This window comes from Astatotilapia calliptera, chromosome 7, assembly GCF_900246225.1.
Source record: "Astatotilapia calliptera chromosome 7, fAstCal1.2, whole genome shotgun sequence".
NCBI lineage: Eukaryota > Metazoa > Chordata > Actinopteri > Cichliformes > Cichlidae > Astatotilapia > Astatotilapia calliptera.
Window position 1 is genome coordinate 17076601 of NC_039308.1, and position 144179 is coordinate 17220779.

General features: G+C 41.8%; 4 protein-coding genes across 16 annotated transcripts in view; 2 read left to right on the top strand and 2 right to left on the bottom strand.

Annotated features, from left to right (window-relative positions):
• Positions 1-243: 243 nt before the first annotated feature.
• On the top strand, positions 244-40401 carry kcnt1a (potassium sodium-activated channel subfamily T member 1a). 2 transcript variants are annotated; one of them, XM_026173435.1, is made up of 31 exons: positions 244-534; positions 2642-2812; positions 10591-10670; positions 12855-13002; positions 14402-14449; positions 14736-14784; positions 15441-15500; positions 15792-15866; positions 17505-17588; positions 18293-18387; positions 19568-19748; positions 19826-19990; positions 20117-20253; positions 26276-26339; positions 26464-26572; positions 28135-28243; positions 29298-29447; positions 32101-32330; positions 32411-32627; positions 33957-34062; positions 34204-34376; positions 35601-35672; positions 35778-35912; positions 36033-36144; positions 36235-36336; positions 36622-36705; positions 36799-36927; positions 37154-37448; positions 37525-37587; positions 37670-37754; positions 39986-40401. In XM_026173435.1, the coding sequence occupies exons 1-31, from the start codon at positions 368-370 to the stop codon at positions 40101-40103; spliced, it is 3813 nt and encodes a 1270-aa protein (XP_026029220.1). In that variant the 5' UTR covers positions 244-367; the 3' UTR covers positions 40104-40401. The 2 variants fall into 2 exon arrangements, with proteins under 2 accessions (XP_026029220.1, XP_026029221.1); XM_026173436.1 differs by lacking the exons at positions 244-534; positions 2642-2812; positions 10591-10670; ... (1 more) ...; positions 14402-14449; positions 14736-14784 and adding an exon at positions 14791-15124.
• Positions 40402-44301: 3900 nt separating this feature from the next.
• On the bottom strand, positions 44302-61890 carry camsap1a (calmodulin regulated spectrin-associated protein 1a). Of its 6 annotated transcripts, none has more exons than XM_026173438.1 (20): positions 61515-61890; positions 60812-61011; positions 55369-55631; positions 54534-54695; positions 54350-54430; positions 52534-52593; positions 52048-52189; positions 51702-51841; positions 51295-51391; positions 51005-51131; positions 50438-50517; positions 50254-50338; positions 47792-50132; positions 47571-47707; positions 47259-47467; positions 47108-47170; positions 46713-46800; positions 46507-46625; positions 45869-45987; positions 44302-45203 (listed from the first exon to the last, which is right to left on the bottom strand). In XM_026173438.1, the coding sequence occupies exons 2-20, from the start codon at positions 61008-61010 to the stop codon at positions 44913-44915; spliced, it is 4803 nt and encodes a 1600-aa protein (XP_026029223.1). In that variant the 5' UTR covers position 61011; positions 61515-61890; the 3' UTR covers positions 44302-44912. The 6 variants fall into 6 exon arrangements, with proteins under 6 accessions (XP_026029223.1, XP_026029224.1, XP_026029225.1 ...); XM_026173439.1 differs by lacking the exon at positions 52534-52593 and adding an exon at positions 53009-53041; XM_026173440.1 differs by lacking the exon at positions 52534-52593.
• Positions 61891-64974: 3084 nt separating this feature from the next.
• On the bottom strand, positions 64975-87910 carry notch1a (notch receptor 1a). Its single transcript, XM_026173444.1, has 34 exons — positions 87664-87910; positions 86371-86452; positions 79749-80011; positions 79307-79645; positions 78070-78192; positions 77754-77987; positions 77506-77661; positions 77186-77371; positions 76962-77075; positions 76296-76409; positions 75963-76196; positions 75752-75862; positions 74376-74568; positions 74130-74275; positions 73901-74014; positions 73171-73290; positions 72897-73049; positions 72577-72805; positions 72274-72475; positions 72029-72182; positions 71740-71924; positions 71074-71206; positions 70708-70965; positions 70504-70616; positions 69824-70395; positions 69294-69734; positions 69017-69162; positions 68689-68902; positions 68485-68569; positions 68231-68393; positions 67803-68101; positions 67546-67693; positions 67348-67445; positions 64975-66437 (listed from the first exon to the last, which is right to left on the bottom strand). The coding sequence occupies exons 1-34, from the start codon at positions 87719-87721 to the stop codon at positions 65175-65177; spliced, it is 7443 nt and encodes a 2480-aa protein (XP_026029229.1). The 5' UTR covers positions 87722-87910; the 3' UTR covers positions 64975-65174.
• Positions 87911-112704: 24794 nt separating this feature from the next.
• sec16a (SEC16 homolog A, endoplasmic reticulum export factor) overlaps positions 112705-144179 on the top strand; it is a 34514-nt gene continuing 3039 nt past the window's right edge. For 4 of the 7 annotated variants that reach the window (XM_026173445.1, XM_026173449.1, XM_026173451.1 and 1 more), the window contains exons 1-25: positions 126720-126798; positions 128434-131808; positions 131889-132040; positions 132263-132345; positions 132459-132573; positions 132729-132918; positions 133132-133312; positions 133410-133552; positions 134320-134381; positions 137996-138134; positions 138243-138485; positions 138562-138659; positions 138766-138847; positions 139197-139314; positions 139406-139517; positions 139615-139720; positions 139882-140022; positions 140133-140246; positions 140437-140626; positions 140732-141060; positions 141129-141173; positions 143493-143657; positions 143746-143823; positions 143956-144012; positions 144120-144179. The exon at positions 144120-144179 is cut by the window's right edge and continues 61 nt beyond it. In XM_026173445.1, the coding sequence (XP_026029230.1) occupies positions 128506-131808; positions 131889-132040; positions 132263-132345; positions 132459-132573; positions 132729-132918; positions 133132-133312; positions 133410-133552; positions 134320-134381; positions 137996-138134; positions 138243-138485; positions 138562-138659; positions 138766-138847; positions 139197-139314; positions 139406-139517; positions 139615-139720; positions 139882-140022; positions 140133-140246; positions 140437-140626; positions 140732-141060; positions 141129-141173; positions 143493-143657; positions 143746-143823; positions 143956-144012; positions 144120-144179 (6306 nt within the window). In that variant the 5' untranslated portion in view covers positions 126720-126798; positions 128434-128505. Of the gene's footprint in view, positions 112729-126719; positions 126839-128433; positions 131809-131888; positions 132041-132262; positions 132346-132458; positions 132574-132728; positions 132919-133131; positions 133313-133409; positions 133553-134319; positions 134382-137995; positions 138135-138242; positions 138486-138561; positions 138660-138765; positions 138848-139196; positions 139315-139405; positions 139518-139614; positions 139721-139881; positions 140023-140132; positions 140247-140436; positions 140627-140731; positions 141061-141128; positions 141174-143492; positions 143658-143745; positions 143824-143955; positions 144013-144119 lie in introns of those variants that run through there. The other 3 variants (XM_026173448.1, XM_026173446.1, XM_026173450.1) reach the window with 3 other exon arrangements.

The following is a 144179-nucleotide window of genomic DNA, read 5'->3' on the forward strand; positions in this document are numbered from 1 at the left end:
GTCTCCCTCATCATCAAGAGTTGGGTGATAATTCGACAGTTATGTCATGAGGTGTACCCGCACCTCAATAAGCAGAGCTGTGATGTTCGCTGCTGCTGCAGACCTGTCCTCTCTGCGTCCCACAGTGTTTCCCACTCTACACGCTGACAGCCAAATGATTTCACTCAGCGTGTCCGTTTGAAGAGTTCATCGGGCGGTTGTCACATCGCTGGCAGCCTCTGTCTGTGCGTAGGCTGACACAAACTCACCTTCGAAATGCACCTGGATAGGTGAGAGGGGCGCGCGCGCGCGCACGGTCAAAATCACTTTTAAAGGAGCGCGTGTTTTATCTCCAGGAGTACACTCCTTTTTGGCAGATCACCCTCCGATGCAATTAATCCAGGAAGACGACTTCGCCAAGGGAGACTCAACGCCGACCACCGCAGCACTCCAGTCCGACGGCAGCGCCGGATCTCCGGCCAAAATGTGCAGTGAATGTTACGTGAATCAGTCATTTGTGAACGATGACGGGAGCGTGAACGACCACAAGCCACGGTAAGACAAGCAACAGCTCAGAGACTCCAACAAGTAGCCTCAACCGGCGAACTTCATCCATTATGTGATTGACGAGGATGAAGTTATATATATATATATATATATATATATATATATATATATATATATATATATATATATATATATATATATATATATATATATATTTTTTTTTTTTTTTTTTTTTTTTTTTAAGTATATTCACTTGCGGGTTAGTTTGGGATTTGATTCTAAAAAAAAATATCAGGAAATTTGCCTGTTGAATAATGTGACTGATGTGACGTAAACGTGTTGCATTGTTTTTCTCATCCATACACAATCTGCTCATCCGTCATCACCTGTTTTGTGTCCAGCTGTTCACCGGTGTGCTGTCTCAGCTTTCAGTGTTGGCCTATAGATAACAGATTATCTGCAGCTCATATGAATCCATTACCAGGGCTGGTGATGCCTGGTTTGACCCGTGCACGCACATGCTTTCTTAAGAACATTTGGGATGATTTTTGGCCAAAACAAAAACCATCTTCTCTTAAAAAATGGATACTGAAGCCATACAGATATATCACATGCATCCATACGTGCTGAACTATTTAAATGTAATAACACATTTTTCATGTCTTCACTTATCTTATGAGAGCTGAATGGTGAACTTTACTCCTGGGTTGTATTTGCTTAGATGGATGAGTTAAACAAAATCACAGTATCAAAATCAAAACATCCCCTTCATCAATCATGCATTAAGTTTGACAAGGTTAATGGAGGACCAAAGCTGACAGACACAGTGATGGAGATTCTGTTTTGTGCAATTCTAAGAGCCTGAAAACGTTATTCGTCTTCACACCAAACCAGGTTCACTTGCATTAATAACTACCCTGCAATGAGTCATATTTTATCAAAGGATGCAATATTTTAATTATAAAGGTGATGTGCTGACCGGCGCTGATCATTTAACAAATATTGAAAGCAAGAGTGTAATCTCACAAAAGCATCCATCCATGCTGCGACAGCCACACAGTTAAAAATATTAAGGCATAAATAACGCCGCTCACTTCACTCTGGAGTTTCTAATTCATCTCATTTCTTCAAGCGACAGAATCAGTTCATCTTCCCACATCATCTTCTCCAGCAGTAAAGGTAAAATCCCACTATGCTGTACTTAACCTTTGCATGTTACTCAGGCTTTCGGGCTGCACATTAGAGAGATGTGTCTCAGCATCTGCAGCCATTCAGAAAAACACAGCAGCTGAAGATTTTTTACTTTCTTTCCCACTGGTTGAGATCAACTTTAATCCAAGTTATGAATCTATAGTGATTCATAATCATCATTCATAATATGAATGATGTGTACTTGAAGCTGAGCCATATGTTGAACCTGGTGGTGGACAAAATACTCTTGGATATTTTGGAAAAGTGAAGTAATAGTACAACAATTTAAAAAATATACCACTACATGAACATGCCCTGAATTGAAAGAAGGCACTTTGATCTGTGTCTAAAAAGAAAGGGTATTTTTTTCCATTTCATGCAAGCATGTGTATACTCTGTTAATCTAAAGAAACAAACGCTTCTGTTAACAAAGTTAAATCCTATTAATAAAGTTGTGGAAAGTACTCAGGTCTGTCTTCTATGGTCTGTAAGCAGCACAGGAGCGACATAACCTTGAATGCATGCTAATTTCTGCTTTTAAGCCTGAATCATCACACAGCAGCAGCATTTTAGCCTGTCCCTGCTTCTGTCCCAGGATAGTGAAGAAGCCACAATGCATGGTGCTTCAGGTGAACATATGTTGGCTGGTTCTTCATTACACAAAGATTTTAGCTGCAAAGGTCATTGTTTGGGATTATCTTTACTAAAAATACAAAAATATAAACTTTACAGTACAATATAAAGTATTCATTAGGGGCATTATCCTTTTTGGTCTGATTTTCTGTAACTCCATACCCGGGCCCCGTCAACTGCACTTTTCCATCCCATGTTTACCTTCCTTGCCTCCTTTCCTTCTCCTTGTGCTTCTTGTTTCCTTTCAACATTGGCTCAACTGGCTTCCTTCACTTTTGCACAACTTTCTCTGCCTTCTGTTTCTTTACTTTTCTCCTGTCCCTCCCCCCAGCTCATCCCCAGCCCCACTCCAGACCAAAAACAGCAGCCGCAGTACTGGGGTTATCTTAGACATCTCTACTCTCAAGATGGAGCAGCTAGAGAGCGAGGTGCTTCCTCTGCCACCCCGTTTCCGCTTCAGAGACCTTCTTCTTGGGGACCAGAGCTTCCCGAATGATGACAGGTAGGCAGGAAGCTCTGCTTATAACACACAAACTTGGCTGAGACGTGGTGTTTGAGGTGGTCAGGAACCGAAAGAAGTAAGCTGAGAAGAAACTGTCAAACTTAAAATTTGTACAATTCTGACAGACGCATCAGCTCATAGACATATAACCTTTATAATGGGTGTTATAGGTAGCCTAATATTTCAGCTGTCTATACACCAGTTTAGCAATTTCTCAACATTGAATTTAGCTTCGTATTTCAGGTAATTGTCTCTTAAATTCAGCACTTTTGCTGTTTGCCTATTACTTTTAACAAATTATTTTGACTATTGACCCTTAGCTGAGCTACCTGTGTTAGCTGTTTATTGCTTTTTACTCATCTAAGTTGAGCTGTTGCAACATTTATTTGTAACTCTTAGGTTTTGGTCATATATAATTAGCTGTTTTGCTATTTGTAGTTTACTAATTTGAGTTATTTCAACATTTAGTTGTTACTTTAAGTATTATAAGTATTATAGCTAACATGCCGGCTTTTTATCCTTTCAATGCACCATTTCTTTACGTTTAGCAAACAGCTGTTTGCCCAATAAGATTGGCTATTGATCTCATTTTTGCTTTACTTTAGTGAATGATTAATGTTAGTTAGTTAACATTATTTGCTAACTAGCACTCTCTCAGCAAGCAAGTGTAACAGTTGAGTTAAACGGTGGATGTTTTTTTGTCAGAATCGGTTAGTTGTCCTACTTAGTTTTGTATCCCAAAGCAAGCAGCTGTAATCTTTAAACAAATGCTGCTTAATCCTCTTTAATGTGGACTATTTGGGGGTAAATCTAATAATAAAGAAAAGAAGACCTTGGTTTCTTTTCGCACCATTTTGTGAAGATGAATCTACTATTACTAATAACTGTGGTAATAAATTGTCAGATTAATTGATGTTGGTCAGCCTCTATAAAACGTTATGAAAGCATTAAGTGAAGTAGTGTAAAATGACGACATCTAAAAAAGAGCACACATCCATTATTCCCCCTGTTTTATTTTAAGTGGCTGCTGTTGTTGTTAATTTTTGACTCCAACTGTTTGAATTTTATGTAAGTTATTAGTGTTTTATTTGCAACAGCCCCAAGACATATACAGGGTGAAAAAAACAAGTAAATTGAATTGAATTAAATCTCATCACAGCTCTGTTGGTCGTCCGCGCATGTTGCTTTCACTTATCAAGCGTGCTGATTGCCAGACCTTTTTTTTTTTTTTATTCCTGACAAATACTGTTATTTGGAGTTTAATCCCACTTGATTCACCTCTTTGTAGTTGCTGAAAAGGCTTTGTTCATGGAGTGTTTACCAGTGTTTGCCCCCTCCAGACTTTAGCACGTAGGAGCGCAGTCTGAAGTGTTCTCTTTTTCCGGTCTAAGTGGCGTTTGTGTTTAAAAGGTGCCAGAAACGTAGCAGGATTTGCAGCGCTGTCCATGGTGCTGAATAAGAGGGAGGTGCATGAGAAGCTGTGGAGCAGGTGTCTGTGTACGTATTTGAAGATTGAAGAAGTTTGACTTGAAACACATTTTTCTTTTCTGCGACAACATTGCGACCTACTTCACTGTCAGAATTGAAAATGAGATCTCTCCGTCGGTCTATCTGTCTTTCCTCATCTTCTGCCTTCAGCGCTCTACTCAGCTGCAGCATCTGTGTGTGATGCTTCTGTTTTTCTGAGATCTGCTTCACTGGTTTCCATCCTGAGAATAAAAAACATTCTACTTTAGGGAATTTAGAGACCTTCTTCATTAGTTTAAGCACAAACTCAAAGAATAAGAATTAGGCACTCTTTTTTCTCTTACAGCATAACGTTTTGAAGTGAATTGACGTTCATAATTTGGGTAAGTCAGCTAAAAAGCTAAAACGTCCTCGGGATGTTTATTCAGTGCATAATCGCGTGTTCTCCAGATGGACCGCTGGAGAGGTATGATCAGATGTAATTTTAGAAGTGATAACAGCAGCAGCAAGCATTTCAGACTGTAGAGCTGTTTGTAATATTTGTCATATCTGTTTTGTTTGATGAGGAATAACAACAAGCTCTGCCAATGCTTTTAGTCAAAGATGACCTTTTCTCCAGCTGTCCTCACAGCTATCCTCGTTTTCTCTTCGAGAAAGCTCCAAACCTTTCCAGCTCCTATTTAAATGGTTTCCCGTCTTTTTTTCTGTTCTGTCCCTGCAAATGAGCGCATCTTCTGTCCTTAGGAGATAGTGTTGTTTATAGGGGACTGATGCTTCAGGTTAGCGTTCCAGTGGTCAAGTCAAGAGCTGTGTCTTGAAACCCCAAATGTCACCGGTCACATCTGTCCGGGGAATCATCCCTCACTCAAAGGTTCCTTTCTAAAGGAATCAACACTCAGTAGTGGCAACATAATTTGCCACAACTGAGTCCAATTTCAAAAATATGTCTCAGTTTGCTACATGATCAATGTGTAAAACAACAGAAAAGGTCCACTGCCCAGACTGTCTTGTGTTATATTAAAGCTTGTTTTGTCTGTAGTAGAAAATATCTAAAGTAGATATTAATTGTTTATCTATTATGTAACTTTTAAAGTAGTATAAATGGCTATGATAAAGTTATTTATTAATAGAAAAAGCTGTAAAACATGAAAATACTGTTAAACGTTCATGATCTATGCCCCCCTTTAGATTTTCCAAAGCCTTCCACTGAGCTGGATTGGAGTCTTTGCCAGACCAATTCTGGCCCCCGAGCCTTATGTTTGACTGCCCTGCCTTGACTATCCCCTACCTGATTTTTATCTAAACTTTGTGATCCTGAACACCATGAGGTGTCTTACAGGCAGAGGCTGTGATGTAAGGGTGTTCACGTGCAACTCAGAAGCCACACTGAGTGGCTGTACTGGTGTGGGCGAAAGGGGGTTCAAGAGGGATGGCCTTTCCTCCTATTTTCAAAAGCACTGACTGCTGGGGGCAAGGTCATCTATAAATTAGTACTTCAGACATCGCAAATTTAGAGGAGACAAAGAGGTGGGAGACTGAAGGGAGGGTGACCGCCAGATCAGTCCTCTTGATTTTCCTTTCATCTGCACTGCCTGTTCATTTTTCTTTTTGTAAAAGTGCATCATCTTTCTGTTTTTGTCTCAATCCACCACATCCTGCAGAGCAAAGCGAGCGTCATCACCAACTTGTGTTTAGCATGATCAGACAGAAGAACAGACGGTAAGGCGGCACATTCATTGAGACTGTACGAGCTCCGAGTCATGAAAACTTCCTTCCAACAGGCTGAGGGTAGTCTGCTGACATGCTGCTGATGCCAACAGCAAATTAAAACAAATCCGAGTTCATCTGACAATCTCTCTGATATGGCACAGTGAATGTTTACAGCTTTGTGCTGCTGGAGAGGACCATGCTGCAGCAGCAGCAGTTAGGGTTATTCCTGTCAAAGCAACGTTGCTGTGGCAACAGGCCCGCGCAAAGAAGGGAAAAAATAAAAAATAAAAACGAGCTGCGGGAATATATTTCTAAAAATACTCCAACAAGCATCTGAAAATAAAATATATTAAAAAAAAAACCGCTTCGTCTATGGTTTCTTATTTTTATCTTCTTATCTTTATCGTGTCGTTTCATAAGTTAAAGCTAAAATCAGTTCATCCTCCGGCAGTGCTGCGCTGGTATTTTAGAGCTGCAGTGAGGCACGTTGGTCATCTGTAGGAATTCAAACTGGTTGCACGACGCAGCTACAGGTGTCCTGCACGATGGATCCGGAGATCCTCATCCCAACCTGGAGGTCGGACACGTTTGGTAGTGGTGACGCCGGGCAGAGGTAGGGCCACGCGGAGAGGAGAATTTACCCTCCGAAGTGCGCACGATGTCCAAATGTTAATGGAAGTGGATGCGCCGGTAAAGAGGCGGGAGAATAATGCTGTCCACGGCTTTTTTTCCCCTTCTCTTTGCTGTGAATTATTATTTTCAGGCGGGAAGAGTCGTAGTTATTACGTATTAGGAGTTATTAGGAGATAAGCAGGAGTTTGATAAGAGGTGGAAAAATAAACAAACAAAAAAAAAACCTTCCTATTTATTTATTTATAGGGGCCAGGATCAGAAAGTCATTTCTTCTTTACGCATCGACACTTCTGCTATTATAGAAAGTAAAACGGTATCTTAAGGTCGCTATTGTGGATTATTATGTTCTCAGTTACTCCTGTACTTCTTTTGTTCAAGTGTGAAAACCCCCACTCGCGAATTTGCAAGGTGACTATTTAAAGTAGTCGAAAACGGAAAGGTCTTCAGTCACGAAAACGCGCAAATGTTGACTGCTGAGACGCACATGAACTGAATCTTTGTACATTTTGTTTCAGTCGTACCAATAATTGATTTGTTTTAGCGGTAATTTAAAAGTCAGCTTAGTGTCACATAAATGAGAAGAAAAAACAAATTAACTGAAAGTTTGTAAGATTTTTGGGACTTTTTGCTTGAGGACTTTTTACATATATATTAATCCATATATTTTCTGTCAATTGATGAATGGGCCTTTTGGATTGGAAGCAACAGGTCTATGCTGTTATTGATGAACCCCTCGAGCTGCATTGATTTAATGAAAGCGAGGCAATGATCACACACACACACTCGCTGAGCCACAAGCAAGCGTTTAAAAAGATCTAATTGGTCACAGAAGTGTGCGTCTTGTTGCCTGAAACTCCGACGTGACACTGCAGTATGACTAATATCAGACCTCTTCAGTTCGTAATTGTGTGCTCAACAGGAGCTGATTAAGGGCCATTACTTGTACCCATTAGGCCTATGTATGCGTGGGAGGGTATAAGGACGCGATAGACAGACAGACAGACACAGACAGAGATCAATCTGTAGGACTCTCATATACGACAGCACAGCCTCTCATTTGAAGTGTTTCTGCCTCCAGAGCCCATTTCTGTCCCGCTGCTGGCCCCATGTTACAGATGTTTTTAGTTCTCATCGCAGAGCGGTTCTCTCAGTTTTTTTCACTGAAGGGTTTCCATCACTGTGATGTAGTTTTAGTGTCGTGAAGAACTGTAATAGCCATTTTAGTGCCGCATCCAACAACCCACACCGCCCTTTCCCTTCCACTGTGATCCTTTCAGCCACAAGCCAAAACTTGAGATTAATGGAGCATCAGTGAAGCGTTGCAGTTTTTCACCCTTTCTGAAATCCTGCTAATCTCTCTCATGCCTTCCTTTTCATACCTTCCCATGCCCATGCATCAGAAAATAGTACTGCAAAGACAGCACTGAAATTCTCTTTCATTCATAGCGATCAAAGGAGTTTTTGCACTTTCTCTCTTTTTGCCACACAGCAAGAAGCTTGTTTTTAAACCTCCTGGTTCACTGTTGTTTTCTTTACCTGTGTGGGTTTCCCCTGGTGTTCTGGTTTTCTCTTTCAGTCCAAAAACATGCTTGTTAAGTTAATTTGTGGTTTTAAATTGGATGGACATGTGGATGTGAGAGTGTGTGGTGGTTGCCTTTCTTTCTGTGTTAGCCCTGTAATAGTTTGTGCTGTCCTCGGTTCTTCCCATCTTTCAGCCCGTGTCAGCTCAGCTAAGATCCAGCCCCTTACAAGCGAGATTCTTTTTCCCAAGGAATCTCTCCTAATCCCAGCTAGTTTGGATTTAGCATAATTTGATGAGGTATACAGCGCTGTGCAAAAGTCTTGAGTCACTCTTCATTTCCTAATACTTTACTAGGAAAATGAGAAACAGATGCAGTGATTTATTGAGTTGTGCAAACATAGATGGAAATAAGGTAAATGAGATAAAACAGAGTTGGTAGAATTCTAACAAAAGTCAATATTTGGTTTGACCACCTTTAACTTCAGCACAGCCTCAACTCGCTTAGCCTAGCCTTCTTGTCATTTCTTTATGTAGTCTTCAGAAATAGTTCTCCAGGCTTCTTGGAGGACATTCAAAGCTCTTTTATGGATATTGGCCACCTTTTGTTCCCTTCTCTGTCAATATGATCCCACACTGCTTCAATAATGTTGAGGCCAGGATAGGACGAGGCCAATTCTCAGCAGATCCTGGTGTGTTTTAGTTTTCACTGTGTGGTATGATTTTACTGAACTGTGTTTGGGATTATCACCTCGCTGAAAAATGAAGCTATTGCCAAACAGCTTCCTTAAGAATGTCTTCTTGACAGCCATCCTTGTACTGAGACCATTTCTGATAAGGTTTCATTGGATAATTGGAAGATGGATAATTGGAAGGGCTAGATGCAACTCCCAGGTCTTTTGTCAGGTCTTTGCTGGATTTACCTTCCCTATTTCTTAATGACATGACTTTAAAATACTGTTCATCTGTTATAGGTACTTCATTAGACCTGCCACTTCTGATTTTATCCTCAGCTATCCTGGACTTGACTGTCCAGTTTCTTCAAACCTTGTTTCCTCTGCAACACGTTTCCTCAGATATATACCAAGTGTTTAGCTAAGAGCTCTCTGGGAATCACCTTGTTGCTTCTGGTATGTGTAGGCACAATGTGAATTAGTGAAAAAACAGCAAGAAAAACTTTGAAAGACCTTCAGAAAGTCTGGTGAACCTTTCCTCAAGACAACCTTAAAGAGGTTGTAAGTCTCCCTCCTTCAAAGAGAAATATAAGAAAATAGGAGTGACTCAGAACTTTTGCACAGTACTATATTGACTCAAGCATCTCACCAGCTGGCACGAGTAATAAGCCAAGCGATACAGTAGCAACAGCACAGGCAGTCAGTTGTTGGCAACAGGGTCTTACATTTGAAGTGTCTTCTTTTTGGGAGTTTTCATGTTCTCATTGTGCCCGTGTTGTTTTTCCTTGGGAGTCACGACAGTTTGAAAAAAATGTCACAGGCACTCAAACTAGATTGGACCTCCACATCAAAACCTGATGGATGGGCTGATGCTGTCACAGGGATGCAGGAGGATCAGTCTTTGACAGCTTTGAGAGTGCACAAACGCAGCTGTGTGGGGAGATGCAGTGATTTCTAATTTAGCATAAATATGAGCAGCAACAGGATTAGGATGAGAGATACTGAAAATGTTACTAAGGCATACCAGAATAAAAATGAATCTCCTCACACTCAAGATATTTTCTCAATAACCACAGTTAATTTGTAAAGGAGTCACTGATGAATATACATTTTCATCTTCATTATATCATTCTTAATAGCAAATACAAACGGGTGTGCACAATGTCTCGCACAACATGTGTAATCCTTCTGTGGGATGGTGCAGAAACAAATCTAATATTCATTTATGCACAAGCGCGTCTTTTCATTCCATTTCTGGATGTTGGATTTCTCATCATAAAACATGCTTTGGTCTGATATGGAAATCTAGCAATGCCACTGATAGATGTCACTGACACAGTGATATCTGCATAAACTGTTCCCATCTACTATATGACCTTTTTAATGATGATATCAGAGGAATAGAAAAAAAAGGCTCTGTGCTCTTCTCTTTTCCTTTTAAAATATGAATGTTGTTGTCTTGCATACAAAAAATGTGCAAAAATATTTACCTTCGTCTCTTTTAACTTCACTCCTGGCTAAAATGATGCTCCACTCTAGCAGCTGCTCTTTGGTTTCTTCAGTTGAAACTGCGTGGCCTACAGGAGTCCTGTCATGTAATTGGAAACTAAATCAGACACAGATAATTACATAACTCTCCTCAGGCAGATAATTACAAAAACAGCATTATGAATATTCATGCTGTATTAAGGTCGTCGGTTTGAAAAACATCTTCGTATCTCTGTTAATGCTGCTGATTCTTGTGTGACTGTCTCTCTCCCTCTCTTACCTGTTAGGGTGCAGGTAGAGTTTTATGTGAACGAAAACACTTTCAAGGAGCGCCTGAAGCTTTTCTTCATCAAAAACCAAAGATCAAGTAAGTGGATGGTACCGGCCACCATCTCATGTTCTTACGATGAGTGCTGCTTAATTGAAAGGGCACATTAAAGGGCAACGCGACAAAAGCAAACCCAGAAAGCTGTGCATAATAAGACCCAAATGTGTAAAGAAGGGGAAATAATGATTGAATATGTACATTTGCTGACTTCTAAAGAACAGTTTTAAATTTTCATGGTAGTTATATATTAATTTTAATATCAATTAAAAATCCAGAAAAGACTCATTATATGAAGAATTGTGAATTGATTTGTATGTCACTGAGTGAAATAAGTATTTGATCCTCTACAACCCAGCCAGAATTATTCTGATTCCTGCAGATTGGTAGTATGTGTCAATTGCAATCAATCAAAAAATCAGCCAAGCAATTAGAGATGGTCCTGATCTCAAGTCATTATGTGTATAAAGCACACCTGCCCACAGAATCTGTTTCATCCATTCCAACTGCTCCACCACCATGGGCAAGACCAAAGATCTGCCAAAGGACATCAGGGATGAGATTGTAGACCTGCACAAGGCTGGAATGGGCTACAGTTGTTGGTGTGATTATTCAGAAATGGAAGAAATATAAAATGGACATCAGTTGCCCTCAGTCTGGAGCTCCATGCAAGATCTTGCCTCATAGGATGATCACGAGAAAGGTGGTGGATCACCCAAAACCACATGGGTGGAGCTTGATAATGATCTTAAGGTAGTTGAGGCCACAGTCACCAAGAACTCCACTGGTAACATACTACTACACTGTAAGGGATTGATATAGATTGATATGTTGCTGCACCCTGCAGGGCGATCGTGGCTCAAGAGTTGGGAGTTCGCCTTGTAATCGGAAGGTTGCAGGTTCGAGCCCCGGCTTGGACAGTCTTGGTCGTTGTGTCCTTGGGCAAGACACTTCACCCGTTGCCTACTGGTGGTGGTCAGAGGGCCCGGTGGCGCCAGTGTCCGGCAGCCTCACCTCTGTCAGTGCGCCCCAGGGCAGCTGTGGCTACAATGTAGCTTGCCATCACCAGTGTGTGAATGGGTGGATGACTGGATATGTAAAGCGCTTTGGGGTCCTTAGGGACTAGTAAAGTAGTAAAGTAAAAGTAAAGTAAAGACTAGTAAAGTAAAAGTCCCCTTAGGGACTAGTAAAAGCGCTATATAAATACAGGCCATGTCCCCTGCTCAATTGGGCACATGTACAGGCCCATCTTAAGCCGCGAGAGTTGAGACTCTGGTGTGGAATTTGTGGTTTTCAGGGTTTCTATCGTCAACTCGGTTTCCCTGGGTCTTTTCCGACGTTGTAGTTGTGTGTCTTATTTTGAATGAAATATTTAATAATTATATGATCCAAAGAACACAATCCCCACAGTCAAGCACAGAGGTGGAAACATTGTGCTTTGGGGCTGTTTGGGGCAATCCGATGATGGACACCTTCATCGGATTAATGGGGCAATGGACTGGGCAGTGTACCATAAAATCTCTTCTCTCAGCCAGAACACTGAAGATGGGTCTTCCAGCATGACAGTGACTTAAAAGAAACCACAGAGCCAACAAAGGAGTGATTAAAGAAGAAGCAAATTAAGGTGATGGAGTGGCTTAGCAAGTCTCCAAATCTCAGTCCTGGAGAAAATCTGTGGATGGAGCTGAACCTTTGAGTTGCCAAGCAGCAACCACGAAACCTAAAGGATTTAGAGAGTTTCTGTAAAGAGGAGTGGGCTAAAATTCCCCCTGAGATGTGTGAAACATGGTGACCAGCTACAAGAAACATATTGCCGCTGTGCTTTCCAGCAAAAGTTTCTCCCCCAAGTATTAAGTTAGACTTTGCTTAAGAATCACTGACATGAAAATCAATGATATAATTCATGTAATTTGTTTTTTCTGGATTTTTGGTTGATGTTTTGTCTCTCCAAAAAACTATAAAAATTATAAAAATATTTTAAAAATTAGAGACAAACTTACAAATTCAGCCCGGGATCAAATGATTATTTCCACCATTGTATGAGAACACCTGTGGAGAATCCCAGATGTTTTTTCCTTACCTGTCAGAGATTTACTCTGAAGAAATGACACTGTGTTAAATACAGTTTAAACTTAAACACAGGAAAGCCTATGTACACACTGTCACAATAAATCTTACTTACAAATAAGATTTATTTATACAAATCTTATTTTCTTTTGCCTTCAGGCCTCAGGATTCGTGTGTTCAACTTTTCCCTGAAGCTGCTCACCTGTCTGCTGTACATCATCAGAGTAATGACAGACAACCCCGCTCAGAGCGCAGGCGCCAGCCACAGCGCTGCACAGCAAAACGCTCCCAGTGGCAACAACAAATGGTTTGTTTAAAATAAAGGTTTTCAGGTCAAGTCGAGGATTTTTATCAAGCACATTCTAACGCAATGTTATCACAACACTCTCAAAAAATGAAAAAAACAATTATAATGTTAAGATTTGTTATTCATCCATTGCAGTTGATTAATTCTTTAAAGGAAAGCAACAAAAAAAGGTGAAAAAAGAAGCTAAACTGCAAATAAAATGCCGAGTACTGAGTACTGAATATAAGGTTACTGGTTAAGGTTGCTCTGCATATTATATGTAGGAGGACTGTTCCACAGGTCGGGATCATAATATCTATTTAGAAGCCCTGGAGTCTGCGTAATCACAGCAACAGCAGCCTCCTTTGGTGTCATTTAGATGACACAGCATGCTCATGTGCGATACTATATATAGGATACTGTATCTATTGTACGCATCATAAGACCTAAATGTCACATACTATGATTTACTCATGAAAGTGGTCCCTTTCTCATTTTTTAAAAACCAAATTATTATGAATTGAATAAATATTATGTGTAAAACTGCCAATTCTAGAGCTGCTACACGCAAACGAGTGCAGACCTCCCAGTTTGCATCTGTTCATCTAGAGTCGCCTCTCAGTGACTCTAGATAACTTTAGGCCAGTCAGTGGTGATCTGTAGAGGTAATGTCTCATTCCAGTGTCTGCCCCATCAACTTTTTGCTGTGCTTTATCTATCTGCTGTTGTGACCATGAATAACTGGTAATCAGAGTTTGATTCCACAGATAGTCACCTCAGAACAAGAAGCTCCTGGGCTTGACTCCACCAGCAGTGTGGGGCCTTTCTGTGTGGATTTTGCATGTTCCCTTTGTGCTTGCATGGTTTCTCCCAGAATTAGTTTGGCTTACTCCCACAGTCCAAACATCAGGCATTTCAGTTTAATACTAATTCCAGTGATTCTAAATTGGCTGTAGGTGTGAGTATAAAAGCGTTTTGTTATATGAGAAATATAACAAAGGTTCAACTTTGATGACTGAAGATATGTCTTATAGGACCAATAGATAAAGCAAAGATTTGCTTATAGGACAGAACAGGAAGCCTTTTCTCTTTTCCATACAGTTATCTATGAGGAGCTGGCCAGCTCCTTTGGGTGGTTAACTTGATTAATTGGCTTGTTGTGTGCTTTAATTTTTACACAAATCAAATGATCATTAATAAATAAATGTATGTTTCATATTTAAGTTTTTAAAATTTTTAAAAAGTGTGAAAAGATCTAGCATTCTATTTTAATTCAGTATGAAGATTTAGGAACTCATACTTTGCTTTAATAAACTGACGTGTCTACGATCTAGTTCAGCTGCAGAAATCCTCCCATGTTCATGTTTCACTTCCTGCTATTTTGCTGCCTTCCTCCCTTACCATCATCACTACTCCACAGTGTCGACTGTCAGTGGAACGGTTCAGTGCAGGACAGAGAAATTAACTGGTAAGCAGCAAAAGGTGTGATTTCTTTCAGCTCTTTGTTTGGTCTGATACCTCATTTCTTCCATTCACCTTATTAGTTATTCTGGCAGGCCATCGGTGTTTTCATTATCGGATTTTCCCTTTTTATCAACATTTATGTAAAGAGATCCCTGCCAGCTTGGTCTTCTGTTTATCTCACGTTGTCACTGATGGTATAGACACCAATCATGTACAATTTTTCTTTGATTTGGAGGGAATTTGTTGTTAAATGTAGTACAATTGTCACTCTTGTGTGCTCTCTCTGTCAGGGAGTTGATCTTCTGGGTGGATAGGAAGCTTCCTGTCTGGGCCATTCAAGTGAGTCACAAGAGAAGAAAGAGCACATAAAGCAAAACTTTCAATGACTTTCACTGAGTTGCATAAACTTGTGTGTGTGTTTGCCGGCCTCATTGGCACAGCTGGTACAGTTTGTACCTTGTGAGTGTCTGTGTGCGTGCATGTGTGTGTCATTGTGACAAATTGTCCTGGAAACATCTTCTGTAAGTGGAACTACCACAAAGCCATTTTGAGTTCTCGGGCAGGTCTTTATCTGTCTGTCTGTCTGTCTCTCTGTATATCTGTCTGTCTGTCTGTCTGTCTGTGGACAGATTTCAACAGCATAGCGTCACAACCGTGCAAGATTCAAGATACTTTACAGGTGTGTAGTTGAAAATGATGGCCGATTTTTAAAGACGGGGGTTCTCCGACCCATGTGTACTCACACGATCAGGTAACAGTGTAGCAGTGACTACATGGGTCGTGTGTCAGAACATCAACATATTGACAGGTGTTGCAACTGGAGTGATCCCATCTCTGCTTTCAATTGTGCTGTTGACCAAATATTTGACTGTCTAATGCAAACCATAAATGTCTGATCGTCATGTGAAAACATGGTGAGCGTCATTCTTAGAAGATTATTTGTGACAACGCTGTTGTAAATAATTAAGTATGTCTTATATCCTGTTTTTGCACAGGTGATTGTGGCCATCATTAGTTTCCTGGAGACTATGTTACTAATGTATCTGAGTTACAAGGTAAGACAGAGTGTGCTAAAAAAAGCACTCTGGCTTCAAACATGATTAATGCATTCTGTACAATTAATCACTTACAATGTGCTAGATTGACAATCCATAAGTGGTGCAATTAGACCAAGTCATTTGTCAAGGCTACATTAAAGACAGACAGTAATTGCAGGATATGGCTGAGGTGAAGGAATAAGTGGTTTTGCAGGGTGACAGACAACAATGAATCTCTGCAGTGACTCACTGTCTTTTGTGTGCTTACAGATGAAAGTGTTAAAAGTCTGTGCCTGTTTTTACTTTTAGGGGAACATTTGGGAGCAGATATTCCAGGTGTCCTTTCTTCTAGAGATGATCAACACAGTTCCCTTCATCATTACGGTAAAAGTTTTACCATGACAACCCTGAAATGTGCTTTATTATGCAGAAGCACTCCATGAAAAATTAAGCACATCCTATGATTCAGAAGCTTGTGGAATCACTTTTAGCAGCAATAACTTTAATAGTTAGCAACCATTTTCTATATGATTATATCACTCTCTCACATTGATGTGGAGGAATTTTAGCCCACTCTCTTCTGCAACATTGCTTCAGTTCACTGAGTTTTGCAGTTTATTTATGCACAGCTCTTTTAATTCAATTCAGTTCAATTCCATATATTTATACAACACCAAATCACACAACAGTCGCCTCAAGGCGCTTTATATTGTAAGGTAGATCCTACAATAATACATACAGAGAAAAAGCCAACAATCATATGACCCCTATGAGCAAGCACTTTGGCAAAAGTGGAAAGGAAAAATTCCCTTTTAACTTTGTTATAGATTTGATGCTTTACTTGAGCTCATTGTCCCGTTAAACATGTGGCCTCTGGAATTATTGCTATACAGAGGAGTTTGTGGTTGATTCTAAGACTGCAAGGTCCCCAGCACCTGTTGCTGCAAAATAAACAAATCGTCACCCCTCTACTGTGACGATTTGATAGTTGGTATAAGGTGTTATGCTATGTCCACCTCTGGGAAGATTGGTTACTATCTTGAATGTTTTCCACTTTTGAAGAATCATTCTCATTGTATGAAGGATTGTATGCATTGTATAAATGATGGACGTAATACTCCCTCCCAGATTGATGAGCAGCAGCAGTTGCTTCTCAAAGATGGTTGCTGAGTTCTTTCGTCTTCCGTATTGTGTTAAAGCACACTGAATGCTCTGGACCAGCAAACTGCAAAAACTTCTGCTCCTGTAATACCCTCATTAGGTGTACTCACGCATAATGATGGTCTCTTAATCAGCACCTGGCTGCTACTTAACCTCTTAGGTCCGATTGGTAGGGTGTACTGGATTTTTTTAGACACTCTTCTGCTTAGGTTTACTGTCATGTTGTTGTTACTCCAAATGTATTTATCTGTTCTTAAGATAATGTTTTTTGATTATATTAAGATAGATAGAATCTAAAGAGGGTGTACTTTCTAATGGATGGCACCTTGATTTGTGGTGGCCAGATGGCCAGAAAAAAATAATCATTTCAAGCTCAGCAGAATTGTCTCTTTAAAGAAGTCTTGGCCTTGCTACTCTAAAAGATAAAACAAGTTTCATTAAGGACTAGTTTGTTGGTGCCAAACTACATCAATGTGCAGGACAAGTGTGCATCTGCCTGTCACAAGAGGGTCATCAACATTCAAATCATTGCCCTTGCTGTAATTAATGCTGCATGCTTGCTTTGATTAGCTCTTATATGAAAATGCTCAACTACAACAAGTACTAGAGAGGTAACACTGACATTTTGTGCAGATTGAGCTACATGGACAGAGAAGATAGAACTACAAACATCATAGCTGACTAAGACAGTGCAGAGTATTCCTCTTTAATGATTCTGGGTATAAAAACGTTACACAATAATACTTAAAAGTTTTAATTTTCACAGGTAGCACGTTTAAGCTGCAGACATATGACCCACTGCTGTGAGATTTTTATTGTTTGAGAAAACTCTGAAATGAAGTGTTTTCTACCTCTCCTCAGATTTTCTGGCCCTCGATAAGGAACATTTTCATTCCTGTGTTTCTCAACTGCTGGTTGGCCAAATGTGCTTTGGAGAATATGATCGTAAGTCAAAGCAGTTAACTGAATTTTGTCTATTAATGACCAGTTTTCAACAGCTTATTGATTTACTTCAGACATTTTAAATGCACTGATTTATAGAGGCCTTCGTACTCCCCGACATCCACACTGTAACAACAAAAAATCCTTCTTTGGTTCTGCTCTGTTTGTGCTGCACACAGGAGGGAGCTCATTAGGGATTATTTTCAGTGCTGTGTGCATTTTATCATGTTGCTCTGCAGACTGCAGTGGGGAGCATACAAGAGTAGAAGCATCTGCAACCGCTAAACGAATTCACAATTAAATGGAACAGGGGTAGACGCAGTGTCACTGATTATAAGCATTTGTATCCTTGGGAAACACAGTGGTCCAGTGGTAGTACTCACTGTCACCTCACAACAGGCAGGAGCTTAGTTCAAATCCAGACTGGTCCTATTGCATGCCTTCACTGTGTCTGCTTGGGTTTGCTCCAGGTATTCCAGCTTCCTCCCACAATCCAAAAAACATGCATGGGGTTGGATTAATTAGAGATCCTAAATTGACTCTAGATGTGACCTATTATCTGTCTCTGTGTATTAACCCTACAACAGTGTACCCTCGTCCTGTGACAGCTGTGATAGGCTTCAGCCTCCCCCTATAACTCTGAATTTGATAAGCAGAAGAAAATGAATAGGTTTTTAACTATAACTGCTGTATGTTGTTTATGGTAGAACGATGTCCATCGAGCGATCCAGAGGACCAACTCGGCCATGTTTAACCAGGTCCTCATTCTGATCTGCACCCTGCTCTGCCTCGTCTTCACTGGGTGAGCCTGCCTCTGCAGGGACTGTAAAACCATTCTGTTCAGAGTGGTGACATATTGTGCTTCTGTCTGTGTTTGCTAAAATGTGAAAGAACTGTGCAGATTTTTATTTATATTTTTAATAATTACTAAGCGATACTAAAAATGGTGATCCAGATAATTCCAAATATTATGGGAGCATAACTTTGACAGTGCTGTTTAGTTCACTGCAGGGTAGTTAAACTCATAGACAGCACGTAAAACACAGATGTAACCATGATTATGTGAGCTGTTTATAAACTGTTGTTTTGAAGCCTGGAGCTGAGCATTTTCACCATCAGCGTCTTGGTTTTTGGAAACCAGAGGTGACAAGCAATGGTTGGCTCTGACTGAGAAATCGAGTGACTCTGTGCACTCATATGGTAGCGACCTGCCAATCACAAGGCAGGCGGACTCCAAAATATACCCTGCTTTATTTAACTCTGAATGGGGCCATAAAATTAAAAATATGAAAATCATGTTATACAGATGATTCAAAACTAGCAATTGAGATCATAATCATAATTATATTAATGAAGAAAACTGCAAAACAAACTAATAAAGTAAACAAATCCACTGATTTATCCATGTGTGGCTGATGCCATCACAGTGAGACAGCTGACGTCACATCTCCTGGCATCCACCGTGTTTTTGTGTTATTTCAGCTTGCTGTATACTCTTGCTTTTTGTGACCTGGTAAATGTGACACCGTTGCCGCAGCCGAGTGCAAAACAAGCGTATGAGATCACATTTCAGTGATATAGCCGTACAGGAACTTAGACATTTTCAGATTATACAGTGGAGGTTGATGCAACAGCTTTAAAAGAAGAGAATTTACAGTGAAAACTTTGAAAAGCACCCACCAGCTTTGTGCTTTGATTTCTTCTACTCTATACTACTGGTTAAAGTATAATTGTAACGGTGAAGAGTGATCCAAACCATTTTTGCTAGCTGAGAAATGCTCAAAATGAATTAAAATATCAGTTATGAAGTCAAAATGACAAACAAAAGCTTAATGTTTATTTTTTATTAATATTTAAACAAACCTTTTAGTTGTTAATACAGCATATTTATTTATCTATTCCTTGTGGCCTCTATGTCCAGGTTCATAACCAACCTACATGCTGTAGCTGTATATGCTGACTTCGTATTTGTTTGTATACAGCACGTGTGGGATTCAGCACCTGGAACGAGCAGGCAAAAACCTCTCCCTCTTCACTTCGTTCTACTTCTGCATTGTCACCTTCTCCACTGTGGGCTTCGGAGATGTGACTCCCCGCATATGGCCTTCCCAGTTACTGGTAGTCATCATGATCTGCGTGGCCCTGGTGGTGCTGCCTCTTCAGGTACAAAGATACTGAAATAATCTTTGGATCCGTTTACATTTCCTCGTGTGACCTCTGCATCGCGTGCTGCTTGTCAGTTTGAAGAGCTGATCTACCTGTGGATGGAGAGACAGAAGTCTGGGGGGAATTACAGCCGCCACAGAGCACAGACAGAGAAACATGTTGTGCTGTGTGTCAGCGCACTCAAAATAGACCTGCTCATGGACTTTCTCAATGAATTCTACGCTCATCCACGACTGCAGGTAACGACCGTTACATACACGTGCTCGAGGTTTACTTACAAGTGATAATGACTGACATGGTGTGTCTCCATTTACATAGAAATTCCTCTTTTGAGATACTGATGTGGTTCTTACATAATCTTCAAGGATTACTATGTGGTGATCCTGTGCCCAACTGAAATGGACCTCCAGGTGCGAAGGGTGCTGCAGATCCCTCTGTGGTCTCAAAGAGTCATCTATCTGCAAGGGTCTGTCCTCAAAGATCAGGATCTGCTTAGAGCCAAGTAAGTTACAGTTCCTATAACTAGATTATACTTTAACTGTGACTTTTTCCAATATATAATCCTGTGAAAAAAAGAGACTCTTCACAGGACTGTTTGCAGTCCTGTTAGAAACTAATCACACCCTTCCCGCTTCCAATAGGAATTAAGAGGGTAAGTAACACTTAGCCCTGCTAATCAAATGTACTTGATTAACTGATCATCAGCAAGTTAGAACACCTCTACAAAATTTTGTCAGTTTGCTAATCTTAACACAATTAAAACAATGCAACAGCCTCAGGAGTCACACTGTGCAATTCTCAGAGAAACTGGACCCCAGAGCTACATCTCAGACTTTACAGGCTTCAGCTAGTATGTTAAATGTAAAGGTTTATGACAGTACAATGAGAAAAAGACTGAACAAGTCTGGCTTGTTTGGAAGGGAGAAAGCGACATAACAGCACAGCATAGCACAGCGGGTTTGCCAAGTTGCATCTGAACCACACGACTTCTGAAACAATGCCCTTTGCACAGATGAGACCAAATGTGAGGCCATCTGTCCAACAGCTAAAACTTGGGCTCAAACTGGGTCGTGCAACAGGACCAAGATCTCCAGACAAATCTACAATCTTGTTTATTATTTCCTTACGCCTGGTGCACTTTCTTTTGGTGTTATGGTTTCATGTCCCTCTTGTTTTCCCCACACTGTTAGTTTATTGTCTCCTTAGTCCTGGTCTTTTATTTTGGGAACCTCTTGTCTCTTGTGTTTTGTATTCAATTCTGCTTCCCCTCTTTCATTATCTGTAATTAGTTTCAGCTGTTTTCCCACCTGTTGCCTGTTTCCATGTTATCCTGTGTTTGTATATAAAGCCTCAGTCTCCTTTTTGTCCTTTGTTGTATTTTTCCTAGTTCTATATTTCCCTTGAATACTAGAAGTTTTGGTTTTCTTGTTTTTAACTTGCATTATTTTGTACTTGGTGTAAGTTTAGCATTTTAGCCGCTTTTAAGTTTACCCATTGTCTTCCAAGTCCTGCTTTTTGCATCCATCTTCTGCCTGCTACACAGCTGCTTCTGACACAAATGCCAACAAACATCAATGAAATGAAGGAAAATTGCAGTCAATAACATTGATTAGGGATGTGGTAAAAGTTTGGAACACTGTCCATCATTTGCTGAAATGCGCCATGTTGGTGCTCATTTTGTGGGAGACTAAAAATTGCTTTATTATATAAAATTTTACAATCATTGTGTAATCTTTACTGAGTTCGCAGAATAGTATTAAAGCACAGAATGAATATTGGGAGGGGAGAGGATGGGAGTTGAGCTGTTGAAGCCCATATTATTAGTTAATGCAGTCCTTAGAAACCCACTATAAGTGGTTAAGTGTAAGTGTAAACATAGTCATAATAAAATACTGTTTTATTGTGTTTGCTTCACTGTGTTTGGCAAGGGAGAAAACATTTTGAGAAGAGGTCAGAGTGATGTGAGAATTTTATTTCTAAATAAATTCAATTGGGCCCCAAAGTATTTGTGCTTGACTTCAAAAGAATGCTACTAGAATGAAAATGAACAAATGGAAATACAGCTTGGATCAAATGCGTAGTTAAGATGTTAAGATAAATGTCAAACTTCCCATTACAAAGAATAACATAGATATTGAAAGAGAAAGTTGAAAAATGAAATGGTTTCAAGACTGACCTTTGTTGAAATTGTCTTTTTCCCCTTTTTTCTCAGTCAAATAGCTCTGTGTGCTGTTTTTTTCAGTTTGTTTGTCTTTCTTGGTTTCCTGTTGATTGGTTATGTTAAAAATATAATAATGTACTGGTGTCATATTCATAAAGACAGTTTTATGGATTCCTTTTATCATCTGACATCTGCACCTCATTTGTTTCCAATTAAATCATCTACAGTGGCTCCCAAAAGTTCATATTTCACATTCTGGGAAAGGTACTGATAATTCTTGCAAACTGTCAGTAGGACTTAAAAGACTATTGTCCTACCAATCCTTAATATTACCCTGATATTCTCTTCTTCTTTTCTTAGTAAATAGGCTTGTCAGAGCTATTGTTTGGCCTCATACTCAGACAACACTGTAATTATTCATTCAAGCTATACTCATTCCTTTTGAAAGTGAACCGATAGAGGGACTGCTCTTCTGAAGAAAGGCAACATAATCTGTCTCACATTCTTCTGATACTTTGGAGTTGTGAAAGATTCATGAGGGAGACTATGGAACATTGTAACAATGATGAAAGGCATAAAAACTTGTTGTCAATCTGTATGTCAAGTCAGGTTTATTTTTGTAGCCATAATGACATCTATGACTCAGTTGAATTTTATTTATGTCGTACCTCTCATACAAGTCCAATTTGACAAATATCCAGTATGCAGAGCTGCAGCCAAGCTTAAGCGATAAATCCAGGAATTTTGTACAGCGCATTACAGTTAGTTTGCATATTTGTGGTAATCGTATACAGTCTTGATTTATGTACGGCTGTTTGAAAAACTTCACAGGGATTCTTTCAGTGAAGTTGTGACAAAGGTGATAAAGATGAAGGTGTTCAATAGACAGAACCACACCAGGAACAGCCCAGATATACAGGGAGTGCAGAATTATTAGGCAAGTTGTATTTTTGAGGAATAATTTTATTATTGAACAACAACCATGTTCTCAATGAACCCAAAAATCTCATTAATATCAAAGCTGAATGTTTTTGGAAGTAGTTTTTAGTTTGTTTTTAGTTTTAGCTATTTTAGAGGGATATCTGTGTGTGCAGGTGACTATTACTGTGCATAATTATTAGGCAACTTAACAAAAAACAAATATATACCCATTTCAATTATTTATTTTTACCAGTGAAACCAATATAACATCTCCACATTCACAAATATACATTTCTGACATTCAAAAACAAAACAAAAACAAATCAGCGACCAATATAGCCACCTTTCTTTGCAAGGACACTCAAAAGCCTGCCATCCATGGATTCTGTCAGTGTTTTGATCTGTTCACCATCAACATTGCGTGCAGCAGCAACCACAGCCTCCCAGACACTGTTCAGAGAGGTGTACTGTTTTCCCTCCTTGTAAATCTCACATTTGATGATGGACCACAGGTTCTCAATGGGGTTCAGATCAGGTGAACAAGGAGGCCATGTCATTAGTTTTTCTTCTTTTATACCCTTTCTTGCCAGCCACGCTGTGGAGTACTTGGACGCGTGTGATGGAGCATTGTCCTGCATGAAAATCATGTTTTTCTTGAAGGATGCAGACTTCTTCCTGTACCACTGCTTGAAGAAGGTGTCTTCCAGAAACTGGCAGTAGGACTGGGAGTTGAGCTTGACTCCATCCTCAACCCGAAAAGGCCCCACAAGCTCATCTTTGATGATACCAGCCCAAACCAGTACTCCACCTCCACCTTGCTGGCGTCTGAGTCGGACTGGAGCTCTCTGCCCTTTACCAATCCAGCCACGGGCCCATCCATCTGGCCCACCAAGACTCACTCTCATTTCATCAGTCCATAAAACCTTAGAAAAACCAGTCTTGAGATATTTCTTGGCCCAGTCTTGACGTTTCAGCTTGTGTGTCTTGTTCAGTGGTGGTCGTCTTTCAGCCTTTCTTACGTTGGCCATGTCTCTGAGTATTGCACACCTTGTGCTTTTGGGCTCTCCAGTGATGTTGCAGCTCTGAAATATGGCCAAACTGGTGGCAAGTGGCATCTTGGCAGCTGCACGCTTGACTTTTCTCAGTTCATGGGCAGTTATTTTGCGCCTTGGTTTTTCCACACGCTTCTTGCGACCCTGTCGACTATTTTGAATGAAACGCTTGATTGTTCGATGATCACGCTTCAGAAGCTTTGCAATTTTGAGACTGCTGCATCCCTCTGCAAGATATCTCACTATTTTTGACTTTTCTGAGCCCGTCAAGTCCTTCTTTTGACCCATTTTGCCAAAGGAAAGGACGTTGCCTAATAATTATGCACACCTGATATAGGGTGTTGATGTCATTAGACCACACCCCTTCTCATTACAGAGATGCACATCACCTAATATGCTTAATTGGTAGTAGGCTTTCGAGCCTATACAGCTTGGAGTAAGACAACATGCATGAAGAGGATGAAGTGGACAAAATACTCATTTGCCTAATAATTCTGCACTCCCTGTAAAGTAAAGGATATAAAGGAATAATTATCTGGTGCTTTGCTTAATTTGTAAGTTTGCTTACCTCAAAAAAAGTCTTTGATTTTTATGGTAGTTTCATTTGAATTTTAATAGAGAGAATATCAAACAAAATCCAGAAAAAATACATTACATAGAAGTTAGAAACTGATTTGCATATGATTGAGTGAAATAAGTATTCGATCCTCAAGCAAAACATAACTTAGTACTTGGTACCCTTGTTTGCAACAGCGACAGCAAGATGTTTCTTGTAGTTGCAGACAGGAGGGATTTTGTTCCGCTCCTCCTTCCAGAAACTCTCTCCTTTATGTTTGTTGGCTGCTGCTTGGCAACTCAAAGCTTCAGCTGCCTCCACAGATTTTCTATAGGATTGAAGTCTGGAGACTGGCTAGGCCACTATATGAACTTAATGTGCTTCTTCTTTAGCCACGCCTCTGTTACCTTGGCAGTATGTTTTGGGTCAAGGTCATGGAAAAACAGCCCCAAATTATTTTTCCAACTCTGTGCTTGACTGTGAGGATGACTTTGGGTCATACTTAGTATTAATCTTTCTTCAAAGTCCGAGTTGATGCTGAAGAGCTTGATTTTGGTTTCATGTGACCACAGCGCTCTCTCTGGATCATTTAGATGTTCACTGGCAAACTTAAGACAGGTCTGTACGTGTGCCTTCTTTGGCAGGGGGACCTTGCAGGCACTGCAAGATTTCAGTTTATCACACCATAGTGTGTTACCAGTGGTGACTTCAGTTCAGTTTTATTTATATAGCGCCAAATTAAACAACAGTTGCCTCAAGGTACTTTATATTATAAGTTAAAGACTCCGCAATAATACCAGGAAAACAGAGAAAACCCTAACAATCTTATAATCCCCTATGAGCAAGCGTTTTGCTGACAGTTGGAAGGAGGGGCGGGGCCATCTGCCGCGACCAGTTGGGGATGAGGGAAGGAAAACAGGTCTCCTGTTATTGTGAGGGGAGGAGGAGAAGTTATATATATATTTTTTTCCATTTCTAAATCACATCAACAGTTGTTACCTTCTCACCAACCTTGTTGTCGTCTTGTAGTCCATTCTAGCCTTGTGCAGTTCTACAGTCTTATGCTTGATCTTCTTCGGCAGCTATTTGGTTTTGCGTGGTGGTGGAGAAGTGGGAATGGATAAAACTGATTTTATAGACAGGTTGAATAGGTTCAATTATTTATTTCAGTTAAAATTATGCATATCAATCTGCAACTTTTATGTAATGTGTTTTCCTCCATTAAAAGTAAAGAAACATAAGAATTAGAGAGCAAATTCAGGGGATCCCCCACCATAGCTGCCATCTTTGAAAACATTTTATTAATAATTAATAATAATAATTAATAACTGTAAACATAAACACACCCTGGCACTTCTCAGTCCTGTGCTGACTGTACAGCTGTACCATACGGCATGTCCTAACTTTATTCAAATCAAAATTACATTGATGTAATGGATTGTGTAAATTCACTGTATACATTTGGCAGGTTTCTGACAGAGCAATTAGAAGTCGAGGACTGGGCGTGTAGAGCTTATATTCTGCATCTGGCACTGTTTCAAATCCTCCCACACTTTGTTTTGCATTCTGCACTCTCTTGGCTCTGTTAATCATATGCAAAATCAGTTCCATATTCTCAGCACCTTCAGTATACAGTATATATTATTTCAGCTTGTTTTGTCTGCCTGCAAGCGAGCAATGCTAATCTGAAAATTCAATCAAAGATTGTTGTTGTCTCGCCTCACTATTATCATTTCAGCTTTGTCTTTTGTGGGTTGTATTTTCTCTGCCGCTGTTTTGTTTTTTTGTGTAACATGACATTTAATAATTTGTCAATTTTGTCACAATTCTGCAGAATGGATGATGCAGAGGCTTGTTTCATATTGAGCAGCCGTAACGAGGTGGATCGCATGGCTGCAGTAAGACAAAAAATAACAAATGACAAATTATGAACTGTGCTGTAATTCTGATTTATGAGTTTTCAGAAATTAATGCTGTCTGTCACAGAGACAGCTGCATAATTTTTGTTGTTTCCCCCCTCAGGACCATCAGACCATCCTGAGAGCTTGGGCAGTGAAAGACTTTGCTCCAAATTGTCCCCTATATGTCCAGATACTCAAACCTGAAAATAAGTTCCATGTTAAATTTGCAGGTGAGAGTTTCTAAATGAAATAATGAAGCAATCACGCAAATACATGTTCAGTCAAGTCAGTAACTTTTTGGACAATGACACAGTTGTTTTGTAATTTTGCCTCTGTACATCATCATGGTGGATTTAAATGTAAACAGTTAAGGTCGACTGAAGCTGAGAGTTTTTATCCGCTTTATTTGATATGGAATAATGAGGGGAGAGGCCTCACCTGACCATGAAACTGTTTATCAGTCCAATGACCTTTGGACATCTGGCTAAATAGGAACTATATATAAAAATGGCTGTAATTCCTAAACAGCTAGTGCAACACTTTTATTAAACCCTTTTATTCACCCCTTGAATTAAAGTCTGAACTTTAAATCAAAGCTTGATTGTGTGGTTTAAAATGCACTGTGGTGGTGTGCTCAGACAAAACAACAGAAATTATTTTTTTGCCCATAAAAAAAGCAAATGGGGAATTATTTTACAGCCCACTTCTTTCCCTTCATATACACTCATTGGTCACTTTATTTGGTATACCTATTCAACATCTCGTTAGCACAAGCAGCTAATCAATCACATGGCAGCAACTTAGTGGATAATAATAATAATAATGGATTGGATTTATATAGCGCTTTTCAAGGCACCCAAAGCACTTTACAATACCACTATTCATTCACTCTTACATTCATACACTGGTGGAGGCAAGCTACAATTGTAGCCACAGCTGCCCTGGGGCAGACTGACAGAAGCGAGGCTGCCATATCGCGCCATCGGCCCCTCTGGCCAACACCAGTAGGCAAGTAGGGTAAAGTGTCTTGCCCAAGGACACAACGACCAGGACAGAGAGCCCAGGGATCGAACCGGCAACCTTCCGGTTAGAGATGTGATTCCCAACCCCCTGAGCCACGGTCGCCCTGGCTCAGGGGGCATGTTTGGTTAAAGCGACGTGCTGAAGTTCAAAGTGAGCATCAGAATGGAGAAGAAAGCTGATTTAAGTGACTTTGAACATGACATGGTTGCTGGTGCCAGATGGGTGTTCTGAGTACTTCAGAAAAAAGAGGTCCAACCGAGTACTAGCTAGGTGTACATAATGAAATGGCCAGTGAGTCTATTTACCAGTAGCTTTTGTTCAGTCTGTGGTAATCAGACATTTATAAACCTTCCAGTTTGTTCTTTTACACCTAACAACTGCCCATACAGTTAGCTATTTCAGGTTTAAATGTCAGGCGAAAGCCAAGAGTTGATTAGCTTAGCTCGGCATAAATGTGTAACTCCCCATAACACCAGCATGTACTGTAAAAATTAATGAGATTGTGATTTAGCAAGAATTTGGGGAGTTAAGTGTATTTGTTAACAAATACGAATCTGTAAGACAGCTCTGATTGTGCACACAAGTAAATGCACACATGACCTTGGCTAAGCCTTATCATATACTTGCCTTTGCAGTGATGATGGGGCTGATACAACTTTGTACAGTGACACATAATATAATCACCCCATTATAACATTAGTGCAAGTTGTAGAGTACTGTGAGTAGTTCTCGGCCAGCTCTGCTGATCAACTATTTTCTTCATTTTCAGATCATGTTGTTTGCGAGGAAGAGTTCAAGTACGCCATGCTGGCTCTCAACTGTGTTTGTCCTGCCACCTCCACTTTGGTTACACTCCTTGTACACACTTCCCGTGGACGGTCAGTTCTTCTACAAAACCTCCTCAGGCTGTTTGATTACTCCTTAGTGAGACTGCAAAGTTCAAATTTCTTCACATTTTCATGTCTGCTGATGCATAAATAGGGCCCATGGAGCTGCCACAGAGAGGTGAGAAAGCCAAGCCAAAGACAAAAGTCCCAGCTCATTGTGAAGCTCAGCAGGATGTAGGAGAGAGTGTACCAAAAGAGAGAACAGCCGCCACCGAAATTGATTTTTTTAGCATGTGTTTCCTTTGTAGCGCCGTATGAAAAGCACTCCAGTGGAAAATGATTTTTTCACAGCATGCAAACAGATCTCGCTTAAAAGCTGATTTCAGTGCTCAAGGGAAACAGCATTAATGAAGAATAAATAGGCTTTAGTTAGTGCTTGCTGTGTTCCTGTCAACCCTTCAGAAAAAAAAAAAGCTTGTGTATTTTCTATTCTAAATTTTTAAAATTGCAGACATTTTCCACACAAGTGTAACAATATGTACCTGAACGTACCGTATTTCATTCTGCATGTTTCCTTCGCTTGTGTGGGCGTTTTGTGTGAAACGCTAGGTTTTAGTGACATGCAGCTCATCATGGCGCTGCAGTGGGAAATAAAAGGGGATCAGGAGTTACCAATCGTCACGAGCAAGTTATTTTTCCTTTTACTCAGAAATATGAAAGTTAGAGTGAGAAATCCAATTTACATGTCTTCTTATGCAAATATTAATAACTACTAAGAAGCAAGTCTGTAAACCACCACCTTGGGGTTGTTCTGAGCATCTCTCACAGCCCATTAAACTCCATCAAAGCACTTGAACAATTACAGTAATAACCGGAAGTCATTACAAAGGGCATATTAGCACAAAACTGCCTGACTGACACAGATAAATTAAGCTGCCTGCTTTCGTCAGGAGACTTTTGAGACCCCAAGGGTCTAGAGGTAGGTGTGCAGCAAAGAAGAGAGTTTTTCTTTCACAACTGATGATTATCACTGATGCTGAATAGACTGAATAGGTTTACGTGTTAAATTTACCCATCCGTCTGTATTTCCTCTGAATGATTCCAGAGAAGGACAGCAATCCCCGGAGCAATGGCAGAGGATGTATGGATGTTGCTCCGGCAACGAGGTCTACCACATCAAAGTGTGTGACAGCAAGTTCTTTGGAGAGTACAATGGCAAAAGCTTCACATATGCCTCCTTTCATGCTCACAAGAAGTGAGTAGCTTTGTAAGCAAACGCATCTCCCTCAGAGATTAAAATGTTTGCTTGTCTGTTTAGCTTAGTGTTACACAGCATTAAGTGCTTCAGCAGTGCTTTTCTGGTGAAAGTCATATTCTGTGTGCCGCAGACTACAAAAACACTGGTTTTAATTTAATGCATGTTTAAATAACACTTCTGCTCTTGTTTGAAGAAAAAGCTGTGCCAAATACTGTCTTGCCTAGAATTATAAAAGGAAGTTCATATCATCCTTATATCCGTCCTTTGCAAATAAAGCTACTAGCATCAATCAGTTAGCTAATCATGGCTTGAAAACCGGAAATAAGTAGAGCCGTTAGCTTGTCTCTGTCCAAAGGTATCTAAATCCACCTATCAGCAGCTTTAAGACCCATCAAACAACTGTTCTGCATAGGGCAGAGTTTAAAGTTTAAAAACTATTCAAGATTAAATAGTTAGAATGAATTTGAAGCTTTATCTAAATTAATTTCATTTCAAAGGTTAATGAGACCTAAAAACTTCATGTCCAGTATATTCAGTTATATCTGATGAAGGCTGCCTAAAATTATGCTGGCTTTGCACACACATAAGACTTTAGGGGCTTCTTCTTTCCGTCCAATAATGTTCCGTAATTTTCAATTTAGAATTGTGTCTCATGTCTCTCTGTTACACTGTCTCTGGTGCTACACACAACCTAATTTAGCAGTGACCAAAGATACCACAGTCTGCCCTGCACCAGTTCAGCACCTGTCTGTCTAATATACAAAGTTATACATGGTCTGGCACCTCCACCAATGAGTGATCTTATTAAACAAAAGTCTAGCAGTGTTGTCGGGTCTCGACTGACTCGAGCCACTGTGAGAGGTGATTGTGAATGGGCATTTAGACGGACCACCTTTTCACAGAATGCTCTGTCGTATCAAGGAGTGAGCTTCTGGAATAGTCTTCCACTGTCAGGGAAAGTACAAGTCTTTGTATCTTTAAGAGTCACTTAAAAGGGTGGCTGAGGGACGCACAAACATGTGATCATGTTTAATTAATCATGCTTCACATTAGACGTGAAAAAGAGTTAGTGTATTACAAAAAGGGAAACAACTATTAATGTAATGGGTCAGTGCAATAACCCGACAGTCAGGGCATGTGTAATACTGGGGTTTGTGCAATATAATTGATGTGTTTCCGTTATTGTTCTCTGTATTGTCCTCTGTTGTCCACTCCTCTTGTCATTGTTTGTTCTAATATGATGTAATCACTGTTTAAATCCTTGTCACATGATCTGTAAATAGTGTCTTTGTATGTTTTGACTATTTTGTGTGTAACACCAACCTGGCAGAGGGTCTGCAGATGGAAATTAGCCCAGGGCTATAATGTGGCATATTTACATTTGTTAAAATGTTCATTAATGTGTATTGCCCCACTTTCTAAATAAAGTAAAATTACACTAAATTAAATTAACACAGTTCATCACTGTACACTAAACAACATCACTGAAAAACTACCCAGTCTAACCTGCTCTTACTATCTTTTTTAGTAAAATGGACTGAAACATTCAATTTGAAATTATGTGCTACTTTTAAAAAATTACTCCACTTACCAAGTACCACAAACACAACTTCTTATCTGAACCATGAGCGCATTGCAGGGATGAAATGAAAAAAAGGATACATGCAGGCGGGGTCATCTGTTGACTTAACTCCCTCAGTGGCATCAGTTAAAAGGAGAACCACAATGCAGCTCGTAAAAACAGATGTTGCTTGACAGTATTTTGTGCAACTACCACTCAGATGTAACAACTCGTTAACTGTAGATGCCATTCTGGATTGTTCCAACCTCCTTCAACCCCTGGATAAGGAGCATGTGGCTGTGTTTGGACATGACATAAGAATCATACTGATGCTCCATCAAAATAGGACGTAAGAAGCTCCACTTTGGGGGTTTTCTTGTGTTCCCATGTCTTTCATGTACAGTCTAGTAGTCGCTTTGTCCTGCTGGAAGAGTCCTGCCATCAGGGAGTGGTATTAGTGTTGTGTTCAAACTAAAATCTACTATTCATCGGGTTCTAAGAGAGAACGGCATATCATATTAGCAACTGAACTAGCTGCAAAACAATATCAGTCAGAAGATCTTTTGTGGGATTGTATCAGTTATCAAGGAAAGCTCAGTATTTCTTAACACCTGTTTTGTATAATTTTAGCAAAGTGCTATAATGAAAATTTATTTGATATAGGAATAACAAGTACATTTAATATGCATGGAGGTTAATTATTAATCTTGGAGCTCTCATTAAGATGCAAATTAAAGTTTTTCTTTTTTTTCATGCTGTAAAATATAATTAGCTAATAATACCTCAAACTTATACCTCTTTGATGACATCTCTGATAAGATATATCTGTTTAGATGAGAAAGAATGAGCAGAAACACCAACAAATATGCTTTAAGATTGCAAATCTTATTAAAGCTCTTAATAGCTTTTAAGCAATTAAAAGACTTACTACTGAATTTTCAGTTTTAATTTGAAGTTTCTGTGCTCATCCAATCTGAAAATCTAGTCTTTAAACTTACGAGTAGAACTGCTCTTTTTCTTTTGTCCTCAGTCTTCCATCAAGCAGGTCGTTCAGGCGCTTTAGTCTAACGGCAGGTATGTGATCCCCAGGTATGGTGTTTGTCTGATTGGTATAAAGAGGGAAGACAACAAGAGCATCCTGTTAAACCCTGGGCCGCGCCACATCATGGCTTCTACAGACACATGCTACTACATCAACATCACCAAGGAGGAAAACTCAGCCTTCATCTTCAACCAGGAGGAGAAGAAGGGTGGTCCTGCTGGGGGACTCTTTGATGGGCCTTCACAGCTTCCTGTCCACAGCATCATTGCCAGCATGGGTGAGAAAGAAAACAAACTGATCACGTTCGATCAAACTTAGGACTGAGATTCATATGAACCAGAATGGATGTATTTACAGGTACGGTTGCCATGGATCTTCAGAATACGACCCCTCCTGATGCCCCAGTAGGTAAACTGGTCCCACCTACAGTAAATGGAACTGGAAGTCGTAGGCCGAGCATTGCTCCGGTTCAGGAATTAGCAGACTCTGCCTCAATCTTGCCATGTGACCTGCTAAGTGACCAATCAGAAGATGACTCGGTCTTCACAGATGAAAAAGGCCACTCATCTACAGAGTAAGGATTCTGGTTTTCTGTGCACGTGTAAACACACACAGTTTAATACCACCAGTCTATTTTCTTAACTTCTTGTCCAGTTCGGGGTAGTGGGAAGACTGGAGTCTAAACCAGCTCTCATAGAGGGAAAGGCAGGTCACACCCTGCCAGACAAACATAGTTGTATTAAACATTAAGATTGTCTTAATTTGCACATGGATGTATGCCTTGTATTCAGAATGCTGGCAGGTATTAAATGTGTATTTTATGTCACCATGGCTGAAGTTCATGTTGTTCTCAGAGAGCCAGCCATTCACTCTCACATCTTTGAGAATTACCAGCTGACAGGGAGGACATAAAAACACACACAAAAAGGTGGCAGATGGTAACTGGATTCAAAACCAGGACTCTCTTGCTGTGAAAATGCACGTTAAAGCCATTAACTGTATCTAAAAGATGGACATAGCCTCTGTGTTCATAGTGTTTATGTATCTTTTTTGAATCTACGTTGTTTTTACTGAACAGCAAGGTTCAAAATATCTGGCTTCACAATTAAAAGGTATTGAAGTCTACGAGCCCATTGCTCATTTTATTTATAACTTCAGTTAACAACTTTGTAATATTATGGTCTTAGTCACTGTCACTGATGTTTGTTTTGTAAAATATGACACAGTTTTAGATGGTAGCGACTTCCATCTATTATATACAGTCTATTCTTAAACCTATTTACAAGGAGACCGAGCAGAAACCACACCTAAAGAAACTGATTTAAAAAAAAACAGCAGGGAGTATTATTAGCGAGTATGATTACTCGTTATTTATTAGGCTTAAATTTTTCTCAGATAGAACATAATTTTTTGTAATCTTGTATTTTTGCTTTAAGTTTGCATTCTTGTTTAAGTTCACAACATGAACTTTAGCATGCTGGCATGGGTTCATGTTGTTCTTGTTCAAGTTGAACAAGAACAACATGAACTTCAGCCATGGTGACATAAAATACACATTTAATATATGCCAGCATTCTGAATACCAGGCATACATCCATGTGCAAATTAAGACAAACTTAATGTTTAATACAACTATTTTCTTCACTGTTTTGTAGTATCCGCCTATATATTATGCAAAAAAACAACAACCCTCAAACAAACAAACAATGTTTCTTACCTGTTAGATTTCTGTAGTGGCCCGTGCTAATGTGCTGTACATATAATAAAGATACTCCTTCATATTTCCTTTTTTCTCTCCAAGTAACAGAGGCCAGTTTGGGTGTTTTTATTAAAAAATAAAGGAAAGGAAAGTCCTGTATGGTTTATGAAATGTGTCGTTCATGCTTTTTGGATTCGTTGCCAGGTATGTGAAAGGTTATCCCCCTAACTCTCCGTACATTGGGAGCTCGCCCACCCTTTGCCATCTGTTGGCTGAAAAAGCCCCGTTTTGCTGCCTACGTCTGGACCAGGTGGGCAGTCGATGTTCCTTCAACTTAGTCACTCAAATTACTTACTGCCTCAATCACTCCCTCTCTCCTCTCTCTGTCCTTCACTTCATAAAAGCAATCCTGAAATACCTCCATGTTTCTGAGTTTTTTCTGTCTTTGCAGGGGTGCAGGCACAACAGCTTCGAGGATGCCAAAGCGTACGGGTTTAAAAACAAGCTCATAATCGTTTCAGCCGAAACAGCAGGGAACGGTCTCTATAACTTCATAGTGCCTCTCAGAGCCTATTACAGACCCAGGAAAGAACTCAACCCTATTGTCTTGCTGTTGGATAACCCGTGAGTTCGCCCTCGCGGCGCGCACACACGCCTGCCACACGCACACTGTCCCTTTCTTCTCCCTTCACTCCATCCTTCACCGTTTCACACCGGGAAACATTATGTATGTTAAAAGCCTGCGTCAGCCGAGCACTTAGGACACGGCTGTGGAGGCGGGACTCCATTGTCAGCCCTGATGTTAGGTTAGTGCTGTACCGCTTGCAGTGACGGTGTGTTTTGAGTGACAAAGAAAATAAAAACGCTGCTCTCTGTACCTCCAGACGGTCACCATGGTAACTTGCTTTGCCTTGAACCTGAATGATTTAGATTGCTACAAGGGGAGGAAAAGATGGAGAAAATGATTTCTTTGGAGAGCACTACGCAGGCTTTCATCCACAGCCCTGATGTGTCCCTTTCAGCCCCCACATGCCAGCTCTCAGGACTCTCATGGAAACAGACAGATAACAATAACTCTCCGTTCATGCGGCGCTCTCTCTTTCTCTCTTCCTATTGGTGTTGCACGCATACAAATACAAACACCCACGCATTTACGACAGCCTTGGGTCTCTAGTCAGCAGGACTGGGCAGATGCATATGCAGTGACGTTCTGTCAGCAGCTAAATCTCTCTGAGTGGACTCATCCCTCAGCCTGAAGCCACTAACAGGGAATTAAAGCTACCATTTAAGTGCTTTGGGGAACTTGTGCTCACTGTTGCACATATTATAAGAGCATAGCAGCTACTATAGTCAAAAATCTTAATGCTTTCTACTTTAATAGACTTTATTTTATGTTTGTCTTCTTTTTTTGAGGAGACGTCAGGGCTATTTCATTTTGCCAGCTGAGATTTGAATGATCAAATGCTCAATATTTCAAATTTGGCCCATCTCATGTTGTTATAATTCATCGCTGCACATTAAACAAAATGACAAGAAATGGCATGTCTACAAGAAATACTATTCACTTTTTGTGTAGCTCTTTTTAACAGTGCAGCAGTTCAACACTCTTTACATAAGACAGAAAGATAAACATCATTAGTAACACTATATTTACATAATATCAGAAGTGTGGCTACACACAGCAAAATATTTAAAAAGTACAAGAGGAAGCCAACATGTTTTCAGAGAAAGGAAGCTTGGGCTACAACTTTTCTATGTTTGAATGATACACTTATCTCTTTAAAATCTGTTATATATTCATGTAATAAGGTTCATGGAAGCTAAATGCACCATATATACTTCCCTCAGGCCTGATAATCACTTCTTGGAGGCCATCTGCTGTTTCCCAATGGTCTACTACATGGCTGGATCCATAGACAAGTGAGAATGTCACATAATTTTCTGCTTTCATTTTCAGTTTTGATATTTATTACATTTACTTTTTTATGTTATATTCTGCTTTTTTATTGTGTGTGTATATTTCAGTCTGGACAGCCTGCTCCAGTGTGGGATCATCTACGCCGATAACCTGGTCGTTGTGGATAAAGAGAGCACCATGAGCGCCGAGGAAGATTACATGGCCGATGCCAAAACTATTGTCAACGTGCAGACAATGTTCAGGTAAAGTGAGCATTTTTTCCAGTCGTTCATATATTATTCATGAACCGTAGTCAGTTTGTTATGAAATGATGCCTGAGCTTCTAATTCCTCTTTTTTTTCTATCACTTTCTCCCACTCAAGGTTGTTTCCCAGTCTCAGTATAATCACAGAGCTTACTCACCCATCCAACATGAGATTCATGCAGTTCAGAGCGAAGGACTGCTACTCATACTCTCTCTCTAAGTTGGAAAAGGTAAAAACAGCATGAGGGAGCTTACGGTTAGTTGCCCTGTAGGCCTTTACAGATGCTTTGCTTTATGTGTGTCCTGTCTCTCCCCCACAGAAGGAGCGTGACAAAGGCTCCAACTTGGCCTTCATGTTTCGCCTACCCTTCGCTGCGGGCAGAGTCTTCAGTATCAGCATGCTGGACACCCTGCTCTACCAGGTTGGTACACACTTGCAGCGAAACGCGTAGTCTGAGGTGACTCTTTTTTAACACTAGGTGAAAGAAATGAGTAATGTCTGAATGATGGCTCATAGCAGCAGAAAAACAGCATCACCTGAAGATGGTGAGCAGTGTTACCATCATAAAGCACAAGTGCCCTCTTGTGTTCAGTGACTGATTAAAAGGTTTCCCTTTTTTTTTTTTCTATTGCATTTATAGCTGTCATGGCTATGTGTATGTGTATGTATGAAGCGATACAAGTAATCTTCTGCTATTCTTTGTTAGTCTTTTGTGAAGGACTACATGATCCTTATTGCAAGACTGCTGCTGGGGCTGGATACCACCCCAGGATCAGGATACCTGTGTGCTGTGAGTGTGACAGAAGAACAGAATTAATGAAAAGAAAGAAGCACAGTGCAGCCCATATGCCCTAATAGTATATGCTATCATGTGCTGTTCTAGATGAAAGTAAAAGAGGAGGATCTGTGGATTGGCACTTACGGGAGACTGTTCCAGAAGCTCTGCTCCTCTAGTGCTGAAATTCCTATTGGGATCTATCGAACTGAGTCACACATTTTCTGCACTTCTGAGGTGAGATCTAAGCAAGATGTCAGGCTATCAATCTCCAGTCCAAGAACTTATTTATTAAATACACAAAAAACAAATGAATGTATGCAGTGATGTATTTCCATTGAGATCTCATTTTGGTGCTTGAGCAAAAACTAAAAACAGAAGAAAATGATTTACCTCAATGAATAATGGTCAGCCTCCCTTCTTTAAAGATGTGTAAATGTAACTTATTGTCTCGCCACCTTAGTCGCAGGTGTCAGTCAGCGTTGATGACTGCGAGGACACAAAGGATAAGGGGGACGAGTCTCGCAACAACGACCCATCCGATCACCCCCTGTTGAGGAAGAAGAGCATGCAGTGGGCTCGGCGTCTGAGTAAGAAAAGTGTGCGGTGGCAGGGGGCGAGCCGGGATTCGAACAAAGAAAACGCCCAGCGCATTGCCCAGCAGCGCCTCAACCTCTACAGGCGCTCTGAGAGGGAAGAGCTGTCAGAACTGGTCCGCAACCGCATGAGGCACCTGGGCCTCCCCACATCTGGATATGGTAATGATAGACACGAGAAAACCGACAGCTCGGTATTTAATTGTTTTTAATCTAACTGCTGTTTGTGTACCTGTAGATGACCTGACAAATCTGACAGCCAGTGACGTCATGAACAGAGTTAATCTGGGTTACCTACAAGGTATTCAACTCATGATCCTGCAAATACAGTTTGATCATGGCATCGCCTTTTGTGCTTGACTGTGGTGATGTTTGTGTTTCAGATGAACAGAACGATCACCAAAATACTCTCTCCTATGTCCTTATTAACCCATCTCCTGACACTAGGCTGGAGCTCAATGATGTTGTGTAAGTTTTACTACTTTATGTTGCTGCGCTGTGTATTTCCCTTCCTCCACATCGTTGTATTTCGATGTATTTACATGTCTGATGACATCAAATTATTCAACGGTGAGGGAAAAAGAAAAAAAAATGCCAGTAAGATATTAGTGCACAGTGAATTGCCAATATTTTTATGTTATTAATGAATGAATGTAATTTGTAGAGCAAATCCATAAAAATGGCATATTAACTAATTTTACATGCTACAACTTTACATTTTTGTCAGTTTATTAGGCATCTAAGCTGTAAAGAGATAAAGACTTAGCTGGTTTTTATAGTAGATTATGTTGCAATTAATGAGCAGACATCGAAAAGAGTACACTCAAAAAAATGAAATTGAGTGGTTGTTACGTTTACAAAATTCAAACTTGCAATGTGAACAAAATAATTTCATGTTTCTGTGGTGAACGTAATTAAATCATGTAGGATCTGCATGAAATCCAGCAACTTAATTTATTCTTGTTGAGATGACATGATACAATCTAGTAAGAGTGGTTAGTTGCCTGGATTCACAAAATTCACAAGATCAGACAAGAGTTCAAACCACAGGAAAATCACTGGGGTTAGAAGAGACAGACAACCATACACACACTATTAGCTATTTATTGTGGTTTAACCTGTAAAGGACAAAAACGTACATAAAATTCTATATAAAGCCTTGTAATCATAGTTTCCCTATTTTTTTAAACTCTATATTGACAGCTCGGTGGCACAGTGGTTAGCACTGTTGCCTCGCAGCAAGAAGGTCTTGGGTTCAAATCTGCAATCTGGCCACGTTTGCAGTGGGTTCTTTCTGGGTACTCTGGTTTCCTGCCACAGTTAAAGTCATGCATAAATTAGGTTTAGGTTAATTGGTGTTTCTAAAATATCTGTGAACATGAGTGCAAATGGTTGTCTGTCTCTCTGCGATAGACTGGTGACCTGTCCAGTACTCTGACTCCCACCCTATCACATCTGGGATAGGCCCCAGTGTCACTGCAACCCTGGTAAAGATAAGAGGAGTGCAAGTTATTATAAATCCATTAACATTTTATGTTAACAAGACTCTAGACTTTGTTACACTTTGTTGAACACTCCAAAAATAAATAACTTTATAAATGAATGTAAAATAACCATGGAAAGGATTTCCACATTAATAAATGGCTTTCTATCACAATTAAGCATTTTTGTTGTACTAACGTAATTTGCATTGGTTGGATCAACTCAATTAAATTAAGTTGGACTCAACTGTAGTAAAACAGTTGATTCATCATTAATTAATCAAGTTAGTCCAACTCAAGTACATTAAGTTGGATTAACAGAATTGCTTAATGCTAAAATAAAGCAATATAATTACGTGGAAATTCTTTCCATGATTTTTTTATGTTCATTCAAAGAGTTATTTTTTTGAGTGTACTGGACTTAATTTTGTCTGGTGGCAAGAAGCACACCTCTTATGAATATAAATAAAAGAGGGGTAAATAAAGGTGATGTCAGTAAGTTGCTTCAATTGCCTTTAAATTGTAAATTAAAGACGCTACAATAATAGAGAAAAAACTCCAACAATCAGACAACCCCCTATGAGCAAGCACTTGGTGACAGTGGGAAGGAATAACTCCTTTTTAACAGGAAAAAACCTCTGGCAGAACCAGGCTCAGGGAAGGGCATGACCAATTAAGGCTAAGGTGTAGGGGGGCATGACAAAAGACATGCTGTGGAAGAGAGTGAGAGATGAATAATATCTAATTATTAGATACTGAGTGGTGTATAAACACTTAGACAGTGAAAAAAGGTGGTGAAGAAACACTCATGGGAAGCACCCGGCACTCTAGATCTGTTGCAGCGTAACTAAGGGAGGTTTCAGGGTCACCTGATTCAGCCCTAACTATATGCATTATCAAAAGGAAAGTTTTAATCATAATCTTAAATTTAGAGAGCGTGTCTGTCTCCTGAATCCAAACTGGAAGCTGGTTCCACAGATTAGGGGCCTGAAAGCTGAAGGATCTGCCTCCCATTTTACTTTTAAGTATCTTAGGAACCACCAGTAACTCCTAGAGCATTAGAGCAAAGCACTCTAATGGGTTGATATGATACAATGAGGCCTTTAAGATGTCCTGGTCCTTTCATTCTTCAGTGAGCTGAGTGAGTATGGAGCAGTTTTAATAATGAGCGAGATACATCAGCATTTCATTGCTTTCTGCTCTCTTTCTCCCACCCAGCTACTTGATTCGTTCGGACCCTCTGGCTCACGTCCCCGAAGAGCCCCCTGTCCACAGCAGCAGCCTGAAAGAGAGACACGAGTCCAGCATGGACACCAGAGAGGACACCCAGCTCTGATACCCTGCCAACCTTTATTGCTACACTCATTAACCCAGCTTCAGCTTCTGTGGGGGTCTCGTTGCATCCATGCGGGTCCAGTCTGAAAGAGGACAATTTGTGCTACAAAGTTTCAGCACCTGCAGTCTGCCACTGTATTATACGAGTGCCTAATGTTTGTCAGGTGACAGCTGATGTCATCAGTGACATTTTCATCCTCTTGCCACAAACTCTGTAAAAATAGTGTGTTGATATTTGTGAGAGCTCTTTTTAGATAGAACTTTATTAACTTTATTAATCCCTCGGGTGGGTTCCTCTGGGAAATTCGATTTCCAAAAAAGCACAGCACCGACAGAAGTTACAGATTTACAGAATATTATATATATATATATATATATATACACACACACACACATATATAAATACAGAGACAATATAAATAAAATTTACGAAGGGGATAAATAGAATAAATAGGAATAAAAATAAAAATACAAGTGAAAATAGGAATAAAAATAAAAATGAGCAGTCAGGGACATGCTTGTTATGAAGTGAAGTGAGCTAACTGAAGGAATGCCAGTCAGTTTCATCAGAGCTAAAGAGCCGGCCCTGGTTAGAATGAATCCAATTCATTTAGCCATTCAAGTATGAGCACAGAAATATGTATTTGTCACTGAAAGCTACAGAACTCTGGTGGTTTGGTTTGAAGTATCGTTATTAGAAAAATTGTGACATTGAAGTTCAGGATTTAATCCTCTTTCCTTGCTTTTTTTTTTTGAGAATATCAGGTGATCATATTTTGAATTTCCCTGGATACACATTTTCTGTTTACCACCACTCGCATAAACTCAAGCGTAACTTGCAACACTACATGACTCAAATAAAAATATATGCTTTAAACTCTCAAAGCTTAATTTTTGCAGCTGAAGAATAGAAGTAGATTTTTAGTGGTGTAGATTAGTATCATGTACAAATAATGGTGGTTACTTATATGTTTGCTGCAGTGCATTTCTTAGACTGGATGAAGTATTTACTACTACAAGAGCTTAGTTCAACCCTTTAAACAGGCTGTGCCATGTATTCAATATTGTGCCATAAAGTATTTAGTTGATTAACACTATATTAGTAATTAGAGAGCGCCATTTTTCTTTCAGCACCGCTAAGTGAAACACTTTTGCTTCATAATATACAATTGTGGTTGCTTTGGCCTAATGTAAGAGTCTTTCTGACTCTTTGACTTCGTACTTATTTGAGTGTTGAACTTATTTATACTTGAGTCTTATTTTATTCGCACATTAAAGTGCTGTATTATGAACACAACATACTGAAATGATTTCAAGTTGCCTATATTGTTTTTTTACTATAGAAACCTGTCTATTAGTAAGCAATGACATTAAAGGAATAGTCTGATGCTTTAGAGACTTTGCAAGAATTTTGAGAAGAATGCTACTGCTTAAATTGTTTTAAGATAATTTCATAAAAATGTTAGCTTACTTTAAGATAAGCACCATAAATGGGGGGAGCAACTAACCTACCCGGAGGCCGCAACAGACTGAGCTAAGTAACATGTTAAATCTAATTTAGGCTTTTTAATTATTTGAATTGTGAAAATATCATTTATGGATTGTTTATTGTGTTTATACAAGCCTCTGTTTATTCCTTCTTCTTCTTCTCTCAACAACCCAGAGCTAGTTAATGAATAAACCGAAGAACAAACTTGCACCTCTAAATGCACAGACACAAATCACTTATGTACCTGCATGAAAATATGGGACATTTAATACATTATTTATAGATTATTAAAGTCCTATTATTTAATAAAACAAGTTATTGGGATACGTTCAAGGTGAAATCTGATTTTTGTTGTTGCCATCACAGGAAGTTATGATTTGGTTGTGATAGAGAAATGTTGTTTTATAAATTGTCTGAATGTATGCATGAAGTGGGTTTGATCAGTGAGACGCTCCCTCTGATCTCTGTTTGAAAGATTATACACTTCAGCTTCCTTCTAACTGGCTTTTGAGACCTGACCTGATTTTATGAGAAATGTGTTTGCCCCGATGAGCAGGAGGAAACTGCAGCTGAAAGTCGTCAACTTTCTTTGGTGGCCGCTGAGGCTGACTGCACGAGTGAGTAAATCCCCATAAAGTACCCTGTTTAAAAGACCATTCTTTAGAGTATTAAAAAGTATGTCTGATGCAAAAAAACATACATATATGTAAACCCATGCACCTAACACTGGTGCTATTGCCATGGTTACCTTAATTGACAGGCGCTAGTTGGTGTATACTTTGCTTCACTTCCACTGATTGGCGTCACTAAACTGGAATCTGTAATTATGCTGCTGGTGATTTTTGAAGCATTTTTAATGGAATTTTCTCGCTAAAAAGGGATTTCTCATTTTTACTTGTTCTTTCAAATACAAAATGACTTGATAACATTAATGAGAGATAGGTCTGACAGATTATAGGTGAAAAATAATCACTTTTTGGGAAAACAAGGCACACGGTGAGCCATCAGTGTTAGATGGTGAGAGCAAACTTGTCGGTTGATGTACAGTAAAATTCTCCATTTTCTTTAGTGACTTTAATTTATCAGGACTTTTGTTTTTAATTTGATATTTGCTTATTCTATGTACATCATTAAGTGTATTTTCTTTAATAAACGACAATATAAAAGATCATTTACAGCAATTATAATCATTTAAAACATTTCCATATTTGTACTGGGATAGTTTTTTTTTGTTAAAGTCGCAGGGAACCACCGGAGCTATGGATTGGTTGCATATTTCCACTGGCTCCCTGTGGCTCTAAGGCAACAAAATCATCGTAATATTGTAATTAAAATGCAAATTTGATTAAAACCAAATAATCATAAATAGCCCACTGCCGAGTAGCAGTGTGGTACAATGTTTTACTTAGCTACATCTATTAGTAGTCCTGATAGTTTCATTAAGGTAATTATTAAGTCTGAAAAATATGCTGATTATTTTTAAATAATAATTGCTCAAAAAAGTCTGTTTGAATGTACAAGAGACTGGCATATACAGTTGTGTTAAAAAGAAACTTTTCACAGGACTTTTTGCAGATATATTTCATGCTTATAGAAGCACCTGAAATCACCTGCTGCAAAACAAATCCAAATCATGACCATAAATGTTGATAAGCTGCGTTTGCTTTTGTGCCAAAGGGGAGATGTTGACCATAATACAGAGGACCAGATTTGGCAAGAACCAAACAGCATATCAGCAAAAAAAAACCCGGACACTAACTGTTAAGCATGGCCATGTGAGGGTGATGGTTGTTTAGCGGGTGATTTCAGGTCCTCCTATAAATGACTGAATCATGGGATGTACTTACTGGTAACCATAGCAAACAAGTCACAGTTGTGCAGTGTTTTTCTAACTGGACTTAATTGTACTTCCTGATCAGCAACCATAACTATTGCTCACTCTCCTGACCATATGTCCTCCGCAGATCTTCATTTTCTAGCTTTAACTGCCAGCTGCAGGTGCTGACTGTGTGGCATTTAGTAGTTCTTAGCAATCCATAAAAAGGACTTGTGCATCCCCCTCGTTTAGTAAATACAGAGTGGAAACGGAGAGCAGAAAAAAGACACATTAAGGCAACTTTAGCAAGAAAATGTACCTAGCTGCATTTATTATATTTAATCAAAATAAATAAACATTCAATATAACACGGACAAGACTCAGCTCTGTATGCCTGTAACAGAACAAACCTCGAAATAGTGCCTGTTTTTTTGTTTTTTTTTTGTAAACATAACTTGTACGCAACGTACAAAAAATACTGCTCAAAAACGTACAAAACGCAGCAAACAAATATCAAGTATTGTGCAGTTTTCCCAAACACTGTACCAGCTGCTGACATCAGTCACTGCAAGGAAATTACTAGTGTGAAGCGCCAGAAGCGGCATTAAAAACGAACATCTCGCCAACATCCAGCCAGCGGTTATATGTGAGAGGCAAACAGCTCAGTGGCATAGACCAGTCAATTTTAGTTCAGTGATGTGAGCTAATCGGTGATCTCACAGGGCTCACATCGGAATATATGTTTATATATGTGTGCGATTATTTCCGTAGGCTGCCCTTTAATGCAGTGTTTAAATTGCTTCAGGTTTGAGATAAATACCAGTACAATTTCCCTTAAGGTAAAAACAACATTATTTTGTTTTCCACTGTAACAGCAGCACAAATACCCCCCCCCCCCCCCCCCCGGAAAACATTTGCTTGGTTGTCAGAAGATTTAAAGCATAATCAAAAGAGTAAACACATTCAGGGCCAAATACAGAAGAACTGCAGTCTGCTCTCCCCTCCCCCTAACACAAAGACTGACGCACTTCTCCAAACACACTAAATAGAAAAGAAGACTACCACTTGCTAACATCCATTCCACACGGACATAAAAAAAGTCTGTTCGAAGCTCCCTCGTCATAAAAACACATACGAGTAGTAGAAGAGTCCTCTGTATGCGCAGCCTGGATTAATCACAGCAGTCGGGTACTTCTTTGCCAAGCTGGAACAGTAAATGTTACAAGACACTGTCAGGTTCATCCCTGCGTGTCTACACTTGCACTTGGTACCAGTAGATTCAGTAGTGGGGGTGCTACATAAAAAGAAGTGCCTAATTAAATGTAGGATATCCCCACAAATTAAAACCCTGCAGTGTGACATACAGAATAAAAAGCTAATACAACAGAATGCAATACTTTTGAATATCTGAACCCTCTAATGACATGACAGTCGTCTCCACGCTTATTGGGGCCTGCCCAACAGTAGCAGATGGGACCAGAAATGGTTACAAATGTCCCCCTTTCTCATTTTCTTCGTGCACTCCCTGGTCTCTTGACCTGCCACAGGTGATTGTGGATGGTCAGAGCGTCCACGCTGACCGACACAGTCTTGGCGGGGATGACAGTGAACTGCTTGCGGTCTGAGCTGTACTTGTAGAGCTTGTCGATCATCTTTCGGTTGATGGTGCGCGGTCCTGTGCCTGAAAACTTGATGATCTCCTCAGTGTCCGGAGAGTACGAGTAAATGGCGCGAAACTGGCACCCGCCGTCACGGAAGAGGATGATCAGGTGATTGGACTCGCACTTTTCTAGTTCCTGAGAATTTAAAACTGAATTTTTGAATGTGGTAAAAAGTTAAAAGTACTATGCAAAAGTCTTCAGCTTCCACTTATTTCTTTGTAGTCTGCTGAAAATAGCTGCAGTGATTTATTGAAATGTGCAAACATACATGGTAATATAGTCAATATTTGGTATGACCACCTGTTCCACTGTGTTTCACATATTGTTGCATGTCTTTCCTAACCTCCTCCATATATATTAACAACCATTTAAACATTGGGATGACTTTCAGATAAAGTTCATCTGTTGTATATAGTTTTTAAGGCCTACTACTTCTTCTTTTGTCCTCCACTTGTCCACTGCACACCATGCTGAGATAGAACTTTCCAGCTGATAGCTCTTTGGGAATCACCTTATTGTTGGAAAAATGAAATTATTTGCCCAACAAATTGTGTTATCTTTGACATTACATTAACATTAAACTAATCTAAAATTGTGAGCTTGCAATTTAAAACGGGTCCTTAGCTAAGTTGTCTCTTATGTTAGAAAGTCTGGCTTCTTGAAAGGAAAATAGAAAGGAAGGACGGGTGGCTCAAGACTTTTGCATAGTACTGTTTCAATAACACGTTAAAATGTTTTACTATGATATACACAAAGTTCCCAGACAGTTTCATAGGTATTACTGCTGTGTGTTCACTGACCTCAAGAACAACGCTCTTCTGCACTTCATTAACCTTTCCGGCCAGGCAGCAGTGGGCGATGGCATTGATGATGATTGGCTTGTTGGACTTGGAGCTCGGCTCCTTGAAGAGTTTGGGACCTATAGCATATGAACAAAACCAAGAAGATCAGTAAATGACATACAGGTCTCTAACCGTTTAAGGAGTGGTTTAGGTTATAATAGAAAACAGGCCTAACTCTTTTCTTGCTGAGTTACATGGGAATATCAATGCTTCTCTCATATTTTTAAAGCAATTATAAAGCTAGAATAAGGAGCCGATTAGCATAGCTTAGCATCAAAACTGAAGGAGGGAGTAGATGCAGTGGCAAACTGCTGTTCAAGCTTGTAGCAAAGTTTGTGAAGTCATGGCTTGAGGTCCAGTGGATATTACAATCTGTGCTTAAGGCTAAGCTAACTGTTTTGTTGGGCCTGGTTATACAGAAGAGCCATCAACCTTTTCACAGTTTCATTGACAAATAGCATAAAAACACATTTATCTAAATGTCTCTTTCATTAAGAATGTGACAAAATAGAAAATTTGTTTTGCACCAATCTTTAAAAATAAATGTTGGTTTTGTGATGATGGAAATAAATCTTTTTTTCAGCATTTCTATTCACCAGTATACTCATTCGAAGTAATGGAAGAGGCTATAGAGACGTTCTCCCAGTCCCGTTCCATGTTCCTACTGGAGGCCCTGCTTAGGGGGAATGACTCCATAGAGCACACAGATCCAGCCCTAAAAAAATGCACCAAAATCAAATTAGTGCAAAGACAAATAACATGGACACAAATTTTCTCTGCTTTTATACAGCCAAACTCTCACCTGTTTGACTCTGCCCCTCCGGAGATAACGCTGTCTGCATCAGTTGCCAAAGAGAGCGTTGATCCTCGATGACTGCAGCTCAGATCGGCTGAAAATGGAGACAGAAGGATTTAGCATCAGCTACTTTCCTTAGCCAAGTGCTGTTTGCCCAGTTTTATGCCTGAACTACTGCACTTTCACAGCAATAATTAAAAAAAGAACAATGTAGTTAAAAAAAAGCACATGTAAGACCAAAGAGACACAATAAGCTGCACATAAAACAATAAAACAAGTGTATCAAAGCCAATCAGAAGTGTCTGCTCTGAAAAAAGACGGACTGATCTTCCTATTCTGAAATCCACTCCTATTTTTATCAGTCGTGTCCACATCATGCAGAGCAGCTTAAGAAGGTTCACCTCCCCTGCAGCCTGCTGCAGAGTCCTGGGCTTTGATCAACATGGAAACCTTCAGAGAATTACCTGCACGACACACACGCACACACACAGATACTCAGAGGACGACAACACGATCACATTTTTACTGCTTAAGTACTAGAGACACTCTTACGTGTAGCGGATCCTTTGGAGAGACTGCTGGACTCTTCACGGTGCAGCGATTTAGGCCTGTTCCTGCGGGCTTTGGTCCGTGGGCGAGGTTTGACCAGACCCTGCTCCTCCATCAGGGCTTGTTGCTTCCGCCGTAAGTATTCCTGCTTAATCAGCTCTCGCCGTGCCTTCTCTTCCTCCTTACGAATGCGATCCTCTTCAGCCTTTCGCCTTGAGCAAACAGAAGGAAAGTTAATACAGCGGCCAGATGCCCACCCACGCCTTGGACCACTCCTTATCATTTCTTAACATGTGATTTCATGTCCAAACTCACCGGGCCTCATCACGCTTGAGCTCGCTCTCAGCCTCCTGCTGAAGTTTGCGTAGTCTCGCCTCTTCGGCTTTGCGCTGCTGTTTGAGGAGGAAGGCAGCGCGACGTTTCGCCATTTCGTCCTCTGCCTTTTCATCATCCTGGAAGATTAAAGAAAAACCTCCAATATACCACATTGAAATTAAAACACAGTACAACAAAATGTGTAAACATCTTCATCTCACCTTGAAGAAGAAGCCCAACACGTTCTTCTGCTCGCCTTCTGCCACGCAGTCTGGGGCGTCTACAGTGCCATCCTCGAGTTGATCTTTGAGCTCTGACAAGTCGACTTCAATCAGCTGACCCTTGACTCTTGTGCTCTCCTCCCCACTGGCAACCTCCATCCTTGACCTGACAGCTGCGTCCTTCTCCTGCTCTCCATCCTGTGATGGAAATTGAGTCGTACTGGAGATAACTGGTGGGTCTGGTGATTTGAGTTTGTCTGAGAGGCGCCCTGTTCCCTCTCCTGTGCTGTCTTGGACCCTGAAGGTGGTGTTCCTCTGAAGGCTTCTCTCAGTCCTAGAGCTCTCAGCAGTACTCTCCACCTCCTCCCCTTCAGCACATTCTGGAAGTTGGATGTTTGATTTTTTGACACTCTTGCTGTTTTCTTTACTCTGTTTCAGCTCTGGGGCTTTGCTGCGCTGGCTGGAGCTAAGCTTGGGAGGACGACGAGTTGGTGCAGCACTGCCGGCACTGATATCTACAAAGTGAACTGCATAAGATCTGGAGTCTGAGGTAGAAGGTGTTTGTTGTGTTGGGTTTGTGTCAGGGGGTGTGCTTGGGCCTGACGGCACCAAGTCTGGAGGGGAGGCCACGCTCTGCTTCATGAGCAGGTTTTGCTGTAATGAGAGTTGCATCATCTGCTGCTGAATAGTACTAATAGCTTCATTGAGCAGCTCTATGGAACGGGAGCACTCATTTATATCAGGTTCAGCTCCGTTATCCTGGGAGAGAGCGTTTAATCTGTTGTCTGTGTTCATCGGTCCTTCCTCTCTTTGACCTCCCTTTGTTCGAACCTTTAGAGCATCAAGACAAGAATCATCTCTGCTGGTCTGGCTCTTTGATTTACTCCTGTCAGCAGATGTTAGCGCCAAGGATTCCTTGGAGTGTTTGAGGGGTAAAGGAAGAGTGTCGCTGCGCCCCCCACCCTTCTTAACAATGTTCAAGAAAGCAGCTTTCCCAAGCTTTAATCTCTGCCTGGCTGACACCGTCTCCATCTTTTTCTTCTGATATTCGATTGCGCGTCTCTGCTCTTCCAGTTGCATGTGAAGTTGCAGTAGCTCTGAAGGCACAACTGGAGAACTAAGTGCCGTATTCTTCCCCATCACAGTGCTCGGTTCTTTCCCCAGCAAACCCGAGGTGGAGTCATTCCTCAGTTGCCAGGGAGGGCAGGGGGTGACATCAGAGCCATCAGGTGTTGTCTTTTGGGAGCTGCTGGTACTTGAGTATCCGTCACGGAGACCAAGTTTGAGGAGCTTTCTCTCTGCAAAGCTGGTCATCTTGACACTGGCGCTGCCCGAAGCACTGCAGCTGCTCGCCCATGATATGGTACTAGGGCAAGGGCTAGAGCGCCCACTGCAATCTTCCTTATCCTCCCGCTCGCTTACCTTCATGTCTTCTCTGAGTTTGGCTGACTCTCCCTCTCCAAATTCTCCAAATTCAGCCGTGTCGTCCTCTTCTGGGCACTTTCCCCTCCCTCCCTTCACCTCCTCTTTCATCAGCTCCATCTGATCTTCTTCCTCTTCATCCTCCTCCAGGTCTGCGATGTCAGAGTCAGAATCGGGCCCTGCCTCTGGCATGCAATCTATGGAGAAAGAACTGTGCTGGTCTGGCTCATCTGACAAGTGAAGGAAAAAGCCTTCAGATTGCTTCTTTCCAGGCTGAGAGTCGACTGCTGAATCCTCGATCAGTTGCCTGAGAGAGCTAGGAACTGATTCCACCACTTGCGTGGGTGTACAGCTGCTGGGGGATTTCCTCTGTGAGGTCCGCGGGACACCGGCCGTTGCATTTCTTGCATTTCCCGTGCCTCTGCAGCGACTCTCACCGCTCTCCTCCTGCTTGTTCAGGCTGATGCTTTTCTCTTTGGCCATTTTAGGGATGGCAGGCAACAAAGGCTCCAGATAATAGCTGTCGCCTCGGCAGTCCAGAGTAAAAGGGCCCGCATCGAAACAGGAAGGACGAGAAGCATTACATACTTTTGAGGCAGGAGCTGCACTCTGCATTTCCAGCTCGTCCTGCTCCATGTTGCTCCCGATTCGATGTCTAGAAAATACAGAAGGATGGATAACGGCAACCAGTTCCTCCTCTTCTATTTCTTCTTCTTCATCCTCTATGCGCATGTGACTAAGCAGGCTTTGACCACTAAGTCTATGCTGAGACAGACCCGCACCCAGCATGTGTTTAGGAGTAATGCTCATTATGTTGGAGGCTAAGCTGTCTTTGCTAATGGAGCGAGCAAGACTGATACTGTCTGCATCATCCTCTGGGGCAAAATGCAGGGCATAGGATGCAGGCTGGGATAAAGGCCTGGATGAGATAATAGTACAGAAGGAGGAAAATGAGTTAGGTAAGCTGAACAAAAGAATTTGTCATACTGATAGATTCTGCAACATGAAACTGAATAAACCAATTACTGTATACCACTCACCTCGTCCTTCTCTCTGGCCAGGCCATTTTGGAGCCCTGATGTTGCGCATCTGGGCCTATCAGAGAGTTAGGCCTATGCCTTATATCTGCACAAAGAATACATGATCCATGTTAGGAAAAAATATATTTACTTCTTGACTTCAGGCAGAAACCTCAGCTCAGAACACAGATGATTTTTTTTTTACCTGGAGTGGTCTCCTCAACCACTTTCTGTTGTCTCTGTCTCAGAGGCAGCACAGATGGGCTTGTGGAGCTTGATTTAGTGCTGCATGAGAGAGGTAGAGAGAGAGAGATATTAGCTGTGTAAATTATTATTGTATATCTATATCATTGTATAAATTAATAACCTCTTAATTTACTAAGTTTACATTGCTTAAATATTTAGTGCAGAGGCATTTAAAACACTACCGCAGAGACACAAAAGAGAGACACCGCACTCCGAATCATCCCACAGATCTTCATTTAGGAGAAGAGCCAAGATGATGCTTGTCTGGGTCCTGTGACCAAAGACCCAATCAAAAGCTAAACTGGGAAATATAAAAGCCAATCACTTTGCTTAAATGATCTGGTGCAATAAACCCAAGACCTCAATCGTGTCAGTAGTTTAGCCCTAATGTTGTATAATTTTGTATATGTGTAACTTTTAAAACATTAGTTAATTTTGTTTTGTTTTGTTTTTGATCTTAGGGAAAAGACAGCCAAACTCTTTTTTTCTGGACTAGTGACTCAATAGATGTTTTTTGTAATGATACCTGAGGTCAGGGCTTGTGGGCGTGGCCAGGGTGTCAGCAGAGTGCGATGATGTCAGGAAACTTCGTTTAGTGATGTTGGAGATGGGTACATAGGATCGAGAAGTTTTAGGCTGCAGCAGCAGTCTCACTGTGGAAATAGAAGAATGGCACGTTTTCACAACAGCCACTAACATTTCAGTAAATACAAATATATATATATAGTCATCAAATCAATCTGTGTACATGTAGCGACTGTGCTTTTTGTGTTATTCAATCAAAACTGATGGATGAAGGCAGAAAGTGTGCCATACCATCTCTGATATCCTGAAGATCCCGGGGTTGAACAAAGTCTGGCTTCACAATCTCAAACCACCAAAACAGCTCGGCAATGAAGACCATCACATTATTCTGTAAGACATCAAAAACTGACGCTATCAGGAAGAAAAGCAAGACATGACAAAAAAGCAGCATAGCACAGGATCAAGGCACACTGGGCTTTATATGTATTCTTTAGATTTAATCCATCGCTTAAAGCAATTCACTATCAGGTGTTGAGACTGAGGGCAAGAGGAGCAGGACCACAAGGACAAATCCATAAAACACGTCTTTTGTTGAGGTATAATAGTTAAGCAGTTAAATTTAACGTTACTTTTATTCAAAAATAAATGTACAGTGATTTTATTGTAACTATAAAAGTGTTTTATGTTTCCAAGCTCACCTTTAGTACCGGTGGGGAGTACAGCAGGTCTTCAGGCTTCAGATAGAAGCATTTGTTCAAATACTCGTTTGAAAACTCCATCAGTAGTTGGATATTGTAAACACTTTCACTGATAGAGGGAACCTCCTTCAGACAGATATCTGCACACAACAGGACAACGCTATCAGGCTTACTCTGTACTCTTAAACCTTTTAAATTCATAGATACTGCTCCTTTTGCTTCACAGTCGTATTAATCTTTTAATTCACCTCTTGGTAAAACTATCCTGACTTATATAACATTAGGATAAATTGACAGCTACAGTATGTGCTACACTTCTGGCTTGAATAGAGCTGTGTTACAGTACCTTCCAGTCTAACGAGTTCTGGGCAATAAAAGTGGATCACAGCCAGCAGAGCTGTGCCATCACACATGTCTTTCAACAGGTCGTCCAACAAGGGGAAGTGCTGGAGCGTTCGACCTGATAGGTGATCTCTGCGGTAACGCACCTACACACCAAGAGAAGGCCTAGGATTACACAGTGTGCACACATTTGTCTAATGAATCACTGAATCACACTCTCACTTGTCAGATAAACATAACATCTCACATGCTGTAAACTAATCTCTGCTTCTCTTCAGCACTAACTGGGGTCTAGGGCTTCTTGGTTGTGACATGTCATGTGGTGCATAATGTGTGTCTTCGCTGATAGGAATCGGGAAGGGTGCTAATGATTCTCATATAAAATATTTAAGCTAAGCATAACACAGATAAGTATTGCGTGGATATGCAAGAGAAAAAGTCATAAACCGTACAATGAAGTAACGAAAGGGGTTAATGATGAATACTTTACCACACGAGAGAACTCCACAGGTTCCAGTAAGCAATGAGCCAGAGCATGCAATATATCAGGCTAGTGAGGTCAGAAAGAAATGATATTGGGAGGAAGTTAATGGTGAAATAAAAGAAGCCATGAGCCATTCTAACACTGGGTGGATAAATGGATGGTTTGGGAGGAGGAAGTTGAGGACTGAATGAGCTCAGCTGAATATTAAAGGATGTAAAAAAGGATTTGAAAATAAAAGCAAACGAGCATGGTGATGTTCCTTCCTTTGCCAGTAAGGGCCACTGTGTCATCTTCCTTATACAATTTACTGCATTTATATAACACCCATAAATATATTCCCTTTTTCCTTCATCCTGTTAGTCTAGTTTTTTCCCAGCTTTCCATTACGCTGCCACATCTGATGCACACACATACACAACCTCACACACCTCCAGTTGACACATTGACATTCACACAGGTGATTGCAAGCAGTGGCACTTACAGGTACAAGCTTCCAGTACCATTTGGAGGGAGACTAGTATCCAAGAGGCACACGAGGGAGTTAATTTGGGAGGGAGACACAAAGAGGAAGAGCAACAGACAAGTAAAGGGTCAGACACAGCCAGAAGGAATCGAATCTTCTCCTGATTGGAAGGAGGCAGATCTGGTCTTAAAGATAACCGGAAAGGGTTCGAATGAAAGCATCAGCAATATCTATTTATTCAGGAATCAGGGGGGAACAACTGAAATGAGACATAGCTCAAAAGACACACTGTGCTACTAATGATGCAGCTAGTTAATGCAAGCGTCAATCCAGCGGCAACTGTCTGCACATCTGTTGATACGTTAAAACACTAACTACCAAAAGCTTACTCAGCACAAACTTAATGATGACAGACACAATTTGAAAAAAAAATCCCTATGTTAAAAATATAATACATTAAAAACTGGTTCCCCACAAAGAATCCCACAGCTTAATTATCCTAAAGCCCTCAAATAATAGGGACAGTAGTTTAAAAATATAAAGCATGATATATATATCCTTTAAGCATGAGGTGCAAACACACACAAATAAAAATGTTTGAATATCTGATCACAGGTTTGCAAGACAATGTCAGTAGAAGACAGAACTGATTACTTGACAATTAATATGTATTTTAAGGACAAGATGCACACATGTAGGACATTAGACAAAGGCAAAAAACATCACTTAAGACAGACTCTTTTCAAGACAGGGGAAGCTACACTCTCTGAACACTTTGTTATGTGCACGTTGCTCATACTCAGACTCCCTTTTGCCTTCAGCACTCCCTTCACTCTATGTAGAACAGGGAAACATCCATCAGAGATTTTAGTCCATATTTACATGTTAATATCATGAACTTGCTGCCTGCTGCACATCCATGATGTAATAGATCAGCAATAATGCTGAGGTGGCGTTTAAACTACTTCTGAATGTCATAGCAGAAAAATAAGGCTCATCAGACCAGGCAATCTACTATTGTTCAATTCTAATGTGCCTGTTTGAATTATAACTTCCATTTCCTGGTCTTAGCTGACAGGACTGGCACCCGGTGTGGTCTTATGCTGCTGTAGCTCATCTGCAAGGGTGTTTGCACCCTACTCTCTGCATTCAGAAACACTCATCTGCATACTTTGGTTGTAAGGAGTGGTTATTGGAGTTACTGCTGCAATCATATCAAATGCAAGCAGTCTGGCTTTTCCCCAAGCAACAGAACATGTGCACCAAACAAAGTAGCCAGTGAGTGTATTTTTCTGAAACTTGTTTTTAAAGGGTGCTATATACATAAAGTTATTATTGTTGTTATTATATTATCATTACCTTCTGGTGACTCGGTGAGTCAAGAAGATGTTGCTTCATTTTACACTCTTTTTCTGTGATCTCCCTCAACTTTATGTTCACCTAAAACACCAAAGAATACAGCAGGTTAGCACAGACAGACGAACACACAAACAATAACATCATACAATAACATGTCATAACAATAACACTGTTTAATTGTTGCCTTGTTGATCCAAAACAGCATCACATCTTCCAGGTCATAAGGAAGCTCCTTTGAGGCACTGAAGGTTGAAAAGCGCTTGACACTGGACACCACCTTCTCTATGCTGATCATCTCCACCGTATAGGCCATCATCAGGGAATCAATGAGGTGGATGTGTGCGCTCTGGGAGAACAGATAAAGAGCTATCTTTGAATCCATCATTAGATACATAGCATTTGAGAAGCCTTAGGCGGAAATGACTTTTCCTGCCCCCTACTGTGACAACCCCACATTCATGAAGTCTTTCTATGTATTAAATATTTGGGAATCACAGATTCACTTTAGTATAGTAGTAATGGTATAATGGTAATGGTACAATATTGTTTTTATATAATAATCATTCCCTTTTATGTGTTGTTTTTGCATTTAGAGCACATTTTCAGGATTATGGAAATCATCAAGAGAAAATTGAAAATTCATGAAAAACTTTTTGATCCATTTTGCCTGATGAATAATTCTGTTACATTGGTGCATTATTTATTCCAACACTACTAGCTCACATTTGGCTCTGGAAAGTCAGATTAGCTTGTTAACAGATGGTAAGTGTGGGTTGCCAGGTTACTGGGTTATACTATTACAGAGGAATACTAACCACAATGGGAAAAAAAACAAAGAGATTTTTGGGGAGGTGTGTAAATCAGTGAAATGAAAGCAAATTAAATATTTGTTATTTTGTCACTGTTACAACTGCTACACATGAATCACAGAATCTGGCTTTGGGACGTTGCCGAAATGTGACTCATCTTTCAGAAAACTGAGTCTGCTTTTTCTGACAATCTAGAAAGACACATTTTACCATTTTGATGGGAGAAGCGCTGAGATCCAGATCTGAAACTGGCGCGTTGTCGGTCTCCAGGACATAGATGCCTTTTCTCGACAGAGCCTGGATGACAGACTGGTGGTTTTGGAGTGAGCTGGCCTGCTCGGCGTGAAGGATGAGCCCGCACACACGACAGTAGAGATCTCCAGACTGCAGCATGCGGATGATGGGGGGTTTGATGTGTTCCTGCTCATACTGGTCTGTGTAGAAGGGGTCCCGCAGGTCTGCAGGAACATGATCTGGGGGAAGGATTGATGGCAAACAAAATGCTTTCAAAATGAGAGCCACAATGGGAGCAGCAAGTTTTTTTTACCTATCAAAGTTGTATAAAGGTACAAATCACACTTTACAACCACACACACAAACTATTTTTATACAACACGTGTCCAACCAATGCCTTGCTGTGTTATGTAACAGAGAAGCTCCTAGTACACAGGCTTTAAAGGGTATTAGACCGTCTAAGAAGAAACCAGTGCATGAGGAGAGCACTCAAAGTCAGTGGTTAAACAGCACTTGGGCCTGAAGCCCTAAGCCACTTAGCCAACGGGGACTTAGTGGTGATAGTTAAGCTAATGGTGTCGTCCAAGCCAGCCTAGCACTCTCCAGCTCCTGCTCATGCACATGGACATGCCAAAGCTATTTTTATGTCTTGGACATGTTAATCCAGGAGTTAAGGCCCGAAGCATTCACGAAATTTCTGTGTGTTGAAACTCTGTTGTTTCTTGTCACCCCCCCCCCCCCCCAAAAAAAAAAAAAAAAAAACCCTCAAAGCCATCTGATAATGAATATTATAAGCATGCAAGCTAATGTAAAACTGACCTGAACTTGTAGTGGATTTAGTATTTTAGTAGTTCTGTCCATCATAGAGGGGTATGAGTGGGTGTGTACTGCTCTAAACAAAGTGTATAACTGTATAATTTATTTCTGTGATAAATCAGTAAATGGGTAGCAGGCACAGTGGTATCTATTTTACAATAAAAACCAGAAGGTGCTTAGTGTAGGTTAACGTAAAAGTGGATGGAGGGGGAAGCAGTAAATCTGTGTCTACAGCACCTCTTAGCTCAGCTATTACTACATTACATCTTGTTTGAATAACCACAGAAATGAAGGAATGTTGGCAAGCAAATGATGAGGTCTCTAGGAGACTCTAGCTCTTTTTTTAACTTTGAAGAGCTAGGTTTGTTTGTTTGCTTCTGTGCACAGTCTTTTTGCAAGGATAAGCTAACTGCTTCTGGCTCCAGCTTCAGAGATGGTGTGCATACAAGAGAATAATATTGATCTTTGCATCTAACTCAGCAGAAAATGAACAAGTGTATCGCTCCAAAATGTCAAATTATCTCTCTGACAGTACAGCAAACCTCGTAGCCAGATAGAGCTTCCTTGCACATCTTTGTCTTGTTAAAATATTGTAATGTCCGCATACACAGATATGCCTAAAATGCACTGCTTTTAACTGCCATTATCTATGGTTTCTCTATCAAATGATTGGTTTGGACTAGCAGTTACACCCTGCCAGGCTTCTTGAGGGACTGTTTGTTTCTAAGTCAAACATCTCCAGAACTGAGCGATGACAGTGATGAATAAAAGTGTGAGAAGAGAAGATAAGCAGCTATACTTGCATCAGTTAACAAAAGCATGTGTTCTCGTTTTGCTTCACATTAGGGATGATGCTGACTGTGATGTAACAGACAAACATCCATCAGTGGAAAACGCACACACAGCAGGCTCGGTACTACATCTGACTGCGAAGACCTCAGCTGTGTCTTTTACGACAGACTGCTTGCTTGTCATGGTCCACATACAGGATCTATTGCACGCTTCGCTGATGTAGCGCTGCCATATGTGAATGAGAATTCTAGATCATGTGAGAAAACACACCCCTGCATGTCTGAGCTCCTCTGTTTTGTTTTCCTCTTACAAATACCCCCACTTCCTCACTCTTAGCTGTCCCAGAATGGTTCCTCTTCCTCCCTGGTTGCTGTGGTGATGGAGAGGCCGGAGGCGGGGGCTGGGATGCTGTCCCGGCTCCTGCTCAGTGAATTGATTCACGGACCTTGACATCAGGAGATGTGTGCATGTGTATGTGTGTGTGCAGCAATAAATTTGAAAGGAGAGGTTCTCCTCCATAATTCTAGTAGTTAATACTGCTTAGATATTTATCGTCTATCTGATCCAGGACTTAAACCCAGCCCAGTGTGCATGTATGAGTCTTTGTTCTTATTCTTTCAAGCACAAAGGTCAGACTGACCAGCAGAAATCCTGCTGACAGTTAAGGCAGAGCTATCAGACTCCGGGCTCTGCAGGGGTATGCAACATTTCTCTCCAATAAGACGGCTCAATGAACAGTCCTCCTGAAGACAGCATGTTGGGCAAACATAGCCTGTAAGTCAATAAGCCAATCCCACCTGAAAGCATGGCAAAGCAGACAGAACTGAAAAGGTGGGCACCAATTTTCCAGATCCTTTATTCTAATTGTACGCATTTATTATTGTGCATGAGAGATCACTAATACAGCCATCCATCCATGTATCATTTTCTAACTGCTTATCCAACTGAAATCACAGGGGAGCTGGAGTCTATCCCAACTGACACTGGGCAAAGGGTAGGATACACCCTGAACAGGTGGCCAGTCCATCCCGGAGTGAACAGCACAGGCAACCATTCTTGCCACCATCCAAGTATAAAGCCAATACAGATATGCCAAGTAACCAAACAACAACACAAACAAAAACAAAACTTTGCTTCTGGAAAACAGAGCACTTATAGAAAACCCATGTAGGCTTACTGAGGGCAAACAAACTGAGAGCAAGACCTCAGCAAGTTCAAACCTGAAACCCTCAAGCTGAAAGGTGATAGCACTAACTGCGCCCCAGGAGAATCTCAGCACTTCCACATCTACCTAAATATCCAACTATTCCAGTATCGGTTCATTCAAACGGCATTCAGTTTCCATTTCAAAACTATTTTTTTTATCAAGTAAAGCACAGAACAAAAAATCTATGGACTGTACTGATCTGTACAGTAGGTGACAGAGCACTTAAGCATTATGTGGGAGAAAATATAAAAGCAATATCCCTGACCTTTAGAGCCCACTATTGTACAAATTATACAACATAAGACTGTTGACTCCAACTGTTAAAAGCTATTAAAACTGTACATAAAAAGTAATTATGTAGTTTGAAAGCGACACACTTTTACTATCCGTTTATCTGTTTCTTCTTTGAAACTGTTTCCAGTGCAGGAACGTTCAGTGTTTCTCCACAGGCCATTAATAAACATGTCATGAGTCTAAACAAACGGGCTGTGTTGTTCAGAGACACAGGCCTTCAGGTCCAATCCCATTAAACACTTAATCATGTGACTGCTGTGCTGACTTTCACAACAGACAACACGGTCCTCCCGGCACTGCTGTGTCGGTGTGTTCGTCAGTTTGCACTCTAATAGGAGTTCTGATAGTGTGGTTCTGTCTTCCACACTTATCTCTTCTCTCCAGATGAACATTTTTTTTAAAGCTGCATGATACCCGAGTATTGCTAAGCGCCCAGCTGTTTATGACCACAGCATACCCATCTTCTGATGGTTGCTTCCAGAAGACACTTGTTCTTAAACATAACAATAAGCTCACTTTACTCAAATGGCCTCCGCAGTCGCTAGATCTCAATCTAATAGAGCGCCTTTGGGATGTGGTGGAACAGGAGATTCACATCATGGACGTGCTGCTGGCAAAGCAATTGCATGATGCCAATATTAACCAAAATCTGAGAAATGTTTGTTGAATCTATGCTATAAAGAAATAAGACAGAAGGCAAAACGAGGTCCAACAACAATCAGGTATATCTATTGAAGTGTTCAATTTATCATTTAAGTATTTCTTTAAAGGAAAAGTGCCAAACATTTACCACTTCCTGCTTAATTATGGTCTCAGTTGCTTCTTTGTCGAAGTGATAATTGCTAGCTGCACACCACATTAAGCTAAGCAGGAACAAAAACTGACTGTCATGATAAGCGCCACATGACAGCTGCGAATAAATGGCGGCGACAATCTAGCTCATCATTTCCCTACTACCTAAATAGTTGTGATAGCTTAATAAACTGAGGAGTCTCATGTCATATAGTATTGGTATAATCCTCATAGACTTTTATATCAATGCCTGCATAAAACAGGACACCAGAGTCCCTGGCACACATCAGGAAGAGCCAATGAGATTAAGGGAAGCAGGAAGCTTTCTGAGATAATGGTAATGGTTTGGTGTTTATTATGGACATCTTATCTCTGCCCCGAACAAACACCAAGCTCTAGTCTACACAACGAAAGCATACAATATTTTGCGCATTCATGGTAAAACACTAAAATGCTCCATCTGTTTATGTGAGATTGCTCATGCTGACATGACTGATGGAAGATGACAGTTATATTGTCATCTGAAAGATACAGTAATTCCCAGTGTGTAGATTGGAGCAGAATTTAGCATTCGGCTTCATTTCTATGGTATTATAAGCCCTGCATTTTCAGTTTTAGTTCCCATGTCAGCGTCAATTCCCTGAGTCATCTACAGGAATGGATACACTTTAATTGCAGGCACTCCAACTGCTTGACTCATAAAGTGGATATGAGAACAATGAGTTTTCCGTTCCTAAATGACTGCCTCCGGATCAACTTCCAAATACATTATTGTTACTGATAAAACAAAAACTGAGACTTGCAGAGCACAGCTGACCTCCTGATCACATTCCTGATAGATCTGCTAGTGCGTGGCATAAAAACCCACATTCAAAGAGTGATTTCCAGACATTTGCAGTACTTACAGCCTGCCTATGTAGAACAATCATTTTTAATATTTTAACAGACCTCATCAGAGCTGACAAAGCCAGTGACCTGTGCATGAAAGACTCATCACGAGATGTCAGCCCAAGGATTCACTCGCAGGAATGACGCTCTGGAGTGCTGCTATGTTGTCGCGGTATGAAAAGTTAATTCTCATAAAATACATTTGCAATTGTTGTGGTCGAAAATCAACACTCAAAAAATAGGATAGTGGATTTCCAAGTAGACTGAAGTCTCAATCTGCATAAACAAAGGACTAGTAACTGGAAACTTGAAACCTAACGTCAACATATCCTGATGTTTTCAGTTATTCTGACTGTTTAATAACACAGTTAGAAATCAATAATGTTTAAACTGAAAAGGTCACAAATTTCATTTTATTAAAATTGTCATTTGTGTCATAGTAGCATCTGTATAACTACACACAACTCAGATGTGATTCTAGACATGGACCTTTTGTAGGGTATATACCTTTCTCTCTTTCTACTACTAGGACAAAATGCACAATAAAATATTCATCCATATAAAAAGATATGAATCCTCTTGCATTCTTGACATCCAAGAAGGTCTCAGCAGCACAAGAGAAAGTCTTACCTGTGCCATAGGCTTTGGCAAACAACCAGCGGAGATTTGCGTCTATTTTGGCTCTTGCACAGTCGTACAGCTCCAGCGGTACAACCTGAGCCTCCATGACCCCTCCTCCACCACCACCACCAGCACCATCATCATTTGCTGTTGCTGCCGCTGCTCTCCTCCAAGTGCTGTCCCTGCCAGCACTCACCTCCACATCCATCCTGAACATAGAGACACACGGGTATTACTTCTTCTCATGAAGCCAACACCATTACATCATCGATTTCAGGACAACAACCGGGGCCCTGCTCACTGACAGCACCGGCTCCGTTAACATGAAATTCACAAAGACTCACCTCGTCTGACCTGCAGGTGCTGTAGTCGCCTCTGCTGTCAGTCAGCACGACCATTCATATGAGCCCAAAACACCTTCTATATGTATGCTGTTGGCTATTTATCTGATTATCAGCTAATAATGTCTTAGACTGAAGTAACTATAGGGCACTTCCGGGCATAAATGATAGCTCTGTGTTCTTTTAGAATTAGCTTCAAAAATGAAATCAAAAAGAATTTTTTTTTAGTAAATGACAGCTGGTTCTTGTGAGTCCAGTTGAACAGAACGACCCAATATTAACCTAGCACCGCTATGTCCACTGTATCAGTGGCAGGTTAGCTAGCGTTGCAACATTTAACAGCAATAATATAACATGTAGCAAAGACTCACCTCTAAGAGCACATTAGGATCCTCTCCGAAGCTTTGTATTTGAGATGGATGTATTGTTAAAACGCCGACATGCTGGCCTGGCTTCAGCTAACGTTGAAATAACAGACTCCTCCCTGCCCAGCGACACAAATCTCCGGCCTCTCAGGATAAAGCTTCGCCTGGTGGCTGATGGTCGTTAATCCAATAATTATAATAATAACAGTAATAATAAAAATTCCGATTGGCAACCACCACAGAAGTCTGCTTTCGATGGAATCATTAATGTCAAATAGCTGGCTCTTTCATACTGAGGCTGTCATCGCCTCTGACGGAGGACTGGCGATTCTAACGGTGCACGAGCAACCCTGTTGTAGGAGCCTGTCTCTATGGGGACGGGTGTTACCGCCAGTTACATATAGCCACCTGGTGAGGGCGCTGCAGCGCTATTTTTTTTAAAAAAAAAACAGCTGTGAAGATTAATAAAAGATAAGAAAAAAAATCAGGAACAAATTAACGTAATAAAAAAGTAAAGCCTAAAACATAAGATTGTTGCATTAGGCAATCATTTAGAACTAAATAATTTATACCAAAAGTTAAAACTAATAAGACTGGATATAATTAATAAAGCAATTATTTGTTTGATTTAATTTCCTATTGGATATTGTTGTAATATTTGTTTTAAACAGACAAAAAAGTTCATAACTACAAGTAATGTTATTTATTGTTTTATTTATTTATTATATCCACTGTAGAAATGAGCACGTGTGAGAGTCAGCACACAGAGCTCGGTGACTTATAAGGCACAGTAAAACGGTAGAGATGGCAGCCATCCCAAACTCATAGAACAGGGAAAGCAGTGAATGTGATCTTGTGCAGGATCACCATGCACAGAATGAAATTGATGCTTATCTCTCTCGTCCATAAAACATTGTATTTTAAACATTTATTTTTGCTGTGGATAAAAAGCTGTTTATTCTAAAATATATTTTGTACGAAACGAAATGTTTTTCTTTAATTGCTGTTTTTACCTAAAATGGTACAAAGAGGTATATGAAAAATCGACAATAACTGCATTTGGTGGCTCACACATCAGTTTTCACCGTCATCATGTAAAAACAGTGAAAGAAGAACCCTCTGCCTAGGTGAACCCAGATTAAGGTGTAATATTCTTATTTTTCCACGCAGGGGAGTGGGTCTGAAACTTCACACAGTCAGCGAGTGAAGCCAGCCTCCAATAATCAAAGTGATTAAATGTGGCTTTGTCACAAGTGTGCTGCTTTTCATTGAGGAATACATCCAGGAGGGGGCGGTATTGGTCAATTTATATGTCTAAAACAATTTAATTGTAAATTCATGGCAATAAAAGTAAGTAGCCATAAATGTGGTTACATTGGACGAATGCTGGATAATGGTGTGAAAATGACAAAGATATAAATCAAACAATCAAAAATAAAGCATTTTTAAGTGTAAGTACTTATGTTAGGATATCACATTTTATAAGATGTTTTAGGTGAAAAAAGGGACGGGGGGCTCAGACACTTTATTACGTATACGTGTTCAGCTGATTCAGATATCTAAGCAGTCTATTACATAGTGGCAACTGAACTTGAAACTGAGAATCAGAATGTGAGTGGCTATGAACATACTTCGGTTGGGTTGTGGGTGTAAAATGGACAGGTATTTCTTGGTATTTCAGAATCTGTTGATCTTGTTAGATTTTTCCACAAAACCATCTTTAGGGCAACTGCAGCTGTGTGATGCTATCATGTCAATATGAACCAAACTCTCTGTAGAATGCTTCCTGCACCTTTTTGAATCTGTGCCATGAAAATTTAATGCAATTATAAAAGTAAAAAGTGGACGAGCCCGTGTTACAAATAGCGGGCTGTGAGTGTGCAAAACGTGTACACTCAGTGGCTCAGATAAAAATTAAACATGTTCTATCTGACTCAGAATGGTTCACATACAGCAAAGGAATGAAATATTGTACTTTAGGTTTATCTTTAGTTTAATTAAGCTTAAGCAAACATAGTGCCAGTTAGCAAAATTATGTACTTAAAAAAAAGTATTGCATTATAATGTGACAGCACTGTTGGTACTGGCCTAAACCTGTCTGGTAGGCACCAGGAAGAAAAACTGTCAGCTCTGTACATGCACCATATTGTTATAAGTCCACTGAAACTTGAAGAGATGTAAATAATGACATGATTCCTTTGTGGCATACTTTCAAATCAGCTATAATCTTCAGCAGATTAGCTAGCAAGCCCACTGCATGAATAGCGATAGTAGCAAACACACATTTATTCTTATCTAGTTCAGTTAACATCATGTTTCACACAAATGTTTATCAGCAACCCTAGCAGGCATTTTCTTTTTCAGAAAATAAAGTAAAATTCAGAAAGACACACATTTTAAAGTTTAACAATAGCTTTTATTGAATCAAGACCATTTTTACAAAACATTTTTATTCAGCAAATATTTCTTAGCAAACTACAACTTTGCATGAAGTTTGATTTTGAATTCATTATTTTTTCTTAAAAAAAAACACCTTTACCTCTGGATTAGTTTATAAAACGTGACATTTAAACACCTTAAACCACACTCCTTTAAAAGTGCAGGTGATTCCATTAAACATACAAAGGTCCCAGCTTCCTTCACAATTTCTGCCCCACATTTTTTACAAGAAAATTCACACACACATACACTGCGTTTCAAAAAGCACTGGCACTATTTGAAATTGTGGCAAATGTAACATTTCAGTGTTCTACTACAGGTTTGCCATTTAACACAAAACAGGTTAAACATGTAATCATTGATTTGTGATATAAGTATGCAATAAAGAAATAGTCCTTGCATCACGAATAACCACAAATCTATTACTCATTGCCAGCCAAGACTGCTATTCAATAGAATAGGCTCAGATTTACTGAGATGATTTAAACTCATTCTCAAAAGCAGCTCTCAGCCGACAGGACATAGTTGTTCTGTGCTTTAAGGTCCAACATTTTTAAAGTATTATATCTTTGATACCTTTGCTCAGTTACTGTCTCCACCATTATTTTTTACAGACAATAGTGTAGCAAGCAACATCATGAAAGGTGATGCTTTATGTACAAATCTGATCAAAGCAGACTCTGATAAGACTTAGTGAAATGTAGTTTAGTAACAAAAATTGTGGAAATTAAAAGGACAAACGAGGTTAGAATATAATTAATACTGAAACTTTAAAATAATCTATAATTTTTTTTAAAAAGTACAAACATAAAGCAACCCAAGGATAAAATCTGTCAAGACCGATACGTCAAATATTAAAATAAATCGAGTAAATATACCAACAGAAGACAGAAATAAATAGCCAGTGTACACACTCAGGAGCTGTTTTCTGATATACACTCCCTTTTATGGGTTCTAGTCTTCCCATACATAAAAAACAGAACAAAAAAAACCCCCAAAACAATAAAAATTTAAAAGCATAAATATAAAAACATCTTTATCTTTCAGTCAAAAAAGCACATAAATAAATACAAAATTACTAAAATTGTTCTTGTCATTAGTATAAAAACTGAAAATAGAAAAAAGAACATGTTCAGTCTTGAAACAAGTTTTTTCTGTGTCTTTCATGGTGAACATTGGATATTTTTTATGTAGTCCACACAAGAGTTCAGTCCATTTTACAAGTTTTTACTTAAACTGGTCTGGGATTAGATTCATCTGCGAGTGGATACTTGTGGGAGGGCTGGAGATGCCCTCTGACCAATCAGACATGTTGGAATGTGGGGAAGAGCTGGACCATTGGTCAGGGGACCCAGGGGAGGGGGTTAAAAATGGGTGGTCAGGCACCTGTAGCTGGTGGCTAGGTGTGTTGTCCATTGGGCCTGAATAGCTGTGCTGAGATGGAGGGGTGAGAAACTGGGTGCCAAGAATCTGGGTCTCCTGCGGCATCACCGTGTGGATGGGCATGGTGCGGCCTGAGCAGTTGTTTTGCTGCATGTCAGATCCATTCAGCTCAACAGTTGGGAAACTCTGGTTGAGGGACTGAGTGGCTGTGGTGTTGTTAGAGTTCTGGTGCTGGAGCTGCCGCGAGTGAGCCTGTTGCATCATGTGAGCGGACGAGCCCAGATGGCTGGTTTGCAGATTCTGGTAGCCCATTATCTGAGACAGAGTGGCAGTACTGACACCATGCAGAGGACCCATCATGTTATGGGTTATCTGTGGTGGTTGGGTGAAGCTTCCTTGCTGGCCTATGCTTGAGTGCATCCTGGAGACCCAATCACACTGCCCCCCTCTGCTACCACCTATAGATGCTGCGCCCTGACTGTTGGGGCTGGACACTGGCAAATGGGAGAGACGGGGTGGGTTAGGATCAAAAGCCATGCAACTCAGATCCTTACCCATGTTCATCTGGCCAGGATGGGAATCTCCATTCCCCTGCAGGTGATTTAAAGACATTGGGGGCGATTGCTGAAAGGGGGAAGCCATGGGAGGCGAGGCAACATCGGAAAGGTAGCCATGGGGTGACTCGAGGGAATCAACTGGTGAGAGGACACCTGATGTGTCTAGCAAGTTACTCTTCCCATCCACTGACTTTTTCTTCTTCAGCCTATTATCTTTGCCGTTGTCCTTTCCTCCTTTTCCACCCGAGCTAGGCTTACGAATCTTCTTGCCCGAAACGTTTGGCTTGAGGTTGCTGAGATAGTCATTGGGGGAACAGAGAGGTGGGGAGAGGGTGGAGGTGCTTAAGGGTGCACTATGAAGCCCAGGACTCCGGACCACATTGTATTCATCCAGAAGACGCACAATGTCATGGTGCATGCGTTCCTGGGCAATATCTCTGGGCAGCTGGTCAAGATGATCGGTGATCTCGCGATTGGCAAAATGCTCCAGAAGAACTTTCGCTGTCTCATAGCTCCCTTCACGGGCTGCCAAGAAGAGCGGCGTTTCTTCCTATAAAGAAACCAAATATTGAGATTATCATTAGTTAAGGCAGGCCACAAAGTCAGTGTAAATGGGGATTTCTGCTTCAGCAGGAATTCTACACCACTGTAACTACAAACCTCTCTGAAGCCCCACGGCATAATCTGATTTGTACCTCACTAGAAATGTAACTACACATCGCAGTGATGCAGCCCATAACTTTTGTGATTGGCCGGTTCAGTTGATTCCAACTATGCATTTACAGCTGCTTTTTTTCCTCTGTTTTTTAATTTATCAGTGTGAGAATAACAATTACTGAATAAGTATAAGGAATAATAATGATATATTAATGTATCACAGATGCTCAGATTTTTAGCAATGTGACTTTTATATATCCTGCATTTAATTGGGTAAAACCATTGACATTTAAAAATTGTTTTTCATGAGAGATCTGGCCAAGAGGACAGCAGAAATTACAACGAATATAACATTAAATTTATAACAAAACAGGCATTTCTTTTTTTTTTTTTTTTGGGCACACCACCACCAATGATGTTGGCCACTTACGTAGGTTGCAACAACAATTGACTGTAGACGTCTAGACAGCAGCTGATAACAGTTTTTTTTGTTTTGTTGTTGATCTAACTAACAAATCTCAAACAGGACTTTTATACAGTGTTTAAGCTGCTTAAGATTGCCTACCTTTGCTGCATCTCTAAGCTGCTTTTCACCGCATCTCATGTTTTTTATGTGTATGACTTATTATACCTGTTGTTCTTATCAAGGATATACAAGTACATGTTCTAGCAGGGAGGTATGCTCTCCTGGGTGGAAATACCCACTTCTCATTAAACAACACTTCATACACTAGATAATCACTGTAAATGTAAGGACAAAGGCTTGTGGAAAACCTCCATTAAATGCATATCATTTCACATACCTTATTATCTTGCATATCTTTGTTGGCACCATTTTTCAGCAGTACCACAGCAGCCTCCACATTGTTTACAGCTGCAGCCCAGTGCAGAGCAGATTTACCTGCAGAGAGTGCAAATTCGGGGTTTATTATCATGACCCCTAGCACAATAAGCCATTTGTGAAAACTGTAGAGATTGTAGTTTGATAAAACTTTAACTACCAGATTCATCAGTGGCATTAGCATCGGCATGACAGTTGATAAGTTCTTCAACCATGCCCTCAACTGCTAAACGGGCCGCCAGAATCAATGGTGTTGTTCCATCGTGCATGCGGGCGTCAAGATCAGTAGCACGGTTTCGGATTAAAATCTGCAAGGACACAAGATGTTTTCTGTTAAATTAATTTAAACTGTTGGGTCAAACTGGGACAAACATTGTCCTGAAAATAAAATCCTGAGGGGATTTCCAGGGCATTTACCTGGAACACTCCCTGTGCATCTGCTGCCACGGCTGCATGAAGCGGTGTGCGACCCATGTTGTCCTGAACGTTGGCATCTGCGCTGGATTCCAAGAGGCGTTTGGCAGCATCTGAGCGGGCATAGCGGGCAGCCAGGTGGAGGGCAGTCTCGCCTGTACGGTCAGTCTGGTTATGGAGGTTGGCGCCCTGGTAAATAAAGTCAGAGATTATTTCTGCCGATGGATCCTCTTCCTCTTCACTGTTGCCATTCTCCAGTCCTCCACCGCTGCAGGAGGCGATCATCAAGGGAGTAAAACCATCTGAAAAGAAGGGGGAGTGGATCAGTGAGTATATAGGCATCTTCAGTCAGTTGTAATTCAAAAGATAATTTATGTTTTATTCGTTTGTGACACCCTGACAGAGAAATTGTGAGTTTTCCAGTTACACACCTGGTCCTCTGACATTGACATCCATGCATCCATTCTCTATGTCTCCCTGAGGAGGTGTAGGAGCAATGGATTCAATCCGCAGGTCCGCTGCATCCAGATGTTGCTGTGTCCATTTCCTATGATCTGTATGATCACCCAAATCCAACATGGCCTGTTCCTCAAACTGAAAGACACACCAGTTAGTGTCAGTGTTAGTATCAGAGATGATAAAATTTAGAATGGACAGCTTTGGTGCAAAGGAAAACTCTTCTTACCCTGAAGCGTTTGCACTCCGGATCCTCGTCCTCCCATTCATTTTGATTGTCATCCATGAGGTTCATGTCCGAGTGTTTCATTGGCCTATTGAAAAGAGGTTGCAGATTAGAGCACCTACAGCAAAGCAAATACAAGTCAAGGAAATATAGTGACCCACTGCCAGTGCCAATAACCTTCACATTCCACTTTCAGAGTGCACTTACTTTAAGCCAACAGAATCCTCTCCCAGTGGCTCGCTGCGTTTCTTTTTGCTTGGCTCCGATGCTTTGAATCCTTCAGGAAACCAGAGCTGGCCGTGCTCTCGTCGCCGCTTACGGGACACCAGAACACCCAGACAGATGAAACCCAGAGCAGCCAAACCGAGGAAGATTATATACATGGGGTAGAGCTCTGAATCAGAGGGAGTGGGTCTCACACCTGGAATGATTGTTTAAAATAAAATTATTTTACATGACTGAAATGCATTGTGTTTGTGTATGCATATATGTGTATATGTATGGAAAATCTTATGGCTGAAACTGAGACACGTACTTGTGACAGCTTCAATGTAGGGAACATTGAGATTCCCACTGGTGGCCAGTGCTCCAAGGAATGCAGCTACATCTGTGGCACTCTGGAAGCATTCAGTAGACTGCTGGTAACACTGACGGTTGTCAATCTCCAGGTACACCACAGACCTATGAGCAGAGATAGATAGTCACATTAGCATTAACCTTTTTTAGCCTTTTTGTGATGTGAATACAAATCAGTGTAATTATTTAGTGATTAAATGTTAAACATAGCTAAAACTCTCTATGTTGTGCCCTACCCTTTGATTTGCAAAGGATCCAACTCTCTGCGTTTCCGGGAGCTGACGATGGATGACACACCCTCTTTAACTTGATCCAAAACACTGGCTGGCATCGAAGCCCAGTCAGGCCACCCATCTGCAGAGCGCTTCAGCACATTATGCTTAACAAGGTCTTGCTCATTGCCATAGTAAGGGAAGATCATGGGTTCTCCTTTGGCGTCACGGCGGAACACCACATTAGTGTGAAGGACACTGCTGAGCTCTCTGAGGAAGGCTGAAGAGCGGTTCTTAAGCTCATCTGGTGGGATGTGGACCACAAGAACTAAATGTCCATCAGCCAGTTTCTCTGGCATGTTGTTGGCACAGTCCAGTCCATCCCATTCACATTCTGCGTTGTTGCAGCCCTGGTCACAGTGACCATCAGCATAGTGGTCTTTACAATACTGATCATATAGAGGGCTGAAAAACAAAATAAGACTGGGTTAATATTCTGATACCGCCCCACAAATCTTTAAAAAAAACACCCAAGACATTTCTGTGACACTTACTTGCATTGTCCTTCTTGTCCTTGGCAATCAAAACCATCATAGAGACACCCAGGGCTATTACACTGCCCATCACACTTCCCATCATTGAAGTATCGCCAACACTGTAAAGCAGAGGAGCAGTTTTGCCACGGATCATCAAAATTAAGCGAACAGTCTCCTCCATCCCAGCCGCAGGCGTGGTTGTTGCACACTGAGTTGCAGATGTGGTTTCCTGCAAACTCGTCACACTGTGGAATCTCGCAGCTCATCTCCACCTCCGGAGGTGGGGTGATGTCCCGGCCAAACCCGCCAACGAACGAGTAGTCAAGTATATGGCAGAGCAGACCATTGAAGTTGCTGGGGCAGCTACACTGGAAAAACGGAGGGTCTGGAGTTATCTGACAAGTGCCACCATTGTAACAGGGGTTCGAGATGCAGAGGCTGTCAGTCGGAGTTTGGCACTCAGGCCCGGTGAAGGTTGAAGGACACAGGCAGCGTGGACTTAGGTGGCCTGACACACACGTGCCACCATTCCTGCAATTCAGACTCCCACAGGCACGAGAGTCATACTCGCAGGTGGAGCCAGTGAAACCCTACAGGGGCAGAAATGACACAGACTTTATGATTAGTGTGCTATGCTTTGGTTTAAAAGGACTTTTTAAGTGCTAACATTTAAGTAGACGCTATAATGTTTTACTCACAGGTGGACATTTGCAGACAAAACCATGAGGTGTGTTACTGGCAACAGCACATGTCCCCCCATTTCTGCAAGGTCGCCCTTTGCAGCCATCAAATACCTTGTCACAACGCTGGCCTGTGGCACAGAAGCAAAAAGCATGTGTCAGCTACTCTTAGAAAACATTTAGACTTTTGATGTACTTTTGCTGCTGATCCACATTCAGTACCTGTATACCCAGTGCGGCATTCACACCGGTAGCTGTTGGTGAGTTGGATGCAGTTGTAGGAGCCTCTGGGGTCACAAGGATCTGACAAACACTCATTGACGTCCCCTTCACAGCGCTCACCTACATAACCCGGTGGGCACACACACTGGTAGCCTCCAATGCGGTCCACACACTTGCCATTGTTAAAGCACTTGGGCTCATTAGTGAGTGGGTCTCTGAAGGGGTTGCAGTCATCTAAGTTAATCTCGCAGTGGACACCTACGGGAAACAGATAAGTTGGGTTACACACCATGGATACCTAGGTATTCATTTATCAAGTATATTTTTTGGAATGTGTGTATGCACATATGCTAAACTATAAGATACCTTGTGTTCCTCTGGGACACGAGCACTTGTATGTGTTGATTAGGTCGATGCAGGTCCCTCCATTTTGGCAGGGCTGAGACTGACATTCATTGATCTCTTTTGAGCAGTTCACACCATGGTAGCCAGGGACACACTGACAATAAAAGATATTCAAGCATATTTTGTTATTTAAATGAGAAACAAGTTTAGAGGGTTACCAGAAATAAACAGCCTCTTGATGTATCTATTATATCATATTTCAGAGTGACTATTAAATCCATATCAGCTGCAATCCCTTCAGAACAGTTTGTCTTAATGCCAACCAATCACTTGGTGGCTCAGCTGATTCCCATATGCATCTGCAAATCACTTTGCAACCCACCTCTATCCCAGCTCCTCATTTAATGCTCTAACTGACTTAATCACTGTTATAACGGTTGTATTCTCTGCTACTGCTCTCACTGCTCCCTGCTTTCCATGCATGTTCATGAAGGGGTTGGGAGGTGCCTTACGAGTACCACATATATAGGAAGTTCCCAGAAAAGAGTCATAGCACCAAATATAAATCAGTGTCCTGGTGACAATGGTTTATCAAGCTGGCTTAGCTGACAGAGTCCTGTCCAGGACTTTATTTAAGATAACTTAAATAAATCAATTCATCTTTAAATTACTCATATATCCTTTTACCTCACAACTGTAGCCTCCTAGATAATCAGTGCAGGTGGCTCCATTTTGGCAAGGGTTGGGTGAGCACTCGTCCACCTGTTCCTGGCAGTAACTGCCAGTGTAGCCAGCTTGGCAGCGGCAATAATGCGTGTTTCCAGCATCCAGACACTGGCCTGAATTCCGGCACAAGTGAGCCACGTCAACACCTACAATCAAAGACAAACGAGGAGTTTCAGAATGTACAAACTGCCCACCAGACTATAGCAAATTTACTATCAAAAGCTTCACCTTATAATCGAAATGAGCGTACCTTGCTGTTTAGCTGCCACCTCACAGGAAACACTTGGGATGTCACAGTAGAGGCCAGTCCATCCAGTCTGACACTGGCAGGTGTAGGAGGCACCTTGCTGCCAACACGAACCTCCATTTTTGCAGGGAGCAGAGTCACACCAGCGCACAAGATTCTAATTTAGGATAAAAAAGAGAGAAGGTACTTAGATGTAGTAAAGAAGCCTAGGCATGTGATAAGACAAAGATAAGAGTATTTCTCCCTACCTGACAATTGATCCCTGTGTAGCCATGAGGACAGGTGCATTTGTAGGTCCCATAACTGTCAAGACAAGTGCCTCCATTGAGGCATGGCTTGGAGTCACACTCATTGATATCATATTGACAATAGCTCCCTGTGAATCCGGGTAAGCACAGGCAGGTGAAAGTGTTGATTCCATCCACACAGGTGCCACCATTAAAGCAAGAACTATTGAAACAAGAAAATAGGAAATGTTAAATCCCTTACTTTCCTCTGGGTCAGTTCATCAGAACAGTTTAATAATAACAGATTGTAGTGAGGGGAGCTACCTGTCAGTGCAGTCGTTTGTGTTGATCTCACAGTTGATACCGCTGAAGCCAGGTGGGCAGGTGCAGGTGTAGCTGTTCACACAATCGGTGCAGTTGGCCCCGTTCCTGCACGGGTTGCTCTCGCACTCATTTATGTCCTGCTCGCATCTGCCACCACGAAACCCGGGCGGACAGGTGCATGTGAAACTGTTGATGCCATCGCGGCACAGGCCACCATTACTGCAGGGATCTGAAATGCAAGAAAAGGAAGTATGATTGCCACTTTTGTTTTAAGTCAAACACAAAGTGGGAACTTAAAAGGCTTTAGATTTGCTTCTTACTTGGTTTGCAGTCATCGATGTCTGTCTCACACTTCTGGCCAGAGTAACCCGGCTGGCACTTGCACTGGTAACCTCCCATGGTGTTGAGGCAAAGGGCGCCATTGCGGCATGGGCTCTTCACACATTCGTTGATATCGATCTCACATGTTTGACCTGAAGGGGAAAACAAAAAAAAATGTATTGTACTGTTGGGTAATTATATACTAACTGACTACACACACATTCAGCCAAACAATCAAAAAAAAAGAAAAACACTAGCTGGAAAAATGTATACCTTGCCATCCTTCAGGGCAGATGCAGGAGAAGCTTTGATAATCTTCCGACTCCTTACATATTCCACCATTTTTACATGGCCTGGAACTGCAGGGGGCCAGTAGAGTCTCACAATTTTCCCCTGGTATGACCAAAAAAACCAACATTGATTGAATCACTCTGGCATTACATAGGAGCTCCTTTGAGTACCTAACTGCATGTAATAAAATAAGCACCACAGTTTCAGTGACTGCAAAACACAATTTTAAAAGCAACACAATTTTTTTTAAATTCCAGTTTCCATTCCACTTCCTTATTCATTTCCATGACATCTTAGCCAAACAGGAAAGGCCTTCCTGTTTCCTGCTATTGTTTGTTCATAGACAGGAAACAGGACATGGCGGAAGTGGGACTAGTGCTCGGAGCAGTGTCCGGGTCTCTGCGTTACATTAGCCACAACGGCCTGTTATTCCAAAAAGCACACACACACGCTATTATCCCAGCAAAACAGACGAGCAGATCTTTCCACACAGAGACGTCAAAAACCAGACATCCCTGTCAGTAGCCGCTGGGTGATGTTTTCAAAAACAACACGGAATATAACAATCTAATCCTTTTTCAGTGGAAACTTGGAAGATTGTGTTCATGCTATCAGACGTGTGCAAACAGCTAAAAGCAGGTGCTAGTTAAATGAACAATCCAGTTAGCAGTTGTAATTCTCACAGTGGGAGATAAGCAGTTACATGTCGTACCGGTGTAAGGAAGCAAACAATTGCACTTGTATCCAGCCACATCATCGATGCAAGTGCCCTGGTTGAGGCAGGGGTTGGAGGCGCACTCATTGATGTTAGTTTGGCAATTAGGACCTACAGCAGTTGGAATTAGAGAACACACTTTGGTTAGATGTTGGCCAACAAGGCTCTCCTCATTCAATCTGTGCGCGAATAAAAAAGAAAAGTGCAGGTAGGGCCAAACACTGACCTGTGAAGCCAACTCGGCACGTGCAGTGGTATCCGCTGGTCATATCCTTGCAGGTTCCTCCGTTCATGCATGGGTTGGACTCACATTCATTGTTATTGATGTCGCAATTTTGGCCGCTCCAGCCAGAGTCACAGGTACATTTGTATCTTTAGTAGAAAGGCTTGTTCAGTAATTGATATATATAGAAATATATATGTGTGTGTGTGTGTACTTTTTTTTCCTCATACAACCTGGATCCCTACTCACCCATTAAGAAGGTCCTGGCATCTGCCATGTATGCAGGGGTTGCTGCTACACTCGTCAACCTCGGACAAACAGGTGGCATCATTGTATCCCTCTGGGCACAGGCAGGTGAAGCTATTGATGCCATCCACACATGTGCCTCCATTGTGACAGGGATTGATGGCACAGTCGTCAATGTTGATGTTACACATTGCTCCTGTAAGACAGTAAATCTGGTTTTAAGAACAGTGTCACAAACGTTTCTTTTGGATGAACTGAAGTGATCAATAACTAAGCTGGCCATTATCGAAGCCAAACAGCTGGATACTCCCATGTGATATAATTTAAGGCCTTACAGTTTGCTCACTGAGATAATCTGTGCAGGGTTTTTTTTGCATATGAAAAACAAAAAGACAAACTCCCTCAATATTCAACAAATACAATGTGTACCAAGCCTGGTGGCCCCTGGAGGCTCTTTTACCTCTCCTACATTGATTGAATAGGGCCCTGTTGAATAGGCAGAAGGAGCCCTTCAGCTGAATCACAGAGGTGGGGGGAGCACACACACACACACACACACACACACACACACCACCCCCATCCAGGAGACCTAACCTCACCCAGGGCTGTTTACAGGGACAGAAGGCCAGACTTATTTCACACATGGCTGAGTAACAATTAACCCCACCCCCCTTTCTGATCTTGTACCCGGCTCCCTCCTCCTATGCTCTTCATCAGTCAGGAGAGGAGGGCCCAACTGCCTGATCTTCAGTTACAATAGCCCTCTGTCCCTCTGTGTCTCAGTCCTGCCGTGCCCTCTACACTCAGCACAAAAAGATTTTTTTTTTTGGGGGGGGGGGGGGGGGGGGAGGCAGCCTTCACATCCACACACACACACACACACACACACATTCCCCCTAACCACACATCCATCCCTGGTTTTAGCACAATCACATAACCACTACCAGTCAGAACCGGATCCATGTGACCTGCCTGGTCTATTTCTTAAAGAGTGCCTGTCACCAAAGTTCTGTATTTTAGTGCATTACATGTTGGCTTGCTTAGTAAATCAAGTGTTAACTGGCTTGTTGTGCAGACACACTAATAATCATCAGATATGTGATTAAAGGACAGCCTCTCTTTTCCTTTCAAAGTATCAGTTTACAGAGTCTTTGCAAGCTCAACGTCACAATCTTTTCAGACGGGAAACAAAGTCAGTGCTTTGTGTGTGCTGTGTGCATGTATCAGGCTGTGTTCCCTTTCTCTTCTCCTCCGTCCCACATAGGCAACATGACACCATTGTTCCACAGGAATGGGTCCGTCAGCCACCTGTTCTACCTGCCCCTCCCAAAGCTCAGGTGACCACCCCCCTGCACCTGTAAACTCCACCCAGCGCTCACCTGTGTAACCGGGCTCGCATGCACATTCATAGCCATTTATTTTGTCGATGCACTTCCCGTAGTCACAGGGCTTGCTCTTGCAGTCATCCAGGTTCACTTCACAATTGAAACCTGTAGATCAGAATATACATAAGGGGCAGAAAAAAGGTGAAGAAAGTGCAGGCATATTTCACTGGAAGAATTTCAAAGTTGTATAATATTAAAGTCTCACCCGCAGTGCCTTGTGGGCAGGAACAGATGTATGTATTCTCCCTGTCCTGGCAAATGCCGCCGTTCTTACAGGGCTGGCTTAGACACTCGTTGATGTTAGTTTCACACAAGCGGCCAGTGTAGCCTGGGCGGCACTGACAGGTGAAGGAAGCCAGGCCATCCCTGCAGGTGCCATAGTGGCAGGGATTGGAGTAGCACTCATTGATGTCAATCTCACAGTGCTGCCCTGTGTATCCTGTAATGTAGGAGAACAGCTTTAACACCCGCAACTTTTTTCTAAGAAAGACAAACAAGATTACGCAATAAATTAGAAGAAAGGATTAGTCTGGTGTACCTTCAGCACATTCACAGGTGTACTTGTTGGGTCCATCGGTGCATTTAGCTCCATTCTTGCAGGGTGTGCTGGCACACTCGTCAACGTCCACCTGACAGAGACTCCCTGAAAAGCCTGCAGATGCATTTTTTTAAAACAGAGAATTAAACTTCTTTCAATATTGAGAGGAAATATATTTGCAGAAATGCAGAAAATTGCTGAAATTTGCATCTAAAAAAGGCCACGTGGTGCTGAAAGTCCTAACAAATCATTCCACAACACTCCCTTCACCCCTCCTTTTTCGGGCTCTTACTGTGCAGTGAAATCTTTCTTTCAAACCACATCACAATAGTCCACAGCTTACCAGCTAAAAACCAAACCCTACCCCCCCAATTCTGGCGCTAAGCTCTTACACAAACTCTCCAGCCCGCCAAATATGCTAATGTTTCTGCAGCCCTGTCTGTTCTGTCCAGCACACTCGTAAATGCTTTACTGACACTATTAGAAGAAGTAAATCATTTACGTTCAATCGGGAGACTGCATGCACGGCACTCATTGACAGATAGTTAATAATCCACCCTCTTTTCTTAGCTCCCATTGTCTTGCCAAAAAAAGGGAGGGTTAAAATGATACCATGGAAGCTATTTTTGTGGCTGTTTTTACTGTAGTAATCAGATTATTTCTCACCTTTGGGGCACTCGCAGTGGAAGGAGTTGATCTTGTCAATGCACTTGCCATTGTTGAGACAAGGTTGGCTGGCACACTCATCTGTGTTGATGTGGCAGAACACACCCTCATATCCTGAAATGGGAGTTATAGGTCAGGTCACGTTTCTTTTCTTACCACAAAGTAAAGGAAAAAAACATGTCAAAAGAAAAGTAGTCTTCTTGTATTACAAACCGATGCTTTACCTGGCATGCAGATGCAGTGGAACCCTCCGATCTGGTCCAGGCAGGTGGCATCATTGTGGCAAGGATTAGACATGCATTCGTTGACATCCATCTCACAACGAGGCCCTTCATACCCTTGGAGGCACTTGCACTGGAAGGAGCCCTTTGTGTTGAGGCAGCGACCGCCATGCTCACAGGGGTTGGCACCTAAAACATTAAATATGCAAGTTGTAATAAATAAATGTAATAAATCAGTTCTGCGTGTTAACTGCAAAGAATCAGAATCATCAGAGGGCTGTAATCCAAACTAAAGGAGACAAACTGGTAGCTTAATAACATACCCAGAGAGCACTCATCGATATCCAGGTTGCAGGCCGATCCAGTGTAACCTGGGGGACAGGTGCATATTGCCTTGCCATTGACTGGGTTGGTGTCGCAGTTGGAGCCCTTCTGGCATGGGTTGCTGATGCAGGCATCATCAAGGTGGCACAACAGACCTGTAGCCATGGATGTATTACATTTTACTCTCTAAACATTAAGATCATGATATGTCTGCATAGCATTCACAGAGGGGTCACAAGAGCCATACCTGTGCGTCCATGAGGGCACTCGCAGAAGAATGAGGCCACGCGGTCGTGGCAGGTGGCACCGTGGTGACAAGCTGCACTGGCGCAGTCATCAATGTTCTCGCTGCAGTCATCGCCGGTCCACCCATTTACACAGACGCAGTGATAGCCACCATGCGTGTCATGGCATGTCCCACCATTCTGACATGCATTGGGCATCAGCTCGCACTCGTCCACATTTTCTGTGCAGTATTGACCTAAAAGAGAAAAAAAAAGTTGGTATTTATTATCTTAAAATGTTATTGGATGATTTTTTTAAAGCCTTTAAGTGAAAGGTACCTGTGTAATGAGGTGGGCATCGGCAGTTGTAGGTGTTCACCCCGTCCACACAAACACCACCGTTCTGGCAGCTGTGGCCTGGACAGTCATCGATGTTGATCTCACAGTTGTGGCCTGTGAAGCCTGTTGGATTGGCGTGGGGTGAGAACAAACGAGTCAAAATGTAGAAAAGCTCTTGCGACACTTGATTGCGGGTAATAATCAGACCTTTCCTTCCTGCATAAAAATAGATATACAAGCTCGTGGCAGAGCACAGCCTGTCCCCTCTGTTAACATCAAAGGCTTGTGTGGGTGTTTTATAGGCACAATAGCTCCGCTTAACAATCAACCCACAGCTCCACAGGTGCCTGTACTGGTGCGCTATCTAAACGCATTCCAGCAAAGACACCCGCAACTGGCACGCAGCGTGACTTAAAACTTCGACACACAACATCAGTTATTCATCCGCATGTCCAAACAACGGGCTCTGTGCTGACCACATAATGAGACAAAAACACAGGCAAGTTAAAGCTTGATCCAACCACCCTTTTATTTTAACTGATGTGGTGTGCTAGGGATAAGGAGGTAATACTTTCCCTAAGAGTCCGCAATGTACACTGCTACTACTCCAAAGTAAGATTGTGACCTTTGGAACTAACTGTGACCTTCTATGAAAAATTATACAGTACTTTCTAATAAAAATTAGAAAGCATGGTATGAATAATTTAAACATAAGTACTGTATAGGTTTGATGCAAAATCCCTAATTGTTTTTTCTCCTCTTTATTTCCCCACATCTACACGTATGTACTGTGTGTGCACTTTCTACACATCTGGTGTCCTGACTCTTAACAGCAGTTACCACAACATTGAGCAATAAATGTGGCAGACAGGCTGGCAGTGTTGATGTGAAAAACAAGCTATTTTTGCGAGTCTGTGATCTCGTGAATAGGGTGTGTAAATCTATAGGTTTGTGTGCATGTGGGTTTCTCTGCCATTGTAGGGGCTCGCTACCGATTATCAGAAGGAAACGTCTGTGCAACTGCATCCTGCCTGTGCAGGCTGGCAGAGAGAGAGGGGAAGAGCGGTGATTCCAGATTACTCCACTCCACCCAATCAGATTTTACTACAACAACAGGCTGGTTTGTAGGTCAACTGATGTAACAGGAAAAACAATTGTGTGTTTTGTTACCACACTAACCATCCACAACTCCACGTGGCAGCTACCATTACTCTGTAAATTCATGTTTGTGCCATACCTGGAAGACAGCTACAATCGTAAGCGGTGTCCCCCTTCTGGACGCAAGTGCCTCCATTCTGGCATGGTGACGGGCTGCATGGCAGATAGGGGTTCTCGCAGTGCTGGCCTGTGTACTCTTGAGGACAACGGCAGTGATACGAGCCCACCTCATTCACGCATACGCCGCCATTGAGACAGGGAGAGGGAGTCTGGGCACACTCGTTTACATCCTGCTTGCAGGTTTGACCAGTAAAAGCGCGTGGGCATTTGCAGATGTAGGTGGATTCTAAGGCTGAGCACAGGCCACCATTTGCACATGGATTGGAAGCACACGGGTTGGCAGCCTGGCAGGTTTTACCTGGAAAGTAACATAGTAAAAGTGAAATAATCATAAAAAGGGCTTAAAAGAGGGGCAAAAGATTTGTAGTCACAAAACAAGTTTTGAACATTTCCATACATACCAGACCATCCAGGTGGACAGTCGCAGCGGTAGGCATTGAGGGCAATGAGATGGCATGTTCCTCCATTGCGACAGGGGGAGCTCATACAGGCGTGGTTGGTGGGGGTCAGGCACAGTCGGTCAGTGAAACCCAGGCGGCACACGCAGCGGAAATCGAACGTGTTGCTATGGGAAACAGCGCGGCATTCGCCACCGTTGCGGCATGGCGAAGGACTGCAGGGATTTGGATACTGGCACCGGCTGCCTATGTAGTCACTGGGACACCTGGGAACAGACAGCAAAGAGAGGGAGCAGCAATGATTAGAAAAGCATGACTTTTTTTTTAGCATGGGAACAATTATCTAAACAAAAGGGGAGTAAAATGAGGGGTTTGATGTGTAAGGGGGAGGTGTAGAAGGGAACTAAAAGTTTCCCGCCCAACAAAGTCCCACTGCAGTGTGACAGGGATAACATGTTGTTCTAATACGTCTCTCTGGATTAGCTTCCCTCAGAACCTTGAAAATACATTCTGCCGGGACAACAGACGCCACAAAATAGTCTAGCAGTCTAACAGCCTGTTCCCATCTACCTTTCGTCCCCATGCTGTCCATACTCATCCACAATGACCGTAGAGATCAAGGGGAATGTGCCGCTCATGGATGACTGATATGAAGCTCTGCATTCAGGCCCTAAGCCTGCTTCCCTCCTATCCAGACCAAGGACTGTTACTGCTAAGTCACACAGCTCAAAGTGGCTGATTAGTTGAACAAATTCTCTCATAAATTTCACAAAGATGGGTTCTGCCCACTGTGGTTACAGGGTGTTTGTAAAAAAAAAAAGAAAAGAAAAAATCAATACATTTTGACCAAAGAGTACAAGAAATTGACTGTTTTAGCATTGTGCTAATGAAATGCACAGACATTATTTGATATGCAGCCCGTACATAACACTGCAGTCCCATCTGTCACGTGAGGGAGCATTTAAAGTCACCAGAAAAGTGTTTACATTTGAATTGGGAGGCTTGTGTGACTGTGTGTAGCTGTGACCTGAGTGTGTGAGTGGTTATGTGTAAAGGAGGGCATCTGTTGGCCTCCTAGTATCTCCACAGGGAGCAGGTGTGCATGTTAATGAAGGCAGCTGTTGGTCAGGACTCCTTCTCCTCCCCCATCCTCGTGTCCCCTCCTCCTTTCCCCTTCCTCCTCCCCCTCCCTTCTGTCCCCTTCTCAGACAGGGGTGCTGACAAAGCCAACCTCTCCTCCGGGGACATAAAGAACCCATGTGAAGTCAGCTGTTGCAACTTCTGTGCCTCCAAACCACACGACTTATTCTTAATTCCTCTCTTACTTACCTGTTCCCTTTTTTTTTGTTTATTTCCCTTTTCACATAAAATATTTCCTTCTAGTTTTCTCTACTTTAGCTCTCATTCAGCTTACCATGGGGAATCATTTTTTCCTGTTAAAGGGACATTTTTCTTTTAAACTCGTAGCTGTTTCCCTTTTGCAGATTTCCCCTTGTGTTGCACCGGATTGTTCAAAACTCTATTGTTGACTTAGATAGGTGAGACCAACAGGGAGTTTTTAGCAGGGCCTCTACAGGGAGTCCAGACAGTTGTAATTGGCGCAAGATTGTAAAAGCATTTGAGGTGACTTTGAAGTCACCGGGAAAACACACTGAGTGAATTATAAAGGTAATTCACTGCTGAGGTACAAAAATCTCACCCACTATGATAAAAACGAGGTGTTAATAATGGTGTGTGTGTACCATCCTGTGTGTGTGTGTGTGTGTGTGTGTGTGTGTGTGTGTGTGTAGTTAACTCCCACGCAAACTGACTGTAATAGACCTTGTTTGTCCTGAAGTCAGAGATAAAGATCCACCCACACGCTGAAAAGACCAGCAGCACACACCACGGCAACAGGTCTCTCCCAGCGCTGCAATGTCCCCTCAGGCCAGAGCAGATGCTTCCCCGACCTCTGACCCTAAACACTTTTGTGACTGTGGGACAGCCCCTTTGCCTTCTCTTCCCTCTCTCCACTCTCCCTGCTGGGCCTGATCTACCATCTGTCACTCTGGGGGTGACTTTATGCTCTGACACAAAACGTGCCCAACTGTGCGCTGGAAATGCCACCGCTGTGGAAAATGTCATGTGAAATGACTGAGGGTGGCGTACAGTAATCAAAGGCATGTATAATGTTGTCAGTCTTGGTTTTTTCTTTCATGATACTTGACAACGTTCCAAGATCACCGACTATTTTTCTTCTCTCTTTTGATTTTCACTCGTCCTTTTGTCTTTATTACATATTTGTTTCTGCCCTTTCCTCCTCATTTGCTTTGTCTGGTTAGTTGATGTTCCCTTGAATGTGTCTCATCATTAGCCAAGATGTGACCCCTGGGGTCCACATCTGTTAGTAAGACCAAGAGCGGAGCAATGTAGCCCAGCTAGAGAAAATGAGAAATGCACTGGATTTGGAAGCCTCTCAAATCCCACTACAGCAATAAAATCCATGAGAGAGAAACACTGTTATATTAAAAGGGTGTATAATAGTCATACAAAGATTGTGCACTCTCAGGCTGTTGAACCTAAAAAGGGCTAAACTGCATAAAGTGTTTACTAAACATTGAATCATGCTCATTTGGTTCGGTAAAATGCGCATTATTGCTTGGAAATCAAACCACCTTCCTAAACAAAAAAATTACTCTCTACAAGTAACATATATCTTCAAAAAAGGGGATCTTAGAAGAATCATTGGACAATAATAAAGCGGTTTCTGTTCCACTCTCTAAAATCAGTGAAGTTGGTAGAGGCGGTCAGAATGAGAAGAATTTGGCACCTGTCTGAATAACAGCACAGCCTGACAGTGAGCTCACTTTCATTCATAAAAGTACGGTAAACAGCCGACGGCATAACTCTGATTCCCTGTGTGTGTGTGTGTGTGTGTCATGCACCTTGTTCTGCTGCACTCACTTAACAACGCTGTAAAAACATCCCAGCTCACGATCAAAACCAGGAAAAACACCTGCCTGCCATTCCACCTCTCGTGATGATTATCAGTGAAAGCCGATGGAGTAGTCTGGAGTCTATTACTTCAGATTACCATCAAGTCAGGTGGGCACAAGTGTGTTACCACAACATATTCATTCATCATTACTTGTTTGGTCGCTATAAAGGGTGACTCACATTCCAACCAGATAACATTCCCCCCCATGCACATGCAATTACTAGAAATATCAAGACATGCACACATTTTCTGGCTAGAAGAGTTATTTCATTTGATAGCCTCTACTGCTAGATATGAACTTTCAACACCCACTAGAGTGACACAGGCCCTTATCGCTCTGCTCTGACAGCATTGCATCAGCATCTCCTGCTTTGAAGGTTTCCAGATCAGTCTCCAAAGTAGGTGTGAAAAAATATGCCTTTACATTATATATGCAATGCGTTCTCTTCTGGGAGTTCTATATCTGAAAATTGCACATCAACTGTAAGAAGATGGGACCTTTTTTTTCCCCCACCAGCCTCTTTCAGTGCTATATCATGTGGCCCCTGGCATCTGGGGAATGGGCCCAACCAGGGGAGTGGCAGCATTAGAGCTTAAACCCCAAATAAAAAGGCAACACCAGCAGGCACCTTAAACCCACTAAGCACTTGTATGTCCCTGATTCAGGGAGCTGAGCTTTTATAGAGACCTTCCTGGTAATCCTATAGGAGGACAAAAGAAGAGCAGCATTCTTAGAGGAAGAGTGTAAAAATCATTTCAGGTTGTGACTGAGACGCATTATCGTCAATAAACAACACCATACAGCTCCCTTTACTAGCTACATCACATTAAGTGAAATTCTCTCGTCTGGTCTATTTCTGTCAGTGCAGTATTCGAGACATGTGGGGCGACAGTTGAGATGTTTATTCTTAACACTTATCTCTGACCAAAACGGCACCCATTTCAGCAAAGCAGCAATAACAGTGAGTCTGTCACGTAAAGGCCAGACCGAGGGCAACAACCTTTTAACCTGACTTTGCCCTCATTACAGTCTGACAAATGGAAACTAAATTTGACTCACACTATGCTTGTGCCCTCAAACTTTAAAGTTGCCTACATTAAAAAAGACTGCTGCAGCTTCGTGGGAAACAGGAAGCCCCAGACCTTGAGATAACCTCTTAATTCACAGAATCGCAACCGAGTACTTCCCCACTGCAGACACTCGTTGCTATTTCCGTGTCCAATATCGCCACAATTTACATAAACTCTCCGACTTCCCCTAAAGTTACTCAGTCTTTTAATGTAAAGAGATTTGTCTTCAATCGAGGAAACAGCATTAAAGGTTTTAAAGCTGGTTCCCCCTTTGTTCCTTTTGAGTGTTTCGATTTTCTCTGGAGGTGTATGCTGTCACACACATTAAGACCATATTCTTGTTCCATTTTTAAAACCAGCATGGGAACCTTACTATCTCAGCCAATCAGTCAACCACACAGCTAGCTGTTATATTTCTTTTAGCTAAATCTAACCTTACTCTACCAAGCTGACTGCTGTGATTGTAGAATGAATTAAAGCTACCATCTTTAGAGGTTTTGACTCTTGTTGAATTTACAGTTGGTTGGGGTTAAAAATCACCTTAAAATCCTTCATTTGAATATCAGCTTGAGAAAAAGCAGATTCTAGTGAATGCAACATGAATAAAGAAGACAAATCTAATCCTTTTCCTGATTTCCTAAAGGTATGAAGTAATATTGGGGGAGGGAGGAAGGGTGTAATGTTGTTCATCATTGTCGGCATGTGATTCGACTCTCGCACTCGTGAGAACTGTGCCGAAAAGAGGATTCAGATCTGTCTTAACCACTCAAAACTGTGCCACCATATGCTGCATAACCACAAAAGCAGAACATGATTCAGTGGTATCTCCGATAGTTGGTTCTGTGGGTTTGATGTGTTATAACCTGCTGACCTTCCCCTAAACATCACGTGAGGGCGACCGCACAATTTAGATGCCCTCAGCTGAACTCCACCACTGCTTTCCTTTTTCTTGTCGCAGTGCAGGCATCCCCTCCTTTCTAACTCAGCCGACTTTCCACCTATGTGTCAGCAGCACAAAATTTAAAAGCGAATTTGATGTGACACAGCATGGCACAAAAATATGGACCACTGCTGGAAGATTCTCTGCTACAGACACTTTACCCTGACCCCCCGAATCTCACAGTGTCCCCATGACTGATAGCTGCTTAGCTTGGCAAGGATGAATGATGAATGAGCGGGAAGCCAGGAGGAAGAGAGAGCGCGGGTGGGTGAAGTGATGCTCTTATCCTGTCTGTTTTTAATTGGACTGAGCAGAGATGAAGAACACAATAACAGCTTTGTGGGATCGGAGGGTGGAGAGAGTTTCTGTGTGAGAGCGTGCGCACACGTGCAGGGCGCTGTGTGTGACTGTGTGTGTGTGCAGAGCGTGCAGATTCACATATTGTGAATTGGTGCCCCTGGGCTACTCGCGTAGGTCCTTCAATAGCTCTCCCTTGTCCCCGCAGACCAGAGGAGAGCCTGCCATGATCACATGCCCCAGGGCAAACCAGGCCACCTCTGAGTTTCTTTCAAGAGGGGAGAAAAAATAAAGTGACGCCACAAGTAAAAATCACACATAAAGATGCTTTCAGAAAGGATCAGTTTCCAACTCAGACCAGATAAAAGTTGGTGTCTCATTACATTATATTAAAATTTACAGGAAGGCCAGCTCAAGGGAATATGTTTGCATATTAAAACGTCTCACCCAAAAACATCAATCCACACTCTAAACAAACAGCCCCACAAGCTGCCTCCCTGTCTATTCCCACTTGTTCGCCCTCAAATTTCTGCACTTTATTCCAATTAATCTCACTCTCTTGACATCCAATCCAATTACATTTCCCAGCCATCTGGCTTTCAAATGGAGATCACAAGCGGGTGAGGTGGGGGTGGTTGGGGGAGAGAGCCATTCAAAACGACGGAGAGAAGCCTTTTGGAGGAGGGGGAGGTATGGCAGGGGTTTGGTGTGTGTTGTGGTGTTTGGGGTGGCTGTGGCATGATGGGAAGCCCCACTCAGATTAGTCACACAGCATTATTCTGACTGCAGGACAATGGGTGACGGGCGGCGGGCGAGCCCCAGCTGTCGCCCATGAAAGAGCAGAAAAACAAGATTTAGGACTGGACGCGTCCTCTCACTTTGCCAGGTGAAGGGGGACTTGCATTCATTAAGGGGCTGATGAAGGGGGGGGGGGGGGCTTTGTGTGTGTGTGTGTGTGTCTGGCCTCCCCTTTCTCATCTCCCCAGCACTCTGAGGCTGCTCTCTCTTTTCATTTCTGCACTCCTTTAAAGTCTTTTCTTTTCAGGGAATGTGTGCAGAGAGCAATGCAGCTCTCGGAGGGGTACAGGAGCACAGCAGCCCAGAGGAAACTTAAGGGCCTCTGGTTGCTGAGCAGAGAGACCGCTCAAAGGCTGGAATTAAAAGGGGGAATATGTGGCCTCTTTTTCTTCCCCACCCGTAAAGAAGTACCACGATTGCCCCACAGTGCACTACTACGACCATACAAGCTCCAAGTAACACACAAAAAAGATAGCTATGGTGTTTCCTCACTGCCTGCAGCAGCATCTTCATGTGTTGCTCTTAGGCTCCCTGTTACTTACTTGCATTCACCATTTCCGTTTGGGGTGGCTTCGCATCTTCCTCCATTAAGGCATGCCTCGGTGGGTAGAGAGCATTTAAGACCTGTTGAATGCATAAACAAATATATAGATCAAAACATGTTTTACCCAGCACAGTTTCTCTGTGCACACAGGACGGAAATGAGCACACTGGGATTAATCGGGATTAAGCTGCAGGTGAAATCATGAGGGAATTATCCAGCAGTTAAGTTTTGTTTTTTGGGTTGTTTTTTTTTTTTAACACAGCTTTATTAGCAAATTTTAATGCACACGCGTCGTGATTTTTAAATTGATTTGTTCCACAAGTGTCCGCAGGGGATATTGGGAAGCCTGTTCGTGGACACTGGTGAGGCTAGAAGCGCGTGGTGCGTGGCTTTTTTTCTTCTTTTTTTTTTAATTCAGGGGAGGGGGCTGCGGGGGGACGCACGCTTTTGCGGGGAGAGCGCAGCAGCTGCGGGGCTCAGATGCTGAACAAAAGAAATCGTGGTGCAGCACGAGCCATAAAACACCCTCCTCGGGTATTGTTTACCGGGCAGACGGGAATAACAGCACCTCCTCCTCCTCCTCCTCCACCCCCCGCCAACCCGGGACTCACAACACTCTCCCACACTTGTAGACAAAAGGTGCTTGCAACCCCCCCCCCCAAAAAAAAAAAAAAAATCCGCGTCCCTCCGCACCAACTTCCATTATCTCATATTTTACATGAAAGTGGTCCAATAACAGCTTACAAATAGACCGTTTATTGTCTAAAACTCTAAATGTCGGTTTTTTTTATAAAGCATTAAAAATATTTGTTGATAAAATTCTTGATATAAATTTAGAGTAAGAAAACAAATTAAATGTTGTGTTCAGTTAGTTAGCTTTTGATCGTGGTTCCAACATTGCTGCATCTACCGCATAAGCTCAGCTGATTTTAGTGTGACTGCTCTGCAATGAGCGGACAAAATAGCTCGCGACATCTTCATTTAGCGCACACCGGGGGAGCCAGCCAAGCGCACTGCAGCTTCTGGTTTCTTCACTTTCCCACGGCCAAGAGAAGCTGGAAAACTTTCATCGAGATTTATTTATGCAACTTTTTAATACTCCGATCATAATTATACAGCATGACATTTAAATCACTCAAATCAGTTTAATCGAGTGTCTTTCTCTTCCTCTTTATAATTCACAAACTTCTCTAAAGCCCACTTTAATTGTTGCGAATATCACAGATAAGTCTCGGTCATGCTCTGTGGCAATGCACGCTCAAAAATAAATAAATAAATAAAAATTGTTTACCTTGTGCGATGGCGATTGCTGGAATCAGAAATGTTAGTTTCACAAAGAAACGATACATTCCTCCTCTTCAACTTCACAAATGTTGTTGACTCCCGCGTTGGGTTCGCATAGATCCGCAGTTGATGAATCCAGGTGTTGTCTTGAAATAAATATCCAAGAAAAAAAAATATGAAGGTAAATCCAACAGCGAGAGATGGGTGAGAGAAAGTCTTCAGCTGGACTCAGTTCATAGATGTTAACCTGCTGCCTTCCGAGTTCTCAATGAAATCGGTGGGCAACTCTACAAGTTCCTCCCACTATTCCTCCACACCTCCCCTCCTCCCACACAGGACGAAATCACGCTTCCTCTCTGGGGGGAAGAAACAGTGTCCCTCTCAAAGTAAACTTGGTAATAGTAAACAGCAGCATTTTATAGGGATTTTTAACCATTTTCTTTGCTTCATTAAAGCTTGCATCTACTTCCTAGCCTGCCAAAGAAACATACTTAAATTTTCACTCATAATAAATTGAAACAATGAAAATCAAGATACAGGATAACCATTTAGTTACTAACATTAACCTTTAAAGACAGCCGAAATGGCATTCAACCATAACAGTAACAGAAATCAAATTATAATGTAATACCATTATAGTATAGTATAATATACCATATACTATATACTTGGTAACAACACATAATTAATGTCCAAATGTACATAAGAGTATACTGAGGTTGTAATGGCATATTTTTACAGTGTGGTGCTATTGCTTTGACTAATATATCAAGAAAAAAGATCTGAATGTTTCCCCAACACTCAGCAAACAACTACCTAAACAACTAAGCAAACAAAGAACACTCATTAAAAGAAATACTTACACTTGTAGCTTTCTACTTCCACAACCTTTATTTGACAGCTAAATTTGCCAGAAATATAAAAAATAAAAATAAAATAAAAAAGGTAAATGTTTACAGCCTAGTCTTATAAACAATTTTTAAAAGTGATAGGTTTGCTTTAGGGGTGTTACACACAGAGCACCATGCAAAAGTCTCAAGCCACTCCAAATTTCTTTGCCAGGTAAAGGGGACATTGTTTGTTTGTTTGGAATTTGTGTGATTGTTTGCAGTGTGCAATACTGCAAATTGTACTGCAACTACAGCACCAGTATTGCAGCTGATACTGATACTTTTAACCTATAAACACATTTTATGTAGGAGAGAGCTGTGTGTCCTGAGTTACGAGATGAACCATCATCAAGCTGGTTTTTACTTTCCACAATAATTAGCTAACACGAATAAAACACACCTTTCAGCTTTTCATGTTTTTTGAAACTGGTTGTTTTGGAGACCTGGGATGCAAATGTGCCTGTCTTTAAAGTGCTTTGGGTTCACACATCTTTCAAATTGCATGTTTGAAGTATGTTTTTTACAATAATATCGATATTTGGATGGCTCCACTCATCTCTAACTTGTGTATTTCTAATGAACTTTAAATTCAACACTTGGTATGGCCGCCTTTATTCTTCAACACAGCCTGAACTCTCTTGTGCAAGCTTTCTAGTACCCTTGTATAAGTGTTAAGTGTTAAAAGTCACTTCTTTGTCACTTCTTTTCAGGTTGTAAACCATTACATTACATTTATCAGGAAAGAAATGATAAAAGATGCTTGATTGCAGGGCTAAAAAGTTAAAAGCCCATGTCACAAATGTTAGTGTCATGTTGACTGAGATCTGCGTTTTTAAGGCTATGACTAAATGAGCAATTTATCACCTTAAATAAATACTGATGTAACCATAAGTCTTGTGTTCAAACATGATTCAGCAGGAGGGTGGAAATGCGTCAAACAGACACTTTTTGTCTTCCTAAAGACACAGTCAGATGACTTCAGCTCATTCAAATTGCTGCTGCCAGAGATTAAATGAGAACCAGGAGAAAAGAATGCTTTAGTTGTTTACACTGGCTCCCTTATACACACAAAATTTATAGAACAGGCTTCTTAATCACGCTGTAATAACAGGGCCATTAGATCCTGCACGAAGGAGTCAAGTAGCAGAAGTTTGGAAGCAAACAGGATGAACCTGCTTTTTCATATTGTAAACCACAGATGAAACCAACTGTGGCACTGATAATCTCAAATGCATCCCATCTTTAAACACCTTTCGTGCATTTTAAAACTTACTGCTGCACTGAAAGTGAATGACAACTCAATTTCTGTTTGTGTGTTTGTTTTGTGTGTACGTGTGTATTTCCTTTTCAATGCATGTGTTTCTTTTAATTACTTTAATCACAGTTATTTCTCTTAAGATGAATCGAAAATGAATAATTCAAATGGTTTTCCTTTTCTAAATAAGTATGCTGTATAAAGAAACCTAAATAAAACCATCTTGTGTCATGATTATCTACTAATAGAATACAGAGATTGTTTTTATGCATGAAACCTTTATGCAATTTAAAATATTAAGACTAAAGGAAGTAAAACTGCCTTAATATAGTCCCAGGATCTGGCTTTTACTTCATGTAAAGTCAAGTGCTAAAGCAACAGCTCAAGCTTGACATGTCCATATGAATTTTGATATTCTGGAGCAAAAACTACAAAAACATTATAAAATATGGATACATTTCCAGTTTTGCATGCTCTTCAACACACATCTACGTCTTTCTTGTGCACAAGTAGGCTGCACATTCCGTTGCTCTGTATTTCACCTCGAACGTACAGCATTGCACGACAAGTGAGAGTGCATGTCTCTACGAGATTTCAGCGATTCCTTTTTTCTCTCTCTCAGGGCAAGTGAAACTGTCTGGGAGTAGCTGCAGAGTTTCAGCACCCCAGGGCAAAGATTATTTTATTATGAAGCCTACGCACATGTTGGTCCTTCTGTTGTTATGACAGCCAAATGGATGAGCGCCAAAGGGCGCTAGATCTCTCAAGGTGCGCAAAGTGTGGGAAACACTGGGAGAAATGAGGAAAAAAAAGAGGGAGTGCGTGCAGTCACCTTTAAATGTGTTGCACAAGAGAAAAGCAAATTTGGAGTGGTGAGGGAAACTGCTGGAAATAAAAGGGAGATGTGCATGGGCATGCAGCGTTGTAGTAAGAAAGCACCTGACCCACCGTGAGAAACGTCAAAACTATCAGGCACACGCTCAGCTCAAGTCATAGTGTACTGTTAATACTTGCCCTTCTGCATCCTTACTACATGTGGTGAGGTGTGGTTTGGTCAGAGCGTGCAGCTTTTTCAAAATTGTTGGCAGAGCATGTTTGTCTGTCATGATACTGGGGCGTTTTTTCTTTCTGAGCTCTCTCTCTCACTCTCTCTGATTTGAAATGCTTGTTTGTTTCAGGGTATATAAGAGGCCATGAGAACATACTCCACAACAGATTCACAAGGTTGGAGTGGGGGAAGACCCAGTGCTAGGAAAACAAGCTCTATCAAAGCTTAATATAGAAACAAAACCTAGAGAGGTTGGTGCAAAGTTCAAGAAAACACAGTGATTTCTTTTAGATTATATAAATGTGGCTGCCATTTGTAGTATGAACTCTGGCTGCTCAGAGTCTGACCTAGAGCACATTGCATTTTCCTTCAATCAGACTCTCTTCCTTCCTTCTGTGCTAGTAGGAATGGAACGAGGACTGAGGCCCTGATAATAGCTCTCTACATGATGTCATCCTACTATCAGACCTTAAAGCCTGAGCAGAGCTGGAGATATTACTTGTGGTTCACACCAAAAAGCAAAAGCCAGGAAGTTGCAAGAAAGCACTAAAGACACAGGCCAGCAAAATCGTACTACTTCCTTCCTTCAAATTCAACCTGGTTATTTTTGCTGTGGATTAATTGACCAAAAAAAGTACAGTAAGCAGCTTACCAGGTACCATTTTCTCTACTTTAGCAGCAAGGTAGTGATTTTTTTGAAGATTTTAATTGGGAGTGAACAGGATAGACAAGATTAGAAATTAGGGCTGATATAGTCTGAGAGGCAAGGCTGAAATGTTTTGGTCAGGTGCAGAGGAGGTATAGTGGGTATACTGGGCAAAGAGTGTTGTCGATTAAGCTGCCAGGCAGGATGAAAAGAGGAAGACCACAGAAAAGATTCATGGATGTAGAGTTGGTGTAAGAGCCAAAAGAAGAATGGCAAATGGTAAACAAACTGGCACTTATGTAACGCTTTTCTACTCACTTTGAACTCCCAGAGAGAGATCTTACTACAAGCCTTTCAGACACATCCTTTTTTGTCAAACCTAAACATGTTTAACCTAAAGTTCACACACTCACACTCTGATGGATGCACCGGCTCAGTATCTTGCCCAAATATTCTTCAACATGCAGGTTGGAGGAGCCAGGGACCGAGCCACCAAATTTCTGATTAGTAGATAAAACACCCTATCTCCTAAGCCTTTCATATGATCGGATCAAACCTATGATAAAGCTCTGAGAAAACAGTTGATTTTTTGCAAAATCGACCCAAGCTGAAAGTAGTTCACACCTATGTGTCTGCGAATCTTATGAAGTATTGACTAAAGGGTTTGGAGTGCATTGGCTACTGTTTGTAGGAAAACGATCCTTTTTGTTGGCTACATGGAGATAAAGGGTTGAAAAAGAAAAGCACTTCATTGAGAAGAACACCTCCCCCGACCCCCGACACCTCTGGGGTGTTAGCAAACAACAGAGGTCCTCAGATGTCCCAATTATCACCTCCCTCTGATGGCCCTCACCTTCGGTTTTTAGACATGTATGTAAGTCACGCTAATTTCAAACACACCCAGGCACTTAGCCATGAGAAGACTTAAGTTAGACAAATTTAGTATGATATTTTGGTGAAAGAATTCAAACCACAACCGGATGAACTCACAATAGTAATGTGATAATTCAACTACCTTTATTTAGAAAAAATAAACACAGCTGAATGGGGGAACCTTGCATATAGCTGGCAACTTATGTGTTGCAGTACCTCACTGCCATTAGGCATTGCCTAGCTCTCCCTAAATGACGTGCCACCACCCGCACCAGCCTAAAACTAAAACGTAACTTTCTATGAGTTGTCCCAAAACACTATTATATATAAACAAGACAAATACATAAATAATCTACATCAGCAAACCACCCCCCCAAAAACCCAAAGAAAAAACCCCAAGATCTGACAAATTAGATTTGCTGCTCCACTAAGCAGACATTTGAAGCCTGGTCTTTACAGGCCCACTGATCCAAACCTTAATAGTTGCACGAAGTAGTTGGGATTGCACAGCTGGAAGTCTATGCTCTGCTCTGTGTCTCCAAAGGAAGGCACAGTAGTCCCTGTACAGGGAGTGCAGAATTATTAGGCAAATGAGTATTTTGTCCACATCATCCTCTTCATGCATGTTGTCTTACTCCAAGCTGTATAGGCTCGAAAGCCTACTACCAATTAAGCATATTAGGTGATGTGCATCTCTGTAATGAGAAGGGGTGTGGTCTAATGACATCAACACCGTATATCAGGTGTGCATAATTATTAGGCAACGTCCTTTCCTTTGGCAAAATGGGTCAAAAGAAGGACTTGACAGGCTCAGAAAAGTCAAAAATAGTGAGATATCTTGCAGAGGGATGCAGCAGTCTCAAAATTGCAAAGCTTCTGAAGTGTGATCATCGAACAATCAAGCGTTTCATTCAAAATAGTCAACAGGGTCGCAAGAAGCGTGTGGAAAAACCAAGGCGCAAAATAACTGCCCATGAACTGAGAAAAGTCAAGCGTGCAGCTGCCAAGATGCCACTTGCCACCAGTTTGGCCATATTTCAGAGATGCAACATCACTGGAGTGCCCAAAAGCACAAGGTGTGCAATACTCAGAGACATGGCCAAGGTAAGAAAGGCTGAAAGACGACCACCACTGAACAAGACACACAAGCTGAAACGTCAAGACTGGGCCAAGAAATATCTCAAGACTGATTTTTCTAAGGTTTTATGGACTGATGAAATGAGAGTGAGTCTTGATGGGCCAGATGGATGGGCCCGTGGCTGGATTGGTAAAGGGCAGAGAGCTCCAGTCTGACTCAGACGCCAGCAAGGTGGAGGTGGAGTACTGGTTTGGGCTGGTATCATCAAAGATGAGCTTGTGGGGCCTTTTCGGGTTGAGGATGGAGTCAAGCTCAACTCCCAGTCCTACTGCCAGTTCCTGGAAGACACCTTCTTCAAGCAGTGGTACAGGAAGAAGTCTGCATCCTTCAAGAAAAACATGATTTCCATGCAGGACAATGCTCCATCACACGCGTCCAAGTACTCCACAGCATGGCTGGCAAGAAAGGGTATAAAAGAAGAAAAACTAATGACATGGCCACCTTGTTCACCTGATCTGAACCCCATTGAGAACCTGTGGTTCATCATCAAATGTGAGATTTACAAGGAGGGAAAACAGTACACCTCTCTGAACAGTGTCTGGGAGGCTGTGGTTGCTGCTGCACGCAATGTTGATGGTGAACAGATCAAAACACTGACAGAATCCATGGATGGCAGGCTTTTGAGTGTCCTTGCAAAGAAAGGTGGCTATATTGGTCGCTGATTTGTTTTTGAATGTCAGAAATGTATATTTGTGAATGTGGAGATGTTATATTGGTTTCACTGGTAAAAATAAATAATTGAAATGGGTATATATTTGTTTTTTGTTAAGTTGCCTAATAATTATGCACAGTAATAGTCACCTGCACACACAGATATCCCCCTAAAATAGCTAAAACTAAAAACAAACTAAAAACTACTTCCAAAAACATTCAGCTTTGATATTAATGAGTTTTTTTGGGTTCATTGAGAACATGGTTGTTGTTCAATAATAAAATTATTCCTCAAAAATACAACTTGCCTAATAATTCTGCACTCCCTGTATATATAGCCTTTCATATCCACCTCCACACCGTGCCTCTCTCTGTGACCACTATGACAGTGAGGGTCTCCTGCCAGCCAAATGCTGGAGCGCTGAATAAAGACACTCGTTATCCCTGCTGAACAGCCACAGCTGTTTTTGAGTTAAAAGAATTTCGGAGAAAGAGCTACTGATTGTCAAACAGCTGAAACAAAAGAAAAAAAAACAAAGACAGAAGTAAGGATGTGATCTCTGCATGCACTTCCTGCGGACGTGCTGCAAGTCCACACCAGAAATAACAAGTTGACAAAAGTCTCCAGTTCTTATATGGAGCTACCAGGCAGGAGAACAAGAGGAAGGTCTTTGACTCTCTTGCACAGTTCCAGGGAACCAAACTGGAACTGTGTGTCTTGAAGTTATGTGTTTGTGCATGAGTGTGTGAACACGAAGACTGATTATGTGAGAGGAGATATTTAGATATTTGTTCAAGTGGGAAATTTACTGATGAGATTAGGTGCTGGTACTGTGGTTAGGGTCTTTGGGGGTGTGGAATGTAAACAAGAGATGAAGGTTCAACCACATTTCCACCACCACCACCCATTGTTCTCCTCCTTCCTCCTTCTATGGTCTCCCAAAAAATACACACACACACACACACACACACACACACACACACACACACACACACACACACACACACACACACACACACACACACACACACACACACACACACACACACACACACACTTTAGCTTTAACTTTATATAGTTTATATATATATATATTTTTTTAACTTTACTAAGCAACCTTCTGTTCTGCTGTGCGTACATTTAAGAATTCATGTTTGGCAAAATGTGCACAATGAAGCAAGCAAGAGAGGAAGAAGTCAGCAGTAATAGCAATAGTTTGCAAAGGATAGATGATTAAATGAATGCACACCTGGTTTGTGTGTTACTTTCTGAAGACTTAGCTGCATTCTAGTTTTTCTTCTCTGTCATAAGTAATCAAATGCTGTTTTTTTGTCCTACACCTCAGAGACCAAGGACAAAAAAAAAATCGTGTGTTTTTGTGGGTGTGTACACAGGCGTGCTTGTTTGTGAATTTACGCAACTATAGATATTAAAGGTTGGAACGCTGATAAGTAAAGACTTTACCGCACTCCCTTGTGTTTTTGTTTCTTATCTGAAGCACGGTGCGGCAAACATGGGAGTTTACTTTGTTGATATACTGTATGACTGCAAAATGTTTCTTGTAACACCTGACCGGTTGCTACTAACTTTTCTTGTTCTGTGATGAGCACTGTTGTACCATACAGATAGGAAGTTGGCAAAAGGTAGATTAAAGCTCAGGCTGCGATTATGCTTTCCATGTGAATATGAACACAGACAGCTGCCGACACTACAGATGAATAGCTGTTTTTATTATACTTTTGTTCAAGTTCACTTGATGTTTGCCGCACACGGTTGGTGCATTCTTGTGCAGTGTCTTGTGGACAAATGTACACAGTCACAAAACATTGGCAGGCACTCTGTGTCAGGGTCCTGGGACTGGGCGACCCAGGATCCCTGAGCAGTCATGTATTTTATTATTATTATTATTATTATTATTATTATTGTTGTTGTGTATTTTGGTGTTGCTCCCCCTTCCCTGCGCTAGTGTGTATGTGTGTGTGGGTGGCTGAGCACTTGTTTATAGGCGGCGTCAGGCCTGGAGGGTGTGGCCCTGCAAGGGGACTGGCCACACCCGAAGCCACACACCTGCTGCTGATCAGGCCTCGTCGGGGGAGCTACTTAAGAGAGTCTTGGAGCTCCCACCGACGCGGGATCATTGCTTGGGACTCCACGTTAGTTACCCAGTTTAGGTTTTGGTCGTGTAGTGTATGCCTGCCATTGTTCAGTGTCCTGACTGCTGCCGCTATTATTTCCCGCAGGAGGAGCGTGGAAGGCTTAAGGAGCAGCGAGCACCGGGAGTGCAGACACGGGAGCAGAGAGCACTTGGAGGACACGACACGGGAGTCTGGGGAGAAACACGGGGATTTATTGTTGTTTGATATCACCCTCTGTAAATAAACACTGTCTATACGTAGAGCACCGCGCCTGGGTCCGCCTTCCCCACTCCTTCCACGGTGTGCCATGCCGCACCGTGACAGAATGATCCCGCCACTTATGGACCCAGCGGTCTCTGAGGAGAGGCTCAGGAGGGAAATTATGGACAAAGTGTACCGCATGTGTGACTTGTGGTGGGAGAAGCCAGCGGAAGGTTTGCGTCGCGCCGTGGAGAGGCGGCTGCAGGAGATGCTTTTTAAATTCCCCTGGCTGGTGGGCTCCCTTAATGCGGTGGTCCTGGACTTTCTACTTTCCACCCTCCACCTCCACTCTCCTCCTCAGGCTGCCCACCAGCTCGGACAGCTGGTGGTTTCACTGCCTGAGACGCCGGCCCCGACGTCTACACGGAAACGACGTTCGCGCCGCCAGCGTTCCTCACCGCAGCCACATCCACGGTCATCTCAAGAGCCGGCTGTGGTGAGTAGTACGGACAATTTTCCATTTCCCTCACCATCTGTGTTTGTGTCTGCAGTGGACGAGCTGACAGCGCAGGTAACATCACCTCGGTCAGAGGTCTTCACACCACTCGCTGCTTCACCATCTGCGGTTGTGGCGCTGTCGTCATCTCATCCGCATGTGGTCATCCCTCAGCCATCTTCTCCACCAGCGGCAGCCTCCATTCCACTACCCACTCCAGCAGCCCTGTCCGGAGGGGGCGACCTCACACGCGTCCAACGCCTGATGGACTGGGTAACTCACACCACCAACGCAAGGGCAAGAGTGGTGGGGTTAAATGCCATCGAGGCACTCCTGGAGGGAAACCCCTACCTCGGCCAGCTCAAGGGAGTTTCCGCCTGCCTTTGCACCCTGCGTAAAGCCCGGGGGGTAGTGCAAGCTCGGGAGACCTCAGACTTTGTCCAGCTGCAGCAGGAGCTCAGCATGCCCGAGCAGGAGCTCAGTGAGCCGGAGGAGCCCGCACCATCAGCTGAGGCGCTCAGCGAGCCGGAGGAGCCCGCACCGCCAGCTGAGGAGCTTGGCGAGCCGGAGGAGCCCGCACCGCCAGCTGAGGAGCTCGGCGAGCCGGAGGAGCCCGCACCGCCAGCTGAGGAGCTTGGCGAGCCGGAGGAGCCCGCACCGCCAGCTGAGGAGCCCGGCGAGCCGGAGGAGCCCGCACCGCCAGCTGAGGAGCCCGGCGAGCCGGAGGAGCCCGCACCGCCAGCTGAGGAGCTCGGCGAGCCGGAGGAGCCCGCACCGCCAGCTGAGGAGCCCGGCGAGCCGGCTGAGGAGCCCGGCGAGCCGGCTGAGGAGCCCGCACTGCCAGCCGAGGAGGAGCTCTCGCTGCCAGCCGAGGAGGAGCTCTCGCTGCCAGCCGAGGAGGAGCTCTCGCTGCCAGCCGAGGAGGAGCTCAGCGAGCTCTCGCTGCCAGCAGCCGAGGAGGAGCCGGAGCTCAGCGAGCCGCCAGCCGGGGAGCAGCTCAGCGAGCCGGAGGAGCAGCTCAGCGAGCTCTCGCTGCCAGCAGCCGAGGAGGAGGAGCTCTCGCTGCCAGCAGCCGAGGAGGAGGAGCTCTCGCTGCCAGCAGCCGAGGAGGGACCCGCTCAGCCGGAGCCGGAGATCAGCGGACCGGAGGGACCTCCACGTCTAGCGCGGCCTCCTCGCCATCTACGTCCGGTGCGTCCACGTCAGCGGTCGGCGCGTCATGGGCCTGGTGCCACGCCTCGCTGTTGCTCACCGGAGCAGCGCCGCCGCCACCGGACCCGTGGCAGGCCACCAGAACCGTTCCACCGCCACCGGACCCGTGGCAGGCCGCCGGAGGAGCAGCGCCGCCGCCACCGGACCAGTGGCAGGCCACCAGAACCGTTCTGCCGCCACCGGACCCGTGGCTGGCCGCCGGAGGAGCAGCGCCGCCGCCACCGGACCCGTGGCAGGCCCCCTGAACTGTTTTGCTGCTGCTGCCAGACCCGGGGCCGTCCGCCGGAGCTGCTACGTCACCGCCGTTGGGCTCGAGGTAGGCCCCCTGAACTCTCTTGTTGTGTTGATGGGCCGCCTGTGACTGTTTGTGGCGTCTTTTCGTTTTCTTTTTGCACCGCTGCGGGATGCGCGGTCTGACTCTGAGACTGTGGACTGGGTCGGTTTGTTGTTTTGTTGTTTTTGCTTGTTTTGGTTCTGGCCCTCCGTCCTGGTTCCCCCAGCCGCCCGCCCTGGGTTGGTTGTGCTGTTTTTTTTGTTTTGGTTTTGGGGTCGTCGGGAGCCGACCCTTAGAGGGGGGGTACTGTCAGGGTCCTGGGACTGGGCGACCCAGGATCCCTGAGCAGTCATGTATTTTATTATTATTATTATTATTATTATTATTATTATTGTTGTTGTGTATTTTGGTGTTGCTCCCCCTTCCCTGCGCTAGTGTGTATGTGTGTGTGGGTGGCTGAGCACTTGTTTATAGGCGGCGTCAGGCCTGGAGGGTGTGGCCCTGCAAGGGGACTGGCCACACCCGAAGCCACACACCTGCTGCTGATCAGGCCTCGTCGGGGGAGCTACTTAAGAGAGTCTTGGAGCTCCCACCGACGCGGGATCATTGCTTGGGACTCCACGTTAGTTACCCAGTTTAGGTTTTGGTCGTGTAGTGTATGCCTGCCATTGTTCAGTGTCCTGACTGCTGCCGCTATTATTTCCCGCAGGAGGAGCGTGGAAGGCTTAAGGAGCAGCGAGCACCGGGAGTGCAGACACGGGAGCAGAGAGCACTTGGAGGACACGACACGGGAGTCTGGGGAGAAACACGGGGATTTATTGTTGTTTGATATCACCCTCTGTAAATAAACACTGTCTATACGTAGAGCACCGCGCCTGGGTCCGCCTTCCCCACTCCTTCCACGGTGTGCCATGCCGCACCGTGACACTCTGACTAAGTCATTAAGACTAGGGTTCATCCTCTGATAACAATATAAATTAGAGATGGCACGATACCACTTTTTTATGTCCGATACCAATATCATAAATTTGGATATCTGCCGATACCGATATGAATCCGATATAGTGTGTTTTTTAATCAACAAAACTTTTTTTTAATATCTTGCTGCTTTTTGTATAAGTTTATACCCAAGTAAAAAAAAACCCAAAACAAAACACTAAAGCTATTCTGTTATACCTGTATGCAAAAAATACACTGCACCCAAAATATTTCATAGTTCAGCAAAACTGATCAATCTAATAAACTTAAACCTGGTATTTTAAAGACTAAGCAACCTAACTAATAGGGTTGCAAACTCCCAGCAAAAAAAAAAAAAAAAAAATAGGGAACCACCCTCCACGCTCCACTTCATGATGCTTAATCGACGTAATCAACTTTAATTTGATGCAGTATGGAAAAAAATGCACAGAAATCAATTCTTTTTCAAGAATAATTAAATAGATTCAACATCTTTCTTCAACAGAATTGCAGACTGCACAGATGGTACCTTCCCAAAGGAAAAAATACTATAGCTTACTAGGGTATATTAGACTTAATAGTTACTATATTCAGTAATGGACTTCTATACATTTTACATCAGATTAAAATTTTGGGTGTAAGATTCAGATAATTATTTATTAAAAGCTAGACATTTTAAATGAGAATAAGAAAGAAAAGTATGTCTTTGTGCCCCCTTTTCCCTGTTCATGCCCCATCGGCCCCCCTGGCTAAACTTTGCTAGATCCGCCCCTGCACAGTTACCAGCCATCAGCTGCGTAGAAAAGGATCCTGGTGTAGAAAGTAATATTAAATAAATTCTAACAACAGCTTATCAAACTTAAACGTGCTGCTGTTGTTCAGCTGCTGGTTTCCTCTTTCTGGCACGAAGTGGGCCAAAAGCAAACAAGAGAGACGGACTCGTGACAGAAAAGCCAATCAGCTGATCATTGATCAGTTTTATGATTGAAGTAGCAACAGGAGAGGGAGGGAGAGGCAGAGGCAGTCGCTCCATATATCAGTTGTTAAGCTTAATGTGGTTATGATTTACTAACATTCAGAGATGAACTTACACATTTGCTTTACTTCTCTCTGTGATCACTTCCTCGGAGATGAAATGCTGGATTGGTAGCGAGGCTACAAATACACACAGCCGCTCTATCACGTGAGGCATACTGCTGCGACGTGCTACGGTTATGAGCCGAGTTACGCCATGTCGCAAGTTTTGTGAGGTGCTTTTTTGATATTTAATGGATCGGATTACATTTTTTTATTTCTCTCCGATATCCGATCCAGTAATTTATGTCAGTATTGGACCGATACCGATATGTAATATCAAATCAGTCCATCTCTAATATCAATGAGTAAAATCTTGCATAAGAGTGTATTGAGGTTTTGTAGACACGTAACCAGTAACCATATGATGTTAACTTGTCTGCTGTTTTGCATGTGTGACAACTATTGTGACAAGGCAGGGTCAAGTGAATAAGGCCCCGTTGACACAAGCCTGGAGACTTGTCTGCAACTGGCTGTGAGGGAAAAATGAGTAATCCCTGACCAATTGGCAACTGATTGCTGGAGGTTGATTGCTAAAGCCACAGCTACATAGCCCTAAAGAACAGTTAGTGTTAAAAAATATGTATTCCTCAACCAGTTGGCAGAAACCGTGTTGTAATTTTTTTGGTTACTATCAGATTTCTGTCAGTTTTCTGTCACCTGCAGCCGTCATCAAACACGCCGGCTTGTCTACAAACACTCTGAGAGTAGCTTGCTTTTCTCTGTGAAACTGAGAAGTGTGGCACAAACCAGAAACAGATACCATTTCCCTTAAAAGTAAAAAGTAAAAACCTTTTGAAACCTGCAGCACTGAGGGACAAGTTTAACTTCAAAGGTGAATGTCTGTTTTCACACAAACTACAGGTGAACACAAGGACATTTTTGGCGCAGCACTCTCTTTGTCACCAATTTCCCTTAGAGACAGCCAGCAACCTCCAGGAACAACTTCCAGTCAGGAAATACAGATTTTTTCCGGATAGTTCCATCATATTCAACAAGGTGGACAACTCTCAAGCTATGTGGGCATAGACACAGAAAGATAGATACAGAAGCTCTGTTTGCCAACATGATTAAAAATGCAAGGCAGGTATCATGCTATTGTTTGCTAATTAGCATTAAACATAAACTATAGCTGATATTGGAGAGAACATCATTAGTTTTGTAAATAAACACGATTGACACCAGTGATGGCGACAGGTCACTGGTGTCCTTTGTGACAGAAGAATGCCAGATCAACTCAAGGGAAAAATCTACAAAACGGTGGTCCGCCCAATAGCTCCGTATGGCTCTGCATGTTGGCCTGCATTGACCACACATGAGCAGGCCCTAAACATTATGGAGATGCACATGCTCCGACTGTCAACGCATCACCTGAGGACGCCTTGGACAGAACCAAATGAAGAAACCTTTGCCGAAGAGCGGACCCTGCACCAGCGGGATCAACACCAGGATGAAGATAGAAGTGAAAACTGACCAAATAGTATTGCTTCAAGAAAGCATAGCCTGTAAAATATGACCAATGAGCAATGAAAAGTTATTGAAGTACAAAATGTCCTCTTTTTTTTTTTTCCTCCAAACCTTTATTTAAACATCAGTACAATACAAAATGGAATTAAACAGTACTACAATAATGGTATTGTACTTACAAAAGAGTTGTATGCATAGATAAACAAATACAAGAACAGTATTCAAAAACAACAATATAAATATGCTAGGGGGAAAGTAACTGATCAAGCCAAAGAATAAAGTGATTGAAAGATCTTGATTTTTTCACAAACACCAATAGTTTTTATAGCTTTTGGGTTAGTGGAGTTCTTAATTGAGTTAAGATACTGTACAAATTCAAAGGAGAATACATAAAAAGAGGGATGTCTTCCTAAACATTTGGACTTGTGAATATGAAATTTAGCCATTAAAAGTAACAAGTTAATCATATATCTGTTATCAAAGTTGAATTGTTTTTGGTTTTTGTGCAGACCAAGCAAAACACATTTCCAAAACAGTAAAAATCCTTTAAATATATTTTCTGAAATAAAAACACATAAACTCTGCCAAAAATCTTGTACAAGGTTACAAAACCAAAAAAGATGTATAGTAGATTCCTTGGAAGTTTTACAAAAGCTACAGCTTGTATCAATGTCTAATTTGAATTTGCTTTGAAGATAATCTTTAGAAGGATAAATTCTGTGTATTAATTTATAAGAAATATCTTTAATTTTGTTGGTAATTAAAAACTGATTAGGGAGTTTCCAAACTTCATTCCACATAATACCATCTGACAGCCGGTTCCAAAAAAAAATGACATATGGTAGCGTGGTTATGGTACTCTGAAATAAAGCTCTAATCGATTTATTGTTGTTTTTAGATTGCTTAGAAAAGCAAATCTTGCCAACAAAAGTTTGTATGGGAGATGCCAACGGCCTGTGGAATGAAGTGATATTAGGTTGATTCTTAAACAGCATACAAACCCCTGACGGTATTGAGCCAAATACTTTGGTATAATCATGACGAGTTATAGCTAAATTGAAATGTAAACAAAATTCTTCATAGGAGAAAAGAATACCATTTGAATCAAATAACTGGTTGACTAAAACAATGTCATTCCTAAACCAACTATCTAAGAAGAGAGATTTTCTTTTAAATAAAACATCCTTGTTATTCCAGATATAATAACTGTGTGGACTAAAGTTATGCTTGTAAATAAGAGTCCATGCTAAAAAAGCTTGACGATGAAAAGCAGAGATGTTTAAAGGGATTTTATCAATATCAAAATTACAAGTAAGGAAAAATTCAGTGCCACCTAACTTAGAAAACATGAACACAGGTATAGTATTCCAAATGGAAGTAGGATTAGTAATTAGATTCTTCAACCAATTTATTTTGAATGTGTTATCTAAAGTGTTAAAATCCAACACATTAAGTCCTCCATTGACATAGGAGTTCATAAGAACTGTTTTTTTAATGTAGTGTGTCCTATTTTTCCAGATAAAGTTGAAAAGTAACTTATCAACCTCTTTTATAAGTTTTTTATCAAGGTGCAATGCCAATGCAGCGTATGTAAGACGAGAGATGCCTTCTGCTTTAGTTATTAATACTCTGCCTTTTAACGACAAATCTCTTAAGAGCCACTGATTAAATCTGCGTTTGAGTTTCTCTAGAATAGGATAAAAATTTTGAGTGATTCTACTTTCCTGATTTTTGGTTATTATGATACCTAAATAACGAACTTCTTGTTTTATTGGAATGTTACACAAAGGTGTTTTCGAACTTTCTTTTATCGCCATAAGTTCACATTTAGGAATATTCAAGTACAATCCAGGAGCTTTGGAAAATATGGAGATAGTTTCAATAGCAATAGAGATTTGATTTTCATCTTTTAGGAATAATGTAGTGTCATCCGCTAACTGTGTTATGAGTAAATCTTTGCCAATTAGCGATATACCTTTTACATAGCTTGATTTCATATGGTTAGACAATAGTTGGGCAATTAACAAAAACAGGTATGGAGAAATGGGACAGCCTTGTCTTATCCCTCTTTGTATGTTAAATCTGGGTGAAGTACCGTTTGTTAATTTAATATTGCTGTTGCTGTTATGGTATAATGTTTTAATCGCTGTAGAGAAGTAAGAGCCAAAACCATACTTATCCAGAGCTTGAAATATAAATTCATGCTCCACCGTATCGAAGGCCTTGTAGAAGTCTAAAAATAATATGAAACCATTGCAATTTATGAGGTCAGAATAATCCAGAATATCTAAAACCAATCTGATATTGTTAGTTATGTGTCTTTTGGGCATAAAGCCAGATTGTGTTTCATCAATAACAAAATCTTAAGTCTGTTAGCTATAATTAGAGCAAATACCTTATAATCATTATTTAGCAAGCTAATTGGTCTCCAGTTATCAATCATCAATAGGTCCTTATTAGGCTTCGGAATCAACATAGTCAAACCTTGATTCATCGTAGTGGGAAGCTGTTGGTTTCCTATGCTTTCTGCAAATACCTCAAGAAGAAAGGGAGACAACTCTTCAGAAAAAGTTTTATATAATTCAGTAGTAAGACCATCCATACCTGGAGATTTATTATTTTTCAATAGCCCAATTGCATCTTTGATTTCTTATAATGAGATGGGTTGATCAGATAATATAGAATCTTCTTGGCTGATAGATTTAACATTCTGCGATTCTAAGAGATGATTTGCAGCTTCCTGAGAAAATGTAGAGCTATAAAGTTCCTTATAGAAATGACTACAATATTTAGAGATTAATCTGTAATCCTCTGTTATAACCCCATTTATCATTAATTTGCTAATATTATTTATACTTGAGTGTTTCTTTTCTAAACTGAAGAAATAATGGGAATTACGCTCACCTTCTTCAAGCCATTTAGACCTTGATCTGATAAAAGCTCGTTTTGTTTTGTCTGTGTATAAACGATCTAATTTATCTTGTAATTTAGCAAGGTTCATTTTTCCTCTTCAGTTAAAGTGTCAATTTGTTTATTAGATAACTGTGTGATTTGAAAGATTATATTTTCTTCCTCTAATCTTTTGGATTTTGCATTAAGGCTGCCAACCTTCCTTAAATATTTGCCAATTTCAAATTTTAATAATTCCCAGTTATTTCCATACTTTAAATCTTTTTGAGCTATAGACCAAAAGTTTGAGATCAGTTCTTTACGCTCCTTTTTCACATTGTCTTTTTGTAATAATGAGCTGTTTAGTTTCCAGTATGTAAATTTAACAACAGAAGAATTAGATAGAGAAGTTAGATTTATTTTAATATATATGGCTTTATGATCTGTTGCTGGAGAAGGCCAAGCACCTACATCTATGCTATTGCTGTCAAAGCTCTCTGAAACTAACCAAAAGTCTATCCTTGAATGTCTCGAGTTAGAATTGTTGCACCAAGTAAACATTTTGGACTGAGGAAATTTGAATCTCCAAATGTCTGTAAGTTTCAGGCGTACCATAACAGTGGTATTAATTCTGTTCGAATGTCCTGGAGGAAATTTATCTAATTCAGCATCCATAATACAGTTAAAGTCTCCACCTAGTAATAATTTTGCATTTGGAAATTTATTTAACCAGCTAGATATTTTTTTTCAATCGTCAAAAATAAATGATCATTTTCTAGCTTCGTGTTAAACCCGTATATGTTAGTTACAATTAAGACTAAATCATTATATTTTATGACTTGACATCACATTGTGTATGTAAAACATCCCCATTATATCTGTTTTTTAGGATTGATACCCCAGCTGATCGTTCAGTTCCATGAGATAACCATATAGAATTTCCCCATTGAGATCGCCAAAAACTAACATCGTTGATAGTAGAGTGAGATTCTTGTAAAAACACAAAGTCAGATTTAAGTTGCTTTGCATAAAGAAAAGTGGCTTTACGTTTTAAGTTGTTACGAAGACCCCTAGCATTAATAGAAACAAAAAACAAAGAACACAAATTGACAAAGAAAAGATATGTACTAAAATGTAAATCGAAGTTAAACTTTTTAACCTAACACTGAGTTCAGCACTAGAATATGAAAATGTTCACAGTATAGAGTATATATATATATATATATAAATAAACTTTAGATGCCTAATAAAAGCGTAACAAAAAAAGTTTTACCTATTTAACAGTAAGTTTGCTTTTTGCTAACATCAAAGAGCAATTTAGACAGCCAAACATTAATATCTACAAATATCAGGCACATCAATATAAAGAACACCTTGTAAACAAACCTGAGAAGAACTAAGGGTCAGGGAATATTGAAGAGATTATGTGTGAATTTCAGCACCATTTACAAAGCCTCGACCTCCAACAAAGTAAGCAGATTTCCCTTCTTCACGTGCTTTCTTTATAATGGGCCACAGCTTTAGTCTGTTTTCTTTGTCCTCTCTCGTCAGGTCTTCAGTGAACCGCAGATGATTATTTTGAAGGAAAGTATTGTTCTTGGCAGCTTTCCACACCGCATCACGAATTCTCCTTGAGATGAACCGGATGATGATCCCTCTGGGTCTCGGGTCATTTTGTTTTGGTTTCCCCACTCGATGAGCGATGTCTAAGACCTCTGAAAACTTTTCCTTTTCCGCAGGCAGAACCGTTTGGCATATCCCAATCGCCTTTGTGCGCACATCTTCTTTCTCCAACTCCGGTACCCCATACAGTCTCAGATTCCAACGGCGGTTGTAGCGTTCAACTTCAGAGATGCGTTTGTCACATTTCTGTGTAAGCGTTTCGTTTTTCTCAACCCCTCTTCTCAATGACCATAATCTTATCACTTATGTCCTTTAAATCCGTACGAACTGTTCCTACCATTTCTTCAATGGCGTCACTTCTGGTGTTGATCAGATTAATCAAAGTGTTGACCGCATCAGCTTTCAGGGAGGCGCCACCAGAGTGACTGGTAGATAGTGTTGGTTTTTTAGCCACTGGAGGCTTGGAAGGCGTAACTGGTAGAGGTGGAAATTCTTCTTCAACCATCTCCTGACACTCCATTTCTTTCATGTAGCTATGGTCGCTAGCTAGCATGCTAGTTGCATGTGGTTTGCCCGAGTTACTCAGCCTTTTCTGAGCAGATTTCGACATGTTGTTGTTATAGAATTTGGTTTCAGATTTAGCAGGTTTAGTGCACTGATCTTCAAAAAAGTCTTGAAAGTTAGAAAGACGTCAAATAGGTGTTGTAAAAATGCTTTATATCCTTCTAGTGTGCACACTGTGTCTGAGGAGGATGTGCGGAGGTGCTTCAGGAAGGTGAACGCACGCAAAGCTACTGGTCCGGACGGGATTCCCGGCCACGTCCTCAAGTCATGCGCGGCTCAGCTGGCTGGAGTGTTCACGCACATCTTCAACCTTTCCCTCTCTCTGTCTGTAGTCCCAGCCTGCTTCAAAATGGCCACCATCGTCCCTGTACCCAAATCCTCCACCATCTCCTCATTGAACGACTGGCGACCTGTAGCCCTGACCCCCATCGTAAGCAAATGCTTCGAGAAGCTGGTCAGGGACCTCATCTGCTCTGCACTACCCGACTCACTGGACCCTCTACAGTTCGCATACCACCACAACAGGTCCACTGATGATGCCATAGCCCTGACACTACATACTGCCCTGTCACACCTGGAGAAGAGAGACACGTATGTGAGAATGCTGTTTGTAGATTACAGCTCAGCATTCAATACCATCGTTCCCTCGAAGCTGGACAGGAAACTGCAGGATCTAGGACTGAGCAGCTCCCTCTGCAGCTGGATCCTTAGCTTCCTGTCTGACAGACGCCAAGTGGTCAGACTGGGCAGCATCACCTCATCCCCCGTCACACTGAACACTGGTGCTCCACAGGGGTGTGTACTGAGCCCTCTCCTGTACTCACTCTACACCTACGACTGCACAGCCACTAACAACTCCAACATCATTGTGAAGTTTGCGGACGACACTACAGTGGTGGGTCTTATCACCAACAGTGATGAGACAGCTTACAGGGAGGAGGTCAGCGCCCTGACCCACTGGTGTCAAGACAACCATCTCACCCTCAACGTCGCAAAGACAAAGGAGTTGATAGTGGACTTCCGGAGGGGCAGAGAAGTACACACCCCCATCACCATCAACGGCGCTGCTGTGGAGAGAGTGAGCAGCTTCCGCTTCCTTGGTGTACATCTGGCTGAGGATCTTACGTGGTCAGTACACACAAACAAAACAGTGAAGAAGGCGCAGCAGCGCCTCTTCTTTCTCAGGAGACTGAAAAGATTCGGCATGAGCCCCCGCATCCTCAGGACCTTCTATCACTGTGCCATTGAGAGCATCCTCACTGGATGCATCACCACCTGGTATGGCAACAGCACCGCCTACAACTGCAAAGCTCTCCAGCGAGTAGTGCGGTGCTCTGAACGGATAATTGGAGGTGAGCTTCCCTCCCTCCAAGACATCTACAGGAAGCGGTGCCTGAGGAAAGCGGGGAGGATCATCAAGGACTCCAGTCACCCCAGCCATAAACTGTTCAGACTGCTTCCATCAGGAAGGAGGTTCTGCAGCATCCGGTCCCGAACCAGCAGACTGAGAGACAGCTTCTTCCACCAGGCCATCAGACTGCTGAACACTTCATAGACACCTCAGTTTCACTACTGGAACTTTAACATTATGCACTCCATACTGTACAGTAATGCCACTGTTTTGCACATGTCTCACTCTGTATATTTTATTTTATATATTTTATTTATTGTTTACTCTATTTAATTTGTAAAATATGTGTACACACACACACACACACACACACACACACACACACGTAGAAAAATATTTAGTATACACATCCAGAAATGCATATACTATTATATATTGTACATATATTTATTAGTTTCAGATGTAGCCATTCTTGTATTTTGCTTGTTTACATTCTTGTATTTTGCACAACTCTGTTGCTTGTGAAGCTCGCACACAAGAATTTCACTCACATGTGCTGTACCAATGTACCTGCACATGTGATGTGACAATAAAAGTGATTTGATTTGATTTGATTTAGTGCTGAGAGCTCGAAAAAACACTCCTCTTCACTTCGCCATCTTGCTCGGCCCCCCACAAAATGTCCTCTTTAGAGACAGCGGGTTAGCATTGTTAAAGTTGTATTAAGCTTAAATATTCTTTACACCACTATTTATTTAGTCTGTCAAAATGTCTAAAATTAGGTCACATATCCTAACTAATCACCAAGAGAATATCATCTATAAGAAAACTGTCGATTTTCTGTGTACCACATTTTATCTTTGTCACTAATTAGCAAACTCCTGATCATTTCCTCCCATTTATACCTTTTGTATCCGCATGGTGGTGTTGAAAGTGAGTGTGGAACCATTTAAAGATAACTTGGGACCAGAGAATCTCATTCCAGCTCCCCTCTTATTATTTTGGGGCAAACCTGATATGCAGCTAGATTGTGTTGAAGGAGGAAAACATCCACCAGGCATTCTACGCACAATCCAAGTTACCAGAGTGGGGTTCGATGCGTGCAGGAGAGTGACAGGCAATACCCCAGTGATTCTGACTGAAAGAGTTATGACCGAATGACTCTGTGGTTGCAAGACAACCTCAGGAATTTGTTCTGTGGCCTTGAGAGGGTGAGTGTAGCCTAATTCATAGTGCATCTGTGTGTGTGTGTGTGTGTGTGAGAGAGAGAGAAAGAGAAGGGAGAGTTAAGGAGACACAGATGCTGAGATTTCCATTTACCCCACAGTTCCACGTTCATTACAAATGCACCCGAAGTAAAGTGAATGTTAAGACGCTTCAAATTAACCCTGAGAGTGACCGAAGCAGTCTCAGCTGTCTCTGGTATCACTTTCCATCCAAATGGTATGGATGAGGGTCTGACAACTGTCACCCTGACCTTCCTTCTCTACACCACTCTCCCAAGACTCACTCAACTCTGGGACTGGGTGAGACGAGATTGCAGACATTCACAATCTCCCTAAAAGAAACACAGACATCTACTAACTACATAGATGTGGTAGCAGAAAGCAAGGTGTCACTAACATGTTAGGATCTCAGATTGTAGAATTATATTTAATATATTTGGTTGTGTATATATGTGCATGTATGTCTTTGCCTCTCTTGCACATCACCTTGAAGGTGACAACTAATCACCCAGAAATTGCTGACTGGTTTATTGCCTGATTAGAGAGCAACATGTGATTGGCAGTACTAAATGTCACAGAGATAAGTCACATACTTTTCTCTTTCCACTCTACTGCAATGTGAAAAACTGTTTGCCCTCTTCCTGATTTCCTATTTTTAGTATGTTTGTCACACTTAAATGTTTCAGATCATCAAACATTTTAAATATTAGACAAAGATAACACACAAGTACACACAAAAAACAGTTTCTAAGCCTAATAACGGGTTGGGCTAACATTCGCAGCAACAACTGCATTCAAGCATTTGCGATAACTTCAATGAGTCTTTTACAGCATCGTGGAGGAGTTATGGCCCACTCATCTTTGCAGAATTGTTGTAATTCAGCCACGCTGGAGGGTTTTCGAGCACGAACTGGCTTTTTAAGGTCATGCCACAGCATCTCAATCGGATTCAGGGCAGGACTTTGACTAGGCTATTCCAAAGTCTTCATTTTGTTTTTCTTAAGCCATTCAGAGGTGGACTTCTTGGTGTGCTTCGGATCATTGTCCTGCTGCAGAACCCGAATGCACTTCAGCTTGAGGTCACAAACAGACATTCTTCTTTAGGATGTTTTGGTAGGTCTCACCGTTGTTCACTAGAGTCCCAAAGCCGTAGAAATGGCTTTGTAACCCTTTTGCAGACTGACAGATGGCAGTGACTTTGTTTCTCAGGTTGCTGTTTAGATTGTGGCATGATTTGTTGCTGTTTTAGATCTTTTAGGCTGCTTCACTTTGGCAGAAAGGTTCAATTTAAGTGATTTCTTGATTCAACAGGTCTGCCAGTCATCAGGCCTGAGTGTGTTTAGCGAAACTAAACTCAGCTTTTAAAAAATGTGGTTAATCACAGCTAATTCATGATTTAATAAGAGGGGCAACTGCTTTTTCACACAGGACCAGGTAGGTTTGGATAACTTTTCTCCCTTAATCAATGAAATCATTATTTTAATACCACATTTTGTAATTAGTCTGGCTGTCATGGTCCAATGTTAAAATTTGTGTGATGATCTGAAACATAATAAGTAATAATAACTTTTGCATAATGTATCTATGGAAGCTACAAGTGAATTTGGACACACCCTTAACCCTTTAAAGCCGGTCAGAGCAGCACGCTCTGTTTTGCTTAGTTATTTTTAAATCCCGGTAGAACTGCAACCAGGTAAGCTAGCGCAATAATTCTTTTTGCATATGAAATCGGAGGAGTTGTACTTACATTTTATGCCATCAGCTTGTCCTAGGTCACGGTTTCCTTCCACATAGAGCGTTGCAAAAATTGCATAAAAACCACATGCAGCAATAAAAACACAATATTCCAGAAACACGCTTTACCGACCAGATCAGCTGTTCGTAACACATCCTATGTTGGAATAGATCATCAGCGCAAACTATCGCACGTCCGCCATTACCTGCCCGAAACCAGAAGTAACGTCACTTTCTCGGATATGTAGTTTTTTACCTTCAGGGCCCCATTCTATGGAAGCCCGTTTCCGCCACTAAAAAAAAAAAAAAAAGATCCATAACTCAAAATCTCGAGTTATTTTCTCGAATTTTCGAGAAAATAACTCGGAATTTTGAGAAAATAACTCTGAATTTCGATTTATTAACTCAAAATTTTGAGAAAAGTAACTCGAAATTTCGAGTTAGCGCTGCCAATCAGTAATCTACGTGAATGACGTCATTTCCTCGTTACCCGGAAGCTGAAGTCCTCAGCTACAAATGCTACAGCTAAGCTACCGGTATTACATCCAGTCGTGAATGCACAGATTGCTGAGTGTTTTCAGCCTGGCTTCACAAATGATGAAATTCCTGTGTTATTAGCTGAATCACATGGTGTTACTATCAGCAAATGTACTCGCGAAAGCGCCAATTTGTTGGGATCCGTTTTTGAGTGCGCGTTCCTCTGCGCCATATGATTCCAGGTAACAAGAAAAGCGACCTCATTCACGTATATTTTTGATTGGCAGAGCTAACTCGAAATTTCGAGAAAATAACTTGAAACTTCAAGTTATGGATACTAGCTTTTTTGTTTTTATTTAGTGGCGGAAACGGGCTTCCATACCCATCAGCCTATACTGGTGTTTTTAAAAGTTATGTTTGACTTTATGACTTTCTGTGTTGTTTCTGGGATGCTTAGGACTCATGTCAGGGACCAAGCAGTAAAGCATATAGGACACAGGTGGTTTTAATTCAAAAAAGGGGTTTTATTGACCCAAAAATATATTTAACAAAGCCAAAACCTAAACAGGCAGACCAATAAAAGAGGTCAACTCAATAGACTAAATTCAAGATAATAATTAACAAAACCTCAAACAAACATACGATAAACTGACCTGCTGAAATGACACAAGGGGGAACTTAAATACTGGTTTAGCTAAACCAAATGACACACACGGGGAAAACAAGATGGCTGCCATATAACCAACTAATACAAAACTATTAAATAAACATGAAACACCCCCCAGGCGATGAAGCATGTGGTGCAATCCAATTAGGCTGTCAGTGGTACTTCAGGTCTCCCAGCCCTTTGCCACACCTTTTGCCAGACAGGAGGAGAAACCAACCCCCAGGTAACTCAAACAAAGAAAGATGTATTAATATAACATGAAACAGAACTTTGACCTTGCAAGGTTAATATGTGTGCACGCCATATAAACATTGGAAGGTGTGATGGAAAAATAAATACATTTAATAAAGAAACAATATTGAACAATAAGTAGAATATTTTAAAGTAGTGACTGTAAATTAAACTAAAGTGAATCAACTGGTGGTGGGGTCTGGAGCTTACCATGTGTGGCATGCCATCACAACTCATATTGCACTGCTGGAAATAGTTTATTTTGATGCATATGCTGTTTTTTTGCAAATTTGCATTATAATATTTATTTTCGTTTTTCCTGTAGTAAATAACAATTGGTGTATTTCAAAAAAAAAACTATGAAGACACTCAAAATAAATTTCCTGTGGTGGGAAACTATTTTGAGCAACTTTTTTGTATTTACAGTTTTGAGAGATAAGCCTCTTAAATTTCTCTAACTAGAAATATATGTTAAAAAAACAAAAACGATTTTCTTTTTTTTTTTGTAGTTTATTGCACTTTTTTGCAATTTATGTAATTACTATGCACTTAATGCATACATATTATTAAAATTTGGGCTATAATGGTTGTATTGATGTATAGCAACTTGGAATGCTCCAAAAAATGGCACTACAACCTGTAAAAATATAATATAAGCTCTGGCGAACTTGGTTCTATGGTAGGTCTTAAAGGGTTAAAATCTACACATATACAGGGTAGGCCATGGATACACCGTAATAAAATGGGAGTGGTTGGTGATATTAAAGTCCTGTTTGTGGCACATTAGTATATGTGAGGGGGCAAACTCCTCAAGATGAGTGGTGACCATGCTGGCCATTTAGAAGTCGGCCATCTTGGATACAACTTTTGTTTTTCAATAGGAAGAGGACCATGTGACACATCAAACTTATTGGTAATGTCACAAGAAAAACAATGGTGTGCTTGGTTTCAACGTAACTTTATTCTTTCATGAATTATTTACAAGTTTCTGACCACTTATAAAATGTGTTCAATGTGCTGCCCATTGTGTTGGATTGTCAATGCAACCCTCTTCTCCCACTCTTCACACACTGATAGCAACACCGCAGGAGAAATGCCAGCGCAGGCATCCAGTATCCATAGTTTCAGGTGCTGCACATCTTGTTTCTTCACACCATAGACAATTGCCTTCAGATGACCCCAAAGATAAAAGTCTAAGGGGGTCAGATCGGGAGACCTTGGGGGCCATTCAACTGGCCCACAACGACCAATCCACTTTTCAGGAAACTGTTCATCTAGGAATGCTCGGACCGGGCACCCATAATGTGGTGGTGCACCATCTTGCTGGAAAAACTCAGGGAACGTGCCAGCTTCAGTGCATAAAGAGGGAAACACATCATCATGGGTCGATCGTGGCTCACGAGTTGGGAGTTTCCCTTGTAATCGGAAGGTTACCGGTTCGAGCCCCGGCTTGGACAGTCTCGGTCGTTGTGTCCTTGGGCAAGACACTTCACCCGTTGCCTACTGGTGGTGGTCAGAGGGCCCGGTGGCGCCAGTGTCCAGCAGCCTCACCTCTGTCAGTGCGCCCCAGTGCTACAATGTAGCTTGCCATCAACTGTGTGTGAATGGGTGGATGACTGGATGTGTAAAGCGCTTTGGGGTCCTTAGGGACTAGTAAAGCGCTATACAAATACAGGCCATTTACCATCATGTAGCATGTATTGTTGTACCCCATATACCAAACCATCACTTTTGTTGTTCCAACAGTCTTGGAGGGATCCATCCAGTGTGGGTTAGTGTCAGATCAATAGCGATGGTTATGTTTGTTAACGTCACCATTCACATAAAAGTTTGCCTCATCACTGAACAAAATCTTCTGCGTGAACTGAGGGTCCTGTTCCAATTTTTGTTTTAAGATAAGATAAGATAACCTTTATTAGTCCCACACGTGGGAAATTTGTTTTGTCACAGCAGGAAGTGGACAGTGCAAAAGTTATGATGCAAAAATTAGAATACAATAAGAATAAATACAGTACACAGCTGTACAGAATAGAATAAAATAATATACTATATACAGTAGAATAAAATAGAATAAAAATATACAATAAGATAAAAATAGAATACGAATGCTATATACAACTGAGTAAAAATACAACGATGCCAGAAAAGATTATTGCACTTAGTGTTATTGCACATGTGTGGATGTGTGTGTTTGTTCAGTTAAAGTCTTTGTTGTGGAGTCTGACAGCAGTGGGGAGGAAAGACCTGCGAAATCTCTCCGTCCCACACCGTGGGTGCCGCAGTCTCCCACTGAAGGAGCTGCTCAGTCCTGTCACAGTCTGCTGCATGGGGTGGGAGACGTTGTCCAACAGGGATGACAGCTTAGCTGCCATTCTCCTGTCACTCACCACCTCCACTGGGTCCAGAGGGCATCCTAGAACAGAGCTGGCCCTTCGGATCACCCTGTTCAGTCTCTTCCTGTCCCCAGCAGAGATGCTGCCGCCCCAGCAGACCACACCATAAAAGATAGCAGAAGCCACCACAGAGTCATAGAAGGTCTTCAGGAGTGGGCCCTCCACCCCAAACGACCTGAGTCTCCGCAGCAGGTACAGCCTGCTCTGCCCTTTCCTGTAGAGGGCGTCTGAGTTATGAGTCCAGTCCAGTCTGTTGTTCAGATGAACACCAAGGTACCTGTAGCTGTCCACAGCCTCAATGTCCATACCCTGGATGTTCAGTGGTTGCAGTGGAGAATGCTTGTGCCTGCGGAAGTCTACCACCAGTTCCTTGGTTTTACTGGCATTGATCTGGAGGTAGTTCAGCTGGCACCAGTCCATAAAGTCTTGAGTCAGTCCTCTGTACTCCTTGTCGTCCCCATCAGTGATGAGGCCGACTATTGCAGAGTCATCAGAGAACTTCTGCAGGAAGCACTGGGTGGAATTGTGGGAGAAGTCTGCAGTGTAGATGGTGAAGAGGAACGGAGCCAGAACCGTTCCCTGTGGGGCCCCCGTACTGCAGACGACCCTGTCCGACACACAGCCCTGAGTCCTCACATACTGTGGTCGGTCGGTGAGGTAGTCCAAAATCCAGGTAGTGAGGTGATGGTCCACTCCAGAGTTCTCCAGCTTGTCCTTCAGAACCGAGGGAAGAATGGTGTTGAAGGCACTGGAGAAATCAAAGAACATGATTCTCACAGTGCTTCCAGCGGTCTCCAGGTGAGCGAGGGAACGATGTAGGAGGTGAATGACGGCATCATCATTTTGCCCATTCTGCAAATTCTGCGCGCAAATCTGGGTCATCCTCGTTGAGATGCTGCAGGAGTTGGAGTTTATAAGGGTGCCATTTGTGAGTAGCTAATATCCGCCGAAGGGATGTTCGACTAATGCCACTCTCGAGTGACATGCGGCGAGTGCTACGCTGTGGGCTCTTGCTGAATGAAGCTAGGACAGCCAGTGATGTTTCTTCATTAGTGACAGTTTTCTTGCATCCACATTTTGGCAAATCCAACACTGAACCAGTTTCACCAAATTTAGCAAGCAGTTTGCTAACTGTAGCATGGGAGATGGGTGGTCTCGTAGGGTGTCTTGCATTGAAATCTGCTGCAATGACCCGGTTACTGCGTTCACCAGATATCAACACGATTTCGATCCGCTCCTCACATGTTAACCTCTTCGACATGTCAATGGCTGTGAACAAAGAGAAACTTGTAAATAACTCATGAAAGAATAAAGTTAAGATGAAACCAAGCTCACAATCGTTTTTCTTGTGACATTACCAATAAGTTTGATGTGTCACATGGCCCTCTTCCTATTGAAAAAACAAAAGTTGTATCCAAGATGGCCGACTTCTAAATGGCCACCATGGTCACCACCCATCTTGAGGAGTTTGCCCCCTCACATATACTAATGTGCCACAAACAGGACTTTAATATCACCAACAATTTAGTATTTAGTATTTATTTATTTATTGTCATTGTCAAGAACAATGAAATTGCGTTTGGGGCTTCCATACAACCCAAAAAAAAAGAAGAAAATAATAAATACCCCTTAAAACCCAATCCAACAATTCCCATTTTATTACGGTGTATCCATATAAATGGCCCACCCTGTAGATCAGTGAGTTTCAGTCTACTTTTGCACCGATGATACTCTCACACATCCAAATTCCTAATTTAATATTTCAGACTACCAGTATTTATTGATCTGGAGAAGGGATTTGATTCCCAGACATGCCCCCAAATTGGTATGGTCCAGCTCGGATACAATAGCATAAAAACATACACGTGCACACAAAAAGAATGAAAATTAGATGACAAAAATATGGAAACCAAACTCCTTTAGCTTGGAAGCAGCAATAAAAACAACAACAAAAAAGCACACTTCCCCATGGATTTATATCAGTGCTCAGGGCATGTGTAGTGTGAACACTGCCAAAAAGTAATCGTTACATTGTGCAACTTTTCTCTCGTTTTAATAAAAGTTATTTTCCACTCCCCTGAAGCAGACAGAAATTCCAGTCAAACTGGACTTGTTTAGCTATTAAACCAAATTTATTCAGAATACTAAGCTCCATGTAAATGTAGTCAATGCAGGGGAAGAGGGAGTTGCCTAAATATAAGGAAGACAAGAGTTTCTTGTGTTCCTTGATCGGTTCCAGCTCTAACTAACCAGCAAACCTGCAAGCTTCCCACCCATTAAGGTCAAAACTGAATTTAAGAGCTACAGCAGACACTGAGATCATCACACATGCACTACAGGGGTTTTGATTTTTCTACTAATACTTCCGTGTGAAGCAGTAACTGGACAGGTACTGCGGGTTAATCTGATAACGGGGCGACACGAAACTTTACAAGATACCAAAGTTATTATAGTTTATCATTATGCCTGCTAATTTGGTTGAATTTAATTTAATTAAAAGTCAGTGGCAATCCAACAAATAGCTGCCAGGTCATCTCACAAAAAAACATGAATGTCAACTGAGACACATCAGTCCAATAAATACTTGGACTGACATCACTCTCAACTTTCCATCCTCATATTCGCATAAAGTCTAGAAGCGCTAACCAACCCAGTATCTGTGGGTTCCATGCAAGCACAGGGAGAGCAGGCAAACAAAATGCTCAAAGACAGACTATTCTTGCTATGAGGCAATAGAGATAACCACCACCCCTTAAAATTTTATGGGACCAAAAGCCAGTGTACGCTTAGTGCCAGTTCTAAGCCCAGATAAATGAGGAGGGTTGTGTCAGGAAGGGCGTCCTGCACATCTTTGCCAAATCAAACATCCAGGTCATGAAGAAGAGATTACGTTGCCTTTTCTAAAGCCTGGGGGGGGGGGGGGGGACTAGAGGCTTCCATTTACGGTCTCACGGTGAAGCTATTTAAAGGATTTTTCCTTGAGTCCCTACGATTACTTACAGTTGTCAAGCAAATCAGTGGGAGAGGTGACATGGAAAATGTAGTAACAGGAGCCCTTAATCCTACCAACGACAGACATGGCAATAGTTGTTGCACTGAAATAAATAAAGTCTAGTCATGTCTGATACTGTATGTGGATCCTGTGCGCGGTCACTGAATTTACTTCTCTGCACTGCGGACAGACTGTGAGCACCAATTGGAAGCCATCAATTAAAGCCAGAACTATGTCTTCACATTAAACTGGTATCTGATACCCGATCAAGGCTACTGGTTTCAACCAAGGCCAAGCGAAGGGCTGAGTGGAGGGAGTGAGGGTCCTCAGGGGGATGCTGAAGGGTGTGTGAAGCTGTGGCCTGCGTGCCGTCGGCCAGCCGCCTGAAGGGGAGGCACATGGTGCCAACAGCTGCCATGGTGAAACGCTAACCCCTCTAAATGCTCAGTCCAGTAAACAACATTGGGCCGCACACATGCCAATGGGGGAGCGTGGGTGAGGAAGGGGTGAAGAGGGTGAATGGGGCAACCCAGCTGACGCCGTGAAGAAAAGAAAATTGACCCCTGTGAAATGGCTTATTAAAGTGTGGTGGTCACCATTCTGGGGGGCCAAACCAAGACATGACAGTAAGGGTAACTCAAAACCCGTCGCAGTACATTGAACATGATGCAGGCCACAAGCCACAGACAGGAAGCCCAAGATTCTAGAGATACTTTTATTAGATGTATTTACATCGACAGAGCACACCACGAGCTTGAGATACTGATGACAGATGCCTTTATTTATACTGGCGTACCCAAAGACTGAGGATGAAAAGTTTATTCTATGTAACTTGAGTGGATGCTCTGTAAAACTGGACTTCTAGTGTTTTTAGTGTGGACTTTTCCTCCCACTGCTCAATGCACTCGAGCAGTCCTTTTGCTTCTTTAAACTTTTAAATTGATAAATGCATTTTGCAAAGCTTGTTGCAACTATTGGAGCTGGTGAAGGTTCCCATGCTCCCAGAGCCCCCTAGGGAGTGGCAGGAACAGATGTGACGTCTACACTCCCCCTCTCTGTCTGTCCCTCCCACACTTAGTTTCTCCCTCTGGCTCTTGTAAAACAATCCATCTTCCACTTGTAAAAACATTACTTTCCACCTCTGTGGTATCTTCCCACAACTCTCACTTTAATCAACACCAAAACAAAATTAGCCCTAATTTTATCATGCACTCATTTTCCTAAATAATGGTAAATGTGATACAGGACCGTTAGAGTATAATCAAATAAGTGCACTTCAAGCTGTCACTTTATTTCACTCAACACACATACTCAGCAGTGTACCCTACTGCGCGCACACACACACACACACACACACACACACACACACACACACACACACACACACACACACACACACACACAAATGAAGTTTAAATAAAAAATAAATCTAATTCAGCACCTGTGGCTTTTGATTGAGGAAATATTCTCTACTTGTTCTCGTTATCGTGGTCATGTGCCCTTTATTTTCGACCACAGTTCTCACCATTGCTTGTGTGTTAGGTTTCTTTTTTGTCTGGGTGAATGTATGTATCATATATTGGGATGCGTACAACTAGAAGCACTTTGTGCATTAAAAAAATGATTTACCAAAAAAACTGATTTTTTTAGTGCATCTCGTGGAAAGTCAGGCAAAAGTCAGTCTTATGTTCAATCACCGGAGCAACAATGTCCCCATCTGGTGGTGTTTTCAAGAGCCAGAAGGTGGTTAGCCTGTCATTTTTTATGCTGTCTATGTAGTTGTTAGCATGCTTAAGTGATTCCTGCTTTTACAAGTGAAATGTATAATGATAAAAAGGCCAGAATCATTATTTTTAATCCAAACTTGGATTGTAACCAGTGAATTTCAGAGGTTACTAGTTCTGGTTTTATTAGTTCTGTGACAGGAGAATAACACAAAAGCTATCTCACGTTTGCTTCTGAGTAAAGTGCTGAGACTTCCTTAACCAACAAATTATACTTGTAAGATATTGTAGACTAACTGTGACTCCCTTTTCTATTTTATTTGCTTCTAAATGACAGCATCTCTGCAACTGGTAAGAGCTGTAAGGCACTATGATGGGTTTTTATGCTGGGAAGAATCGTACTAGAACACTGGGTCATTATAAAGGGATGTGAGAGATTCTCTGATAGAAGATGGTCTACTATCACCCTGATCTTTGTCAAACCAGGCCCACACCTGCCTATACAATCTTTTCTATCACTCCATTAACAGCAAGTGTCCGTGTGTGTGTGTGTGTGTGTGTGTGTGTGTGTGTGTGTGTGTGTTTGTGCTTTTATTGCTAGCATGGTGATGAACAATTTGGGTTTCAGGGCGGCTCACACCTTCTGACACCAACTGAAGATATTAATTTTAGCACAAGAGTTAAGATAGCGGTAGTTAAAATACCAAAAACAATGAAAAAAAGATGTTTTTATTTGTTATTCCCTGCTCCTATCTCAGTCATCACACACCTGCCACAGACGACAGATGAACACAAACATACGTGCCTCAGCAAGGTTAAACTCATTCCTTCGCTATTATCTGGAGACCCTGTGCCATTAACAAACCACGGGGTCTCAGGATGATATTGAGGGGCTTATCTGGAGTTGAGACAGTGGTTAACCAAACATTATCCGCTCTCCCAGCTTTACTGCAAACATGACCTTAATGACAGGGTAGGCAGGGTCTCTGAGGACAAACGCTACCAGTGTCACAACTGGTGTGTACCCACAGGAAGCGAGCCCGGCAGATAGTGCTGATTAGCTGTGTACAATGAAGTGTTGAGATTTGCAGAGTGAGTAATGGACTTCAGGTGCAGCCACCGCTTGTCATTTAAATGTCAATCTTTCAACTTCAATATCAAGTTCTCAGATAACTTAAGTATGGGGCATGTTTACAAGATAGGTTCTATAAATATGTCAATTTTAATATTTCATTTTATTGAACAATTTCCACAATGCTTAGAGTACTTCATTCTTTATTGCTGTTAAAAAGCAGTGATAAGGTTGTGTGTTGCAAATCAAGTCTAGAGAAGATGAACCATAAAATGGGAAGTGATGTGTTTGTGGTTTCATGTGTGAAGAGGGTGCAGATATAATTTGTGTGTGTGTGTGTGTGTGTGTGTGTGTGTGTGTGTGTGTGTGTGTGTGTGTGTGTGTGTGTGTGTGTGTGTGTGTGTGTATGTATGTGTGTGTGTGTGTGTGTGTGTGTGTGTGTGTGTGTGTGTGTGTGCGTGGGAGGGGGGGGATACTGTATTGTCAAACCTAAAAGGTTAAAAGACAATGCATAGGGGAAGTTATAAAGACAGTTTTAGTTGTTGATAAATACATTCATAAAAATGTTAAATGTTATTATGCCTAATAAAATATTTACTAAACACACATACTGGTCAATTAGATATACCTTGTTAAAAACAGTTTGGGCCTCCTTTTGCCTTCAGAACTGCTTTAATACTTCATGTCTTCTCTAACTCATTTTTCATAGATTTTGTTCCATATTAACATGATAGTGTAGCACAAATTTGGTGGCTGCACATCCATGATGCAAATATTTCGTTACACCACATTCCAAAAGTGCTTTATTGGTTTGAGATCAAGTTACAGTGAGTACAGTGAGCTCACTGTCATGTTAGAGGAACTATTTTAAGATGGTTTGATCTTTGCAACATCAGAAGATGGGTACACTGTGGTCATAAAGGTGAGACCATGCAAATAGTAGCTTGCGTGGTCCAGTTTGCTGCTGTTAGCCTGGAGTGTCACCTGGAGTGGTTTTCTGCTTCAAGGTTCAACATGTTGCATATTCAGAGATGGTATTCTGCTTACTTCCATTTTAACAAGTGGTTATTTAAGTTTTATTTGTCTTTAGCTCAAATTTCAAAGCACTCTGACCATTCTCCTTTGACCTCTGGTATCTACAAGATATTTGTGCCCATAAAACTGCTGCTCATTTAATTAATTTATTTTTTTAATCCTTTCTCTGTAAACCTAGAAATAGGTGTGCAGGAAAATCACAGAACATCAGGCATCTTCTAAAATACTCAAACCAGCCATCTGGCACCAACAACCATGTCATGTTTGGAGTCACGTAATGCTCATGCTTAATGCTCAGAATGAACTACAGCACATTATCTTGACCATGTCTACATGCTTACATAAATGCACTGAGTTTCTTTAGTGTAAATGGCTCATTAGACATTTGCATTTGCACCTCCACAGATGTACCCAAGAAAGTGGGTTGTGAGCTTATTTCTGTACTGCAGTTTTTTAGTGAAATTTCTCATATATTTATGGAGTCAGTCTTTAAAATTGCTATAAAAGGACATAAATAAAGATACTTCTTGCTTCTTATTCACAAAGGGGTCACCAGTGCTGGTAGCTTCATATGTTTGATTTTGTAGGTTTGGTAAGGAGGGGTCGACCTAAAAGGAATCTAAATAAATAATTAATTTGCTTAATGCTGGCTCTGAACATTCCACTGGAGATATAACATGATAACACTGTGTTAAAATATAAAAAAAATCATTAGGAAAAGCCTGAAACTTGCTTCAGCTTCTAATTTGCAGGCAGCAGTTCCTTGGAAATGTAATCATGAGAAATACTCCTTTAGATTTCATTATAATCTTTACTATAATAATAATAAATGTAATATAGTTTTTTTTGTTTTTAAAATTACTTTCTTTCACATGTCAACGAGTTGTTACATTATTAGGAGCCAGGGCTTAGGAGGAGCTCCACATTACTCAAGACACTTTTCCTGCATGGAAAGGACAAGCCAGGGGGATTTTTTAGGTGTAAACGAGAGGGTCTGTTCAAACCTGCCCCATGGCCTCAAAGTCTCCTGACACAGTCTAATGGGAGGGCAGGTTTCGGTTGACAAGTCTGAGCGAAAGTTGAGGAAAAGGGGGGGGGGGTTGAACAACACACAGTCGTATACTCACATGCTGGGTGTTTAAACTCTGCCAAGGAGAGTGTTTGGTTTCTGTTGTTTGTCTTTCCCAACCACAATTTTACAAGGTGGACTCCATTTGCTTTAAAAAAAAGGGGGGGGGGGGGGGGGGGCATTATAATGCATTCTTACAACGACAGGAGTTAATACTGTACATTTATCTGTCAGAATAAATTATCTCTAGAAGATTCAGTGATTTTTGTTCAGCTTATTTTGATATTTTAATACATGAAACATTTGTAATAATATACTTGAACAAAACAAAGTGCACACTTTTGACCTTGTTCAGCTAAAGAAATGCCTAATGCAATTCATGGAAAAGGAATCTGTCCTTCAAATTATGAGGACTCTATCCATCCACCCACCATTTCATTTTCTTAACAGATTATCCAATTTAGGTCATATGAGGCCTCAAGCCTAATCCTTGTCATAAGGTCAGAGGTGGGTTACACCCCGGTCAGGTCGCCACTTCATCACAAGACTGTTTTTCTTCTGTCGTACTTTATTATTTTCTTTCTGTTCTGTGCTTTCAGATTATCTTCAGAAACGCAACAACAGTGTGCCTAAATCTGGAAAAATAACATTTTTTTTAATCATTTTGCTTTTAACTTTTTTCAGATCCTCACATGTTCGGTGGCCTCTTGTTTTTACCTATTTATTAAACGCACAATACAGACAAAAGTATTTGGGCCTTCTACACATTTTAACAGCAGGATCTTTTTTATGGCATCAGTCCCCACTTCGCAGCTATCGCAACTTCTGTTTCTCTGGAAAGGGTTTCTATATGTTCTGCACTTTCGAATTGTCTGTGGAAAGTTTTGGTCTTTCATCAAGACAAGCGCTTGTGAAACCAGACACTAATGTTGCATGCTTGCGGTCTCTGCTCTAGTTCATCCCAAAGGTGTTCAGTAGGGTTGAGGTCAGGGCTCTTTTGAAAGCCAATCAAGTTCTTCCATACCAAACTCACCCAACCATGTATTTCTGGACTTTGCTTTGTGCACCAGTTAACAACCATGCTGGAACAGGAAACAGCCTTATTCAAACTGTTTCCAAAAAGTTAGAAGCACAGAATTGTCCTAAATGTTGTGGTAAGCTGACGCATTAATAAGATTTCCCCTTCACTGGAACTAATTCAATTCAATTCAATTTTATTTATATAGCGCCAAATCACCACAAAAGTCGCCTCAAGGTGCTTTATATTGTACAGTAGATACAGAGAAAAGCCCAACAATCATATGACCCCCTATGAGCAAGCACTTTGGCGACAGTGGGAAGGAAAAACTCCCTTTTAACAGGAAGAAACCTCCAGCAGAACCAGGCTCAGGGAGGGGCGGCCATCTGCTGCGACCGGTTGGGGTGGGAGAAGGAAGACAGGGTAAAGACATGCTGTGGAAGAGAGACAGAGGTTAATAACAGATATGATTCAATGCAGAGAGGTCTGTTAACACATAGTGAGTGAGAAAGGTGACTGGAAAGGAAAAACTCAATGCATCATGGGAATCCCCGGCAGCCTTCATCTATTGCAGCATAACTAAGGGAGGATTCAGGGTCACCTGGTCCAGCCCTAACTATATGCTTTAGCAAAAAGGAAAGTTTTAAGCCTAATCTTGAAAGTAGAGATAGTGTCTGTCTCCTGAATCCAAACTGGAAGCTGGTTTCACAGAAGAGGGGCCTGAAAACTGAAGGATCTCCCTCCCATTCTACTTTTAAATACTCTAGGAACAACAAGTAGGCCTGCAGTGTGAGAGCGAAGTGCTCTAATAGGGTGATATGGTACTACAAGGTCATTAAGATAAGATGGGGTCCAATTATTTAAGACCTTGTATGTGAGGAGCAGGATTTTGAATTCAATTCTGGATTTAACAGGAAGCCAATGAAGGGAAGCCAAAACAGGAGAAATCTGCTCTCTCTTTTGAGTCCCTGTCAGTACTCTTGCTGCAACATTTTGGATTAACTGAAGGCTTTTCAGCGAGTTTTTTGGACATCCTGATAATAACGAATTGCAGTAGTCCAGCCTGGAAGTAATAAATGCATGAACTAGTTTTTCAGCGTCACTCTGAGACAAGATTTTTCTAACTTTAGAGATGTTGCGCAAATGGAAGAAAGCAGTCTTACATATTTGTTTAATATGTGCGTTGAAGGACATGTCCTGGTCAAAAATGATTCGAAGGTTCCTCACAGCGTTACTGGAGGCCAAGGTAATGCCATCCAGAGTAAGAATCTGGTTAGATACCAAATTTCTAAGATTTTCAAGGCCAAGTACAATAATCTCAGTTTTATCTGAATTAACTAAGAGGCTGAAGGCAAAGCTCAGAAAAAACAACCATCAAGAGGTGTGGCCAATTATTTTTATCTGTATAGTGAGTGCAGTGGCAAGAGATTTTTTTTCTTGCAATCCTCTACATTTGCTTCTGATGTGGAAACTGAACTTCACATACTATGTCTGTGGAAGTTCACATTCAAAATCAACAACATTCCCAATAAGACAACAGTAAGACAGCACACAAGTGTCTTGAATCCAGTCTTTATATTTACTACTACTGATGGTTGCAGAAGAGAATATTGCTGCTATCTAAACATTCAGTCCCATACTGATGTTGTCTCAACGGTAATGTTGTACACAGACGTTTTAGTAATTCAATTATACTTCATATTTTCATACAAAAATCAGCAATAATCTATATAACTTTAAGAATGCTTGTACAATTCATATACTTTAAGACATATATGGCACTACTTGTATATATCTCATGCAATTCAGAGCTGTAGTTTGATATAATATATATGTATATTCATACCTGTACGTCATATTCTTATATCTCCCTATTTTCTCTTATTTTTGATTCACTATAGTTTCGCACTGTGGCTGGGGGATTTTTTTTAATTCTTCTATGTTCTGTATATGTTGCAGAACTGACAATAAGGTTGACTTTGACTTACTCTGACTTCCTTGACTTGATTTAACGAGACCAAATCCCACTATACTTCAGCTTTAGTTGACATCTGTAAAAAGTGGAACCGGGTATTTAAACAAACTGTCACTCTATGCCACAATATTCAAGAACAAGTGAAGATCATTTTATTTTGGTGGCTCATTCCTACCTACTTTGCCAATAAGGAGCAAGTGGATTTCAGGTTGTCTAAAGAGCTTGGAAAGAAAAGCGTCTGGACTTCTTTAAGTTGCTTGAAGACGTTTCACCTCTCATCCGAGAAGCTTTCAGGTTGATGATACGATAGTGCTCCCCAGTGGACAAATACCCGTTTTGCATGCTTTAATTGTACACTGAGTGGTACAAATAGTCTATTATGGTAGTCTATTATAATGCCTCACACAACACGAGCAGCCTGTTATAGTCTTTTATTGCACACATAGCTTAGCATGAATTTGATATATCATAGGGTATGTCATTATTAGAATCTGGAGTCCCTATTTATTCCCCTTTAAGTGCATTAAAATTGTGTTGCAGTTTCCATGTCCAAGTCAAACACGACTATTTAGTGTTTTCATTATAGCATTGCCGTCAAAATACCATATTTCAATTAATTTTGCACTCAAAAAGAATCTGATGATAAATATACGGAAAGGGTATTTAATAACCCCCACCCTCTTGCGACGCAGTCGTTGTTTGGCCCGTGACGCTGCTTGTACACGTAGCCTAGTAGGATGTGTTCATTGAAGATGGTGGCGGTGTGTCACACTCCAGCATACTTGTAAGAATTTATTCATTTCTGTACACATTTCCGACAGCGGGTAAGAGTATATCTGCAACACAATTAACAATGTTTTACTCTAGGTGTTTTAATCTGGTGTCTGTGGCAGGCAGGGAACTGTTACCTTGTGATTAGCGCAGGCTAGTTAGCCAGGAATGCTAAGTAAGCAGCAGTGCTAATGCTAGCTGACCAGGCTGTGAACCTGTTAAATTATGGTCGACGAGTGGCCAGCGACTTGTAACTTATCGCGGTGTAACCATGTCAATGTTGAGTTTGTGCCGAAATTTTACGCCTTTCGTTACTCACAGAACTGCTGGTGTAAGGACGAATTCGGGCAGACTTTAGATGTTAGTGATTTGCTGGCTCCGGCGTTTGGGACATACGGAGCACCGAACGGTTCCCGTTAGCTGTTGTACCAATCACCGGACCTTTACCCGACTGTCGCTTAATGTGTAACACTATCTCAATGTCGTGCCAGACCAAAGAGATTTAGCAGCCATCTATATTGAAACAACTGGCAAGTAGTGATAAGAAGTAGGGAGCGTATGTCTAACAACGCTAACTTTGTGACTTTTCTAAGTTGGCAGATCTGCGGTGCTAACGATACGAAGCTTAAGAGGGTGCAACGGCTCTTGGTAAATTTATATCCTAGAGCGCCGGGAAGATCCGGGATCTCCCCGGTAGAGCCCGTCTGGCCAAATGTACTTCCCTACGTTACATTAGTTCCGTGTCTTCTTTCTCTCCAAACATCTAGCATTTGAAATGCTTATTGACAGGCCGTGTTAGCTTGACTCAACTTCCTACTGAGACACGCTCAGTATCTCTGTTTGACAAATAATATACATCGCCTTGATCTTAATACTACGTAGTGGCGTGATTTAAATGACTGTCCACTATTAACTTTTGCATTTCAACTGAGAAAAGTGTACACATGTTGTACAAGGGTAGTGGCACGACTCATGTGACAGTTACCAGTTAATGCTAAGTGTAAATAATTTTAATCATAGCTTCCACCCCTGTTTGGCTGATTTCATCCTTACCTGAACTCAAGAAACAACTATAGATGCAATGGCACTGTGGTCTCTTGTCAGTAGAGCAGTTCAGTTTGACTTTCTGCTAAAAGCTGCATTTGACGCAAAAGCAGGTGCTTTTTTTTTTCTTTTTAAAGAAACTATTTAGCTACTCAACTTTGCAGCCTCCATGAGATCTGTGATGTTAATTTAAGTTTCCTGTTTTTGTTTATTTTTTTTAAGGAAATTTTCATAAATTTCATATATTATATTTTCCTCACCTGGGTGATATACACTATACAAGTGCATAGACTTACATCAGTGCTTTGGTTCATAATATATTACCAGTAAGATGACCATCAAATGCTCTACAGACCATTTAATTAACAGTAGATAGTATACTAGTATACCAAGTATGCATTACAGTAAATCAAGTGTGTTGTATTGAATTGAGCACTATATGTATTTACCCACCACAGCATCTTGAGGGCTGATGTAGAACTTGCCACGTTGTACGTTTGGTTTGAATAGGACCACAGGCTAAAATGCAAACAAAGGTGTGGTAAAGTATCCCAAAGAGGCAGGGCTTTTTGTTAATCACTTCCTCTTTCTTGTCTCTATTCAGCTACGCCTGACTTCAGTCTTCAGTGAGATCTCTTAGAGTGACCTGGTCCTCGGACCTGTTAACTCTGCGGACATGCAGCCCCCTCCCCGGACTGGACGACCAGGAGCCTCTGGCCCTCCTCCTTCTGGGCCCAATATGTTCCGCAGGACCAGGCCTTACAAGCATGCTGCTGCAGCTCCTGCCACAATGCCTCCTGTTGCTCAACCCATGACAGACCCTTTTGCTTTTAGTAGAGCTCCTCCCCCTATGGCTGCAGGTGGCCTCCCAACAGTATCTAACAGCAACCCTGCACCAGTGCAAACACCATCTAATGCCATGTACCCTCAACCTGGCTCAGGGCTGCCTCCGCAACCACAGACACTGGAGGGTGCCACAGCTGCTGCTTCTGGAGTGACCCTCTTCAACCCTCACAGTACACCACCCCTTGGTCCAACTGGATACGTATCCTCACATAATGAACAGGGATATTTTAATTCAAGAGAACAGATACCATCTGCATCCACAGAGTCAGCACCTATGGCTACAGCCTCAGAACCTAGTCAGACACCTTTGAACCCTGAATTTCAAGGACAGTCTGGTCCTCTGCCAGTGCCCTTCCAGCCACTGCCACCGGTCACCACCTCCTCTTCCCAGTGGGCCCCTGATCACGGAAGTCGCCCCCCATCAGTTCAGAACTATTTCCAGCCTACTAGTGACCCTGTACCACAGCCATTTTATATGCCTCCACAAACCCAGATGTACCCCTCCCACAGCCCATCACCCCTTCACAACACCCCTACCCCTCCGACCCAACCTGCACATCTTCAGAATCAGGCTTCTCTTCCTTCTCAAAATCCACTAAAACCTCCTACTTCTCAGTGGCCAGACCCAAATGGTCCCCAACAGCATAATTCCCATTTCCAAACACAGAGTTACTTCAGTCAGAGCTCTGCTGCACCAGATCTTTGGTTTAACCCGCCCCCACAGGACTCGGGCTACCATCAAATGGGTACTGGTATGGGTCATCCTCAGCCCCTTCTTGACGCTGCTGGATCTCAGCCTGCAACCAGTACTGGGCCTGGGCCTAGTTCTAGTACTGTCCCAGCCCCACTTCCACATTACCAGGAATCCGGTACACTTTCAATGTTCTTCAAAGACAATGATGTGGAAAATGAGGAAACGCTGTCTGCAGAGAGAAATAAGGCAGTAAATGGTATTGCTGGAACTTTTCAACTTCACAACAACCAGCAGGCACACAGTAGTCATGCAGATGTTTCTTCAGATTACCAAGGAGCTTTTCTTCAAGATCACTCACAAGTACCTTACATGATCGATGGCAATCAACCATCACAGGGAAATGCTCAGAAGCCATCGGATTCACAGTTTGACCATGTAGAGAATTTGGAGTGTGTTCCAAACCAAGAAGTATTACCCAGTGAAATCCATAGTAATACTGCTGCTACTGCACCCCACAGTGCTGAGCAGTTTGAAACTGGACCCAACCTGGAGACTCCAGATTCAATTCCCAGACCAATGAGATCTGCCAGTGTGTCGTCCAACTACAGCAACATGAGCCATGGGAGTGGAACAGGCACTCGTCGACATCAGGGGGTGGTGGGCACCTTTATTCAACAGGAAAGCTCACGACTCTCTGATGATCCTAATCAGCCTGTCGCTGCAGCTGCAGCTGGAGGCTACTTTGAACAGATTGACACTTCTCCAGCTGGAGATGTGGGTGTACAGCAGAGCTCTCTGGAGCAAATGTGGCCCCCCACGCCTAGCCCTCCCAAACCAACCGGTATCTTTCAGGCCAGTGCTAACAGCTCTTTCGAACCTGTGCGCTCACATGGGGTCGGGGTGCGTCCTGCTGAGGTTGACAGGGCTAAAATGGTAGCAGAAGGGGGTGCAGATTGTACACCAGGTAATATGGAGCAGCCACCAGACAATATGGAAAATGTTTATGGCTCAGGTCACCCTTTGCCTGCAGGTGCTGGAGGTGCCGTACCTCCTTTGACACACCCAGTGGTCTATTCTCACTCTCGACCTTCATCCCGTGCTCATGGAGTTAATCAGCCCTGTGAGAGTCCTGCCACTACTCTGTGGGCTCAGAATGATCCTACGACCTTGGGCGGTAACATCCTCCTCGCCCCTGCTGCCCCAATAGTTCTTGCCCCATTACGAGAGCCAAGTGCTGATGTTATCCAACCTCCAGAGGATGGTCCACTGGACCTGCAGCCCTCCCAAAGAACCCAGCCACCTTCGCATCAGCACTCAGAGAATCTAGAGAACCCGCCAAAGGTGAGTGAGGCAGAGCCAAGTGACTCTCAAGGCAACCTGGGCTATGCATCTCTCCTTGTGTCTGGCTCGCTTCACCAACCTGTTTTCATTGCCCCGCCAGTGTCCAATTACAGTGTGATTCCCCCTAGTACCACTCCTCAAGCAGCCACTCAAAGTAGCCTTAGGGAAACTACCCCACCTGTGAGATTGATTGCACAGGGGCAGGGTCCCACTACCTCCCAACCAGCTTCAGTAACATGTAATCAAAATCCACTTTTTTCTCCTGGAATCCTGAGCTTCAGTGTTTCGGCTTCTAATCAGAGTCCACTCAATCTGACTCGAGACAACACAGCAGCTACGACATCAGAAATCACAGCATCGCCGCATCCCCAGCCTGTCCGCCCTCCTCTTTCAAGGGGTCAATCAGTGGCTGGAGAGAGTAACTCTGCTCTCCAAGTTAATCTGCAAACTTCTCTTGTGAATGATCCTTCCTCTAATCATAATCAGCCATCAAATTATGAACTGCTTGATTTTTCTATGCACCAATCACAAGCCCAGAGCCAGGCTTCTGGACACCCTTCCTCTCTTCACGAGTCTCCACAATCTAGTAATGGATTTTACCTACAGGTCACCAAAGATGCTCTAAAAGTGGAAGGGAATGCCTCTGTCCAGACTCCAACTTCTTCATCTACCACACAGGTACCACCAGCACCCTCTCAAACGGCTCCAAACACCCAGCAGCCCCCAGCAGAACCTCCTAAGGTATTAGATTCTCAGGCTGCACAGCACGGACAAAAAGATGCTCCTCCTGTTACAGCGAGTGGAGCACAACCCCCCAGTTACCAGTATCCTGCTCCAATACAGGGGCCATCTGCAGGAAATGCTCCTCCTCCTGGGCCTCAAGGTCCTCCAGGGGCTCCACAGACAACTCCTGCGGAGCCACCTCGCCCACCGTCCTCTGCAGGAAGCCATCAAGGCTATGGGCCTCCACCAGCACCGGGTCAGATGTATAGTGGCTATTATAATAATTATGGAGACTACCCAGATAGCAGAGCACCATATCCTTCTGGCCAATACCCACCTCCATCTGGGGATCCTAGAGCACAGCCATATTATCAAGTAAGTATAAGGTGTCCTTTTATTTAACCTAGCATGTGAATATTTATTTCCCAATTTCTATTGGTGCTCTTATCTCTTAGGCAGGACCATACAGGAACAGAGTAGATCCTTGGTATGGCAGATATGAGGGGCAGACCCAAAGTTATCGTGATACAAACTACCAGTACAGAGAGCCTCAGCCGGAGCGTCCTAACTCTAGAGCCAGCCAGTACTCTGACAGGCCATCATCCAGGTTAGTGAAACTCACAAGATTACTTGAATGGTGTGTACTGTCTTTTCACGTGTTTCTGATTTATAAATTGAGTTTTTAAGTATCTTAAGAGGATTTTGCAAGTTAAAGACTTCCCTGCTGTGATGTTGGTTTTGTTGGATGTAAAAAATCTGTGTTAATACATTGTACTACTTCATTCATCATTACCTTATCTTTGAATTGTTTTTTTTCTCTCCCCTTAAGGCAAGGCTATCACGAGGATTACCACAGAGCAAACCAAAGTGCCTATAGTGATTATTATGCAAATTATGCCAAGTACTTTGGAGGTATGGCTCGTAGCTCATAGTGTTGAAAGCTTTGAATATTTATTTATTTATTTATTTATTTTTTTCTTAATTCATGTCTTTCCCTGTCTCCGTTTCATATTTTCTGCGTAAAGGATACTATGGCCACTATGACCCCAGATATAGAGGATACTATGACCAGTCCTACTGGGCTTATGATGATAGCAGAAGGGGAGACAGCTACAGCAATCAATCTATGTATCCTACCAGGTATGCAGAGAATACTGTTTGGACATCATGGAGTTGTTATAATATTAATGTACATTTACAGTGAGTAATAAAAGGCAGTGTAAGAAGTGTTATTGTTCATGCGTGTCTCATGGAAAAAGAAAATCTAAATTCAATTTACAACATTTCACTCGCAGGAAGGCTGGCTATGAGGACCAGTGGCAGTACTATCCTGGTTACGATGCTAGCTTTGATGAGGACTACCGTCGTCAGGGAGATGCTTATGGTGATGACTTTGACCGGCGCAGTGTCCACAGTGAACAGTCAGTCCACAGCTCCCACAGTCACCACAGCAGACGGAGTAGCTTCAGCTCACGATCGCAACAGGCAATTTTTTTCCCCACATATGTCTCACAAGTATTCTGTGTATGCAGTTATCTGGCTGAACCACAAATGGAGACCAGGCCAAAATTTATGAGTAATCACTGTAGAAATATTGTTAAAGCAAAAATTAATTTACAAATTCTTTTTCCATGTATTTTTTTTTTTTTTTTAAATGTTTCATTTGCATTATAAATAATAATTCTCTCTTTGTTACAGAGCCAAGTGTACAGGAGCCAGCCTGACTTGGTGTCAGCAGCATATGATAACACATCATCCACTCTGGCTGTGGATTACTCCTATGGGCAGTACCCAGATCAGACTGATGCATCTCACAACTATAGCCAGTACTATCCCTCTGGGTATACCACCGAAAGCACCTGGATTGCCCCTGAGCAGCGTAAGTGCTGCATCACTCTTTGAAGCATTTTTTTCATTTCTAAGGGTCCTTAGCTGAGTTGAATGGTCTGATTCTCTTTGTTTTTTTTCTCCTCTAGCCCCTCCTCGTCCTGCAACCCCAGAAAAGTTCACCATACCACATCGCTGTGCTCGTTTTGGACCTGGTGGACATCTTGTTCAGGTTCTGCCAAATCTGCCCTCAGCAGGACAGCCTGCTTTAGTTGACATCCACAACCTTGAGGTATGGCTTTAACAGACCATATTTCATTGATATATTGTTTTGTTTTTTGGTTGGCTTTTTTTGTTTGTTTATTTTGGGTCTTTTGGAAGATGTTCCTGAAACTGTATTACTCCGGTTTCAATAAACCTAGCAAAATAAGCAGCACTAAAACTAATGAGCTGTGTCTTTTAAGGAAAAAATTCTTCCTTTCTTTCTATTTCCCATTATTTATCTCATTAAGATTATGGCGGATTTACTATAGCAGACACAATGTTAAATGTACAACACTAAATGATCTGAAATCACTGACACTTAAAGACCACTAGATTGTATGGGTTGATTCAGACAGCTTTTCCCATAAAGTAGGAAAGAGACGAGATGTCTGCTCATAGTCCCAGTAATACTGAGCAATAACCTTTGAGCAGTATGCAGGTAAACATCCTGTGCGAAGGGCAAAAGAGAGATTGCATTAGCTAGAATGCAGTCTCAAAACCATCAGCTGTTGTCTAACAGTGATTTAACTTCTTGTTAATTTGAATTTATCTTCATTCATAAAAAAAATGACGAGCAGATGGAACAGTATTGATGATATCCATTATCTTCTGATAGAAGCCCTGAAGTAACTGTTAGCATTTGCCCGTAAACTTAGACTGAATGCTTCTGTGGATTTTTGGGGGTGTGTGTGTGTGTGTGTGTGTGTGTAGGCGTGTGTGTGTGTGTATATATGTGTATGACCATAATCTGAAGGACATCTGAAGAATTATTATATCCTTTGCCTGTATTTATAGACCATGCTGCAGGATACCACTGATCAGGCAGAACTGCGAGGTTTCCCTGGACCTCTTGTCAAGTAAGGGAATTCTACCTTCTTTGTGTTAAGATGTATGTAACCTACTGCACAAGTGTCCTGTGGAGGGGGTGGCTACACGCAGGTGGAAAAGGGGGGAGTAGAAGTCTGAAAGGTTGGCTTTTTGGTGGTTGTGCAAAGGAAGGCGACCATTAAAGTTGGACTTCTAATGTCAATTTTTTGATTATTGGACTAACATTGAAAGCTGAATGCTCTGAGAGATACGAAGAGCTTTTCGCAAACAGCTGCAATCCATTGTTGACAAATATGAAATTGGGGCCGAAGTCTATTATAAAAGGAGAGATTGTCATGAGTGGAAAGGTCCAGGTGTGGTCATTGGCCAAGGTGTAGTAATATTTGCCAGGTGTGGAGGAACCTATGTCAGAGTACACCAGTCTAGGCTCAGAAAAGTGGATGAACCACAAGTGAAAATGGAAGAAACTGAAGAGGAAAATCAGATTAAAACAGATGAAAATCTTTTAAAGACCCCAGCAGTGGTACTTGGTGAGGAACACGATTTTTGAAAGCAAACGTGAGGAGATGGTATCAACAAAAAATGAACTGCTTGGTACTACAGAAAACAGTCCTTCTGTGATCCAGTACAAGCTAGAGAAAGAGGTCCTACACTGTCCCACTCAACCACAGATATAGAAGGACTAAAACTTAAAGTTGGACAAATAATTAAATACACAGACAAAGAAACGGGTCAAACATATGCTGGAAAAATAATCAGTCGAGCAGGAAAAGCCACTGGGAAACACAAAGTGGTACAACATGGAGTACAGTGAGCCCAAGGAAATTGCTGGATCCATGGGTTCCATTAATGTGCAGCAAATAAACAACCTCCAAGTGACACGGTCTGAAGATGCCAAGTCATGCACAGACAAAAACAGAGATGAAATATTAGTGGTAAAGGAAGATATCTTCTCGCAAGCCAAACAAACTGAACTTGACAACTGGAAAAGAAACGATGTGTTTGAAGTCGAGAAAGACAAGGGTCAGAAATTTCTATCAACAAGGTGTGTGTGCACACTCAAGGAAACACCAGGGGGCATTGTACCCAAAGCTAGACTGGTTGAGTACGTTAAAAAAATTTAATCGCCTTAATCATGATGGCGGCGTTAACACATTTAAGCTGCGTAAACTGGCTCAGTTACCACCGGTAGAAGCACAGAGCAAAGGAACTACATGAAATTGAATAAATGTGTTTATGGCCTGGCAGATGCTTCATTATGCAGGTAAAACTGGGTGAAAGAAACCATGCAGAAGCTGGGGGGCACAGTGTCAAAAGTAGATTCAGCTGTCTTCTACTGGCTAGATGATCTCTATAAGGTGACAGGGGTACTTGCATGTCATGTAGATGATTTTATGTGGGGTGGTTCAGACATGTTCTCCACAGTAGTCATCCCCAAACTGAAAGCTGCTTTTCAAGTTGGACGAGAAGAACATAACAGCTTCAGCTACGTCGGGATAGAGCTTCATTCTCTTCAGTACAAGAAGATATGTACATTTAAAAAAAAAAACAACCTACAGCCTATTCCTATTAATCCCACAAGGGCACCACAGCCATGATTGGACAGTTACTGTGGGCAGCAAGACAGAGCAGACCCCAAGCACAAAACATGCTACTATTCAGACAATGCACTGCACAAACAAACTGATCAGAAAACTTCAGAGGTGGTTACACTGAGTTTTCAGTACTTGGGAGAAAGAAAATCCCTCAAATTAGTGGTGTTTAGTGTTTTCTCGATCGGAGCCCATAACACACTCATTTTCACTCCTCATACGAGAGCGTCAGCACCACGCTCTCCAAAATGAGAGACTGGGTAGCCCCAGTGTCGTGCAAAATTGCAATCGGCACATTATCTTCCTCTTTCCCACTCAGTGAGACGAGCCCTTTTGAAATGAAAGGTCAGTAACTGCTGTCAAGGCAGTCATTTCCTGGTTCATCACTGACGGGATTAGGAGCGGACACCGACCGAACGAAACCAACACTTTTTGTCTTTTTCGAGGTTTGAGCTTGCTCTTTGCGGCGAAGCAACGGACAATTAGCAATGAGATGTCCAGTGTCACGGCAATAAAAGTATTCACGACGAGTCATGGGAACTAGATCAGGGCGCGTTTGACACTTAGGAGAAACCTTTTCATGGTGCACAGCTGAAAACGAAAACTCATCTGTGAGAACAGCAGCTTTAGAAACCACCTTTTGCTCATTGAGATACACAACAACATTCTCAGGGAGACACATTTTGAATTCTTCCAATAGGACGAATTCTCTTAGCTAATAAAATCCTTCACTTTACTCGCAGCTAACCACTGGGCCACTTTAAAGTGGTTGTGATGCAAAGGCGTTAAAGTAAGAATCAACCTCACTTTCTCTGAAAGGTGACCCTAAGGCAACTTGTTTACTTGCATTGAACTGGTCAGAGGAGAATGTCTCGGAAGTTTTGCTCACGGGGTAGACATAGCATTGTGTTCCTGGGAAGGATCCAGCTCCATAGCCCTTACGCGGGGATGCATAAGCTCAGCTTCTTTGGCTTTAGTCTCAAGCTCGACCTCTTTCAGGCAAAGGGCGAGCTTGATATCCTCTGTAACCATTCCTGCCTGTAACTGACCGGCTGGTTCAATGTTTGGGACCTAAATGGCAGCAGGAGCCTCCGCCCCAGTGTCATCCATCCACTGACAGCTTGTGGGATGGTTGCTGCAGCTTCTGTTCCCACATCCACCACCAAATTCTCAGAAGCATCAACCAGTCGAGGTTTCACCTTTGCAGTTATCCCCTTTTCTACCAGCTGCTCTGCCATACACTGCTTAATTTCTGCTTTTTGTGCATTTAAGGGGACACTAACATTAAACAAATTAGCCACCAACAACAAATCTGCCTTCGTGCATCATTGCAACTTATCCATGGTGGGCCGTTGTGCAAAACCATCCACATCAAAAGTCATTGTGGCTAGTATACCCCCTACCCTACCAGAAAACTGCCAACCAAAAGCTGTAGACAAAAAGGAAGTGACGCCACCCTTGTCCCCAAAACCATACCCAGAAGCCAAATTTCAAGTGAAAGGTTGTTTTGTCCAAACTGAAAGCTTAACTCTGGGGTGAACAAACGCCAAAATAACAAACATTCAAAAAGGGAGGTGCTACCTAAAACCTAGGTGAAACACAAACCAAACAAACGACAGGTGCTACCCCTAACTGAATAAACAGGAGAAAACGGTGCCCCTATTTACATGTGATCCATAATCTATTTATTTACAAAGCTCAATAATCAGGAAAGCACAAAAATCACAGAGGGTTTTGGAGGCCATGGTCGGGTCTGCTGCTGCTGCTGTCAGTTGCTGCCCCGGGAGAACTGCTGGTGAGGGATTTTCAAAGCAGCCACATGATCAAGAAGCCAATCAGCAGCAGCCAGCTTTCCAATTAGGAAGAACCTGAAGAGCCTCTTAAAGACACAGACAGAAAAAACCTAAAACGGCCACCAGGATTCAGCTTATGGCCAGGGCCGTAACAGCAATGAAATAAATCTAATTCCTAGCCAGAGCCTAAAACTCCCTATTTATATTGAATGCATCATTGACTGCTTTTCTGTTTTAATATTGCATCTTGTCCATCAGGGAAGAGACTCACAAGGTGGACGTGATTAAATTCTCCCAGAACAAAGCATTGGAGTGTTCCCGTGATAACAACCTCTTAGACAGAGACTCTGCCCGCCTCCTCTGGGACTTCATCATGCTGCTATGTAGACAGAATGGGGTAAGACTGTGCAGGCACCACTAAACTTACCATACATTGAAATTAAGGCAAGACTGTGGCTTTTCACATTTGCGTGAGACAACGTTTTAACTCGTACTGTTTCCTCAGACTGTTGTGGGCACAGATATTGCTGACCTCTTGCTGAAGGAGCATCGCTCTGTCTGGCTTCCCGGCAAGAGTCCTAATGAAGCCAACTTGATTGATTTTAATAACGAGCCACTGGCGAGAGCCGAGGAAGAGCCTGGAGCCGGACCACTGTCTCTACTGTCGGACACTTTCATGACTGTCCCAGAAAATTTTGGCAAAGAAACAGAACGCTTCAGGGAGCTGCTGCTGTTTGGCCGAAAGAAGGTAAAATTGTACATAAGAAATGCAGTATGAGGTATTAACTTGCAAGATTTTAAATACCTGAACGTTGTTGAATTAGGATGCACTAGAAGCAGCCATGAAGGGAGGTCTCTGGGGCCATGCCCTGCTATTGGCCAGTAAGATGGACAACAGGACTCATGCCCGAGTCATGACGAGGTAAAGAAATCAGATGTGAGAATAATTAACTTTGGTCCTATTTGTTCTATGATTGTTATTATATTATATTATTTTGTGTGTGTGTGTGTGTGTCTTTGTTGTGTAGGTTTGCTAACAGTTTGCCCATAAATGACCCTCTTCAGACAGTATACCAGCTGATGTCGGGGAGGATGCCTGCGTCAGCCACCGTAAGTGTTGTTTTACCCTCCTCCAAACACACTGGAAGTGTTTCAGTCACTTGTGGACAGGCTCCGATTGCCTAGATGACCCTCTAATATATTTACTAGCAGGCCATATATCATTCAATGGTATTCTTCACTCTCATTGGTAGTCTCTTCAGTCACTTGCCTGAAAGCTTATTGCAGGTCCTACCCACTTCACCTTTAGTCACTTGAAGGTGCCAAATATCATTCACTTTCTCTGGTGGCAATAAATCGCTTCCAGTATGTACTGTAGCTTTAGACACTTGTTTTAAAAAAAAAAAAAAAAAGGCGTGTTTATTTTGCCCTGGCTAACATATGTCTTGTTCCCACACAGTGCTGCGGGGAGGAGAAGTGGGGAGACTGGCGTCCTCATTTGGCCATGGTGCTGTCAAACCTCACACACACCCTGGATTTGGATACTCGCACAATTACCACCATGGGCGACACACTTGGTAGGGTTTTGTCAAGAATTCAGTAATCAAGAGCGCTGGCAACAAACATGCACCCTTAAACTCTGTCTGCACTCATTTTGTCTCACGCCAGCTTCGAAGGGCCTGGTTGATGCAGCACACTTCTGTTATTTGATGGCTCAAGTTGGTCTTGGCGTTTTCACAAAGAAGAGCACAAAGATGGTCCTGATTGGCTCCAACCACAGGTTAATGCAATAACCACACCCACGTAGCTCCAAGATGTTAAATTTAAGTCCTCACATTTTATAGTAAACATGTGTAACCTCATCTTTGTTTTTTCAGTTTGCCCTTTTCTCAATTTGCGACTAATGAAGCAATCCAAAGGACTGAAGCCTATGAGTATGCTCAGTCTCTAGGCTCCCAACCTTGTTCGCTGCCAAATTTCCAAGTGAGTTTTTTTTTTTTTTTTTTTTAAAACCAGTTGACAAACCAATAAATAATATGTATAAACCAAGAACTTTATACACGACTGCATTATTTACAGTGATGTTTATCATGTTATATTACTAAGAAGTATCACTCTCTTCTGTTCTTCTTGTTTCTCATTAGGTGTTTAAATTGATCTATGCATGCCGCTTGGCTGAGGCAGGCTTGAGCGCTCAGGCCTTCCATTATTGCGAAGTTATCTCGAAGACCGTCCTCGTGCAGCCTTCTTACTACTCCCCCGTTTTCATCAGTCAGATCATACAGGTATACACTTATTCTCCTCTGTAGCTGTGATTTTTGCCTAAATATAGTCACTTAAATACTTTGCAGCGTTGCATTCAGACAAAGGTTACTGTTACACTGTTTGCCAACAGATGTCTGAAAAGCTGCGGTTCTTCGATCCACAACTGAAGGAGAAACCAGAGCAGGAGTTGTTCGTTGAGCCGGAATGGCTGATTCGCCTGAGACAGCTGGATGGACAGATGAAAGTGAGGAGAAGGAAAAACATTGTACTCTAGTTCTGTTGTGACATAAGCAGTTGTCATATAGGGAGGTTGTGTAAACTTTTCTTCTGAATAGAAAAAAAAAAAAAAAAATTAGGCTGTGTATAATAATTATGTGAACATTTTTAATAGTTTGTGTCGATCAAACAAATGTTTGATGCTTTGTGTTTCTTAGACGGGTCTGATTACGTACAATGCAGACAGAACAACTCCGATACAGTTTGAGTGCAGCAGCCCTAGCTCTGACTTGGACCATCCGAGCCCACCAAACAGCATGTCGCTAGATAACCCAGCCCCTGATAACCCACTCATGAGCTCATTACTGCCTGGGTCTCCACCACAGGGAGTCCAGTTGATGCCTCCAGGTTTGTTTGTTTTTAGGGGGCCTTTGGTGCATTTTTTTTTATTTATCTGAAATGTCAGGTACATTTAAAATACATCAAAATCTCATCTGTTGTATTCTCTTTTAGCTTCCACTTTCATTCTCCAAGATGGAATGGCTCCTCCTCAGTTCTCGCCTTCCAGTGATGTGCCCCAGTACTATCCGGTCCCCACTAGCGGACCACAAGCCCAGATTCCCTTCCCAAACTACCCCCCACAGGGTCCTGGCTTTGCTTCTCCCACTTTCCAACCTCAGCACATGCCTCCGCACATGCCCCCTTCTCCTGGGCACATGCCACCTGTAGAACAGCCACCGCGGTCCCCAGTAGAGATGCCGAACATCCAGTCAATGCCATCCTCACCACGTAGGACCTCACTGACTCCTCAGAAGGACTTCTATGATCAGATGGCTAAGATGGTCGGTATCTGCTAATTTTTATTTATTTATTTTTTGTAAAGAGCCTTATACAATGTTTACTTCTGCAGGGTCACGGGAGACCTCGGACTACTTCACAATCGTCATTGCATTTGGTATGTTTGTATTTCAACTAGAGATGGACCGATCCGATATTACGTATCGGTATCGGTCCGATACTGACCTAAATTACTGGATCGGATATCGGAGAAAAATAAAAAATGTAATCCGATCCATTAAATATCACGAAAGCACCTCACAAAACTTGCAACACGCCGTAACTCGCCTCAGAACGTTAGCACGTCGGAGCAGTATGCATCACGTGATAGAGCGGCTGTGGCATGCGGGACCTGTCGGTGGTCTGGATAGCATGTGGAGCTTCGCTAGCAACCCGGCATTTCATCTCCGACAAAGTTATCCCCGAGAGAAGTAAAGCAAGTGTGTAAGTCCATCTCTGAATGTTTGTAAAGCATTCCTGCATCAAGCTTAACAAGCGACTGCCTCTTCTTGCTGCTACTTCAATCATGAAACTGCTTAACGATCAGCTGATCGGCTTTTCTGTCGCGAGTCCATCTCTCTGGTTTGTTTTTGGCCCACTTTGCACCAGAAAGAGGAAACCAGCGGCTGAACAACAGCAGCACGTTTAAGCTTGATCAGCTGTTGTTACAATTTATTTAATATTACTTTCTACTCGAGGATTTTTTTCTACGTAGCTGACGGCTGTAACTGTGCAGGGGTGGATCTAGCAAAGTTTAGCCAGGGGGGCCGATAGGGCATTAACAGGGAAAAGGGGGCACAAAGACATACTTTTCTTTCTTATTCTCATTTAAAATGGCTAGCTTTTAATAAATAATTATCTGAATCTTACACCCAAAGTTTTAATTTGATGTAAAATGAATAGAAGTCAATTACTGTATATAGTGACTGTTAAGTCTAATATATATATACCCTAGTAAGCTATAGTACTTTTTCCTTTGGGAAGGTACCATCTGTGCAGTCTGCAATTTTGTTGAAGAAAGATGTTGAATCTATTTAATATTTCTTGAAAAATTGATTTCTGTGCATTCCCCCCCCCCCCCCCCACACACACACACACACACTGCATCAAATTAAGGTTGATTACGTCGATTAAGCATCATGAGGTGGAGTGTGAGGGGTGGTTCCCTATTTTTTTTTTATTTTTGTTGTTGCTGGGAGTTGGAACCCTATTAGTTAGGTTGCTTAATATTTACGCTAAGTACTCTTTAAAATACCAGAATAGGGAGGAAGGTGTAGGTTTAAGTTTATTAGATTGATCAGTATTGCTGAACTATGAAATTTTTTTTTTTTTTGCATACAGGTATAACAGAATAGCTTTAGTGTAGTTGTTGTTTTAAACTTGAGTATGAACTTATACAAAATGCAGCAAGATATTTAAAAAAAAAAAAACAGTTTTGTTGATTAAAAAACACTGTATCGGATTCATATCGGTATCGGCAGATATCCAAATTTATGATATCGGTATCTGTATCGGACATAAAAAAAAAAAGTGGTATCGTGCCATCTCTAATTTCAACTGCTAGCATGTGTAATTCTACTTAATTTGTCCAGTTCTAGTTTATATTAGTCATTATCAGAACTGAAAATGAGCAATAAAAGACTGGCTGTCTATGCATATCCGCTCAGAAACAAGGCAACGCTGCTAATTGTATACAAGACATTATTTTTAGGTTGGCTTTAGATTTTTTTGTAAAATGTCCCCAAATCACTACAGTTTGCTTAAAAAGTAGGCCTGATTAGTTTTTAAAAACTAAGATGAAGATCAAGAGATTATAGCAAAGTTAAAACCTGCTGTCTGCATTTCCCAGAATGCAGCTTTTGCTGCTAGGTTTACTTTGTTGCTTCTAATATTCTCATTTAACAAAAAAAATCTGATTTAGCCCATAATCCGATACAGTGTTTTTTGGAATAAATGTTTTCACCAAGACATCCTGGAAGAACTTAAATCTAGGCCTAGTAGTTTTATTCTGACATACCCCATCTATTTAACAATAGATTTTTAGAACAGTATAGAATAGCCCTTTGTTGTCTTTGTACAGGTATAAAAAAATTGTGGGTGCTTCACACAAACTGTGCAGGAATACAATAGAAATATTAAGACAGAACAAATAAATAACAAACAGGAGGAATATATACGACATAAGAGAGGGGCACACATTCAAAACACATTTAGATTTTCTTGTTGGGAAATTAGAAATTAATCAATATTTTGATGTTTTACTTGTATGTGTTTTCCTAAAACAGATAAAAAGATATCAGGAATCAAGTCAGTATTTATAAAACACCATCCCTGTGTAATAAGTTAAAAAAAATTATATGATGATTAAAAGAGGTTGTATCTGGAGGTCTATGCATTTCATTTATATCTGTGTTTTCTGGTATTTTCCGTCATCCAGTCATCAGGACGCCGCTCCCGTACCACCTCGGAGTCTTCTACTCACTCTGGTGGAAGAGAGCGGAGCAACTCAACTGTGGTGCAAGCCTCTCCACCTCCACCCTCAATCCCCGAGCAGCCCATTAAAGAAGAGGCCAAGAAAGTCAAGAAGGACTCTCCAAAAAAGGTTCAGTTTTACATACTGGCTCTCAGGTTTTCAGTGTGCACTGTGGTCACTGTGCTAAGTAGAATACTTATTATCTTTACACACACAGAAAGGGGTTGGCTGGCTGGGTTGGATCATTGGGAAAGGAAAGAATGAAGCTCACTTGCCAGATGACAAAAATAAGTCTGTAAGTTATAGCTTTTACACGTTCACCTTTTTTTTTTTTTTTTTTTTTTTCTTGTTTACATTACCTGTTCTACAAATTTCATACACTTGTTTGTACATGCGGCCAATATGAGAGTGCTGTGATCTTTGTCAGATTGTGTGGGATGAAAAGAAGCAGAGATGGGTCGACTTGAACGAGCCTGAGGAGGAGGTCTGTAAAATTGAAAATGTGTTCTCCAGGCTGGACCTGTAGTGTGCAGAAAGCCTGAAATTCTTACAAATTGAACACTTCTAATAGTTTTTCTTCTAAACTTTTAGAGCAAGCCACCTCCGCCACCACCCTCTGTCTTCCCCAAGATGCCTCAAGTTCCTGGTCCT

Coding starts and splice junctions, on each gene's coding strand:
- kcnt1a (XM_026173435.1), top strand. CDS start 368: ATGCAATTAATCCAGGAAGACGACTTCGCCAAGGGAGACTCAACGCCG. Junction 26,340..26,463: donor AGGTGGATCGCATGGCTGCA/GTAAGACAAAAA, acceptor TTCCCCCCTCAG/GACCATCAGACCATCCTGAG. Junction 32,628..33,956: donor AAAGGCCACTCATCTACAGA/GTAAGGATTCTG, acceptor ATTCGTTGCCAG/GTATGTGAAAGGTTATCCCC.
- camsap1a (XM_026173438.1), bottom strand. CDS start 61,010: ATGGATGTGGAGGTGAGTGCTGGCAGGGACAGCACTTGGAGGAGAGCA. Junction 51,392..51,701: donor ACTCCCCACCGGTACTAAAG/GTGAGCTTGGAA, acceptor GATGTCTTACAG/AATAATGTGATGGTCTTCAT. Junction 50,133..50,253: donor TGGCCAGAGAGAAGGACGAG/GTGAGTGGTATA, acceptor TATCTCATCCAG/GCCTTTATCCCAGCCTGCAT.
- notch1a (XM_026173444.1), bottom strand. CDS start 87,721: ATGTATCGTTTCTTTGTGAAACTAACATTTCTGATTCCAGCAATCGCC. Junction 77,372..77,505: donor TATCGATGAGTGCTCTCTGG/GTATGTTATTAA, acceptor TTAATGTTTTAG/GTGCCAACCCCTGTGAGCAT. Junction 73,050..73,170: donor CTGCCCTGAAGGATGGCAAG/GTATACATTTTT, acceptor TTTCCCCTTCAG/GTCAAACATGTGAGATCGAT.